At 38.5% G+C, this 144,179-nt stretch overlaps 1 pseudogene; it reads right to left on the bottom strand.

Moving 5' to 3' along the window:
* Window positions 1-105,490: 105,490 nt before the first annotated feature.
* LOC127213483 (selenoprotein W-like) lies at window positions 105,491-105,783 on the bottom strand (annotated as a pseudogene).
* Between the last annotated feature and the right edge of the window lie 38,396 nt (window positions 105,784-144,179).

The following is a 144,179-nucleotide window of genomic DNA, read 5'->3' as shown; positions in this document are numbered from 1 at the left end:
TACTAGAATTACAGTGCATGACCTGATGGAAAAGGTAGATAATAATATAATATTGGATAGTGGGACTAGAGAGATAACTCAGTGGTCAAGAGAAGCAGCTTATCTTCCAGAGGACCCAAATTTAATTCCCATCACCCTAAAGGCACCTCACTATCATAGGTAACTCGACATTTGGGGGTCCTCTTCTGACCTCTATGGGCAACTGCCATGCAAATGATGCATAAACATGCAAGCTGGCAAAATATCCATAACATAAAATAACAATAGGTGGGCACCTACAAATACCAAAACTAAGAATGTTATATAAGTGGACCAGGATAAAAATTAATTGAAATTTAAAGAGCCACAAAATAGAGTTGTAGAATACAATCTCAGAACATTAGACCTCTACTGTACTGTCATTATCAAGAACATCCTAAAACCATATAATGAAGGACCTAGAAATTATACCCATAATCTTGTAAAATATAATGTGAATACTGTATATACACAGAAGAATAGAAGAAATTCTTTGCTAAGCAGAAGAAATGAGAACTTGATAAAATCAAAACCTAATCACTTTGCATTTAAATATATTAATATATCCAGTAGGATTTTTTCCAAGTTTATTGAAAAAGGTAACTTTCTTGTTTCTTTTCATAAATTAGCTAATAATTTAAATTTTGATGTTAACCTCAAACCAACATTCTGTTGAAATGCATTTAACTATAACTCAATTTTAGCATAATTGTTAAGCCAAATGCAAATACAAAAGAAAATGGGGCTGAAACATTCCACTAAACCATCTTGATTGATTACTTTCCTTATATACTAACTGTGCAACTCTTAGCAAGTGAATACACATCATAGTCCCAACACACAAAGAAGAATGGAATCAAAATATTGAAATCTTCTCTTAGCATGAATTTTGAAAAACAAACAAATATAGCCCTTGACTTCTTGATATAAATGAGTGAGTAAATGTATATATTATCCAACCTGGTCTTGACCCCTTTGCTCATCACTCGTCCCACTCTGTAACTGGATTCCATGAGTTTAGCTAGTGTTTAGCTGTGGGCATCTGCTTCTGCTTCTATCAGCTACTAGAAGAAGGCTCTAGGATGGCACTCTAGGTAATCACTATCAATATTGGGGAAGGTAGCCTCTCCACTATTGCCTAGATGTTTAGTTGGGGTCATCTTTGTAGATCTCAAGTGCCAGATTTCTCTTTAAATCTATGTCTCCCTCTATTATGGTATCTCTTTTCTTGTTCTCCTCTATTCTTCCTCTTACTCAATCTTCCTGCTCCCTCATGTCCTCCTCTTCCCTCTTTTTCTCCCCTTCTCTTTCTCCTAATTCCCTCTACTCTCCCTCCATACTCCCAATATGCACAGGAGATATTGTCCCTTTCCCCTTCTGAGGGAGACCATGTATGTCTCTCTTAGGGTCCTCCTTGTTTCCTAGCTTCTCTGGAGGTGTGGATTGTAGGCTGGGTATTCCTTTGCTCTATGTCTAAAAACCATATATGAATGAGTACATACCATGTTGGTCTTTTTTGTGACTGGGTTACCTCACTCAGGATGGTTCCTTCTAGTTCCATCCATTTCCCTGAGAATTTCAGGATTCCATTGTATTTTTCTGCGGAGTAGTACTCCATTGTGTAAATGTACCACATTTTCTCCATCCATTCTTCAGTTGAGGGCATCTAGGTTGCTTCAGGTTCTGGCTATTACAAATAATGCTTCTATGAACATAGTTGAACATATGCCTTTTTGTATGAACATGCATCTTTTGTCTAAGAGTAGAATTACTAGATATACTAATTCCCATTTTCCTGAAGAATCACCTTACTGATTTCCAAAGTGGCTATATGAGTTTGCACTCCAACAAGCAATGGAGGAGTGTGATTCTTTCTCCGCATTCTCTTGAGTATAAAACTGTCATTGGTGTTTTTAATTTCAGCCATTCTGACAGGAGAAAGATGGTATCCCAGAGTTGTTTTAATTTGCATTTCCCTGATGGCTACAGATGTTGAACACTTTCTTTTTTTCTTTGCTTTTTTTTTTTTTTACTATTTTTCCTTAATATTTTTTCATATTTTACATATCAATCCCAGTTCCCTCATCTTCCCACATTCCCCTACCCCCTCCCATCCCATTCCCCACCCACTCCACAGGGAGGGTGAGGCCTTCCAGGAGAGATCATTAAACTCTGTCAAGTCATTTGGAGTAGGGTCTAGGCCCTCCTGTCTCTATGCTAAGGGAATAATCCTCCATGGGAAATGTGTTCCCAAAGTCCTTTTGTGCACCAGAGATACATCCTGGTTTCACTGTTAGAGGTCCCTTAGACTTCTCAGGCCTTCTAATTGAGACCCATGTTCAGGGTCAGTCCAATGCTGGTTTTGCAGCTATCAGTCTGGGGTCTTTCTTAAGTTCTTTCAGCCATTTTAGATTTCTCCATTGAGAATTCTCTATTTAGTTATGTACCCTACTTTTAATTGGATTATTTGGTGTAAGAACTGGCTGGAGAAACCCATAGCATCAGCTGAACTGAAAAAGGGGGAGCTCATGCACCTCAGACCCTCTGAATGTGGGTATTAGTTATGAGGACTGGACAGTCTATGGGTCATCGAGTAATGGGTCAGTATTTATCTCTAGTATACGAATGCACTTTGGGAGCCCATCCCACATACAGGGATACTTTCTCAGCCTTGGCCCTGCCCCAAATGATATGATAGACTTTGAAGACTCCCCATGGGAGGCCTCACCCTCCCTAGGGAGTAGAAAGGGGATGGGCTGGAGTATGGTGGGGGTGATACAGGAGGATGGGAGGGTGAGGGAACTGGGATTGACATGTAAAACAACCTTGTTTCTAATTTGAATTTAAAAAAAAAAGGAAAAAGAAAAAAATATGTATTATTCCTACATTCCCAATAGCTAAAGTAATAAAATCTTCACAGCAAATAATTTGTTAACTTTTATTCTTTGAAAACAATCCTTACATATACACAATCTTGATAATATCTATCCCTCACTTCTTTTCTCCAAGCCCCCCCCCAAACTCACCATCATCATTTCTCCCTCCCAACATCATGTCCTATATTGATAATTTATGACTGATAATTTAATTAGATGCCACTGGATCTAATCAGTGCTGCTCTTGTAAAGTGGACACCAATCATCTACTTGCAAATGGGGCCCCAACCCATGGTCCCAATCCAAAAGAAAACTGACTCTCCCTCCCTCAACTGTTACCAATTGCTAATAGGTCCTCAGCTAGGAGACCCTTCTAGAATTATGAAAGCTAGCTAGCATGTAGAGCTTTTTGGTCAGTTCAATACTGATTTTTCTGTCATCCAACCAAAGCGTGTGGTGGATTCAGCAATGGGATCTACTGTCTAGCTATGGTGGGCAATGAAGAGCAATACACCTGTAGTTTTGAGTCCCTTTGGAATCTCTCTGACCAATAACTCATAGGCACTGGGACTGTCATTTAATAGCCCATGTCTTTTATGTTTTTAAATGAAAAAAGTGCCATGTGTGTTCAAACTATTTTTAATTTTTATAATTCTTTATTTTATCTTTGAGATTAATATAATTATACAAATTCCCCTTCTTTTTCCTCCTTCCAAGCCCTCCAATATAAAATAACCCAGAACCAGACATACAAAGGGGTCGTGCTATCTCTTATTGGAGGCTCCTAGCTCCAAATCTTCAAATATAAGTATATATATCCTAGAGTATCTGCAGAAACCAGAAGGATAAAGAGGGACAATTGCCAGCATAGGAGGGCTGGCAAACACTAGAGACAAAATTAGCACGGTGCAAGTAAGCTGATCTGGGAAATGCAAAAGTGGAGGAGTTCTACTTACAGAAGGCTGAGGTAAATACAGAAAAAGGAGAGATGGGGGTAAAGTAACAACATGGATGACTGAAACTGTCATAAAGAATCTACCTAAAACAAAACACATAATATACTTAAGTCTTTGTATATAATACTTTAAAGGAAATTTTCTTCGTCTGTCCTGGCATGCTCCCTCTAAGAGTCAAAGACAATCTAACAAAAATCCCATTGCCAGACATGATAAACACTTTAAAATTTTAAATACCTTAAAAATTAGTAAGGTTTCTCCATAGGTACTTAGTTTAATTATCCCACCCCTCCCATTCCTATCCCCAACCCAGCTTAAATCTTTAGCACATATGTTCTAGTCCTATTATAGTTTTTACTTGTATTGCAAGATTAAAGCAGGGGCAAAATAACATATATCAATATTTTAGAAGATAGAAAACCAATAGAAAAGGGCAACTAAAATGCACTAAGAAAGCAGAATTCTGAAGTAGTAATGTAAAGACTGGAAAGGTAATTGCATTTAAATATAGAACCTTAAACACTGTGGATGTGGAAGAATATGATATTTTTAGATAAAATTGAAAGTAGCACCAAGATTATAAAAATGGTTTGAAAACAACCCTCTTAAAAAGAAATAATACTCGCACTTCATTCTCTGTCCCAGTGTCCAAGTTATTATTTATTTTTAATTTGTCAAAAGATAGTGAGTATATTTTTAAAAAGCTTCTAAGATGTAATTCATGTATCATACAAATTATCAATTGAAACTAATTAATATTCATAAAGTTATGTGAAGACCACTATCAATATTAGAGCATTTTTATTTCAAGACTGTTATCTGCCCTTCTAAAGCTCACCCCTTCCATCTTTAAAATCGCACTAAAAACTCTTGAGATACATCCAGAAGGACTGAGCAGTCTGAGGGACTTCAGATAGTGGAACCAGGATGTATTACTGGTGCACACATCCTTGTGGACACATCCCCCATGGAGGGATACTGCCTTAACCTAGAGACAGGAGAGAAGTCCCAGTCCCTACTTCAAATGACTTGACAGATTTACATGACCCCACCTGGATGGCATTGCCCTACATGTGGAATTGGGGTGGGGGATGGGAGGGGGAGGTGGTCAGGGTGCATGTGAGGGGGCAGAGAGTGTAAGGGAGAGGGAGGGAGGGAAGGACAGGGAACTGGGATCGACATGTAAAATAAAAAATAAATTAATTAATTTTAAAAAACTCTTGAGATAAGTCTCTATGAATTTACCTAATATAGAAATTTCAAATCAATTGATTAATTCAGCATGTGCCATTTACTAATAACTTCTTTCAATCAGTGTGATGTACTGAAGGTTCATTCATTTTGCCACAAACAGAAATACTCCATTCCTGTTTGGTATCAAGTGGTACTCATTGTGTGTGCAGACCACATTTCTTATCTATTCTACTAAGAGCATAAATAAACTGTTATTACATCAGTGGAAATGTAGATGTTTGGGCTCCTTTCATAGATCTTTTGGTTGTGCTGAACACTTCTGTGAACATCTGTGTGGTATTCTCATGCAAATGCATGAACTTAATTTCTTGGGCTATGTAAGCAGGAGTAGAATTCCCGAAGCTTATGATATCATGTTTATCCTTTGACGGAAATCAGGAGACTGTTTTCAACTGTTTATCATTCCATATGAGCAAAGTATGAGATTTTTAATTCCCTATATCTTTGCTAATGCTTTTCATCTGTCTTTTCTATTATAGATATCATATCATAAAGTAATTTTAAATTTCATTTTGTTGATTTTTTAGGTTGTATCTAGCATTCCCTACCTTTAAAGATTCCACAAATACAGAGGTATTAAAAATAGTTGATATAATGAATATAGAGATCTATTTAACTTTCCTCTGATGCCAAAATATTGGCATTGAAATACATGTAACTGGGGAAGGTAAGTGGAGAAAAGCATCTCTAAACAATATGATCAGCACAATAGAAAAGATCTGAGCCTGAGCCATCAAGCACTCTCCAAACATACTTCCACAATATGCTCAAATTTGGTAGCCCTTGCTGTGCTCTTGGAGCTCCCAGAAGGCTGTCTTATTTTCCATCTGAAGTGTCAAGCAGTTATCATCATACAATTTAAGATAACATAAAAATAGCTAGGCATGACAATGCATAACTATAATTCTAGCACTAAGGGATTATACATTTGGTGCTTTAAAAATGAGTGGAGACTATAAAATTAAGAAAGAAATTAGACAATATAGGAAAGAGTCAATTTGGATCAACAGAAAAAATATAACTATTTAAGAATAAAATTTTCAAAATAAGAATGGTAAATTACACTTACCATTAATATCCTCAGAGTAACAGGATTCTTAAGCCAGCACTGGACATTCAGAAAAGAAAACATGTTTCCTCTCAAGGTTGATGAAAAGGTATAAAATACTCTGAGTATGGTTTGGAAGGAGTTGAGGAAAAATTTTAAATGATGCAAAATATAAAGAAAGACAAGAATATGGGAATTAAAAGGATAAACTAAGCAGATAGAGAAGATCCAGAGAATACTCAAATACACAAAAGGATATTCCATTAAGAAAATATAGGAACCAGTTGAATCACGTAAGACTTTTGTAAGTATGTAATGACACAAATGTCCAGCTTGAAAGAATCCATAAAGTACCCAGTAAAAGTATAGACACAGATTGACCCAAAAGTTTGCAAATGTGATCCTGGAGCTCAAGGCAGTCTCCATAACAAAGGTGAGCATACATATTTCTGGAGGTCATTTGGAGGCACAGTAACATGTATAATAAATATCTGTAACATTCTCAAGTCCACTTACACAAAACAGAAAGCTTAAAAGAACAATAAAATACTTGAAGAAATAGAAAAACTCTTCAGTGATATCTTCAATGAAAGTAGGTCAAAAATAATGTTCCTGAACATTTAAGTGGATCAAAACAGCATAAAGAGGACAGGTCTTGCAGATCAACAGCTACAGAGTACTAATGGTGAACTGTGGAAGGGTCCTATGCATCTCTGTACTCAGTACCCACAAACAAAAACCCACTCATAGAGTGAGGTGCTCATGAGTACTGAGTGGAAATACATTCATATAATTGAAAGTTACCAATGAATGCTGAAAAAGTCTGCCTTCACTTGAAATTATAGGTCGGTGCTCAAAGACACTAGAAATTAGGACACCACTAGGGAACAATAAGACATTAAAATATTGCAGAAATTCTCTGATCACCAGAGTGCAAAAAAATATCTCATAAATTTCTCACTTAGAAAGATCTAATCTGAAGTTAAACTGTCAGAAACAAAATCACTTTAATAATTTTGAGAACTCTGAAAACTCAGTCTTTGCCTAGTGAAGGAACCCGGCGTTATAGAAAGTTCAGTGGAGTGGAATGAGAACAGTGCCTGAGGAAGCAGGGGTTTGAGGAACTCAGGAAAGTGGATACAGAGACAAGAAATCTGCCTGAGTTAGAACATGCAAAGCTTTGAGAGCTAGATGAATGGCTAAAGAAATTCATAGAGGGTAGCTTAGACAGATAATAGGCAGACAGACAGTGAGAGGATGGTAAAAGGAAAAGGGAAGAAATGAAAGAAAATACTCCTGAGCTACCAGGGTTCTCTCAATGATGCAGAAAAGCCTGCATTATTTAACCATATCAAGACAACCCCAGAGACATTCCAGCAATGAAGGCATGCTAACAAATCTGTGACTGAAAAAAAATGGTGAAGCTAGTGGTTTTCTTCAAACAGGAATCAGGAATCAAACTTTCAAAATTGAGAAAATTACTTTGCATAAATCAAAGTTATAAATGATTTTGATCTTGTGTCCTCTCACAAGAATGAAAACATCTGAAGGTATTTATTTCTTTGTTTTTTGTTGTCTTCCCAGGGTGGAAGATTTAAAACTAGTCACTGAACTTGCAATCCTGAGACCTCTGTCCAATATTGTTCAGATGAGGCCAAGAAAATGCATTCAATTGAACATTCACCAGCGGAGCCCAGAAATCTAACAAAGACAGCTTCTACTTTTGTCTGCATTTGCCCTGATCCAGCTTTATAAGCATTTGTCACTGCAAAATAAAAGAATCATGGGAACACTTACTGCTTTCCAGTTTCATCTCATAGCATGAAGAAATCTCAGGAGATACTGCAAGAACTGGGAATCTTCCCAAACATTACCAGTCTTTGACCAGTGCATATGTTAAGTATCTCAAATAAAAGCCACATAGAGCAGGAACTGTGCAACCAGCTGGTATAAGTTCCCTTTTCCTTTTCTCCACATGCTTTATAGCTTGATTCATGCCCATGGAAGAGTACAAATAGCTCACAGTGCTATTAGACATGGATAATGAACAGACAGCCCATCTGAGTAGTTCAGAGGTTGAAAAAGAAAGGAAATTGTATTGGCAGTGAGCTGAGACAAGGACCCCATCAGCAAGCAGGGAGGGCACAGGGCATAATACATAAGCATGCAAGCAGATATTGAAGCCTGAAGCTGCCCCAGAAATCAGTGTTGTTAATGCCCCAATATTTTGCACTGAACAACAGACCACAAGCCAGACCTGAAATAAAAATTCCCAACTTCTACCAAAAAGATTATCTACAATGACAAGATACTAAATTATTATGGGTGTTTGTTACAAACTTGGGTTTCAATTTTATCTACAAGTTCTTAGTTATTTGTCAAATGTCTTCTCAAGAAGTACAAGTCTGAGTCACAGGGCTCATCTGTCTAACTAAGTAGCTAACTTCTTAATGGCAAACCCTAAGCAAACTGTGTATTTAATGATTTAAAGATTGTGAGATGGTTGCCAATAACATTTTAAATTTTAGGTTTAAAATAAACTATACTCACATTGTTTCCCTTTCCTCCTGATAATCTCCATACACCCACACAATTGCTCTCAAATTCATGGCTTCTTTTCTTTGATTATTATTGTTGTGTCTGCATGTGTGTGTGTGTGTGTGTGTGTGTGTGTGTGTAAATACAACCTGATGAGTCCATTTAATATATGTATATGAAGCCCATTTAATGTTGCTTTGTGTACCTATGTTTATGCACCATTTGAGACCAAGTACCTACGAGGGAGCTTGCTCCTGAAGAAGACTTCTCTTATCATCTGTACTTGCCTATTGTGATATTTTCCACATCCACTACTGTACAGGTCTTGTTTGGGCCAATAATTTCATTTCATAAATAGTTGTTATTGTGCTTTTGAATTTCATTTAAACTGATAACTCTGCCAGGAAAAACTCAAACCTGCTCTCAGTGTTGTTCCCTCATCATCCAATTTAACTGAGTATATTTCTTCTCAGAGTGAATAGAGGAAATGAAAATATGATGTGGTCCTTTTGAAAAAAGACTATATACCTCAATCCTATAGAAGGTTCAGATGCTTGAGCTATTGAAACTCAAAAATAAGCCACCAAGATGGAAAATTTAGAACAAACCCCAGCTTAGCTTTATTGGCAATTAAAGAACAAGTTTCAGGCCAGTCTAAGAGTCTGTGAACACTTCAGAGATCTCTAGTAATCAGCCATTTGGTTTATGGTTTTAAGTCATATGGCTCACCTGGAGCATGCATTCTTGGTCTGAACACAGGAGGGTGATGACTGAAATCATGTTCATATCTGAGTGCTGAGTGACTCAGCAGTCACATTGTACAATGCTGGCATCCATAAAAAGCTAGACAAGCAGTGCTTGTGTTAGTATTCAGGTATTTACACTGTCCTGTTCTCAGGGACCTGGTAGGACACAGCAGCAGCAGCCAAGCTGTGACACTGTAGCTGCTGCAGCCACTAAGAAGAGTGACCCCCTCTCTCTATTTCCTCAGTAACCTCTGCATCTCCCCATGCAATAAATATCCTATATGTTGCATGGTGTGATTTTGTGGTGCTCCTTGTCCCCAACATGAGAAGGTCACCTTCCACTGTTAAACTATTACAGGCTGCAAGGTAGCAGTACTCCTGGTATATAGCCAGATTACTTGAGGGTCAGTCTATAGATGTGGTCCAGCCTTACGTGTGTGCAGAGAAGGCTGGCTTGGAATGGAATGTGGCATTTTTGTGTGTGAGGTTTTAATGAGGTATCTAAAAGTACAACTCATCAAAAGTCCTGAGGATTGTAGCTAACTGAACCATTCTCTGTATATTAATTTAGAAAGAGGGATTTATTTAATCACCCAGAAGTTATTCATCACTCAGTACAAATCGCTAGAAGAACTGATGTCATTATAAGTTTGTGATCAATATATATATATATATATATATATATATATATTCATTAGCAATAAAGGAGGAATGGGCTGAAGTTTTAATTAACTTTAAATGGATTTTTAGTATAAATATTTATTCTTTAGACAACTTTGGCCTACATTTATAACATCTTTTCCAAGTCATTTTTGAATATACTCATATTTTTTATAATATCCCATGGAAGTTATCCATGATAAAAACTGTCACTAAATTGCCAGACATGGCAGCTATGGTGAAACCACCACCACTCTTAAATGCTTTGTGAAAATGAAATAGAAGTTGAAAACTCATTCCTGAAGCTATTGTTTCAGTTGTGGAGTTTTATCCGTGTTTCTTAGAAAATAACCAAACAAGATTTGCCACAGAATCAGGAATTCAAGCACATAGATGAAATAGTAATGATAATTTAGGTATTTTGAAAGCACCCAGGAATTTTGTCGGAAGCAAACACTGGGGATTTTAAAACAACTCATCTCAGCCATTAAACAACAAATGGGGCCTGGGGCTATAAAGTATTATTTAAAATTCTAGAATTCTCTCACATATGAATACAGTCAGACTGTGCTAAATCTTGTGTTCAGTCAGAAATGTATCCCAAGATAAAGTCTGGTTAGCAGAGAGGCAGACAAGGGGCAGAGATTTCAGTCTTTGAAGATAACCAATCATGCACAAGCATGACAAGACAAGCCAGCTCTCATTGCTTCCCAGGAAGAATGAGACAGAGTAGGATTGGACAGGACCATTTTGAATTGCTACATTTGTGATCCCTTGTGCCCATTCACATCTTACAAGAGAGGAGATGCTAAGGAAAAGCTATGTTCCTGAGGCACAGGAATACCTACACCTTGGTTTGCATTTCTGCATCCCTGAAATCTCTCTTGTCTGTCCAATGTCTGGTCTTTTGAAATTGCTTCATCTACTTGGCCATACTACAAGAAATGTATCCTAGAAACTTTGGGTAACTTTGCTTTTTATACAGTGTCACTACATAGTACATCCATGATTCTCTACTGAATCCTGTGGGAACAATGCACCATATGAACATCCTACATGGCTCCAATAGCATCCAGAGATCAGAATCTCCATGAGAAATGATGGTGCTGCAGACCTCTTTGGTGGTTTGAGTAAGAATAGGCTCGTATGTTTAAGTACTTGGTCCTAGTTGGTAAAACTATTTAAGAAGGATTAGTAGGTGTGGCCTTGTTAAGAGGAATTCATTAACTTGGTGTAGACCTTGAGGCTAGTTTCTTTTTCTGCCTTGAGATCATGTCACAAGATGTGAGTTCTCAAATACTGCTCCAACACCATTACCTGCCTCCTTTTGCCATGTTCCACTCAATGGTGGCCATGAATGCTAACCTACTGATACTATAGCACCAAATGAACACCTTCTTCTATAAGTTCCCTTGCTCATTGTGTTTATTACAACCTCCAAAGTTAAATTTGCCTTTAAATGTGTTCTTCAAACAGAAAAAGTGAAGAATGACATCTGTGTAACAGCTAAATTTTCACTGATGTCAATACCTATTCATTTCCCATCCTACTTCCTGTATTCTTTTCTGTCCTTTCTGTTCACAGTGAGTACATATGTGGGGTTGTATGCATGCTTTTTCTATTTATTTTCTCTTAATATTCTATTTTGTCCATTATAACAAGGAATTCACCTAATACAAGGATGTGGATAGAGTTTCCATCCCATAACTAAAGATTGGGATTCCTACAATCTTGCAAAATATTACCTCCTTAGGATAAGATGAGAACCCCAACACACTTAAATGAGATGAATCTTTGCACAGCAAGCATCATTGTCAAATGAGTAATCTCCGTGGCTAGAATCTAGAAGTAAAACTGTACAAAAGTAGTCCAAATTGATTTATGAAAATTGAAAAAACAATCATCTTACAAAGAATATATTTAGTGATATTTTAAGTTACTGAACAGAACCAAATTTGTTATTAAAATAATTATAGTTTGTAAATGTTGATGTTGCATAATGCTATTTTAAAAATCAACTGATATGCCAAAAAGATGTCAAAGTATACGGATGCAGTACCACAGCAATACTTCCTAGATGACAGTTAATAATTTGACATTCTCCACTAGAGTACTAATTAATGTAGTATTTGTACAACAGTGAAAGAAATATACTTTCTATTTTTGCTCATACATAAAATCATTATCGTTGACTATTTTATGTTGTTAATAAGGACATTGCTGAGCATAGCTAAGATTTGCCTTGCTTTATATCCAGAAGAGTGGCTAGCTAAGAAGAGGACCAATGTGAGTGGTCTTCTTTTCATGTAAATATACCCACACACAAAAAAAATGCATTTGTATAGGCTTTTTTTTCTTTATCAGGCTTTTTCTACTATCTCCCAGGTATTGGGTTGCACAACAATCCTCATGAAGTAAGCTTGTTTCTTTCCACTTCTTTTTAAGAATAATGTAACTTGAAATAAGCTTTTAACTAGCTAAAGGTCTAGTGAGTGGCAACATCAGATGGAACCCAGGATGTTCAGGAATGAATGTTAAGTTTGCTCTCCTACCCTGCTATCCAGTTACTTATATATTCAGGTTACTTTGTAAAATTATAGAGGGGCTGAAAATGGTCTCTGGGAAAAGCCAAACATGGCAGAAAATTGAACTGAATTCGTCTTTCCTTTCACTCTGTCCCTAACTTCCCTTTGTTGGCTGTATCTTGGCACTGAAGAGTATTCACATTGCCTAGAGAAAGCACAGAAGCTGACAGTGAACAATGAGGATTCTTCTGTACCATTAAATACTTTCACAGTGGCTCTGTTTGACTGGCAAATACAAAGAGGCTTCCCTGTGACATCCATCACACTGCTGAGAATCTCTTCAAGCTTGGTCTCAGTGACAAATGCTTCAAGTTAATCATCCATTTGCTTCCCCTTCTCCTTTGAAGACATTGATCAAACTGTGTTGACAGAATCTGGATGAAATATCAGGTCCTGGGAAATGCTGAGCTGGCCTAGTGTGCTACCATTATTTGAGCACAATAAAACAACCTGAGGGACAACTGTCATTTCTCTTTGACATTGGATGTCCTCTTCATCTTGACACCATGTGCATTTTGGTCAGTGCTGCAGATTTCATTAGTGTCCTAACGCCTGCCATGAAGCTTATGAATGGGAACATGCAAAAACATTTCCTACTGATTTTCTAATAATAATAGAATCTTTTAAATATAAAATTTCAAGGATTCATAGTGTTATAAGGTTTTGAAGATAGAAATTATTTAATATTCTGTTGCTTATCCAAGAAAACATAACTCATACATACTGTGACATTTTCCCTTTAATAAAAAATATATATACCATCTTCCAAGTAACAGTTTGATTTTCAAATGCTCTTCAAAGTCACATTTTCCTATAGTGTTACAGTAGATAGTAACACTCTACATGTCTACATAAGAAGTGGACTCTGATGCTGAGTTGGTGCTAAAGACTTCTGTGGTGGTTTGAATAAGAATAGCCTCATATGTTTGAATAATTGGTTCCCAGTTGCTAGAATTGTTTGGGAAGGATTAGAAGATCAATGATCTTATTGCAAGAAATGTGTCCCTGGGGGCTGGCCTTGAGGTTCCCTCATGTGTTTCTAAACACTGTATGGAAAATGAAGTCCTGCAACAGGTCAAACATAAACAACAAAGACTTATGCTGGGGAAAGTCTGATTCTACAAATACTGTATAAGAGAAAGAAGAATTCCATGAGTAAAGTGTTTAGTAGATCTGCAAACTCTCCACAGTTCTCAAATGTAGAATTGTCCTCGGTGTTCAAGAAAATTCTTACAATGTAAAAGTCATGTTGTAAGTATTGGTTAGTTTCTAAAATTGGGTTTATAGAAGGGAGATGCTCACTGAGGTAGTATTCTAACACTAAGTGACCCAGTGGAGTTGCAAGAGCTAGTAGAAAGGGCATGCCACAGGAGAGAGAATGGGAGAAGCAGTCCTTGCCTTTGTACTCATGTGCAATACCACCAGTTAGAAAATAAAGAGAAAACTGACTCTACAGTAATGTCCAACTGACTAGAGAAATGTCCAGAGACCTACAAGGATGACCCCAACAATCTGAGCAAGTTGGAAAGGCTACCTTAAATGACCTTCCCTGATAACAAGATTGATGACTAACTTATCTACCATCACAGAGCCCTCATCTAGTAACTGATGGAAATAGAAGCAGACACCCACAGCTAAACCCTGAGCAGAACTGGAATCCAGATGCAGAGAGGGAGGAGTGGAGTAATAAGAAAATTGGGACAAGACCAGGCTACAGAAACCACAGAGACAGCTGACCTGAACAAGAGGGAGATAATGCCTTCCCGGGCTGATAGCTGGGAAAACAGTATTGGACTGACCCAGACCTCCTGAACGTGGTTCTCAGTTAGAAGGCCTGGGCAGTCTAAGGTACCTCTGACAGTGGAACCAGGATGTTTCCCTGGTGCACAAAAGGACTTTGGGAGCACATTCCCCATGGAGGATATTCCCTTAGCCTAGAGACAGGAGGGAGGGCCTAGTCCCTACTCCAAATGACTTGACAGATTTTGTTGATCCCTCCTGAAAGGCATCACTCTTCCTGTGGAGTCAGGAGGGGAATGGGATGGGAGGGTCATCAGGGGGACATGGGAGGGAGGGAGAGAGGGAGAGAGAGAGAGAGGTAGGGTGGGAGAGGAACCTGGGATTGATATGTAAAATAAAAATAAAGAATCTATAAAGTAGAAAATACTTTGAAGCAGATTTTCTGTTTCACTAAATATCTACTTTTACATATCAACCTTCTTTCTAGTTGCTAGTGTCACCATGTTATTACCCTCATCCTGTCACATAAGTCCAGCATTCAGACTATTTAGTTCTGAAATTTTATATAGTGATCTTCCTCCAACATGCCTTTAGTGTTATCAAACAAGCAAAAAAAGAAAAAAAAGAAAAAAAAAAAAAGCAGCCCTGCTAACTCAACTCATCCTAGCATGCCATATTTCTTAATAGTATTGCATTCATATAGAATTTTAAGTACATGATTACTTACATCATAGAGCTCCCATTGGGGATATTTTTTAAATATTGAATCTCACTGAAAATAAACTTCAATTATATTGTAATAAATATGGAGATTCAAAGGTGGCCAACTGAAAAAAATGGACCACTAAATCCACCTAACTTTGCAATCAGCCCTCCTCAGGAATATGGTACTTGGATTGGCATACCAAGACATTACCAACTGTTTTACTTTTATTCCACATGACAACCTGAGTTTGATCCCTAGAACCTATGTAAGGATAGAGAGAACCTACCCAACAATGTTGTTCCATGACTTTCACATATATGTCATGCCACATTCATAACCATGCTCACACACAAATATCACAAACACAAAATAATAAATAACTTGAAATATTACAATATTTTTATAAAAGTAAATGAAAGCATATAAAGATGCTATTATTTTGATCACAATAATATAAAAGTAGAAGTTATTAGCATAAAATGATGTTAAGTAAAATAAACCAGGTTCACAAAGACAAATATTGCATATTATCATTTATATGCAGTATCTGGGTTTTTCTTTAAGGAAACAGGAAGTATAGTATTTGGAAATAGGAAAGGAAACAGCAGAAAAGATGAAATAAGGAAAGGTGATTGGGGAAAAGGAATTGATTAAAGTAATTATACACACATTTGAAAAAGATAAACTATTAATAGTCATACAATCTAACAAGCACATAAAAAATCTTAATATTAGAAAAATAGCAATAGATATCTAAATAATAGATGGGTTAATGAAGAAATCACAGGACACATTATAAAGCATTTTAATTGTACAATAATAGAAATAAGGCTTGATGCAAGTTGCAAGCTGATGCTAGTATAGTGTAAAAAAGGTGCTTTATACACAAACCACTTACTTTAGAAACAAATTAATTAGTCTATTGCTTAGTCATTAGAATGTGGCTCTGCCTTGAGAACACAAAAGGAAGACTGGCATGTATCACAGATCAGTAGATTTTACAACATGGGCACTCAGAATTTTTTCAAACTTGTAAGCGCTACTTCCCTTTTGATTATGAATTATCTTTCTGCATTTTTTGGCTTGAAGAGAAGCCCTATTGCCCTTTGCTTGGATATTTCTTTTGTGCACTATCCAATTTCATCTGCCTTCCACAAAACACTAGGTCAGAAGCACAGTTCACTGGTTCTTTCCCACCTTATAATGAGCACTGTCTCCTCCCACTTTTCTAGCAGCAGGCTTCATATTTCCATTTGTGATCTTGACAAAATTCCTACCAGGGGCCACTCATTGATGCTTTTGTAAATTCACAGGTAACTGATGCTTGCTCTATAGCCATCCTCTTCCCAAGCCCTCTTCAATTGCCTACAACAACCCAACCGCAGGAGTCTGGTTCTTTTCCAGGACGCATACAAAAACACTCAAAGCCCTTTGCCTTTTGCCCTACTTAAAAGCCACTCCAATTTTTTTTTCATTTGTGCCCACTGACAGACAATTTCTGTCTTACTCTGGGAAATTTGATTATTTATAAACAATATCAATTATTCCTCACAGTTTTGGAGGCCCGAGAAATCCAAATTCAAGTTGCCAGAAGATTCAATGTCCAATAACACACAACACTTGTTTATAGGTCACTCCCTAATCAATTCCAGAAAGTTTCACTCCATAAAACTATGGCATTGGAAATTCAGTATTAAGCATATGAATTATGGAAGAACACATATATGCAGGCCAGATCACTGACCTAATAGCTTCACTGTTAAGAAAGAAGAAGATGGAGATACAGGAACTATTTTTTCTTATAAAATATAGAAAACACTAATTTTAATGACATGTCATAAACACATTTCAGTTGAGCAAAAGAAATAACTTCAAGAGACAGATTATACAAGATGGAACCTCAAGAGATAGATTGTACAAGATCATGACTGTAATTAATTACTAGACAGTGTATGACTAAAAGTTGTTGAGTCAGTTTTAAGACACACTCTTTTTTCACACTGATCAATATTTTATCATAGATCCTATTATTTCATATTAGGAGCATTTTCTCTCACTTTAGATATTAAACCTTATAGTTATTGAACTAGTTTTCTAAAATGAGTTTATTATGTTCATTCTTGCTATATGTGTTTTATTCTTCAACACTTTTTGGGAATTCCATATATTGTATTTTGACCATCTTCACCTTCTCTCACTTTAGATATTAAACCTTATAGTTATTGAACTAGTTTTCTAAAATGAGTTTATTATGTTCATTCTTGCTATATGTGTTTTATTCTTCAACACTTTTTGGGAATTCCATATATTGTATTTTGACCATCTTCACCCTCTTCCCCCAACTCCTCCTAGAACTAATTCCATTCCATATCCACACAACTTTGTATCCTCATTTTCCTAAAAATTCATCCAGTTCAGTTAGGGCTGGCTCTATACTCTTGAGTATGTGGGCATCCACTGGAGTAAGGAGACATTAATTTGTATACTATAATCATAAATTTAGCATATTTCAATATGCCTTTAAACACAGATGAAAATTCTTAAGAAAATATTATCAGCTAAATCAATCAAAATATACAAATATATATAAGTACACAGCATAACCAAGGAGGGAATACATCAGGAATGCAAAACTGATTTAATAGTCAAATTTTAATCTGTGAAACTCAGTATAATCACAGTATAAAGTAAATTGTAGTGAAGTTTAACAGATGAAAGTTGATGAAATTCTACACCCATCCATAAGAAAATGTTCAACAAATTAAGACTAGAAGGAAAGTTACTCATAAAGACATTAATAAAGTATCTATTCAACTTCATTTTTAATGATACCAGTTGAGGATGCCCACTGGAGGGTATAGAGAAGTAGACAGATGCGCTATAGGCAACAATCAGAGTCCCAAAACAAAGATGCCTTACAGGGGGGGGGGGCATTGAGAGCAACACAAACTTGCCCTGAGGAACCACTGCTCAGTACAATGCTTGCTTCTTGGTAGATCCCACACAGATCTGTTTTTTCTTGGAGTTCATTACAGATACAACATTGTACTTAGAGGGTCCATGAAATGGAGGAACAAAATGACCAGGAGTTTTGTAAGCAATGATGCTTCCTCCATGCTTAGCAATTGCTTGTGCTTGTGCACTGTAGCCTTTGGGTTAGCCACCACGGATGGGCTTCCCCTCCAGTGTAACGAATTCGGTTTTTCTACCCGCCGCCTGGTATTGTCCTGCCGCCACGACAGCCCCAAATAATACACAGAGACTCTGTATTTAATACAATGCTGTTGGCCCGGTTACTTGTTTCTTATTGGCTAGCTCTGCCTTTAATTATTAACCCATTTCTGCTGATCTATGTATTTCTCTTACCGGGGAGCCGGCAGCATACTGCTTTCTTCTCCAGACTCTCCATCTTGACTCCTCCTTCCTACTTCCTCTTCCTCCTTGTCTCCTAGTCCCTCCTATCTTCCTTTCCTATTGGCCAACAGTGCTTTATTTATTCACCAGTATGAGAAACATATACAGAATGACATCTCCCATCATCTCCCCTTTTCTGTCTAAATAAAAAGAAGGGTTTTAACCTTAACATAGCAAAATATATTATACAACAGTTATCAAGTAAGAATCACAGTTAACAATATTTAGTCCATTCACATTTAGTAAGATTTGAAGAAAATATTCCATCATCTATTCTATCTTTGTGTGTCTAAAGTCTAAGTAACTTATCTTTAATCCTAAATAATGAAAACTATAACTATAACCATCTGTCTTCAACTCCTTCAAAGACCACAGAAGGATAATATATAAGCTCTAGAAATGACAGAGACATTATTGTCTTTTTGTATTGGCAGTTTGTTAGTTATTTTTTTTTTTTTGTGTCCTGTATACTGTCTCGAAGACTCTTCCATGAAGCAGGATCTCTGTAGCAATGTCCATCTTGAATTAGCAGTCACTTTTTTGTGGGTCCTGCATGTCCACTTTATATAGCATAAAGTCAAACAGTCCAGACAAGAGCAGTACCTTGTCCAAATGGCTAGTCTTGTCATATTGGAAGTAAACTCTATAATGAGTTTCTTTAATGTCCATCTTCCTTTCTGACATAGGTGGTGTTACCAGGAGCATTTATGTCTCATTGTCAAGTAAAACCCTAAACCATTTTAAATGCCATATTCTGTAGGTCTTTGAAAGGTTTGAAGAATTTCTATCTATCTTAAATACATCTCTGTGTATCTTGAAAACCCTAACTAAACTTTAAGCTTTGACTATCATAGGTAATTATCTATAATCTGTATTACATTATACATTACATTTCTAAATGAGCTATACAAACAAGAGGAGAAATATACATATGACAAAATTGACCTTAAATTGTATCAATAAATGAAAATCCATTCCAAAACAAAGTATTCATATCTATACCATAATCCCCTTTTTACCTTTAAAAAGATATTGGTTGTGATCCTTAACCATTTATAACCAAGGGGAGAGGTCATTCTGTATGTTTCTCATACTGGCTAATAATAAAGCACTGTTGGCCAATAGGAAAGGAAGATAGGAGGGACTAGGAGACAAGGAAAAAATAGAAAGTAATAAGGAGGAGTCAAGATGGAGAGTCTAAAGAAAACAGTATGCCGCCGGCTCCCCGGTAAGAGAAATACATAGATCAGCAGAAATGGGTTAATACTTAAGGCAGAGCTAGCCAATAAGAAACAAGTAACCAGGCCAACAGTATTGTATCAAATACAGAGTCTCTGCATATTGTTTGGGGCTGGCGGCGTGGCGGCGGGAGAAAAAACCCGTACTCGTTACAAGACATCTTGCCTTTTTATTCACCTGAAGTTCTTCTGTAATCTTCCATCTTCAGCCCATAGGCCATAGTGTGTCTGGCAGACTCTCCAGTAAAGCAGGAAACTTTAAACTGTCTTCTTGTATTGGCAGTTTGTCACTCACTTTTCTCCGTGTCCTGCATATTGTCTCGAAGACTCTTCCATGAAGCAGGATCTCTGTAGCAATGTCCATCTTGAATCAGGAGTCACTTTCCTGTGGGTCCTGCATGTCCAGTTTATACATCACAAAGTCAAACAGTCCAGACAAGAGGAGTATCTTGTCCAAATGGCTAGTCTTGCCATATTGGAGGCAAACTCCATAATGAGTTTCTTTAATGTCCATCTTCCTTTCTGGTGCGGGTGGTATTGCCAAGAGCAATTATGACTCACTGTCAAGAAAAACCCTAAGCCATTTTAAATGCCATATTCTGTAGGTCTTTGAAAGGTTTGAAGAATGCCTATCTATCTCAAATACATCTCTGTGTATCTTGAAAAACCTAACTAACTTAACTCTAAGCTTTGACTATCATAGGTAATTATCTTGAATCTGTACTACATTTCTAACTGAGCTATATAAACACAATACCCAAGCAAAAAGAGAAATAGAAACATCACAAAATTGACCTTAAATTATATCAATAAATGAAAATCCATTCCAAAACAAAGTAATCATATCAATACCATAATTCCCTTTTTACCTTTAAAAATAATTGGCTGTGATCATTACCCATTTATAACCAAGTCCGTTTAAATGAAACCAAACATTTATAAACAATATTTGGGAATTTGGGCGTTGTTCTTTCCAAACTACTTCCTGCTGATAGGGGGCGCTGTCATGGGGATTCTAAGAAGATGCAGAAATCCTGGCTGTAGTCTGCAAGTCTGCCTTGTTCAAGCTGTTTTGAATGTTGGATCATCAGGAACTCTGTTTCAGGGGGTCTGGCTTGCTCAAACCACATTAGTCTGGAAGGAATCCATAGCTTTTTATTTTCTGTGGAAACAAAAATATAAATCCTTTTCCCCAGTAACTTGTCCTTGAACTTACATTTTTGAGTCAAAGCATTTTTAAAATATATAAATTAAATTAATTCAGCAGCATTTCCTTTATCAGTTGTTGTTATTTTCTCAGCAGTCAAACAATGCAGAGATATCACAATAGCATACAGTAACCAGATTCTCTCTGAGCTTTTCATCTTTACGTGGCTTTATTATTACTCTGTTTATTTTACTTTTATTTTTTCATTTTTTGAGACATAGTTTCTCTGTGTAACTTTTATCGTTCCTGGACTTCACTCTGCCCACCACAGGTTTACTTGGAATCACAGAGATCTGCTTGCCTCTGTCCCCCGAGTGCTGGGATTAAAGGCCTGTGCTGCCACACCCAGCTGTTCTCTGTCTTTTTAAAACCATGTTTTTTTGGGTTTTTTTGTTTGTTTGTTTGTTTGTTTTTTCCAAGCCTATGTATTTTTTAAAACACACTGCAAACCTTTAGAGGTTTTTCTTCATATGAATCTGTCTTTACTGTAAATCTTTATCTTTTTCTGGCCATGAGTCTTTATCTGTTAAACAACAACATTGTTAAAATGAAAGTCTGTTGTTTCTGCCGCGGTTATCAAAGATGGCAGTGGGTACCTTTACCGCCAGAAATGAAAGCTGTAGTCACTGCCCTGGTCAACGCTGCCATCCAGCAGGCATGCTGCCGGCTTGGAGATGTGGTCACTGCCATTGCCATCTCTCATGCACACCAATAAATTGTTATCAGAGTTATTTAAAAGCCGTGCAGTTTTGTTTTTTTTTTTTTTTTTTTTTTTTTGTTTTGTTTTGTTTTGTTTTTTGTTTTTTGTTTTTTGTTTTTTGCCGCTTATGCTGAGTCAGGAATCCTCCCTTAAAGGAGCCGCGCAAATATCTGCTTGTCTCTCGCAAAGCATACTCCAACCGAGAAAAATGCTGCTACCAAGAACCTTGCTTGTCTGTGTTCTTTTGTTTCTAACACCCCTTTTTTAAGCTTCTGTTAAATTTTAAGTGGAAGTTCTTATTAGCCACGTTGGGCGCCATCTGTAAGGAGTATGGGTTTTTCCGCCTGCTGCCGCCTGGTCTTGTCCTGCCGCAGCACCAGCCCCAAATAATGCACAGAGACTCTGTATTTGGTACAATACTGTTGGCCCAGTTACTTGTTTCTTATCGGCTAGCTCTGCCTTTAATTATTAACCCATTTCTGCTGATCTATGTATTTTCACATGGCCTTTTCTTACCGGGGAGGCGGCTGGCGTCCAGCTCTCTCCAGACTCTCCATCTTGACTCCTCCTTCCTACTTCCTCTTCCTCCTTGTCTCCTAGTCCCTCCTATCTTCCTTTCCTATTGGCCAACAGTGCTTTATTTATTCACCAGTATGAGAAACATATACAGAATGACATCTCCCATCACTCTAGTACTTTTTCTCTTATTGCCCTTTGACTTTTTTCTTCTTCATCTGAAACTCCGATTCCATTTCTTTCTTGTTTCCAGGAGATCCTAAATGATCTTATGAGCTGACCACTTCCTTTTGTCTATGTTATTGCTCTTCTAGCCAAACTTTTCTTAAATACATTTTCTCAGAATCCCAAGATTTTAGGTTAGAAAGGTTGAAAATATAGCATCTAGTCCAATATGAAGATCTAAGTAAAGAATAGTGTTCAAGGTTTATCAGAGGCACTGAAGTGGGAACTTCTACTCAGACATGAGGGACTTTTCCCTTCCCCCTTCTGTGAGGGACTTTATATGAATCTCTTAGAATACACCTTGTATTCTAGTTCCTCTGGTGGTGTGAATTATAGGTTGGTGATCCTTTGCTCTAGGTCTAAAATCCATATATAAGCGAGTACATATCATGTTCCTCTTTTTGTGACTGGGTTACCTCATTCAGGATGGTTTCTTCAAGTGCCATCCACTTGCCTGCGAATTTCAAGATTTCATTATTTTTTTGTGCAGAGTAGTATTTCATTGTGTAGATGTGCCACATCTTCATTATCCATTCTTCAGTTGAGGGGCATGTAGGTTGCTTTCAGGTTCTTGCTATTACAAATAATGCTGCTAGGAACATAGTTGAGCACATGTCTTTGTTGCATGGATGTGGATCATTTGGGTATATGCCTAAGAGGGGGATTGTTGGGTCCTGTGGTAAACTAATTCCCATTTTCCTGAGGAATCGCCATGCATGGGAAGTGGGGGGGGGGGCAATGAGTGGAGAGAGAAGTAGGAGAAAAAGAAGGGGAGGAGAGGAAAGCATGTGTGACTAGGAAGATTGAGTCATGGTAGGAATAGAAGACAGAAGAGAGAGAGAGTGAGAGAGAGAGACAAAGAGAGACAGAGAGAGAGAGAACAAAAAAGAGGGAGCCAATATTGCTTTGAAGAGAAAACTGAACCTAAAGAAAGGTCTAGAGACCTACAAGACTGTTGCTAACTAACAATTTGAGCAACCGTGGAAAGACTACCATAAATGCCCTTCTCAGATAGTAAGATCAACGACTAACTTATCCACCATCATGGAGCCCTCATTTAGTATCTGTTGGAAATAGAAGCAAACACCCATAACCTAAACACTGAGTCAAACTAGAATCCAGATGAAGACAGAGAGACCAAGACCAGGATGCAGAAACACATAGAGACAGCTTACCTGAACAAGGAGGAGCTAACGGCCACTAGACTGATAGCTGGGAATCCAGCATAGGACTGACTCAGGCTCCCCTGAATATGGGTCTCAGCCAGAAGGACTGAGCAGTCTAAGGGACCTCAGACAGTGGAACCAGGATGTATTGCTGGTACACAAAAGGACCTTGCAGACACATCCCCCATGGAGGGATACTGCCTTAACCTAGAGACAGGAGAGAAGTCTAGTCCTTACTTCAAATGACTTGACAGATCTACATGACCCCACCTGGATGGCATTGCCCTATATGTGGTATTGCTGTGGGGGGAATGAGAGGGGAGGGTGGTCAGGGTGCGTGTGAGGGGGCAGAGAGGGTAAAAGGGAGAAAGGAATGGAGGGAGGGAGGGAAGGAGGGAGAGGGAACTGGGATCGACAAGTAAAATAATAAAATAAATAAATAAAGCAAATGAGTCACATAAGCATACACTTTTAAAATACTTATAAACCCATTTTAATACTGATATTATTCCATTCAGCAATTTCCCTGTTATAGGAATAAGGTATGGTGATATATTGTTTATGAATTTATAAAGGAGACCTGGGTATCAGAATGCAAAGCTAGTCACATTATTTAGCCATAGACGCTAGGCAGTTGTATTACACACCTTTAATCCCAAGACTCACGAGACACAGGAGGATGGATCTCTGTGAGTCCAATACCAATCTGGGCTACACAAGAGTGAATCATTCTACGAGAATAATAGAACTCATGCCTTTAATCCCAGCACTATGGAGGTATCTAAGGAAGAAGCAAAGGGTCCTATGTGGATATTTATTTTACAGTCACAGGGAAGACAAGATCTCCATTTCAGTCCTGGTAAAAGTAAGAGAACTACTGGCTGGCTGCTTTGCTTTTCTGATATTAAGTCTGAACACCAATATCTGTCTCAGGATTTTTATTATTCATGCTACAATATGGTTTTTAAAATTAGATTAATAAGCTTTAAATGCACAAAAAGGCATTTCCATGATATCCAATTTAAGAATAGTTAAATAATATTAATATATATATGAAAACATTTTACAAAAATAAAATGAAAGAATCAAAGATGTTCAATAGAATGTGAAAATATACATGACTTAATTGACAAGATATGGTCTGAAATATCATTCACAGCACTGCATCAAAATATTTCCATGTACGTAATTATATATGCATATTCTTAAATGACCTGAAAAACTATATTTAAATTCACTTGGTACCTAATCTTTGAATTAATTTAACTAAATCAATAGATATTATTGTTTATTATATAAATCTTTTTTCAGTCTTTCTAGCACATACTATGCTCGTCAAAAAATATGCAAGCATGAGAACATCAATTTAAAAGATATGAGTTTATTTTTAATAACAGGTCAAAATAACCCATTCTAACCTCCCAGTTAATTGGAGTCTGTACTTTATTTATTTTACTTATAATGAGATCTATTCCACCTGTCATTGTCTAAATTTGATTTTCAAAGTGATTTCAGTTGAGTTTTGTCTTGTCCTGATGATACCTATTGTTGTCTTCATATGGGAACTCCTTGATATTTTCTTCATGCCACTGAGAAGGATAAATAAAAAGCAACTGCACAACTGTAGATTAATACTAGCCAGTCTTTGGATAAAGGGATTTTATATCCTGATTTCAACCTCCTGCTTCATTAATGAGCTTTTAGAAACTTACAGCTGAAAGCCATAGAGCAGGGTCCTGTGTGGTTTCTCTCATCTGTCATGAATGATTAATTGGCTTATTAAGACAATTAAATTTGGACCTCTAGCTAATTGGTATAGAAAACACAATATCCTATGCAATATTCCTGAATCTTGTGGGGCTTTTCTTATTTAAAGCATCCTATAAAGCAAGATGATATGGACTGAGGAGTCATGGTAATTAATTATCAGGGATTAGTTTACTTGAAGTTGTATCTCTTTGTTTCCACCAATTTCATCTTCCTCATGCAATAAGCTGGATGTGGACTTTATGTGATAAAAATTCAGGGTTTTTTTTCTTCTTTAATATATTTAAATTAAACTTTCTTTGCCCTGAATCTACCTACTTACTCTACACAGGACATCAACTTAAATGTCAGTCCCTAAGGAAAGAAAAATCTCTGAAGCCTCTAGTCCATATCTCAGTCATACTTGTATGGTAATTGTCTATGACACAGTCACATTTCTATGGTAATGGTCCATGCCACAGTCACACTTCTATGATAATGGTATATGCCACAATCACAATTGTATGGTAATAATCCATGTCACAGTGATAGTTGCATGGTGATTTGTTTGACTGTAGGCACAATAGCTGAGATGTTGGTGTTAGGAAGCAAATCACTCCATCTTCCTTGTCCTGTCATACCTCCAACATCCAGTACAACATAGGTCCGTGTTTTAAGAGAAAAATTCTCACAGATGGCTAAGCAACAAATTATTCTCATAGCACAGGCATAATAGAAAATAAAAAGAATAAATTATTCTCTTAGCATATTCAATAAAATAGGGATGTTTTCTAAAAAAAAAGTATCTTCTAATCTTTAGCTCTTGGAAACTTTTGAATTCTTCTTCAGGTCTCTATGCAAGGCAGGGCATAAACAGAAGGAACTGAATTGACAATTATAGGCATTTTTATCTGCTGCCCCTCACTTCTTAGCCAAGCTTCAAGTCAGTGAATGTTGCCTAGTCTCTTTAATTCTTTGAGCCACTATGGACCAATTTTGAAATTAAAAACAAAGTAGTCTGTGTAAATGCTTCACATAAATATTGAGAGGATAACGAGAATATTTGAGTGGAATTGCTATATGAATTCCAAAGTCCTAACCCAGGGGCCTCTGGTAGTAACAACTTTCATGCATGGGGACTCTTCATTGTAATTTATTGTAAAAGGGGAGATTAAAAGAGGGAGGGGAAGGAGAGACAAAAGGGAAGGAAGGGAGGGAAGGAGGGAGAGAGAAAGGAAGAAATATTTATTTTTGACAAAAATGAAAACCATTAGGGCAGTGTGTAGTACCCAGCTCATTACTGCAGTATTGAATTAACAGCAGACTTAATCACTTAGAAAAAGAATGGATCATAAATAAAATATAATACAGAATATTGAGTGTTGAGTATTTTCAAGCATTAAAATAATAAAAGATCCACTCTGCTCTAGTATGGGGGAAATATTACATTGAGTCCCATGAGAAACATATCTCTATCCTTGTCTCTACTTTCCTCTCCCCCTCGATCCCCCTTGATCCCCCTCTATCTCCCTGTATACATAACTCCACCTCTGAAGTCTCCCAGGCACCACTAAAACCTTGAAGTAACTTGTTCTGACAATAAAATACATATGTTTAAAACTCCCGTAGTCAACATGCTGAGAGCCAACGTGTCCTCCAGAGGTAGCTTTTATTCAGGTAATAGAACGATTTATGAAACAGAACAGCAACAAATTTATGAATAGAAATACAAGTGGCCTGCTTCCTTTAAACACTCACATCATAGGAGTTCTGCCTATCCCCAATTATCAGGCAAAAGCCAACCTGTTATGAGAACCTTCCTCTATGAGAACAGAATTGTACAAGTTACTTAATCCAAAGAACTCCCTGGAGTTTGAATATCTAGAAAAAAGCCACTGGCCAGTGTGCTTTTCTGTGTTTAAGATGAATGTGGCCAATATTTGTTTCTACTTTAACTGTCCCCAATTTATGATTGTGTACCATCTCCTTTGACTTATTTTTCCATTAGACTTATTATGCATTCAGTCATGTCTTGCTCTTGCACTGCCAACAAATTTTTTTCCAAGTGGCTGTATATTTCTACTATTATCTACTTTCTATCGATTTTATAATTCAGTTCTCAAAGAATAATCTCATTTCTCCTATTTACAATCTCATAGGATACTGCACAGCTGTCCCCAAATACCTCCATCAATAAAAACAAAGAAAAAAATCAGTCAGAGATGATCTGTGCTTTATATTACTTGAAGCCACTAAATCATTAAACAAGTGTTTAAATAATATTTTAAATGTTGATTTTGTTTTCCTATGAATTATCCAGAATTCCATTACAAAAAAGACTAGTGAAGATTCCAAGGGATTTTTATATGACCTGTCTTGACAAATGATTCAACAAGATATTAAAGAACATGGAATAGCTTTTCATTTAAAGCATTAATGTGTTTAATGAAGTGGCAAAAGAAATGAGAAATCAATTCCTAACAGCTTATTAATTCATGTTAAGAGATTGATTTCCATTCATAATTAACTATTATTAGTCTCTTTCATTGATGTCTGACTGTGCATTTATAATATATCACTCTTGATAAGTGTCATTAATTATAATAACAATGGAAAACTAAAGAAAACATACTTGAATTACCAACCACCTCATGGATAAGAGCTCTAGAAGACTCACACATTGTTTGAAACTTGACTTATGTGAGTCATGGCATGATTCAAGTATCTACAAATCTAGTAATTGGGATGAGATGTAGAAAAGGAATTCCAGGAGCATAACATTTAAGGAACATGTTTTTATCTTGCTAAGAGTTTCCACAGACCATTTCAATGCACTGTTAATGGGACCCTGATCGTTCCTGTGGAAAGTGTATTTGAAAACTAAATTTAAAATCTCTATTTCATGAAAATGAATCCACATTCCTAACAGATGTCTCCAAGAGATAGTGAAATTATTTTTCAATAAAAGACAACGGACAAGAGAAAATCTCTATCAATAGAGCAGATAAAGATTTATTCTTATGTTTCTGTTGTTGTTAAAAATTCTAGAAGCATTTTGTAATAATTTTCTTCATTACTGCCACATGAGCATATGGCCCAGAAGACCACAGGCAGTATACTTGCCTTTGGGTTGTTTTGTTTTTGTTTTTGTTTGTTTTTCTCTTCTCCTTTTTCTTTAAATTAGAAATAACCTTGTTTTACATGTCAATCCCAGTTCCCTCTCCCTCACATCCTTCCCTACTCCCTACCTACTTCCTATCTCATCCATCTTCTGCTCCCCAGGGAGGGTGAGGCCTTCCAAGGGGGATCTTCAAAGTCTGTCATATCATTTGGAGCAAGGCCTGGGACCTCCCCCATGTGTCTAGGCTGAGAGAGTATCCCTGTATGTTGGATGGGCTCCCAAAGTCCATTCTACACTAGGGATAAGAACTGATCCACTACCAGAGGTCCCTTAGACTGATCTTTGGGTTGTTTTAACTCAAGTCCATTTTACTATTTGCTTTTTCCAGAATTCACTCCCTAACAGAGTGATATTCAGCTTTTCAGCTATCTTCAGTGTGTCAAATGAAAAGCCCAAAAATCTTACACCTTAAGACAAAGTTGCTTTGAAGCATCATTGTAGTAGCATGACTCTTTACTGAAGTGAAGCCTGTGGTCTGTCAGTGGGAAGGAATTGAAGGCACTTAGAAAATATAAGCTCATGAACTCTAGATTGCTTGTTCCTTGAATCCAAACATATTTGCACTTTGTCTGGGGCTGGAGCTCAGAGGTTGAGACGCTATGCTCCTCTTGTAGAGGACTGAGTTGGGTCCTCAGCTCCCATGTCATGTGGCTCACAATTCCCTGTAATCTCAGCTCTAAGAAATCCTGTGCCCTCCTTTACCTCTGAGAACCTCTCTCTCTCTCTCTCTCTCTCTCTCTCTCTCTCTCTCTCTCTCTCTTTCTCTCTCCTATTCATTAGCATCTATTAGCTCCTGTTAATACAATATAATTTAATTTTACTGATATTCCAAATTCGCAGCATCATGCAATAGAAATCGCATTGATAAATTCATTTTAGCTTGATGACCTAATTTCAGTCCCAGACTCACACGTGGAAGGAAAGAACTGACTTCAGCAAGTTGTCCTCTGACTTCTACACGTATACCATGATAAGCACATTCTGCACTTATACAAAATAGATAAATAAAAGATGGTGGTAACCTTTTAGATCAGTGAATCCCACTTTAAGTCACAAGAGATATGTTTAATTGGAGTACAGAAACTGTACTTGAACAAAGAATGGGACTGAAGAGCATCATGTACTATCAGGTGGCAACACGTGCTATAAAATCCTGCACAGTGGGCTTCAGGTCTACGTCCTGTCACAGTCAGCCACTTTCCCCTTACCCTTGTTTCCATGACCAAATCCTATAGCCATGAACTAAGTCTATGCTTCTATAAAGCAAAAGAGAGCACTGTATTAAATATTCAGGATTACTGTATTGATTTCAAATCTCTGAGAGCTGTAATACCACCATAATAACTAATGTCAAATCACAGGATTACATGACAAATTAAATGATTATGTTTTTAACTCTTAATAACAAATAAACTCTAAAACAAACCCTTAATTTGTAAGTTATATTTTCTAGGTCTCCAATGCAATGCCAAAACCTATGGGGTAAATTAAGGAATTATAATTCAGTTTGCTAACTGGAAACGACAAACTGATGTTTAAAAATCTTTAAGGTTCTGGTGAAGTGGAATTACCTATTGCCTATGTCTTTGTGATCGTAGTTAACTTCCTTGGGTTGGAGTTAATAATAAAATAAATAAAATTTGAAAAATCCTAATAAATTCAGTAAAGCTTAGTCTTTTAGAAGGACAAAGGACATTGTATTTTGACACTATTTCATCTCATACTTCTATGTAAATGTGAACTCTACTTCTCAGGGGAATGAAAAGAAATTAAAGTGTAGGACTGTATCTAAGAAAACATCTGATCCTGATAGAAGTCCCTTGAGCTCTGCCCTTGGGGAGCTAGAGTTTTCTAGAGATGAGTTCCTTGGCCCAGGCAATGGCGCCAAGGTGGAAGGGTAGGCATGTGCTTGAGCTGACACATAATAAAAATGCTACAGTATAGACCCTGTAAAAAAGTCAATAAAATAAAGGCATAGCTTGAAGAAATAATTGCCAATCCAATAAACATTTGTGCTTAGAAATGTTTAGTGTATTGTAAATGAGTCGCCAGAGTGTTTATGTTATAATGTTCCTCAGAATTAGGCAACAATACAGATAACCCCCATGCTTCAAAGAATAAACTTGTTAGCATAAAGAATTGCATGACTGTCTCATAATTGATTGTATTAATGCTCACAAAACACAGCAAGAATAACAAATATCTATGCAATACTTATGTTAAAAATATCTTTAAGACTTCATTAACCATATTGAACCCTTTGAGCAACGCTGTGATATATTCACTATAACTGGCCAAAGGAAACTGATGCTCAGGGACATAAGTAGGTCACTTTCATTAAGCGGCACAGCTGAGAAATGTAAAATATTGAATTCAGCTCGAAAAAGTTCTTAGCAATTAAGGGCATTTAATGCTGCAGCAGAAGACCTGAGTTCAATTCTCAGCTCCAACTGTGGGTGACTCAAGGGTACGTGTAACTAATTCCAGCCCCAGGTTATCCAAAGCCTTCTTCTAACCTCCATCAGCACCTGCACTTGTAAGGCATGCACTCACACAAACACATAAAATAAATTTAATCTAAAAATAACGTTTGTATCTTGAGCATATACCCAAAGGATTCACATCCATGCAACAAAGACGTCTGTTCAACTATGTTCATAGCAGCATTATTTGTAATAGCAAGAACCTGGAAGCAACCTAGATGCCCCTAAATTGAAGAATGGTTAATGAAGATGTGGCACATCTACACAATGAAATACTACTCCGCAGAAAAAAAATAATGATATCTTGAAATTCGCAGGAAAGTGGATGGTACTTGAAGAAACCATCCTGAATGAGGTAACCCAGTCACAAAAAGAGGAACACAGTATGTACTCACTCATATATGGATTTTAGACCTAGATCAAATTATCACCAGCCTATAATTCACATCACCAGATGAACTAGGATACAAGGTGTATTCTAAGAGATTCATATAAAGTCCCTCACAAAACTGGGAAGGGACAAGTCCCCCACAGCTCAGGTGAAGTGGGGGAGGACAGCGAATGGAGAGAGAAGTAGGAGAAAATGAGGGGGAGGAAAGGAAAACATGTGCGTCCAGGAAGATTGAGCCTGGTTAGGAATAGAAGATAAGAAAGAGAGAGAGAGAGAGAGAGAGAGAGAGAGAGAGAGAGAGACAAAGAGAGAGAACATAAAAGAGGGAGCCAATATTGGTTTGAAGATAAAATTGAACACAAAGAAAGGTCTAGAGAACTACAAGACTGCTGCCAACTAACAATCTCAGCTTCCGTGGAAAGGCTATCATAAATGCCCTTCCTGGAGAGTGAGATCAACAACTAACTTCTCCATGGAGCCCTCAACTAATGCCTGTTGAAAATAGTAGCAAACACCCATACATAAACACTGAGTCGAACTAGAACCCAGAAGCAGATGGAGAGGACAAGACCATGCGGCAGAAGCACATAGAGACAGCTTACCTGAACAAGGAGGAGCTAAAGGCCACTAGACTGATAGCTGGGAAGCCAGCATGGGACTGACTCAGGCCCCCCTGAATATGGATCTCAGCCAGAAGGACTGAGCAGTCTAAGAGACCTCAGACAGTGGAGCCAGGATGCATCCCTGGTGCACAAAAGGACTTTGTGAACACACCCCCCATGGAGGGATACTGCATTATCCTAGAGACAGGAGAGAAGCCCTAGTCCCTACTTCACAGGACCTATCAGATCTACATGACCCCAACTGGATGGCATTCCCCTACATATGGAATTGGGGTGGGGGGATAAGAAGGGAGGGTGGTTAGAGTGCATGTGAGAGGGCAGAGAGGGTAAAAGTGAGGGAAAGAGGGAGGGAGGGCTGGAGGGGAGGGAGGCAAAGAGGGAGGGAGAAAGAGGGAACTGGGATCGACAAGTAAAATAATAAATTAAATTAAAAAAATGCGTTGACTCCAAAATTTAAGTTGAAGTACAAGTTACTGGGGAAAAGGATTTCTATTTTTGTTACCACAGAAAATGAAATGATGTGGATTCCTTCCAGACTAATGTGGTTTGATCACGCCAGACCACCTGAAACATAGTACAAGGTGATCCTACATTCAAAACAGCTGGACAAAACAGCCCTACAGACTACAGCCAGGATATCTGAATCTTCTTTGAATCCCCCATGACAGCGCCCCTTACCAGCAGGAAGTAGTTTGGAAAGAACGATGCCCAAATTCCCAAATATTGTCTATAAATGTTTGTTTTCATTTAATTGGACTTTGTTATGTAAAATTAAATATAAAAAAACGTTTGTATTAAAATCGGCTATTCTTTTACTACATAATGCTAACGTCTAAAATAATACATTTTAAGCAAGCAAGAAGGTAAATCACTTTAACATTGCATTGTTCCCAAAATGAAGCCATATTCTGCAATATATCTCAATAACTAAGTCTCCCAACATACCATAAAAGCTGAAGCCATGCTTTCCAGATGATGACCTGGGTTCCGTGTCCAAAAGTTTTGATAAGTTCAGGGGTTCTCTGAGTTAAGGGCAGTGTGTGACAGGTCGTCGGCTCCAGAGCACTCAGTCATTGGCCACAAGGCCTAATAGATACAAAATTTACAGTAAGCTGTGTACAAAGCAGGACCAAACCAGAGTAGAGAGTTCTGGATCTAGACAGCATCAGAGATCACTTGGGTGTAGCATGAACGAATGCTCAAGAACACTTTAGAAATAAGCAGTACACAAACTCTTCCATTACCTTTACCACACCTGTACTTGCTGGGCCCTTTACACTAATCAGATCAAAAATCAAAGCAAAAGGAAGCCATGCTGTCTCCCTTTCCATTCTAGGACCTGCAAACGACCACACTGTTTCCAAATTTACACTTCCTCTAAACATGGGTGGAGGAGTTTCTAACCTACAAAGTTCTTGTGAATGTTTAAAAATACAATGCCTCTGAAATAGATAGGACCATGCTAAGCAGCCAAAGCCATAAGCTACAGTGTCAATACTAACAAGATGTTAGTCTTTCAAGAAACACTTAGCCAAGATACAAATGCAAATGACTTAATTTGTTGTTTGTTTCAGGAGTTTCCACCACATTCGTATCTATTTTCTGGGTGTTTCCTTGCTTCCTTTCTCACTTGCTACACTTACAAGCAACAGTGTACTCTCCCAAACTCACCCTAACACTGGTGTCCTTTTGACCTGTTTCAGTTATGTCACAAACTGTCCAGTCCAAAGATGTCTACATTGAAGGACAGATCTTAAGCCAGCACCCCTAAAGCTTATAGATGGTTCTGGATTTTACCTGTGCCTCCAAATTTTTATGAAAGCTTCAACAAGCTATTGATGTCCCTTATGGGTTAAGAAATGATGCAATTTGGGTGATTCTGGTGATGTTTATTGTACACACCTTTCAACTCTGGAACCCTACAAATTGTTGCCCAGAGCTCACCACAATGAAGCTGCATGATACCACAAACCGCTTCAGTTATTTTGGGGAAGAGGCAGCAGACCATAGCATTTGTCATACAGAACACAGCAACTACCATTAGGTGACTGTTTTGCTTTTGAAATATTTTATCTTTCTAAAAGTGGCTATTTCATGGTCGCTTGGATAAGAATCAGTATTTCATGAAAGTCAGTGTGAAAGAAATGCTTCAGTAATGATGCCATCTATTTTTAAGAAACTGTGGCACACTCAGTGGGCCCACAGACACCACTATAAGCAATGGTGACTATTTTGGAGTGATATGAAATTCTTTTATTTCTCTTAATTTGCATGCATTATTTATTCAATGACTACTAAACTCACTGCTAAGACTTGAAGGTCTACTAAGCTGTTAATAAAAAAAGTCTTAATAAATGAAACTATTGGCTTCTTCTTAGGGACAATGAAAACTGGGGGGGGGAAATCACTATGAAGCTGAGACATCAAGATAAACAACAATAAAAGTTAAGAACTTCTGCTACAAACTATTCTCCACACAACCAGAAACATGTTAAATTCAAAGTCCAGAGTGCTAACCACTCTACTGGGAAACCTCACACTAACTGTGACAAGTCAGGTTCACATTATGCATTCAACTCACTCTGTGAACTGAATTTAGAGTCCACAGTGATAACCACTATACCATGGAACTTCATACTAACAGTGAACCATAAAATTTAAAGACTGATTCACTAACTCCAAGGACAAACTGTCCATATGGGTATATCCACACATGAACCTATAACACATCCTGCAAGCTTCTCACATCCTTTGAATGTCCTCAGATAAGTTTTGAAAAGCCCAAAGCTTCTTCTGTGCCCCAGATTTATTATTAGGAATATTTTCATAGTGCATGCATTCTGCTATAACAAAGTATCTTAAAATAAGAAAAGAATGTAATAGAATAAAGAATATTTCCATATTGCTATTCATAAAGACTATAAATTTGTATTTCATGGTTCTAAATGGGGAGTCTAATAAGGTCCAGTACTATTAGAAGTTCTACATGGGAAATCTGAATAGGGTCCAGTACTATTATCATCATAGTAGACTTGGCTACCTACCATAATATTTTAATAAAAGATCAAAAGAAAATGCCACTCCTAATGCCAGTCTTTTTAATTGTTTAATTTTTTCATGCAATATATTATGATCATATTTTTTCACTTCCCTAACTCTTACTACCTCCTTATCCACCCAACTTCATGTTCATTTTCCTTCTTGAGAAAACAAACAAATAAATAAATAAATAAGAATTGAAATGGAGAAAGAAACTAAAAATAAATAAGACAAAAAATATCAAAACAAAACAAAACAAAAAACACAAAAATAGACATGTAGCTGTTGTGTGTTGGCCAGTTATTCCTAGCCATGGGGTCTGCCCTGAGTTTGTTTAATATATCCGTTGATACTCCATTGGATAAAACTGATTGTCTCTTTCTCAGCAAGAATCAATTGTAAATAGCTTCTTGGTTAGATGTGGAACATTGTGTCTACCTCCTTTTCTCAGTGCTGGGACTTGGTCTGGTTTGAACCTGTGCAGGTCCCGTGCATGCTGTCATAGTATCTGTGAGTGACAGAAAGATTACAAATGCCAGTGGTAGTGAATGTCTCCAAAAACACAGTATCATCCAGCACAACAGGACTGATACACATATTAACTTATGACAGTCTTAACAAATTCTTCCTCTTCCTTTTGAATATTGCATTCAAGGAAAGGTCAAGAGTTCCCTCAAAGAGTTCATTTTAACCATCTATATTAGGCCAAATATAAGTTCAGTAACTGTTAGGCTCCACCTTTTCTCCTCACCCCTGATCACTGGGTGCTTCACAAGAGAACAATAGTACAGGAAAGAGCAATCAATCCTGCAACTCTCAGTAGCAATAAGTGATTCTCTGGTTTCCCAGGGGAGCCACCCAGGAGGGAACTTCCGAAATGATTACAGGTCCTGAGTACCAGTGTCTCCTAATTTTAGTCAGGAAGAACTCAATATGAAATTCTATCTGAATGAAGCTCTAAAATCTTGAGGGAGAAATTTGCAAAGCTAGATACTGAATTTGCCCTTCTGTCTTGTTGCTTGGCTACATGCCCTGCAAGCAACACACACACAGAGAGACAGGTTGTAAGAGCTTGGATGATTAAAAAGCTTCCTCTTTTCAACTTTTCCAATGTGCTCAAGTCCTTAAGGCTTACTTTAAAAAATCACTAGTGCCAAAGAAAATTAATAATGATGTGTACCCAGAGTGAGCCCTGAACCATTTGGAAGTCAACTGATTTAATTCTCAGCTTCCTAGCTCTCAGTTTTCAAATCCTTTTCCAACATAGCTCTCCCCAGGGACCCAATGATGCTTGTCTGTTCCTCTGCCCAGTTCCTACCACTTCCTGAATACAAGCCATGAGTTTGCATCTTCATATAAATTAAGTTCATTTCCCCACACATTTCCAGGGATTTAGGAGGCTACATTCGTTTCCCAAAGAAAATGAAGCAAATGACCATGGCATGACTGATGAGAGTAAGCACATGTGAGTCAGGTAAGCATCCATTAAACTATTTCTCTGTCTACACTACATAAAAACAGTTTAAAATATTCTGTCTGTTCTGATCCTCAGGGGACTCTATAATGAAGAAACAGCTTTTGATAAATTTTCTTACCCTTAGCATTTCTTTCTGTATCATAGCTCCATATAAATTTGCAAATATTCAAATTGTTCTTTTGTGGAAGAAATTAAAGGACAAAGCAGATTAAGGACATTCAAAGTATTGGATCAAAGAAGTACGAGAGACCAGGCTTTTCCATCAAACTGGCAGCCACTAGAGTCAAGTAGGCCTTAACTTCCACTAAGAATTTGTTGTTTTTCTTCTTCCCCTACTCTGCAAGAACTGTTCTACCATACTGTGGAAATGGTACAATCTTTCCTCATGTAACAATTTGCTCCACTGCTTTCATTAACATTAAGGGTTGGCAAACAACTGATATGTTGACCCTCCCACTTGTGGCTTTGACCTTTAAATTTTGAGATCTCTAAGGTCCCATAGCAATAATTTAAAACAACTTGAATCTATGTTTTATTATGATGCAATACTAGTTATCCCAAATAAATAAGCAATGTGAGACTCCATTTCTCTTCTGGTAAACAGTCTCAAACCTACCAAAGCATAGGTTCACATCAATCAACTTTGTATTTAGTTGTTGTTGGTGGTGGTAGGGTTTTTCTGTTTATTTGTTTGTTCTGTTTTGTTTTGTTTTTTAATCAGTGATGTATACTAAAAAGAATACTGATTGATTACACCTGAGCTGAATGTGACCTAGGCACACATACTTCTGGTCCTAAGGGGTAAATAGAGCTATGGTTACATCCATCTATCTATAGACCCAACACAAACCAGGGATGAGTTAAAGGTATAGTAACACAAAGCAATTCATTACAAAGCATATTGCTGTAAGAATCCAAATGGTGCAAACATGTGTGAATCAGCAGGGAGATTCCTCAATAACAAAAATATAGAACTACCATATGACACAGTTATACCACTCTTCAGTATATGTGCCAAAGGAATCTAAATCAACACACCACCGAGATATTTTATGCACATCTTTATTTATAGCAGTGCTATTCACAATAGCCAAGATGTAGAACCAAGCTAGCTATATATGTGTATGTATGTATGTATGTGTGTGTATTATATATGAGTTTTATTCATAAAATAAAATTAGATAATATGCAGAAAAATGGATAGAACAAGAGATTATTATATCAACAAATCAACCCAGATTCAGCAAAGCAAATACCATATTTTTCTCTTATATGAGAAATCTAGATTTAAGTAAATATATGAAAATGGAAGATAACTATGTGATGTCCAATGATGCACATGAAATGAGGAACAATAGACTAATAACAGCAATAACAAAGAGAATTTGCATTCCTCCTACATGCAGATCTGTATTTAACAATATATGCACAAAACAGAGGGAAATTATTTATGGGAAGAAAAGTATGGTGGTTTAGATAAAAGTGACTTGACCTCAGCCCTCTTCCTGTTAATTCTCTCTGGCTAATATTTGCAGTGAAGTTGTGATCTCTCGGTTTTCTGGTCCTTTCTTATATCCTCTGACATTCTGGACTTGATCTCTGGAAATGTGTTTCAAATAAACTCATTCTTTCATAAGTTGTTTTTGGTCCCAGCACAGAAGAGGTAAGAATGAGGAGGTCACAGATCCTTCCTCTGTGGTTTGGAATGTCACTGAGGCAAGGCAATAAGTGGCGGCCCTGAGAAGCCATTTGGAGAAGCTGTGTATGTGAAATTGAAGCCTGGGTATGACAGACACTCCAAAATTTTAGAAATGCCAAAGAAATGAGTTATCTTTCAAGAAACACTACATTTAAGAAAAATAGCCATTCTAACCACTTTGAATCTAAAGGTCCAAAGACTGGACATGGGGGTACAGTGCTGGCCTTGTTGGGATATGGTCTTTCTTTTGTCCTTACTAATATAGGCATTGATATTGGCCTGCCTTTGGAGTTCTGACATGGTAATCCCTCAGCTGCAGCCACTAAGAGCACCACCTGTGCACATTCACTGCCCACTTCCCATCCTCTCCTTCTCCTCTCTCTCTCTCTTCTTCTCTCTCCCTCCTTCTGTCTGTCTGTCCCCCCCTTTCTCTTTCTCTCTCTACCTCTCTTACCACTCTCCTGCTGCTCCTGTCCCTGAGGCTGGAGCAGCTCCCCCTCCCCATTTCTACAATCCTATTCCAAAAAAAAAAACTCCTGCTTTGAACTCTGTTGCATGGTGTTTTTCTCTGTCCAGTCACTTTTTAAAAATTACAGCAGTCCATATTTCCTCAATATACTCACATTCTTCCTTTTTGAGATAGAAATGCATTGTATGGTGGAAGTATGTAAGCTGCTTTTGTTTGGGGGATTTTGTTGTTGTTGTTTTGCAAACAGTCATGGTAAATTTGAAAGATTTCATTGAGTCTCAGAAAAAACTCTGAACTTTAGTAAATGTTGATATTATTAAAGAGTATGGAACCTTTGAAATTGGACCAAATGCATTTTGCGTTATGATACGGCCAATAGCCTATGTAGGCCAGGTAATAGAACACAATGGATTAAATTGAAAATGTCATTCACAGATGATTCAGCCCCTTCTTGGTAATGCTTTTCAGGAGAATTTGCTGGCGGAGGTTCATCAATGGACGTAGGCTTTGAGAATGTATAGTAAGAACCAAGAGGAGAGATAGCATATGGCAAAGGGTGGCAAACATGAGAAAGGTATAATGACATATACGTATGAAAACGTCATGATGAAACACAATCATTTGTGTGATAACCCAAATTCAGTAAGGGTGGTCAGCAAAACTGCAACAGATAGTTTACAGTACAAAATGCTCAATGCATTACATATAAACCTTAGGAAGATCCCTGGAAATGCACATGACTATTAAAGACAGAATTATGCCTTCATTTGGAATGTGCTCATTTTCAATATTCTGTTTTTTAGCTCCTCAGCCTCAGTGCTGTGTTTCAGCACTATGGTAGATTAGGAGTTATTATGGGCTGCAGGTGCTATCATCTAAGGAGACTCTGAGGAAATGTGGGTTTGAGTTTCAATGGTGTGATTTGATTCTCTCTAGATCTTCACACCTGGAGATCTGAACTCATGGCCCATGTTTCATGTATCCCCATGCTTGTGTGCTGTTAGAGAGGAATATCTGATTCCATGTTCATCCTCCCAAGTGAGATAAAAAATTAACAGGCAGGTGCTGTCGCTGTCTTAAATTAAAGAAAAGTGACATTCTCTTGAGATTCAAAGCCTTGCTACATCCTAGAATAAAGATAACTTCACCCTCTTGTGATCAGAAGGAAGAGTAGTGGGGGTCTCTGGGACCTAACACATACATATCGAGCATTTCTGAAAAGAAGGCTCTAAACTGTCAATAACAGTTCTAGGTATGTTTCTGTAAGAACTGAAAAATGGGGGTTCAAATCCATGCTTGCACACTGATGCTTATAGCTGCCTTATGCAAGGTACCACAATGTGGAAACAGCACAAAGTCTATCCACAGCTTGATGAATGGCTGTATGCAATTCAACTATCAAAATGGATGGAGATTTGATACAACTCCAATACAAACAAATATTGGAAACATTCTAGGTAAAGTAAATCAGAGAAAATGACAGATGTTATATGATTACCTGTGTTTAATATATCCAGAATAAAGAAATTTATATAGATTGAGATGGAGTAGTGGTATCAAGAACTGGGAGGTTAATAGTAAGCTAACAGTAAATATACACAGAGTTTTGACCTGTATTATGAAAATGTCCTGAAGTGTCAGTGGCTACACAGCACTGTGGACATACTTCATATCAGTAAACTGTATTCTTAAAGGTAGATGAGATGGGATTGTTCATATGTGTATTTACAATAAGTAAATCTAAAATAGTGCTTCTGGTTCCTAAAACATCATTCACTCCCATTATTTGGATCCAAGTACAGTTATGACAGGTAAACAGTGTTAAGGATTTCTTATCATTTTAGAAGCTAGGTATGTTTTAGGTCTTTTGTCTGGAGACCATTTTGTGTCATATATCATACTCATCACCTTTTCCTGCCCCCTGTTTAGTTGAGGGCTTAACCATTTATCACCTGTTGTATGGCAAAAATATCTAATACATTTTCTCAATTCTTTTGATTTTACTCTAAATGAAACTAGAAGCTAGGTCTTCTTACATTTTAACTTTAATCCTCTACCATTCACCTTAAATGGTCCTTGTAGCCTAAATAATAACAATGAGTCATGTTCTTGTTAGGTCGAACCATCTTCTGACTTTACTCCTGCATGCATGCTATTGCCAAACTGCAAGATTCCCCTGTATTATAAGTGGTACCCTGCTAATAGCATCAAACTAAGACTGCTTGAAACAGGCACATCTAACAAGAGGAATGTCTGTGCTTGCTGGCTGAGATCTTTCTTTCCTACAAGAGGCCCTCTTCCAGTACAAAGGTTAAAAGATCACCATGTTCACTAAGATACTTGTCTATGTCTAAAAAGTATTGTTATTATGCTCATCACACATGACTTCACTAACATATTGGATACATGGAACATCATGAATATGCCTAAAATTACTCTGACTTCTTTTATATGTACTGTTAAACTTCCCCATTGTTAGAGAGGATTGCCCAATTTAGAAATACTTCCTATTAGCCATAACAAAAAGCAGGTAGAAAATGAAACAAATGTCTAAGGGCCATTCAGGAAGAGCCTAGTCAGTATAGACTCAACCACATGCTATTACTCTCCCAGTGCTAGTCAGAGGGGTGGGATAGAAGAAAGTAGGTAGAGGGCACTTTACATATGATGATGGCAACATAAGCAATTCAGTGAAGGACAGTGAACATCAGTCAAATTGGTGTCTAGGGGTTTAATGTGTTAGCTGCTTATAACATAGAAAAACAAGGACTGAATGTCCATATATCACTCAGAAAGCCATTATAAGACTTAACACAATTTAGAGCCTGGGCAATAAACAGAGACAAAAAAACGTATTTGAAAAACACTTGGAAACCAATTGGATGTGGTAGGTGAGGGAAGAGGTAGTCTCAAGGATCAATCCAATGTTTTGTTCAAAAGATCAAGGAGATGGTATACTATTCATTTAAGTAAATACTTTAAAGGGTATTGTCTTAGGGTTTTATTGCTGTGAAGAGACACCATGACCAAGGCAACTCTTGTAAAGGAAAACATTTAATTGGGGCTGGCTTGCAGTTCAGAGGTTTAGTCTATCATGGCAAAAAGCATGGAAGCATGCAAGCAAACATAGTGCTAGAGAGGTAGCTGAGAGTTCTACATCTGGGCCTACAGACAGTAGAAAGTGAATGTCACACTAGACTAGCTTGACGACTTGAGACCTCAAAGCCCTCTCCCTGGAGACACACTTCCGCCATCAAAACCATACCTACTCCAAACAAAGCCATAGCTCCTAATAGTCCACTCCCTATGGGCCTATGGGGGTCATTTTGATTCAAACCACCACAGGAATTATATTGTATGTGGAAATGGAGATTTTTGTTTGTGCTGTACTGAGTTTGAAAGATGCCTAAGACACAGGCTGCAGGTGTTACAAAATTTTAAGAAAGAAATGTGCCATGACCAATCTGGAGCAATCATAAAAGCAAGTGATAGCAGCTCAGGAAAACATTTAGGTGTAGAGGAGATATTTTCTAAGAAAAGAAGTACACAAACATTTAAAGGGGATTAGGTGTCCTAAGGAGAAGGCAGCACATTATAATCTCAGAAGAGAAGCTTCAGAATGAACAATTAGAAGAAAACATGGATCAGAATAGTTACACTCAATAAAGAAGTCCACTGTGGCCATTAGCACACTGCTGTTGAATTCATAAAACCAGTTCTTGAAGATTTACAGGAACACAAGTCAACTTCAAAACAATCCAAGAGACATGACAGATTGAGGGTGTTTTTGCTTCTGCTGGAATGTGAGATTGAGATCTCTGGACTCTGCTTCCTCTCAGATCACTCAGCAACCCAGTCCCTAAAGGGCCTCCATGCAGTGGCCAAGACTTTCCCTTTGGTGATTACTAGAAGATTTGATGTCTCCTTTCTCACTTTTTCTATTTTGTCCCTTATACATCCAATACCTTTGGGGAAGTTCTATAGATTCCACTTTCTAGAAGATGATAGATTACTCATTTCTTTCTTTTGCCAACCTTTCTCTCAATGAGGCTCGTTCCTCTGCAAACCCCCAATCAGATTTTAATACAGTATTGCCCAGCAATGAATTAATGAATGAGTAAACTATCTCTGAGTCAGACTTGTAACTTCTTTCTTTGTTAAGACAATAAAATCCTGGATGGCAGAGGTTGCTCTGTGTTTCATGGCATCTGTAGCACCCAGATATGAACTTTTTCAGCTTGGATGAATTCATAGGAGTATGACAGAAGAAGTAGTGTCAAGTACTGTGAGAAATACTTCCTGTATTTAACCAGGAATCTAAAGGAACTCTACTGATAGAATGAATGTCGTGTGTGTGTGTGTGTGTGTGTGTGTGTGTGTATTTGTGTGCATTTTTGTATGTTAAAAGGGTATTTATTAATTTATTATACTGGCTCAGTGGATATGGAATGGTTCAAGTAACTGCCTCTTGATGAAAAGGCCAAGGGAGTTTAGTAGTTGTTCAGTCCGTGAGACTGCATGACTTGGCAATCCCAATCTGGTACTTGAGACATGTAGGATTTCTAGAGGGCTGCTGATCTTCAGCCTGTGTTGGAATCTTGAAGAAATTGAGTTTGATAGCAACAACAACCAGATAGATAAGCTTGTCATTGAGAATGAGTGCTAGCAGGCAAAAATGAAGCTCCATCTTCCATGTCCTTCTATGTGTGTTGACACCAGATGATACAGCCTAGATTTAGGGTGAGTCTTCCTGATTCAAAACATCTAATTTTAAAAATATACCCCTCACAGGAGTGCCTAGCAGCTGGGTTTTTGTTAATTCCAGATGTCAAGTTGATTAATAAGGTTTGCCACTACCCTTCGAGGGGAGGGAAGGGATGTTGTACCTTTGAATAATTAGAAGAATTAAATATGTCTAAAAAATCTTGGGGATCATGTTATCTCTGAGCAATCTGGTCACAAGGGCTAAAACTCTTCACAAAAATGAGACAATGTGCCCCAGAGAAGTTTCACAACAGATGATGATTTGCTTTGGACAAGGGTGCCTTTCAAAAAGAAGGGGTGATAAAATGCATTCCTCCTGTGGGCATGGTCAAATTGCAAGAAAAATGGAGGATTAGCCCAGCCTAATGTAGAAAGAACTGGAAAACCTGTGTGGATTGATGAGGCAGGTACTGCCTGTATAAATATAAACAAGGTTCTTTGTGGTAGAGGTAGAAGGGACAGCAAAGACTTTCTGATATGCTCTAGTCCTCTATTCCCTTCTGCAGAACATAGCATTATGAAAATGCATTGTACCAACTGTTCACAGTGTGAAGTCCAAGTCTGTCCTCGGGGTGTCATGGCAGAGGCTGCACACTTGCCACAGCCTCACGATTAGCCAAGTCAAGCAAGCATGCAGATTCTGGTGATGCATCTGGGAAGCAACCTCCGGGAAAGATGTGGGAACAGATTTATTTTTCAGTAACATCTATTTACTCTTGTCTCATCAATATTAATACAACTGATAAAACACGAAACAAAAAAGTTTCTCTTCTCTCTAAAAAGAAGGAATGCAGTGGAGCACAGCTAAGCAAAATTCTGCCCTGAATGTAGGAAAGCCTTTAGTACACTCACTCTTACTTCCTAAGGATGGCAAATAGGCAATGCTGTTTTTGAACTCTATCTAAATGGAATAACTGCATGAATAAAGTTGTCTGACTATTGTGTTATTAGTATAAAACTCTATCCCGTAATAATAATATAAAAATTCTCAACTGTGCTATGTACACTGCCTACCCATATTTGTCCTTTTTTAAAGGTTCACTCATAAATTCCCTTTTGGCAGCCTGTGGAATTTTAAAGGATCATCATTCATGCAAAATTATTCCACACAGGATTTTGCTTGCCATGCTCATTGTATCTAACAAAGAAATTACTGTCGCTTATTTTAATGTGCTTAACAGTGCTTGGTTTATAGTAGATATCCCATAAATATTCAGTTCAATTTCCAGGAGCTTTCTCACTTCACAGGTAAATATATAATATAATATAATATAATATAATATAATATAATATAAAGTGACTAATTCTAGAGAAAAATACTATATCCCCCAGACTTCCAAATGTCAGAGCTCAAATTTTGTTTTGTTTTATTTTGTTCCCAGTAATGGTGATGAGAAGTAATCATAACATTTATTCTCCTCTATTACATTGTAAATTCAGTGAGAGCAGAAATCTTGCCTTTTTTGTTCACTCTGGCATAAATAGTAGGCTCCCCACAAGTATGTGGTATGTGAATTTTCAAACAAAACTGACCTATGTGAACTGGATGAACAAGAGAGGGGAATTTTTTTAGTAGTTAAAATCTATGTGAAAATGTATCTATAAGACCCAAATTGAACTCATAGCTTTTGGAGCATGAGGAAAGTTTGTTCCTTATCTTGCTGTAGAAGAAGTCAAAATACTTTGACTACCAGAAATGGACCAAGTTAGAGTGGACTGAATGGGGTTCTGAATCTCAGTAATTAGATCTGTCAACTCATTGCTTTCAGTATTGACCTCTGAAAACTTGCTGCCACCTCTTTTTTGAGATTGCAATTTAATTACAGTGTTTCCCCTTTCCTTTCCTTCCTCCAAGCTTTCTCATATACTCTTTCCACTCTCCTTCTAATTACTGGCCTCGTTTTTCATTAATTATTATTGCACACACATACCCAAAACTATGTATGTATGTGTGTGCATTTATACATTTCGGGATATAAATTGGTAAATCCATATAATATTGCTTATGTGTATATTTTCAGGACTGACTTTTTGGAGTGGTGTGCTTTCTCAGGTGTGTGTGTGTTGGGGGGCTGTGGGAACCATCTTTCCTGCTCCTAGTTTTTTTCAATTTCCTAAAGTTCTTTCTGTGGGGTGGAGGCTTTCCACCTGCAGTGTGTTTGTTAGTGAGTATATGGAAGCAGAATGCAGAGCAAATTACACCAAGGAATTGTTCAGGTGAATAATGGGTTCTGGTGGCTCTCCCTTGAGAAGCCTGCATTTGTCCTAATGTCTCTCTCTCTCTCTCTCTCTCTCTCTCTCTCTCTCTCTCTCTCTATCTATCTATCTCTGTGTGTGTGTGTGTGTATGTGTGTGTGTGTGTGTCTCCGCCTCTCTCTTTATTTTCCTTTCTTTATGCTTTTAATGACCTTAGCCTTCACTAGAGAAAAAGAAAGAAAGAAAGGAAGGAAGAAAGAAAGAAAGAAAGAAGAAAGAAAGAGTGGCAGATAAGCAGCCCCAGGAATCTAGGTAAATCTGATACCCATATTGAAGGCCAGAAAAAGTACTGTATTCCTCTAACTGGGTTGGCCCGTTGGAGGATTTTTGAGCATAAAATAAAGATTATGCTCTTCCTGTGAAGTTATAAAATTTGGATGAGATGATCATTGGAATTAACCTGTGCAAAGCCTGAGATGAAACTGGAGGAGACTGAAGGCAGAAATGTTCATGCTCTGTCCTCCCCTGGCCCACACCTCTGTGGAGCACCACACCATTCCCTGGCTCCATGGCCTAGACACCCATCCACATACACACCTACACTCTTGTGCTTTGACTTGCTTTGGAAGAGCCCAGGTGAGAATGCTGGAGTGCTGAGGAACTTGTACTGCTAAGCCACTGTCTGTAGGTAGCCCTTACCCAAGCACTGATGAGAACTAGAGTGTTTGATGCCACTCTAGTGCCCTCCACAGAATCACAGTGAAATTATTTCTAAACTGCACAGGGAGCCAGTCAGCTCCTCTGTTCCTCTTTGCATCCAAGAAATGATTATTCACCTGGCAGCAAAGGTACTGTTTGGCAAGATTATAGTTCCAGTAGGTGCTGACCAACAACCCCCAGCCGATAAACAAGATGTAGAGTTCTACTCAGTTCTATAACTGTATAAACATAATGATAGTGATTGACTAGCGGTCAGAACAAAATGATAATGGCAGTGGTCACCTCCACATGCAAAAGCTCACAGCCCCCAAAAGCGATGTGAGAGATAATCAGTGGTAGTTATCCATGCTACCAAGATCAGATCAATGCAACTTTCATCTTCTTTCTCTCTAGAAGACATACACACAATGTCGTTTCCCTTTACTCCAGTAAACTCTCCAGCTTTAGGGGTACTTAAATCAATATATATTCTTTTATCTACCTATCTACTTATAACTGTATATATATGTGTGTGTGTGTGTGTGTGTGTGTGTGTGTGTGTGTGTGTTGTTTTATCTCAACTACTTATAAAATGAGCTTCTAAGGAAATCAGTCTCCCTTTCTAGGAGTGATCACACTGAGGGGGTGAACAAGTAAGGGGACATAGTAAGAGAATTAGCCGAGTGCCTGCCATGGCTAAGGTCATTGCTGTTATTTGGGCCTCTCTTTTTCTAGAGTATATTGTTATTTCCTTGCTTTCAATTGATATGATATGCAAAAGTGTTCCATATGAATTCTTATCCTTGAGGAACATAGTATCCAAAACTTTGAATCAAGGCCAAAGGAAACTGGAGATTTCTTCAATTACAATGTAAAACAACAATCTTGTCTCATTTTCAGGCTTTGACCCCTTAAAATAAATTTCATGTCTTCTCCAGGCCTAAGAAAAACTATGAGGCCCTCAGTGTCCATGAACATCTCTTCTTTCTTCTTGTATAGTTCTTCCTGGGAGAAGCACCAGTTGTCTTTTGGTACACAACACAAGCATCTCTTTCTCTGATGTATCTCATATGCTAGTAAAGATCACTGCTTCATCTCTTAAACATCTTCCACATTCCCCACACCAAATCACACCAGATAGTATCAGTAATTAAAGATGGAAAGTCTGAGGAGAGTGATTTTTGTCCTGTTTACCTGATTTATCAAGTTGACAGAACTTAGAATCACTATGGAAACAAACTTCTGGGCAGAACTCTGAAAGTTGGTGATTCTAGACTGGGATAATTGAGGTAGGAAGGCCCATCCTTAATCTATGGTGTCACTGTTCTATGGGTTAGAGTCCTGAACTGAGCACATAAGAGAGCTGAGTGAGCTGAGCACCAGTGCTCATGGTGTTGTATGGTATATTCTTCTGGATTGCAACATCCCTTCCTAATTAAAATCTTTATTCCAGAAGACAAGGAGCACCTTTTAAGCTTCAAATAGTAAAGAGGAGGTCAACGGTCAACAAAAGGTGCCAGAGAATAGAAATTTGGAAGATTTTTGAGTGCCCCTCCTTACCAGTATAAAATGGACTTAACTGAGGCTGGAGATAGAGACTTAGAAGAGATGTTCAGATTGTGGAGCTACCTGCAAACTGCATAGAGGCCTCTGTGGATCCATCACTCATGTTGGGGTTGCTTTACCACAATGCTGCTTTTGAGTTATTTTTGTCGCTCTTAAATAATCCCTTGCCCATTGTCCTGGTGGGAACCCCAATTTTAAAAACCCCTTAGTTCACCAAATTAAACATTGGTACAGTTGTTATCTTGGTCTGCTGTGGACTCTTTTTCTTGGGTGAGCAGATGTGTGTGTGTGTTGAATTGCATTCTCCCAGGAAAAGTCTACCATATGACACATAGCTCTCTACTTGACTATGGGCACAAGAACAGCTGCCATATGCCCCTGCTGTGGGGGGACTGTGCTCTGAAACTTAACTAAATAAAGCCCTCTTTCCTCCTTTCCTTCCTCACTCACTTCCTTCCTTCTTTAACTCACTTTTGTCTGTTATTCTGTCATTGCAATGAGAAAATAAACCTTGGTATTTCATTTGGTTCCCTTCTAGTCATGTCCATAACTACCTCACCCTTGCCATGTACATACCATAAATCCTTTAACCCTTCATATCAGATATGTTTTAGAATTTAGTACTTTAGGAAGATTAAAACTATTGCAGGTCACGTACTATATTTTATAAAATATTTCCAGACGCTTCTGGAGTGGCCTTTCCAAAAATGCATACCATGGTGTTTTTTTAGGACAGGAATGAGAATTCACAAGACATGGCCTACATATAACAGCTGTGCATCCATCCAGGCCAAGTTATTCCAGTAAATGAACTCAGAGATTATACAGATTGGTGGGTGGTAGTGGTCAGATGTATAATGAGAGATACAAGATACATCTTCCTGCTTAGAAAATGTGCATATACTCATGCACATTAAATAAATAAATAAATCTTTAAATATAAAAATTACAGACGGGGAACTAGTAACAACTTCCCAACTCAAATGAATTTACTAGCAAACAACCATCCACAGACATGAAAACTAGATCTCTCAAAACAATAGACTCATGCCAGATCACTGGAAGCCTCTCAGATAATAGCTTGACCAGTTCTGTCATTGCACAGGAGAAACCAAGCTTCAGAAAGATTAATCCAGCAGGTCGAGAGCAGAGTGGACCCAAGAATCCACATCTCTAGATTGAGTCCTTTCCATGCTCTTTGTTGCCTCAACAGAATAAAAGTTCCTCTCACCATACTGGGACCATATGACTAAGGTTCTACTTCTGCATAGTCACAGGATAGCCAGCCTCTTATGTTCTTTGATTGAATGGTATGTATGAAATACATGTGTGAAAACCAAGTATGTTCTTTTAATACAATGATGATTGTACATACTTGTTCCCTTTGCTAAAATCTACATATTATGTCAAGGTCTTAGTTCCAAACCTAGTAAAAAGAATTTTGTAAAAGGGAAGATGGTATTACTATAAGTAATTATGGCCCCTAGTAAGCATACATGAAAAGTCTAATGAGATTATTTTGAAAATCCATTTTTAATATATACTTACAGTGAATCAAGTGATATTAGCTTCACTAATCAATTTCTTAACATGAAATGATTTTAGTGTTCAAGGGTCTTATAACAACTTTATCAAAATACTGTCACTGATTTAAATGTTGTACATGTCTTAACTTGCTACCCCTACAATATCACTTAAATGACTATTTTAAATGCTAACCTTACAATTTCTATGTGAAATAAGAAATAGCCATTTTTCAGAGTATACCATGAAACACAAGCATGATTTTTTTAATAATTGAAAATATTTTTTTTCATAGCATGTGTTCTGACTACAATTCCTGCTTCATCTACCCCTCCCAGTTCCTCCCCATCTCCTTTCCTATCTGGATCCACATTCTTTCTGTCTCTTCTTAGAAAACAAACAGGCATATAAGTAATAATAATAAAATAATATAAGAAAACAAAGACAACAAATCAGAATAGGACAAAACGAACAGAAGCAAAATACCCCCCAAAAAAAACCACAAGAGTAGATGGAGAAACACGTGTACACACACACACACACACACACACACACACACACACACACACACACACACACACACACAAACCCTAACAACATTATGAGACAAAGATCCTCCAAAGATGCTCTTGAGTTCATTTTCTATTAGCCCTCTACTTCTGGGCATGCAGCCTGCCCTTGAGAGTGATTTGTTTCCCAGGTGACTCGATCAGAGAAAATAAAATTTTCATTTACAAATGGTCATCAGTTGGAGATAGCTTCTGGGTTTAGGATGGAGGCATGTGTTCCCTCCTCCTTCCAACTCTAGGACCCCATCTGGTGCAGGACCTTGCAAGCCCTGTGCATGCTGCCACTGTTCCTGTGACTTCAAATCAAATGTGCATCAGTTGTGCTGTTTAGAAGGCCTTAATTTCCTTGATGTCTTCCATCCCCTCTGTCTCTTACACTCTTTCTGCCTCCTCTCCTAAAAGATCCCTGAGCTCTGAAGAAAGAATTTGATGGAGGCATCCCATTTGCAGCTGGAATTTCAAAGTCTTTATTTATATAATGTCTGGCTGTGGGTCTTTGGATTTGTTCCCATCTGCTATAGGAAATATTTTCTCTGATAGTAGCAGAGGAAGCGACACATCCATGAGTATAGCATAATGTTGCTGGAGCAGCTCTAGAAATCAGTATGATGGTTCCTCAGGAAGACTGAAATTGATCTGCTTAAAGATCCAGCTGGGCATACACCCAAAGGATGCTTCATCTTACTATAGAAACACTTGCTCAATCGTGTTTATAGCTGCTCTATTTGCAGTGGCCAGAATTTAAAAAAAAAAATAGATGTCAGTCAATTGAAGTATGGTACATTACTCAGCTATTAAAACAAAACAAAATCATGAAATTACAGGTAAATGCATGGAATTTGAAACAATCAAATGAAACATCCTGAATGATGTTACCCAGACCCATAAAGACAAATAAGGGATGCATTTGCTTATATGCAGGTCTTGTGTAATTGATATGAACATTACAATGTTGTATTTACAGGTTTAGGTATAAAGTAAGGGCCATGGAGAAAGAGATAGATCTTTCTAGGAAGGGGAACTAGAACACATAGTTATGGGTTACAGATAGAAGGGGATGGGATGGTGGTAGTAGTGGAGGTGATGACTGGGATAGCAGTCCTTTTACTCACTTCCTCACCAGCATGCACTGACATTGGTTTTGTTGATCTTTGCCATTATGACTGATGCATGATGAACTCTCAAAGTAGATTTTATATGCATCCCCCTGAAGGCTGTTGCTTTAAGTATGTCTCAGACATTTGAGTTTCCTCTTTAGAGAATTCTTTGTTTACATCTGTATTCCATTTTAAATAGGCTATTTCTGTTTTTGATGTCCTATTTTTGAGTTCTTTATATATTTTGGATATTAGCTCAGTATCAGTTGATAAAAATATTTCTCATTCTGTAAGCTTATTCTTTGTCTAATGATGGTGTCCAAAAGCTTTTGTTTTATTAATTTATTATCCCATATATTAATTGTTGTTCTTATGCTTGTGCTATAGATGTTCTGTTCAAAAAGTCTTTTTCTGTTTGAATGCATTGGAGAATATTCCTCATGTTGTCTTCTACCAGATCCAATGCATCTGCCTTATATTGAGGTCTTTGATCAAACTGGAGTTGAATTTTGTGTATGGTAATAAATATGGATCTATTTTCATTCTTCTACATGTAGTTATCAAGACTGAGTAGCACCATTTGTTGAAGATGTCTTTTTCCAGTGTATATATTTCCAGTTTCTTTATCAAAAATCAGGCTTTAATTGGTGTGTGGGATTATATTTGGGAATTCAATTCAAGTGATCAACATGTCTTTGCTAATACCATATTTTGTGGCAATATCATACTGTTTTATTACTATAGCTCTTTAGTACAACTTGAAATCAGGGATGGCAATATCTCTGTTCTTTTATCATTCAGGATTGTTTTAACTGTTCTTTGTTTTTTGTGTTTCCATGTGTAGTTTAATATTATCCTTTCAATTTTAGTGAAGAATTGTGTTGGGATTTTGACAGGGATTGCTTTAAATCTATAGATTGCCTTTGATAAGATGGCTATTTTTACTATTTTAATGATATTGATTCACGAGCATGGGAATTCTTTCCACCTTCTGATACACACCCACGTGATGTATGAGGTAGACTTCTAAAACCATGAAGCAAAATGAATCTTTTCTCTTTTAACTTGTCTGTACTGGGTATTTGTTATAGAGATGAAAAGCTACCTAGCACACATTGTGAACAATGGAAATTTGAATGTGCAGCAGGTTTGTCCAATCAAAATGTAGAAACCACACAGTAGATGAAACAGAGGACTATTCATATAAACAATAAACAAACCGTGATATTATAATAGCTATAAAATATGGAGAAATGCCATATGGTGTGTTAGGACTAAAGGAGGATAGTTGAGAAATATGACTGGAAAAAGTATTCTTACACTTATTTCAGCCAAAAGTAAACTAGAAAGATCAACTAATATGTACAACCTGGAGTTGGGCCCTAGTCATCAGACAAGCAGAAAGTAACTGTTTAACAGAGGCTATGAGCTAGTGATCAGGAACCATGGGTGCAGCTACCACAAAAGACACTAAACTTCTGCAGTCCCTATAGTGCCATGGAAATGCCTTTGAGCGTGTGCAAGCAGGTGGGCTTTGTACACTACATCCCAATTTGAAGGGGAAGTCAGAAAGATTATCACCAGTCTGAGGCTGCAGGGTGAGTGATGACTCTGGACCCATGAATGTGACTGACATCCATCAGTGCTAACACTTCCCATCCCCAACTGACCCTGATCTAGCAGCAGAAGGCTAAAGAGTCGTGTCCTCTTACAAAATATGTAGCCTTAGCATAATCTTAACTGTGCAAGAAATCCCTCTGTTATCACAGAACAATACTGAAGGGTAAACTGGAAGCTGGGGGATGGGTAATAAATAGCAAAGGCAGCAGCAGTGTTCTCAAGAAGCAGCATTTATGTGCTTGTTTTGTACACAGGACCAGCTGACTGGTGGAAACTTTCCAATTTGAACACCACACAATATCCAAGACCTATCTCCTCTCAACACACAGTTCTCCTAATGCTACCTCAAAGTTAACCCCACACACACACACAAAAAAAAAAAATGAAGTCAGGAAAGTGCTACACTTGCAACATAAGATTTGGGAACGCATTTCACTCAAACACATCTAAAGAGATTCCTAAGTCCCCGCAAGTCCCCTAAACGGCAACAGTACTTTACCCAAAGTATAATGACAAAAGTTAGAGAATTAATCTGCTTGGCGATACCAGCTCTGATAGTTGTGTTGTTCCTGAAGTATTAAGGACACATTGCTTTCCCCATCCCAAAGAAAAGTATATATAACATTGAAATGACTTTGCTTTGTTCTCACTTAGGAATCTCACATTTATCATATTGATTTCTATATCCAATGCAGTAGTATAAATGCCTCTATCATTTTGAACTATAGGACAAAAGACTTTTCCAATAGTAAGCATGGAGAACGTGCACACTACTCCAAACTCCAGTAACCTTGTAATAACCACCACAATGAGAGGTACAGTCCAGGAAGTACTAGTGTGGTCTCTAATAACTGTCCTTGCATATGAATGTATAAGCAGAGATAACCCTTATATTATTATTTCTAACTCAAGGTCTTAGACATTGACTCTTCCAATTAGTACTACTAGTGCAGGCTTGTAACTTCAGCTATGCCAGAGACTGAGGCAAGAGGGTCACAGGTTCCAGGGCTGCCTGGGGAAAGTAGGAAGACCCTGTCTCAACATTAAAAGGAGAAAGGAGGCTAGGGATAAAGTTCTGTGATAGGATGCTTACCTGGGAGGTAAAATGCTGGCTTCCAGAGTATCAAGAATAAAGAAGGAAAGGGAAGGGAATGAACGAGAGAGGACATTTTGAGGAAGTAGGGTTAATCTTTCCCATATTTCCTTTGCCACCTTCCCTATAAAAGAAAATTATTGACAATTATCAGACTATCCCAAGTCACTGAGTGGAAAATAAAAAATAAAGATAAATATTTATTCTTTTATGTAACCCAAAACTACATTTTGTACATATGTCTGTCTTTCCTTAGGAGATGCAAAAGAAACCATTCAAGTTACTTTGTGACTCTGAAATTAAGGGATAACCCAAAGGCCCAAGTCTTAATAGCTATTAAATATTCTTCACAATGCAACCTGAGGAAACAGCATTAATGAAACTTCCAGAACATTAGAGTGTAAAGTGAAGAGCTTCTACCCAAGAGGAAAAGGCACCATGAAAGAAAATGATCAGTTAATAAAAGTAGGCTCCCACCTCAGATTTTCAAAATTAATCCTGATTATACTATGCTTCCTCAAGGATCCCCTTAATTCATTTCTGAATATATTTCCTTGAAACAATTCTCACTTTTGTTATTCAGGTAAGGTTTGTGGAGGAAGATTCAAATTCCCATTGAGAAAGGTGTTAGTAAATTGCTTTTTACTGACCAAAGACTATCTGGGAAACTGGGCAAATGTTAATTATTTTCTCAGTGTAAAATGTTTACATGTTCAATAATTAACTTATTAAGGTTGTCTTTCTTACAGTCCCAGAACCCTGGTATGTAAATACCTGCAGTGAGCAACAGTGAAAAGCTCAAGGCAATAAACATGTGTTCTTATCAATTATGATGTGTGTATAGTTTAACCTCTACTCTTTGGTCAGGGGAAAGCATACTGTTCAGAGATTTAACCTAAAAGTGAGCTCCTCTCAGCTGTTAAAACTCCAGGCTCTTCTAAATGAGCTGACAAAAATCAACTATCCTTTTATAATGGACTGTCAAATTGACAGGACTTAGAATAGCCTAGGATACAAACCTCAGGGCAAATCTGCAAGGTTGTCCAGATTAGGTTAGTTGGAGAGATCAGATAGACCCTACATTTGGGCTGCATCATTTTATGGGCTGAAGTCCTGGACCATATCATAAAGAGAAAGAGAAAAGCAGACTACCATCATCCTTCCATCTTGGCTTCCTGACCATGCCCACCTGCCTCATGTTCCTGACACCATGCCTTCTCATCCATGATGGACTGCACCCTCCAGACATGAACCAAAATAAATTCTTACTTCCTTTAATTGTTCTTCTTGGGCAGTTAGTCACAACAAGAGAAAAGTGGCAAGAAAAAAAAAAGCAAATAAGAAAAAATAAACTTGCTTAAGCCTTAATTGTCCACCACAAAATATCGATGACCATTCAATATCCATTTCTTAAGAATCATTTAATAGTTAAAACTTCAAAGTTTCACTAGATGATTTGAACATATCCCTGTTTAAGAATTCAAACCTGGACTGGCAAGATGGCTCAGTGCATAAAAACACTTGCCAAGCAAACCTGATGACCCTAGTGCAATCCCAAAAACCAATTAAGAAGACTAGATGCGGTGGGTGAATCTGTAATCCCAGCAATTTTACTATGAGATAGGATGCTGAGACAAGAGAATTAGCAAGAACCCATCAGAAGCAATAGGGTTAGCTCACCTCAACAAATGGAAGGAAACCGCTGACTCCCTACAAGGTAATTTCTGTCCTGCACACTCTCACCATGGTACACACATGTGTACACAAACACATGCCGATTACATTCATGCACACTCATATACACACACTCAGGCACATTTTTTTGTAAAACAATCAGGAGTAATGGTTGAATAATGTAATAAAGCCTCATATATAATACATGTAAGTGATATAATAAATGCCAAATTAGACCTTCTCTGTTTTCTCAATATTTGTGTATAAAAAATCACTAAGATGATCATTTGTAATGCATGGACCCCTTTGGTAGTTATAAGCTGTCAATTGTCTTGCATGTCCCTGTCTCCCAGTCATGGAAAGGAACACACAACTTCTCATTCGTTATTAAAGCTAAGGGTAGCACCTTCTGACAACCACACAGAAAGCTTGAATTTAGGGAGCAAGGTGTTTTTATAACTGTCATGTGAACTGTCAGTCAAATGTATATTATACCTTGCCCTGAAGACAAGAGGACAAGAGAGGATGTATTGATACTATTCTTATTGTGACAAAATATATAGCCAAAGAAATTTTAGGAAGAATGGTTTCTTTTTGGTCACTGCTTGAAGGGATATAGTTTACCAGAATGGGAAAGGCATAGTAGGCAGTGCATGAGGCATGTGGTAACACTACCCTGTAGTCAGGACACAGGGTGAGGAACTCTGGTGATCGGCTTACTTTCTCTTTCATTCAGTTCAGTATGCTCATCCATGGAATGGAGCTATGTTCTTCCCACCTCAGTTAATCTACTCCAGAGGCTCCCACAGATGTGTCTAGCCTTGTGTCTCTGTACTGATTCTGTATCCTGCCAGGTTAACTATCAGTTATGGAGCCTCATATAGAATGTCACAGAGGATGGAGCAGGGACCGGAGGGATCTTCATTCCAATTGCCAGCCAGGTGTTTGTTTCCCACTGGCAACACACAAAGTGCATCCAGAGGAGAAAGCCATTTCCAAAGACATACAGGCCAACAGAGACTCTGGAGGGATGAGTCTTGAGATAACTAACTATAAGTATTACCTACAGCTCATCTACAAATGGAACAGCGTAGGACATGATCTGCAGGAGAAAGTCAGTTTTGTATACTTGCTGCAGTTCAGAACATTGAACAAACAGCAGAAACTCCAATGCAGCACTATCATAAGTAAAAGTAATTTTTTAACCGACAGCATCCATTCTCCACTCTTTCTAATATACAAGACATTAGAACCAGTGAATAAGGTTCTAAAACTGACACAAAAGGACACTGGGCTTTTCAACTTCTGAAAAAATTACATAATTCTATTTGGTTATATTCACCACTTAAAAGTGTGGATAAATTCTTTAAAAATGAATCACTGGGTTATTTTATTATTTTGTGAATATCATAATGTCAATTTACATAAACCTGTGTGATGAGATCAACTACACATTTCATCTCTGTAGTATATTGTGTGACCCTAGAGAACTCAAGAAAATGTATTAAGATTAAATCAAGGATGAGAGGAAATAATGCAATCAAGAAAGGTGTTAAGCTCAAGATATTACAGGTTGCCTCTGGCAAAGCTTTAACTGTGAAACCACACACACACACACACACACACACACACACACACACACACACACACACTACAAGCTAATAATTATAGTGCAGTGCTAGACATGGGAGCCAGCATCATATGTTAGATTCCATTAGCTAGTACTGTGTGGTGTGTGAGGATGTAGTTGCTTCACTCTCACATGACCAGCAGCACAGTAGGTTTGTCTTTACCAGAAACAACACAGATAGTAACAATGTGTTCTACCAGGATGTGATAACAATCATGACACCAATCAGGAATTGGGATTTTTATGTCTTTTTATGTTCACTATAATCTTAAGATACAGCATTACATATGTTCTGTTATTAACTGAAGTTTTACTACATGATGATGAATTACACCAAAAGTGCTTGGAAGGTGAATGAAAAAAAACATGGCTAAATGTGCAAGGAAGTATCAGTCCTGGGAATACGTACAAAACAATTCAGATTTAATGAAATCTGATTATCATAACTTAAACTGTAATCTCTACAGGATGCATCTTATTCCCTACATCTCTCCAGTGAACTGGTGAGTACAGCACTCTCAAATCCAGACCTAACCAATAAGTAGTCTGTATCTAGCATATAATACACACTAATATTAGAACAAAGAAAGAAGAAATACTTCTTGCCCCCAACTTCTAGCATCTATGCATACTACCATATTGAAGAGATTTGGTAAGGATTTTTCTGGCAGAAACAAGGTCCATGGACAGACTGGGTAAGGAAAAGAACACAAGGTATCTGAACAAAGAAGAGCTTTTCTACCTTCCAGTCTAAAGTTTGAAAGAGTGCAGTTCTCTCCTGCATGACAACACTTCTACATGCCTTTCATGTAAGAACATGTCTGTGTCTGCCTAATATGAACACAGTCCCCCCTCTTATAAAGCTGAAGCTTGTAATGAAGTAAAAGATGGTAAGAGATTCTTCTTTTGAAGGATGAAGAGTTCTCATAACTTTACTGACAGTTCTTTCAGATGTGCAAGAGAATAGACATGGTGTCCAAGGACACCTGTAGGGAATGTATAATCCTTCTGCCCAAAGTAATATGAAGTTGAAGTGAAAAGAATTTGAGGGATGCACATATAGCAAACATAACAGCAGTGATAGCACACCTTCATGAGTTCTTGTCCTAAATGGGCAGTGGAGCCAAGCACTTAATAAACTCTCTATACACTTTATATAATACCATAGAGTATATCTCTTTCCCATTTTTAGGAGATAAAAGAGTTTAGTGACTATAATTACTTATCCAAGGGTGATTACATTGTAGCTCCCCGTTGTAGCTTACCCAAAATGCTTCTCACATGAAAGAGGGGCATTCTGGGTTTTAATTTCTGTACCCATTTGTTAGCACATGAAAGAAAGTAAGTCTCAGGAATAGAGCATTTGCCATGCACAGAGAACATGCAAGAGGCCCTGGGGTCAGTCACTAGCAATACATTAAAAATAAAAAGAATGAACAGAAAAAATGCATATTGTATGTTTGTGATAGAAACAAAATATATGCCCAAAACAATTGTTTTCTTATCAGAAAGTATTAACTAAATACAATGGGCTACTCTGAGATGAGCTAAATTGATAAATAAACAAAAGAACTCTGTAAGTAGGCCTTCATCAATCACTGAGGCATTTTTGTGGAAGTGATATTTTTAAGATAGTACCTTAAAACTCAAGCTTATTTCTTATATTGGCCAAATATGTCTGTGCAAATAAATGATAAGGCTTCATCTTCTTTTAAAGGTGTAATAGAATTTCTTGTTTGAATTAGGCAAAGATTTTAAGAGGTGGTTTTTAGATCTATGCAAACGTACATCAAGTGCCTTTTTCTTTCTACTTTGAACATGTCTGCACACTGTGTTCTCATTTGGAGAAGAATAGGAATCTTGCCCTTCGGGGTGTCTGACTTGAGAAAACTAAGAAGATATTAAGAATAAATGATTGCCTGATATTAGCCCTAAAGATTCAGAAGACAACAAATGCCATTCTGCTGCGGTGGCTGCTATGATTCATCAACAGGATAAAGGGTGGGATGGATAAGCAGTTGCCTGGAGGAGATTTCCAGGTGTGTTTCCACCCTTACCAGGACATACACCAGACTTTCTGAACTTGGTTCACAATACTGGAGACCTGATATGCACTCTGCATCTGTGTGTCCCCCAGGGTGCTCTCCTGATGCATGAATGAATCGAGCTGAGCTGTCACTTCTCTCTGAATTCCATCATGCCCCAAGGCATCAGCCTCTCTTACAGAGCCTTGGAATCTTCCTGAGACTGCTGGCTTCTTCCTCTTCCTGGCAAGAAGCACACAATAGCATAGCAAAGCTGAGCCCTGGAGAGGTCAGTGAATGTAAACTTATACTTAAAAGGTGGCTTTTCTCATAAGTTCAAGGCATGCCATCCTAGAGCATTCATCTAGTAGTTGGTGGAAACAGAAGCAGACATCCACAGCTAAAACTCCTGGAATCCAGTTGCAGAAAGGGAGGAGTGATGACCAAAGGGGTAAATACCCAGCTACAGAAACCCACAGAGAGAACTGACCTGAACAAGGGGGAGCTAATGGGCCCCCCAGACTGATAGCTGGGAATCTAGCATGGGACTGACTCAGACCCCCTGAACATGGGTCTAAGCTAGAAGGCCTGGGCAATCTAAGGGACCTCAAGACAGTGGAACCAGGATGCTTCCCTGGTGCACAAAATGACTTTGGGAGCATATTCCCCATGGAGGGATACTCCCTTAGCCTAGAGAAAGGGGGGGGCCTAGTCCTTACTCCGAATGACTTGACAGATTTAGATGACCCCACCAGGAAGGCATCACCCTACATGTGGAGTGTAGGGAGGGTGGTTGGGGGGCATGAGGGGGAGGGAGAGAAGAAGGGAGGGAGGGAGAGGGAACTGGGATCGATATGTAAAATAATAAAAAATAAGAATGAGAGAGAGGAAGAGAGAGAGAATGTCTTTTCTGTCTAGGGAAGACATATCACCTGCCCATTGAACATTCATTCACAAGTAAGCTCAGAGGCAAACTGGGCCTTGATCTCCTCCGTAGATTTGCTGCGGAGCTTTAAACCCTCCTATTCTCAGGCCAGTCAGCATTTGACTGCATTCAGCCACGGTTACTATTTCACTTGATCATTTAAATAGTAAAACGTTTTTTTCTCTTCTCCCCTTTATTTTTTTTCCCAATAACAGAAGAATCCAGTAGATCAGAAGATAGGCATAGAAAGTGCATTTTGGGGAAAGCCCTGCGCAAACATGGGCATGACCATATCTGTCTTCCCAGACCGAGCTTCCCGACCTTCTTAAGAGCTTTGTCTGCTTTATGGTTGTGTGCATTGCTGAAACCACTCATATCTGTATTTCTCCAAGTACCTAGTACATATTTTTGTATTATTACAAGAAAATATAGTGGAATGGAGAAATGTAGCCTGGGCTTGCAGACAAACTTTGGTAATCCTGTTTTTGTGACTTGGCTGCTCATCTTACTGTCATGGTTATCTAATGTCCTTATAGATGTGCAAAATGAACTGGTGTGTAAAGCATTAGACCAGTCAGCAGCAAAAGCCTTAGGCTCACCAGCGCTGACTATTATTTATCAAAATAATCTGCCTCCCATGGTATAGTTTAAAAATAAAAGCTTTTGTTAAAGTCTAAACCGGGCGGTGGATGGCTCACGCCTTCAATCTCAGCACTTGGAGAATCTCTGTGAGTTCAAGGATAGCCTGGTCTACAAACCCAGTTCCAAGACAGCCAAGGCTGTTACAAGGAGAAACTCTGTCTCAAAAAAAAAATAAATAAATAAATAAATAAATAAATAAATAACGATTTTTTTTTTTTAAAGGTCTAAATTTTTATTACCTCTTCAGCTGCCCGACATCAGAACACATCTTCCTCAACAACCAGGTCCGGGAGTTATCACCTTAAGGAAATGTCTTTTACTTGAAATTTAGTTTCTCTAATGGAAAATTCAGACAGTAGTGATAATAACCTCATAAGAATGATGGCTAGAAAACAGGGGAAAGAATGGGGCCTGACACTGAGCTGCAGGGGCCTCCATAAGAAAGAACAATGCTGGTGAGAGGGCAATGGTCTGGTAAATGAGGTCTGGCCTGGTGTTTCCAAACGCCAGCCATAGGAGTGGCTGGAAAATCAAAATAAAGATAGATCAGAAAGCAACAAATTCAAATGTAAATATAGCTGAAGATTAGAGCTAAGAGAAATATTCCATTTTTTTTTTTCACAACCCAAAGTCTTTCCTCTATTTGCAATGTCCTTTAATCTTGGCAGTAATTTTTAAGAAGGTGTTAGGAAAAGCATAGTCGAATACTGTCTTATGAAGAGCCAAAAAAAAAAAAAAAAACAGTGAAAACGAGTTCATTTCTAATTCTCTTCTCAACTTTCCAGAAGTTGAAAAAGTGCAGACTCTTTGATCTAGGCCCCCACTCTATACAATGGGCAGTTCAATATCTTTTCTAGATATTTTTGTTGAGAAGTAAGATATTAGACTTCCCTGTGTTTTTTTTTCCTAAGTCCTCCACCCTCAGGAGACCCAAAAGCTGTATAGAATGTGTCCTCTAGGTATGCTGCAGGTTTCCATGGAGGACATGTCACATACTCCTCCTACTGGTTGAAATATTAGATCAACTCCAAGGATCACATCAACCGTTAGTCAAAAATAGAGCACCCAGATATGACATGACAGGGACTGTGGTTTAATAATCACTGAAACCTATTATCACTCTATCCTGCACAATTGGAGGGCTCTCATTTGGGAGATTTTTTTTGTCTTTATGACTTTTCGAGTAAAAGTTAACATGCAACAGTCAGATTGAGATGAAACTGTGGCATACTCACACAGTAGTGAGGACAACCCTCTAGAGACAAGATGATGATAACCAGTTTAAATAAGGCACGCCATTAAGCAAAGGGAAAACACCATCCTGCAAATTTGTCTGTGAGAATCTGCATGATTCCCAAGGAAACAGAGGAGCAGTGAATCTGAGAGAGAGAGAGGTGTGGGAGAGGTCTGGGAGGGGTAGAAGGAAGGAAAACTGCAGTCAGGATGTATTGTATGTGAAGAATAAGTAAAAGGAAAAAAAGATCTGCATGAGTCCATGAATTCATCACTTTTATGTGAAATAGACAAATTTCAATTTCTTTTTAACCCTAAGACTGTAACATGGTCATTTTGAGCAACCGAAACGATTTGCACTAAAACATATACTCGTCTTACTAACCTCCTCGAATATACATGCTTGCTTTGTCACAACTGTCCTCTTCCAAAAAAGGCCTCTCTTCATCATGATCTATTGCTTATCACATGCTGCATCTTTTAAATAAAATATGCCTCCCATATCCTCATATAAATGAATGCTTAGTCTTCAGGTAGTGGCACTACTTGAGGATGAAATGTAGCCTTGATGGAGGAAGAAGTTTCTAAGCCCAAACCAGGCCCAGTGTCTCCCTCTTCCTGATGCCTGCAGGTTCAGCACCATGTCTGCTTGCATGCTACCATGTTCTCCACCGTGCTGACAATGGACTAATGCTCTGAAACTGTATGCAAGCCCCAATTAAATGCTTTCTAAGAGTTGTTGCAGTCAACTCTTCACAGCAATAGAACACTGGTTGAGACACATGCTAATCTGGGCCATTACTTCAACAGGACAATGGTCTTTCTTTCCCTGTTCACCCCAAAACACAATGTATGGTTTCATATATACACAGCATTAAAAGAGGGAGGGAGGTTGGTAATGGGTAAATGAGTCAGCAGTAAAGAGCTCTTGTTGGTCCAGGATACTCATCGCCCTCTTGTGACCTCCACAGCCACCTGCACCCATGTGGTACACATGTGCAAACTCAGACACATACATATAAAATAGAAAAATAAATCGCAATCTCTAATCATGAGAAGTGAGCAATAAGATGAGTCAAAAGAGGAGACAGGAGACACATTTATGCATAAAGATTAAATTTTAACATTATGCAGTGAAGTTGCTGGATGATTAAAAGGATTCACGCTGTAGAACAGGCTTTAGTGGTTAGCAAGGCTCACTGATGTGAATTGGAAAGATATTTATAACTCAAACAGAATAAACAGTAAGAATTATAGTAAGTCAGTTCAGAGTAAAAGATTTAACAGTAGAGCAGCAGAGACAAATGACAATACGCCCCTACTTTTCACAAACACCTGCCTTATTTTTAATTTCTCAGAGCTTATTCATCTCTAAAAAAAAAAAAAAAAAGAAAAAACCTCAGTAATATTCCAAGCACTCAAAGCAAAGCACACAGTATCAAGGGACCTGGCATGCGCACACTGTGGGAGGTGAAAGGGAAAAGAGCTCTGAGCAGCAGCCGCAGCTGCAGCTGGTGTCACATGCAGTGGGGAACACTACCAGTGTCACTATGTTCTGCACTTGGCACAGCCTTCCTCAGTGCATAGCTTCATGTCTCAGGCCTGCTTTGATTCCCCAACTATAAAGCTCCTCATTTAATTATCCTTCTGTGCTGATGCCTAAGGGATGTGCATCACTTATAGAGCTGGAGAAATGTCCTTTTTATTACTGCATTCATCTCACAGTAATCCATTTAATAACAACAATCATGATACCATCTTGAACTTAAACACCACCTTTAGCTCGGCTTTCTCTTCTGTCAGTTGCTATTTCTTTGATCGTTTTCCTCTTGATGGCTCCATAGAAAATGGGGAAATGGTGAGGGCAGGATTCTTAAATTATAAGTATTACTTTACAGGATCATTTAGTCAAATATGGCAATACCCAGAACAAATTGCTGCAGACTGTTTTGTGATTTATGGCTTATGTGCCAAACTGCTCATAAAACCCAGGCTCAATAAAAGCCAGAAGGCCTTTGAGACATAGAGCATCATGAGAATAGAGGGGGCACACGTTCTCCGTGTGGCACATGGCACAGGCATTGCTTCAGAATAGAAGAGCTAACAGCAAGCAGCTGTGTGGACTTGAGTGTGTTTCTTCAGCTCTTGGAAGGCTACCTTCCTTACAGAAGTTCAGAATGCAGCTTGCATTTGATCACATATAGCAGGTACTTGACAAAAAGCAGGTGGCATTTTTGCAACTCTCTCAATCTCCAATATGTCAATTTTACAGCTTTTACAACAAACTACTGTGAAGAAAATGGCCACTTTCTTTGAAAATAGGTGCTATGTGTCTTCTACATAATGAGCAATTAATAAGTAATAGATTATTTTTCTCAACAGGAGAAACACTTTGGGATAGAATACATATTACTGTCCCTGTTTTATTGACAAACAGACTGAACATATCATTGACTTTCAGTGTTGTGCTTACAATTCAGGGCTTGCTGTTGCACTCAGAACAAAATCACTTATCTAGTCTGCTCAGACTCTCTAAACCTGCCCTCTGTGTCCCGGTGGGCTAATCCTCCCCACCCTGCCAGGTTTTCCAAACAAAAGAAAACCATGTTCTCTGGCCATAGACATCCCACCACTTGCCCTATAGTGCATAGCTAGCTCCTTGACATTGCAACTGGGGGCAGGGGAGTGGTATTTCCATAGAAACATTTTTAATTAGCCAATAATAATCATTTGGGTTATTTTGTGTGATAAGCTCAAAATTGTTTTTCTCAATTGTTTTGTCACAGTGTCAGAATGCTGATTAACCTGATATTCCTTGATGTCCCAGTTCTAGTGAGCAATCTTCATGATTATCTGAGTACCATCCCCATGATTGTTTTTACATAAGAATATCTATACTATTTGTCACAATGGAGATTAAATGGATGTCACATACACAGTGACTGTGAACCCTGAGAATTATCTTCATTTGTATGTTTGTGTGAAGAGGTAAATTTCAAGAAATAAAATAAATTTCTTAATGTTCCAGGAAGACAAACAGTTCTTCCTGCCTGGGATAACTTGATAAATAATTAACCTTAGAGCTATTTGCTCATAACTATGAGCAGAATCCTGTCAGCGTGCAATAAATTATTACCATAATACAGGAAACAAGACTGGGATTTGTATTTTTAAGAAGTATATATTTTAGATATTCAACAATCCAATCTACTTGGGGGACTGCATTAAGTCCCCAAACAAAATGAGCTGCTCAGAATACACTCCTAAATTAAGCATGCTGAGTAAACAGTAAAAGCAAAGACAGTAGGGAGAGAACAATAAAAGAACAATGGCATGCATAGGTCATGAAACTTTTTTCTTGAGTGGCACAAAGGCTGCCTTACAGGGCTTCTGTTAATTACCAATGTTGCTAGTTCAGAATCAATTAAGTCATCACTGGATAGAAAACAACATCAAGACAAGCAAACAGAAAATAATTCAGAAAGAATTCCACCAATTTGTTTCTGTGAGAAAGAGATAAATGTGGCCACAATAGATAATTGACAAAGACTGGAGATAAATAGCCATGCAATTATTATTCCATAAAGCCCCTAACTTCTTTTTGTTAGTTCACTTCAGATAATGCTTCTTTAGTGCCTACTCTATACACTCTTGTGTTACTTCTCTATCTCCTATCTTAATTCCCAAGATAGAACTCATTTTACACTATCACAAAATTTTCTCGCCTTTCAAATTAAGCTTAAGAGTCTCTACTCATTGTTTTTTTTTTTATCTGACCTTCAATATTTAGCTAAATTTTCATGAAAACCGACAGAAAAATTCCAACCAATTTCATTTATTAAAAAGGCCTTGTCTGTTCCTTTTCTTGTTTCAAAGTTGTTGTTTTCTCCTGTTCAATGGCAATCTCTAGGATAATAAACAAAACCATGCAATTTTTTTCTGGAATATGTACAAAGGCACTAGAAGAACAATAAAGGCTTATTGTTCACATTGGAGGTAGCTTTACAGTGGAATTCTCCCACTATCCTTTGAGACTGCTCTATTTGTATTGTTATACTACTCAATTTACCAAAAAAAAATGAATTTTCCAATTAGGTAGCTCACTCCTGAGAGACACTATTCTCCCTCTCTTGGCAGTTAGTAGTTGCCTGTAATTCTTTGTTAGGAATGGGACCCATAATATATCTCCCTTCTGCACTAATTAGCACATCAGTTGATATTTCCATTGTCCCAGTCTTATTTAGGTAGCTGTATTGTGGGAGTATCATGACTATGAGTCTAGTTTCCTTGTCATTTCAAGGAGACACAATCTCACAGCAGAATTCATGGTCTTCTGGCTCTTACAACCTTTCAACCCCAACTCCCCAGTGTTCCCTGAGCCTTAGGTGTAGGAGTTGTGCTGTAGATGTGTCCACTGGAACTGAGTGCCACATAATCTTTTGACCTCTGCATTAGGACCTGCTGTGATTTTCTGTAATGGTCTCTGTTTGCTATGAAAAAAAAAGCTTATTCAATGAAGGATGAGACATACTTACTGTGAGTATAAGAATAAGTTTTAGAACACAGGAATGATACTGGACACTATAGTGACAGTAGAAGGTTTTCTTCTAGATCCACAACCTCACTAATCCCAGGCAGTTGGCTAGAATTACAGTAACAGGCATGATTTCCTTCCCAGTAGGCCTTAAGTCCAATTAAACAGATATTTGTTACTCATATGATACCAAGATATGAGTGCCAGTATTGTATCTTTTGGGACATTTTATTCTACTTGTCATTGTTATAGCTCATTGGCATCACAGATACACAGGACTACTGGTTGCTTCCTTCTCCTGGCAGCTTGCATTAGTCTTTTCTGATACTACAGAAGCTAGACTCCTGGAAGGAGGCTTCCAGTTTAGCGCCAGATCAGTTCTTCCAAGTCCCATTTCCATGGTGTGCAGTGTCTCCATCATTAGGGACTTACCTTTAATCTCTAAGATGCAACCAAGGACAACATCAATAGTCTATGTTGTTTTTGGAGTCACTTGAACTATCCTGACCAAAAACTTGAATATAGCTTTCTCATACCTAGTCCTGGGGTATTGGTTAGAGTCTATGGCTTTTTTAGGAAGCATTAACACCTGAAATGGAGTAACAACAACAACAAAAAATGAAATATCACATAAATTTGTCAGGGAGATATCCTACAGTGTAATAAATGAGAATCTGTTAGAAAAATCAAATTTCATGACAGATCAAATAAGATAAAATAGGCACACAGATTTATTTTAACTATGCACAGTTTGGAGGGATATTCTATTTTTAAAAATCTCCAATGAAAGGCATTTTATTTGTATGTCATGAGCTTCTCTGAATATGGCAAGAGCAGTCAGCAGTTTACCTGAGACACATGACAGAAGGCAGAGATCTGAGGAAAGCAAGAGAACAAAACTTCAGAATAATGTTGGTATAAAGTGACCTGAGAACATTCTCAGGTTTCTGCATGATCACAGATTTCATGCAAAGATTGCTGACAACATGGGTTAAAGCATAGAAAGCTTGGGAGGATATAAAATACTAATTCTAGAGACTTGTGTTGCCTGTCAGTATAAACAAATAAATATAGATAAGCACTTTAAAATAACAGATAAAAGATAATTTATAGCTAATTAAAAGTAAATGAAGAGCATATACATATATACACATGCATGTATATATATACTCATATATATGAGTATATATATATACATATATATAGATATATATGTATTTACTAATGTTATAAGCTAACAAATAAAAACCTTATACAAGGAGTATCTATCTTTTTTGGAGTTGTGAGCATGTGAAGAGAACTGATGCCAAAGTTATGGATGACCTTCCAGAACTTGATGGCAAGACCCTATTGCTAAAAATACATATAGTTGAGTCATAGAACATTCAGAATCAAGCTGGTACACATCTGAAAGCTTCAGCTCCACCTTTTTGCTTTCACAGTGCTTGGAGGCATTTTGCATGCTAGGAGAGGAGAAAAGGAACCAATAGTCTTAACCAGCTTTGAGCCCTGTAAGCCACAATAATGACTGCTGGGCAAGACATGCCCACTGATTGGCACAACACCACTTTCTGATTGAATTCATGTCTCAATCCACAAGATGAAATCTGTACCTGGCTTACATGCAGTCCAAAATCTTCAAATCAACATAATAACCACCAGAGACTGGAGATAGTCTACAGAATGGGGAAAAAAAATCTTTCCCAGCTATATCTCTGATAGTGGGTTAATATCAAGAATATATAATTGCTAGGTTAAAGATGATGGTCAGTACAGGCTCTGTGTGCATTACTGGGAGTCTTAGCTAAAGTCATTCTCACAGAATCCTGGGAGTATCCATTGCACTAGGTTTCTAGATAGTTCCTGAGATGTCCCCCCAATTCCAGTTGTCTTTCCCAGTAATCTCCCCTTATCCTTCCTGTTCCTGCCACTTCCACCCTCCCAACCCTGTCTACTTACCATATCTATTTTATTTCCTCTTCCCAGAGACACCAGGGAGATTAATGCACCCCTCCTCTTGAGTTATGGTTTGTAGCATAGTTATCCTTTACAGCTAATACATTCATCTTTCTAAGTCTGGGTTCCCTCACACAGGATGGTAGATTTTTTTCCTAGTTCTATTCATTTGCCTGCAATTCCTGATGTTATTTTTTAACAGTTGAACAATACTCCAGTTGTAAATGTACCCTTTTTTTTTCATTATTCAGTTGAGGGAAATCTAGGTTGTTTCTAGATTCTGGCTGTTACAAATTAAGCTGCTATGAATGTGGTTGAGCAATTGTTCAATTGGGTATGTACTCAGGAGTGGTATAGCTGTGTCTTGAGGTAGACCGAATCCAAATTTTCTGAGAAACCACCATATTGATTTCCAAAGTAAGTGTACAATTTGCACTCCCACCAGCAGTGGAGGAGAGATTTTCGCCACCATGAAACACCATTTGTGTTTCTAATCTTAATTGTTCTGACAAGTGTAAGATGGAATCTCAGAGCAATTTTGATTTACATTTCCCCAGTGGCTAAGATGTTGAACATTTCTTTTAGTGTTTCTTGGATATTTGAGATTCCTCTGTTGAGAATTCTCTGTTTAGATCTGTACCCCATTTTTCACTTGGATTGTTTGGTTTGTTGATGTCTAGTTACTTCTGTTGTTTATGTATTTTGGAAATCAGCTCTCTGTCAGATGAAGAATTGGTGAAGATTTTTTCCCCATTCTATAGGCTGCCTTTTAGTCCTGTTGACAGTGTCTATTTCCTTAAAGATTTTTTTTGAGGGATTGAAACACAGCATAAAACCTTCTACCTATAATATGTCCTACCTTCAAGATGTTCTGGGGAAAAGGTGGCACAGAAAATTCAAGAGTTGCCAACCAATGACTGTTCCAGCCTGAGACCCATGCCATGAGAGGAAGTTTATCTCTGACAGTGTCTGCAGGGCTAGGACAAAAAGGCTAGATATCTCAGAGACCTAGGATAGAACCAACTATGACTGGAAGGGGATGAAGTCAATAAAATTATTCCACATTATATATACTGTACTCTGGTGTTCTCATGGATTGGTGGCTAGCTCAGTTGTCATCAAAGAGATTTCATCCAACCACTGATGCGAGCAGATGCAGAGACCCACAGCCAAATATTATTAGGCAGGTCTTAGGGAATCCTGGAAAAGAGAGGCACAAAGGATTGTAGGAGCCACAGGAGTCAAGGACATCACAAGAAATCAGTATCACAGAATCAACTAACCTGGGATCGTAAAGGCTCATATGGACTAAACCAAGAGCCAAGGGGCCTGTATGGGACTGACCTAGGCTCTCTACATATATGTAACAGTTGTGCAACTTTGTCTTTTTGTGGGACTCCTAAAAGTGGGAGCAGGGGCTGTCTCTGACTGTTTTGCTGGCTTTTAGGACCCTATTCCTCATACCAGGTTGTCTTGTCCATCCTTAATTAGAGGGAGCTTCCTAATCTTACTGCAACTTAATATGTCATGTTTGGCTGATATCCATGGGAGGCCTGTCCTTTTCTGAAGAGAAAAGGAGGAGGAGTGCATGGGGAGAAGAGGGGAGGGGACTCAAAGGAAAAGAGGGAGGAGAAACTGCAGTTAGGATGTAATACATGAGAGAAGACTAAATAAATAATTTGTTAAAAATTAATATGTAATTGTATATAATTTTTAGAAAAACATAAGAATAATCATCATGAATTGCCTTACCCTGACTTAGTACAGGGAGAGGTGCTTGGTCTTAAAGCAGTTTATATACAATGCTTTGCTGAAGTCCATGGGAGGCCTGTCCCATTCTGAATGAGTATAGAGAGAAGGAAAGCTGCATATAAATAAATTAACTTTGAAAATCATTCAATCAACAAATGAGCTAAAGAACTGAATAGACTGTTCTCAAAAAAAAATACTAATGGCAAATAAATACATAAAAAAAAAATGTTTGGCATCTTAGCCACCAGGGAAATGCATACTAAAACTACTTAAAGATTACATCCCAACCTAGTCATGACAATTATCCAAAGAATAAGATTAAGATTATCAAATGATTAGGAGGATGTGGAAATGAAACATATGCTCTGGTGGGATTATAAACATACACAGCCACTACGAAAATAAACATGGAGCTTTCTTACGAAAGTGCAAATGATACTACCACGTGACATAGATGTCCCTCTTTCATATATAACTAAAGAACTACAATTCAGAAATCACAGAAATATTTGAATATCCTTGTATATGTCTACACTATTCACAATAGCTAGAAAATGAAACCAGCCTAGGCTAATTTTAAGAATGGATAAAAATGTGACATGCAGTGATAAAATAGCTAATGTAATTTTATTAAAAAGAAATAAAATCATGGACTCAGAAATAGTTTGGGTGAGAAAAGAAGTGAAACTTATAATGAAAATTTTGCATGTTTTATCTTACTTTCATAACCTGTATTTAAAATTGTGTGGTATGTTTATATGGCTGTGTATGTGTTGTGTGTGGTATGTGTGTGTAGGGAAGTGTGGGTGTATGTATATATGAGGTGTGTGTGTGTGTGTGTGGTGTGGTGTGTGTGTGGTGTGTGTGGTGTTTGGGGGGGTATGTATGTGGAGGTGTGTGGGGGGGGTGGGTGTGTGTGTGTATTGTTTGTGTGGTGTGTGTGTGTGTGTGTGGTGTGGGTATGCTCTGTGTGTGTGTATGTGTGTGAGGTGGGGGGCAATATGGTGTGGTGTGTGTGTGGTGTGTAGGGTTGTGTGGGTGTGTGTGTGGTGTGAGTATGTCTGTCTGTGTATGGGTGGGTGGGTGTATGGGTGTGTGTGGGTGTGTGTGTGGTGTGGGTATGTCTGTGTGTGTGTGGGTGGGTGGGTGGGTGTAGGTGTGTGTGTGTTGTGTGTGTATGTGTGGTATGTGGGTGTGTGTGCGTAGTGTGTGTGTGTATGTGTGTGTGTGTGTGTATGTATATGTATTGTATGTGTGTGCCAGTGCACATGTGCCATGATACACATGTGAATTTTTGGAGAATGTGCTCTTTCCTTCCTTATTTTTTCTAAAAATGTATTTCTTTCAAATGTACTAATTCTTTCAGAATTTTATATATATACTATATTAACCATATTAGCTCCTCCTCTTCCCTTTTACTTCTCCAAGACCCTGCACCCCACCCATATATCTCCTTCATATCTCTGTTCTGCTGTTTTTGTTTTTAATAGCTGAGTTCACCTGGGGCTGCCCTTCTAGACAAGGGTCAGGGACTAACCACTGAAGTATGGGAGACCTACCAGCATCACACTCCTGAAGAAAATTAACTCTCCCTTTCCTAGCAGCAATCAGCTGATGGGGGATGTCCTTCTGTACATATGTTTCTCTTATTGGTTGATAAGTAAAACATTGATTGGCCAGTAGCCAGGCACGAATTATTATAGACAGGGATACCAAATGAGAATTCTGGGGATAGGAAGGCAGAGAGAAGCCACCAAAGAGATGCTGTGTAGCTATCGAGGGAGCAAGATTCTCCGGTAAGGTAAGACCACGTGGAAATACATTAATAGAAATGGGTTAATAATTAAGAGAGATAGTCAATAAGAAGCCTGAGTCATCGGCCAAACAGTTTATAATGAATATACTGTCAGTGTGTTTATTTGGGGCTAAACTTCTATGGGACCAAGTGGGACAGAAAATCTATGATCAGCTGCCAATAGCTTCTCACCTAGGGTGGGGCCTCATGGTTCCATCCCCTGTTGCTACATGATGTTGTCTGGTTTGATCTTGTCTGGGTCATGGAAGTTAGCCACAACCTTTGTGAAGTTATGAATGTAATAATGTATCATGTTCAAACACTATTTCACAGCATTTTCCCCAATCTCTGGACTTGACAACCTTTCTGCCCCCTCTGAGATGTTCTATAGTCCTCGTATTCTTTGCACAATTGAGCCTTCTACCTTCATATGAGGCAGGGTCTTTTGTTTCTACCATTCTGCATACCTCAGGCTGGCTGACCTGTGAGCTTCAGAGAAATCTCTGCTATCCCCTCTCATCTCACAATAAGAATTCTAGGATCATAAATGCATACCACTTGCAAGAAGAGTTATTACAAGTCAAAGATTGAACCCAGGTTGTCAGACTGACACTACAATCACTTTCACACCCTGAGTCATCTTGTTGCTCTCTTCTGCCCATTTTATAATAGATCTCTAGTTTATGATCTCTAGTGGAAGTCATGTTGACTCAAGATGCTCTGGATGATATGAAAATGGATGAGCCCTGCTTAGAACGTTCAAAATCAGGCAGAACTAGACCAAAACTCTAATAAGAATACAAGCTTCTATATTAGCATAAATATTACTGGGTAATACCTGAGTTTTATACTACTTCATTAAGAATTCTTTAGAAGATGTAAGCTAAAATTTGATCTGGAAAAAGTAAAGCATCCTAGAAGCATTGAATCCAAGACTTGATTGTGACTCTAGAGCACTTTGTTCTCACAATTACACATGCATATTATGTGGCTACTGGACAAATACATAACTATTCTGATAGCCACTGGTTACTTTTCCTGTTGCTGTGACAAAATATCTAACAAAGCAGTTCGAGGAGGAGTAACTACTTTCAACTCACATGTGAGGGGGTACTGTCAATCATGACAGAAAGCATGATAGGAGGACCACAAGGTCACCAGTCACACAGTGTTCACTGAAAGGAGAGTCAGGGGGAATACTGATACTAAGATCACCTCTCTTTTTTCTCTTTTTAATCAGCCTAGAACCCCAACTTGTGGGAACATGACAGCAATGGATTCTGTCTTGGTTCTTCAGTTCAACATTTGTAAACACCCCCACAGACAACCTCATAAGAATATCTTCTACACAATTCTAAGCCCAATGAAGTTGACAATGAAGATTAATCCTCTCATGCAGTCATTATTTACATTCTGTGTACTGTTTCCTCACACTTTGAAAAGGCAAGTGATGCCCATTAATAGTGTGAAACTTTGCCTGAACAAGCCTGTCATTCCAACATCTTCACATCAATCATTTAAAATTCTGCCGTTTCCCAATACACGTATTTTTACAGACAGCATTGAGAGTGCTATAACCACTCCCAAATAATTGGGGAAAAAAGGGAAATTTGATAAACTAAGTTGTCTTCTGAAGCCTCTGCTTAGAATGTTTGGAGGATGAAATTATTTTATGCATCAGTATTTCTGCATTGTATTAATAATCTGTTGACTTTGGCAGTGTTTTTCCTGATTAATTTCTGCTCCATTTTCTGTGCCTGATAGCCTTTTAATTAGGTGGCTTGTCTGTCAAAAGACACTTTGCTGTGATTGTTCTCACTCATGGATTCTAAAATGATAAAGGCAGGTGTTGCATAAATCATATAGGATGATATTCTGTCATAATTGCTTGCTAATTAATTGCAGATTCTTCCTGCTCCTGTGATGTGGGTACAATCTCTTTCAAATGAAAAACAGTAAACAATCATTACACATTTTGAGTTTATTAAAGCACTTCATAATTGATAGCAGAGATGTGATTAATGTTTAAGCAAATGTTTTCATCGAAGTCTTATCAGGGATGTTTTTCTAGACTCCATTATTTATTTTTTTTCATTTTAAGAAGTTGATAATAATTTCTAGGCAATATATGTTATATGGGAAGAATATGAAGAGTGGCAAAATATAAAGTGACTGTCTTCATAGTGTTAATAACAGAAGCACCACCCAGATGTTATTGCATTTATTCTGCATTCCGGGTTCTTCATATGTATTTAACTATTTTACCTTTACACCATCTAAAGGGCATAGGTGTTACTATGACCCCAGATGATTAATCTATAGTGCCAAGTGGCTTAGTTGTTGAATACCAGACTTTGATATTAACTAAGCAACAAATAGGTTTCATCAGGGAATAGAAAAAAATTTCAAGTATGAGAAACAGTACAAATAGTGCTTAGTTCCCATTCACTCTCTGTCTTGCAGTGGAGCATAATGGGCAGCACTAGCTAAGCATTGGGTTAATAAGGCAGTGTTCTCTGTTCAAATCTCATGGGAGTCAGGTTTTTGATGGCATACTATGGGATGTAACAACTGAGTCAAATGGATGGATGTGATTAGTCTGTGCCTTCAGTGTAGTCTGTCTTAGATGGCAACAAACCCAAAAGGTCTACAAAGTCAGCCAATGAGATAGCCCAGCTTCTCATGTGATAACCGGCTGCTTCCACTAATAGATTGGGAGGGCCCTGTTTAGGAAGCTTTGTTCAGGTGACCTACAGTGAACATCTTATAGCTACATTTAGATTACTGTGTTCATTAATCTAAAGGGGTTAATGTAGATGGAGTTTCTGTCCCAACTAGTCCCACAGCCACTTAGCCCCAAATAAACACACTGAGGCTTATATTAAATAGAAACTGTTTGGCTGATGGTTCAGGCTTCTAATTGAGCAGTTCTCTCTTCATTATTAACCCATAACTATTAATCTATGTATTTCTACATGGCCTTATCTTACCAGCGATAAAGGCCTAAAGGGATTGTATCTCAGGATCAGAATACATCAGAAAGAGCAGTGGCATGCATGCTTAGTTGACTTCTAATTGTGAAATCAGAAAAATAATTTTAGAATAAAGACAGTAAAAACAAAACAAGATAATCAAACAAAACTAAGATGTTTTTAATATGGACAGGAGCACAAAAAAGAACTACCAAGTGGAATTTTAATGAGAAGGAAGGTGACAGCAATAAATGATGAAAAGCAAGAGAAAGTAATTAACTAAATACCTAGTAATTACTGTTTATTAAAACTGTATTTAAAACCTGCTAGCTCAATGTTTTAAAAAACAAAATAGTGAGAAGGTTAACCAAAACCTCGTACTTTCTAATTAGAAAATCTGAGTTGTATTAAAAAAGAGTTTAAACAGAGGTACCCTGATGGTAAATATTACCAATCCCAGAGGCCATAGCTATTAAAAGAAAACTTCAGTACCAGGTGTTGTTGGCCTACAAGTTGTTGGCCAAGAAGGCACATTGATAGCAATACAACAGAAACCCTACAAACTCATATAAACTGAACAACTATTTATTGAACTACCATGCATGAGGTCAAGAAAAAAATAAAGAAAGAAATGAAAGCCTTCCCAGAATTCAATTAATTCTAGCATACCCAAACTTACAGGGCACAATGAAAGCAATGCTAAGAGAAAAGTTCATAGTGCTAAGTGGTTGCATAAAGAAATTAGAGAATTCTCATACTAGTGACTTAACAGCACACCTGAAAGAACTAGAACAAAAAGAACCAGATACATCCAAGAGGAATAGATGGCAGGAAGTAATCAAACTGAGGGCTGAAATCAATAAAAGAAACAAGAGAACAATACAAAGAATCAATGAAGCAAAGAGTTGGTTCTTTGAGAAAAATAACAAGATAGACAAACCCAAGCTAACTGAAAGGCAGAGGGAGAATATACTAATTAACAACATCAATATATATTTTAAAAATATATACTCGATAAAATTGGAAAATCTAAAAGAAATAGATAATTTTCTCAATAAACCACTCACCAAGTTAAAGCAAGATCAAATATACAATTTAAATAGACTTATAACTCCTAAGGAAATAGAGTCATTAAAATTCAGCACAGAATTCTACCAGACCTTCAAAGAAGAGCTAATACCAATACTCCTCAAATTGTTCCATAAAACAGAAACATAAGGAATGTTGCCATAGGAGGCCTTCCCTTTTCTGAATAAAATAGTGGAATACATGAAATATAAGAAAGAAGAAGATGGAGCCAACTGAGAGGAGAAAAGGAGCCAGTTGGATGTAGAAGAAGTTAAGAGGATGATCAGGGAGAAGAATAAATAACAATAAAGTAGAATGATCCACGTTTGAAAATGCCATGATAAAACTTCCTTTATATTCTGCTTTTCTTTTTTAATTTAAATTAGAAACAATCTTATTTTATATATCAATCCCAGTTTCCTCTCCCTCCAATTCTCCCATGCACCCCACCAACACGCATCCCATCCCTCTTCTGCTCCATAGAATGGATGAGACCTTCTATGGCAGAATCATCAAAGTCTGTCACATCATTTGGGGCAGGGCCTAGGCCCTCCCCCATGTATTTAGCCTGAGAGAGTATCCTTCTATTAGGATTGGGCTCCCAATGTCCATTTGTACACTAGGTTTCATTACCAGGGACTCCACAGACTACCCAGACCTCCTAACTGTCACCTATATGCAGCGGGGGGAGGGGGGAGCAGGGGACGTGGTTCTGTCCTATACTGTTACAAGTTATTTTCCTGCCAGCCTGGTCCCACACCTGCCCCAGCCCCAAATAACACACAGAGACACTGTAAGGATTCCGGTATTACACTTGCCTGCCCCTGTCACCTGGCAGAATGCATTCAGGCAGTATTCTGGTCAGACCAGGGTTCCATGAGTACTAGTCTGCAGGCAGGTGTAAAGGACCCCCTTAAAAGTCAGACCCCCTACCCACTTATGTTCTTTTTTGCTTTCTCTTTTGCTCTCTCTCTCTCTCTCTCTCTCTCTCTCTCTCTCTCTCTCTTTATCTCTCTCTCCTGCTTTTGGTTGGCCACCAGATACCCCCTCTCCTCTCCCACACCCCCTACTCTTCTGTTCTTGGTGTTTCTATGTCTCTTCCCTTCTCCCTCACTCCCCTTCCTAAATAAACTCTTCATTTAAGCTCTATCTACCTGGCATGTTATTCCCTCCAGCATGCTCACCCTCACCTGCTATGGAACCTGCTATGCTCTCCCATGTGGTCCCTTAACTTGGGACCACACTCACTTTGGATCCTAACCTGGGACCACCCCTACCCCTTCTCCAATCTTAATTTTTATAACTGTAATGAAAGAACAACAGATGTGTATTATATATAAAGCTATTAGCCTGTTACTAGCATTTCTTATTGGCTAGCTGTCTTAAATATTAACCCATTTCTATTAATCTAAGTGTTTCCACATGGTCTTATCTTACTGGAGAGAGGGGCCGGAGTTCTGCTCCCTCAGTCCTACATGTTGAATTTCCTCCTGTCTCTCCCCAGAACCTCCTTGTCTCCTAGCCCAGCCTATCTTGCTTTCCTATTGGCCAACAGGGCTTTATTCATTAACCAATAAAAGAAACATATTTACAGAATGACCTCTCCTATCATTATGCTGGTTTTCAAGATATATCAGTCTGGGATCCATGAGTTCCTGCTTGCTCAAGTCAGCTGTTTCTGTGGGTTTCCCCAGCATGGGCTTCACCCCTTTTCTCATCATTCCTCCCTCTCTACAACTTCATTACAGGAATTTGGCTCAGTGCTTAGTTGTTGGTCTCTGTTTCCATCTCATTATAGGGGAAGATCATTTAAGATAACCTTTACCCTATTGCTTATATTCTTAGTTGGGGTCACCCTTGTATATCTCTGAACATTTCCTTAATGCCAGATTTCTCTTTAAACCCATAATGGCTCCCTTTACTAAGGTATCTCTTTTCTTGCTCCTTTCTATTCTTCCCCCCAACTATATCTTTCTGGTTCCTCATGTCTTCCCCTCCTCCATTTCTCATATTCTAACCAAAAATTTAACCAAAACATGGAATAGAAATTGTTGATAAGTATTTAGATTCAATAACTTAGAACAGGTGTAATATTCTAAAGAGATTGGTAATAAATAAACTTCTAAATGCCAACTAATTCCTGAGAAGACACTGATGTTTGTAACGAGTAAGGTTTTTCCTCCCGCCTCCTGGTCTTGTCCCGCCGCCGCACCAGCCCCGGTTAACACACAGAAAAGAGGAGATGATGGGAGATGAACTAAATATTGTTAACTGTGATTCTTACTTGATAATTGTTGTGTGATATATTTTGCTATGTTAAGGTTAAAACCCTTTTTATTTTAGACAGAAAAGAGGAGATTATAGGAGATATCATTCTGTATATGTTTCTCATACTGGTTTAATGAGTAAAGCACTGTTGGCCAATAGGAAAGCAAGATAGGTGGGACTAGGAGACAAGGAGGAAAGAGGAAGTAGGAGGGGAGAGCATGGAGAGACGGGGAGACCAGACGCCTGCCCCACTCCCCGGTAAGAAGACCACGTAAGACCACGTGGAAATACATAGAAATGGGTTAATAATTAAGATAGAGCTAGCCGATACGAAACTAGTAATGGGCCAACAGAATTATATCATATTCAGAGTCTCAGTGTGTTCATTGGGGCTGGTGCGGCGGCAGGACAAGGCCAGGAGGCAGGAGGAAAAACCTTACTCGTTACAGATGTTCACTGCATTTAATATGAATGATTCATTTACTCCCCAGATAATTTCTACATGCCTACTCTTTGTCACACTCTGTTCTGGGCCCTGTCATCAAAGTGTTTGTCTATTAAGAAAGGAAGCTCACAATCATTAAGCAAGCACTGTAGTTTCAGGCTATATTGAAGATGGAAAAGATGAATATAAATCAGGGAGCATACAGTAGGAAACAAGAATTTTTTTTAATGTGTTAGGAAAATGCTGAAGGGATATAGCTTGGACAATTAGATGACATGCAGGAAGAAGCTACATTTGCATCTGGGTGCAGAGCATTGAATACATGCAAAAGGCCAAAGATGGTTGGATGTTGCATGATATTTGAGCAAACTATGTAAATAATGTGTCACTGTTTTACCTTGCCCACCTAAGGCATCTGATTGCTTTAATAAAAAGATGAATGGCCAGTACATAGGCAGGAGTGGTTAGGCGGGTCTTCTGGGCAGAGAGAACTCAGGATGGATGTAGGCATGCAAGACATACACCAATGAAACATGGAGGAAGTAGGACATACAAAATGGAAGAGAGGTAAAAAGTCACATTTCAAAGTGTAGATCAACAGAAACAGGCTAATTAAATTATAAGAGCTAGTTGGGAATAAGCCTAAGCTAAAGGCTAAGTTTTCATAATTAATAAGTCTCCATGTCATTATTTGGTATCAAGTGGTGCCCAAGAGAAAGTCCAAGTGGAAAGCTTAAAATGGTTGGAAATCTGTTCTGTTTGGCCAAAGAGTCAAAAGGAATTTGGAAAGAGTCTGGACTATGGGATGGCATTGTACCATAATCCATGAAAAGAAAATTGCATTACATTCCAACCCTTCCTGCCATGGACTCTTGGAAGAGTATTTGGTTTGATTTCAATTTTCAAAACTTTACTACCTGCTGTGTGAGAAATATTCTCACAATCAAAACTGGATTCAGGAAGACCAATTAGAAGACTTTGGCAATTAGTCACATAATAGATCTGGTATAGCTTTTCAGACCCGAGCTAACACTTTAAATTCTCATAAAGGCTAGTGATGCTGGAGCTAAGTGTTCCTGGAGTCTGGTTTACTTGTGCTGACTGTGAATCAAAGCATGATTCCAATGAGCTAATCTTGGAGCCAACAAGAAAATTATTTGTACTACAATTAACTATTGTAACAGAAAAGATGTTTGTCTATTTTCAGATGTATATATTAAAACCATACCTGCAGTAGGATGGCATTAGACACAGGGACCTTTGGGAGAAAATAATGACATAGAATACTCATAGATGAGATTAGTGCCCTAATTAAAATTAAGATAAGAAATGTTGTATCTATTTCCCCTGTCTCTCTTTCTTTCTCTTTCTTTCTCTCTCTTCGTCCTATGAGAATACAATCATAAACTCACCTACAAACCAGGAATATGGTCTAGTCTCAATAAATAGACTATGCTGTTTCCCCAAGAGAACAATTCCCACCCTTCAGAACTATGGCCAATGAAGTCCTATTGATTTAGTCACATAGCCTGAGGTAGAATGATAAAGCAAACTGGACTGATTGAAGTCACTACTGTGGTGTATTAGCTACTTTATATGTTCATAAAATGCAATAGGACAAAATAATTTGGTTTTGGAAAGTATTTTGTAAGTATGAAGCATCATCATCTATGTGAATTATCTACATAATTTAAATATACTAAATAGTAAGTGGAAATATAATCTATTTAAATATTCCACACTATAAGAGCATTTCTGCATTAAAAGGTAAGTCAAATATGAAATAAGAAAACATATATTACAAAATTTTAAAAAAGTGTTTCAAAAACTATATTTTCTCATTATTTTACTAGCAGTGAATTTTCCCACAACCCTGCCATTTTGAAACCCACAACTCTAGTTGCAGACATGTGTTTGTGAACTATCTGCATTTGTGAGTTCCCTTTATTTAGCCTGGCTCTGGCCTCTTATGTTTAGCAGCTATCTTTCTCAGATCTGATTAAACAGAACATCCATCAGCTTTCCCTGGCACAGAGAGGTTGTGAAACTCTACATTGCACAAACTGCCAGTGTTCAGGGGAGCAGCAAGTGGCCATTGACTTCAGGTGATCTGCCCACAGATGGATGAATTTTGGATAGGCAAGGCCATGAGAGTCTGGGCCTCAGAATGTCTCTTGCTAATGCTGTATTTTTACATGTTTTCTGATACCATTTTTCTCTGGTATCTGTCATTCTGTGAAGAATCTTCCTGAAATTCTATTTTATAATTAAGGCATTTTCTAAACTAAATTTTGTTGAGAAGATTATTGTTAAAGTAGGCAATAATGATATTTTATTGACAAAGCAAATGGCTTTCAAATTTGTATAGCCATTGTGTGCCTTAAACTGATTGAAATAACTTGAAAAGATCCATATGGACTTAAAGGAACACCATAGATTATTTTCAACATCCTTTGACCAAAGATAGATCCCAAGATGGACTGATGTTAAATCACTCCCTGGATCATCTCTCCCTGAATACAAAGGACAAGACTTACTGAGAACAGTATGAGGGAAGCGTCTGCCCATTGATGAGGGAGTGTGCCATCTACACCATATGGTGAAGTAAAGGACAAACACAGCTAGAAAGGCAGAGCAGCATTCTGCTAAACACTTCCTCAGACTTACAATTCTTATGTATCATTTTAGGAGAGGGACTTGAATGTCATCTCACACCTCCAAATATTCTTGTCTTCCTTATAGTTCATCAACAGCTTTGAGTATAAATCCTGCTTAGCCATGTGACAGAGTGAGAATTCACTAATTTAAATAAGGGAATCTGCTTATTTGAAATAAGAACAGTAGAATACTGTTTTTCAAGTGGATTTTTAAGCAATGTTAATATTTTCTTTGTAATAAAAATATTACTTTCCAAAAAACTAATAAGAGGAGGTTATTCACTACTTTTGAAGGTATGAAGAAAGGAGCATGGGCAGTTTGAACTGAGCATCATATACAAAATAAGGAAGCATCTATACTCAGGGATTGAGAGCTTCAGTAAATAAATTGTCATTCAAAATATCAAAGCATGTGTAAGGGAAGAAGCCAGCAAGAACAAACCCAGGCTTACCAAGTACCCGAAGCACAGCCATTGTGTAGTCTTACATGCAATTTTATTCTAATCATTCAGAAACTTCTACGGCTAGAACTTTAACAGGAAGGCTGCTGGGGGAGGAAGCAAAGAGAGACTTCAATGCTCTGTCTGTTCTTGAAATTTCTTTGCCACAGACAGGGTCCTATCTTATAACAGAGACGGTGGATGGGGAAGTGAAAATTAAAGGACAAGTGAAAGATAACAAAGAAAAATATCAAGCCACAAGAAGCTGACCTAATTAGCTTATTAAACCAAATGTCCTTTGTTAGCTTGAAGAGTATGGGCTCTTAGCAAGTGAATGTAGGTACTCAAGTGAGCTAATTTGGAGGAGGAACCAAGTGTCATGCAAGGCAAAGAGGGAATCAAGAGGACTAAACTAGGTTCTGCTTTAAAACAGGGCTTTGAGGAGGCAGCTGCAGATATACAGACTATGGTAAAGACAATGGGCTGAGGCCCATGGAGATGCTGTGGGCTGACAAAATCAGTCTTCAATGAGAGACAAAGATAGAATATTAAGCCTAGCCCATTCACAGGATTTTCAAACTTACAAACTACGTAATGAAGATTTTATAGATAATGTAGCACCCTTCCTACAGAGTTGCATGTTTTGATCCTCATTTTCTCTCCATCTCTCTTGTGCTTTGGGGGATATTATGATGTTATAAACACCTCTGTGATGCACAGATAGCACGAGAAATAAATGTGCTTGTTGGGACTACAAGAAAGATTAGTGTAAGACAGAATGGATAGCTCATGGGTAATGGAAAAGAAGCTGGAGATACAAAAAGGTAGAGTCAGTCATGGTTAAGGTGGGTCCTGTAACCTGCTCAAGCTTGAACCTTTTCAATTGTTGTGGAAGTAATGGGTGTTTAGCTCCTACAACTGTTCTTTGAGAAAGATGTATTTTGAAGAAGCAAGGTTTTCAGAAATAACCACTTTTTTCCATTTTGGGGGGCGTTCATTTTACAGCCCAACCACAGTTCTCCCTCCCACCTCTCCTCCTAATCCCCCCCACCTCCTTCCAATTTATTTGACATTGGATGGCCCATTTATGCACTATCCCAGAGGAAGACTATCTCTCCTGCTTTCAGCATTTCTTAATTGCATGAAGTTCTTTGTGTAGGATTGAGGCTTGATGGCCTTTCCTCATTCACTTTAGCATGTCTATTGATAGTACCCCTGTTTGTCTCATGTTTAGGCAGTCACAATGGTGACAATCTGTGAGTATAGTAATGATATTTCTAGGAGACACAACCTCACAGCAAATTCCTTCATGATCTAGCTCTTACAATCTTTCCACCTCATTTTCTGTCATGTTCTCTGACATGCATGGGTGATTTTTGTAGACATATTCCTTGGGACTGGGCTTTACAACTCTGTGTTTTGATTGCAGTTGTCTTCAATAATGGTTGTCATTGGTTGCAAAGAGAGTTTTCTTGATGAGGAATAAAAACTATATATGATTACACATATATATGCATGTAATGACTTATACATAGACATACATGCAATTAACAAACAATTCATGAAAAAAACCATGAATTTGAAATAGAGAAAAGAGGGGTATATGGGAAGGTTTGGGGAGAGGTAAGGGAAGGAAAATTAATTATATTATTACCTCATAAGTAAAAAAAATAAGGAAGCAAGGCTTTCAGATACAAACTGTAATAATAATTCATGAAAAATCTGTGATAGTCCAAGGCTGGGCAACAGTAAGAGAATGGAAAAAGAAAAGGGCAGACAAGATGGGGAAGAGAGTCTTTCTATGAAGGACAAGAAGACAGTCACAAAGACTGTTGATTCTGATCTAAGCAAATGGAAGTCAGCAATGTCATCCATTCTGGGAAGGGCACTGTGGGGATGTGATACATAGTCATTGTGGAAGACCAATATAAAAATTTATAGATGTTAATTTAAGTCAAGCATGGTGACCTGTATGTCTGTATCTGCAATCCCAGACCTTAGGAAGATAAACCAGGAAGATCACCAAGAGTTTGAGTCAACCTGAGCTACATAATTCTGAGGGCAGCTAGGGCTACAAAGTAAAACCCTATTGCAAAATGATTAATATAAAACAAAACAATTAACAAAAACTTGTTAAACTCCTTTCTTATTCTCATCAAATAAATGGCAAAAATAAATCTTGATGTTTTGAGACCTAAAACACTGACAACTTAGAGGATCTTTTACTCTGTATAAAAAGGTTTGATTAGAATCTTTTGTTGTTGTTACTTTATATTGTGGGAGGGGTAATCTATTTCATTTCTTTTTATTCTTCTCACATACAATGCATTCTGACCATAGCCTCTTCTCCTCCACCTCCTCCAGGGCCCCAGCCACCAACCCCTCCCCAAGATGCACTGTTCCTCCATTTCCTTTCAGAAAAGAGCAGCCTTCCAGCGACATTAACTGAACATGAACACAGCACATGATGCAATAAGATTAGGCACAAACGCTCACATCAAGGCTGGATGAGGCAACCCAGCAGGAGGAAAAATGGGTTTTCCTGATGCTGGTGTAAACATGAGCAAAATTCTCTGGTGATAAGAGATACAGAGAGGAACAGAAAGAAGAAGGGATGGGGAAATGAATGGGATCGAGATGCATGATGTGAGAGACACAAAGAACAAATAAAAAGAAAGTTTAAAAACTTGCAAACACACATTCCACTATCTGGAACTGGTGGTGTTATCAGAAATCATGTGTCCTATGAGAAAACCCCATTGTATGTATGACAGTGGAATCGAACATTCTGAATAGTTAGTGTTTGTGAAGGACTTAAAAATGATACTTGGCAAACAGTGATAAAGGAGGGTGGAACAGATAAGTTATCATAACATGACAACCCTGTTTGTTCTCTGGATGTCACCACTATATAGCTTTAAAGTTATTCAGTGTGAGACTATTTACAATACTATGCCTGCCAAGAACAACATTTAATAGGTTTTAATGGACGGTATTACAGCATCCATGTTTTTGTATTATGAGAGACTTTTTTCCCAATGCCGATTTAATCAGGTTGTTACTTTTCTCACCAAAATCAAGTCTCGGAGGGGGAACACAAAAGCAGCTAACCCAGACATTTCACAAAGCCACAGCATGACAGAAATAAGGAAATAAACCTGCATTTGGAATAATTGAGTAGCGCTGGTCTAACTCCCCTAATTATGAAGCCCTAGCAACGTTCTCTCTCTCTCTCTCTCTCTCTCTCTCTCTCTCTCTCTCTCTCTCTCTCTCTCTCTCTCTCTCTCTCTCTCAACTTCCTGGTGTTTCCAGAGCTAGAGCATCAAAAGTACTTGCAGACAACAATCATGACCCACATGAGGCACCTGAATCACGGGACCCAGAAGCTGAGCAAGCTGAGCTCAGCAAGGGAGCTGGAGTTCCCACTGGTGATGAGGAGCTGCCAGAGAAAATGAAATCACCCTTTCTCTACAATGTTTACATGAGAAACAAGCATATCGTTTAAGACACTGCTACTTCTGGATGTTCCCTTTGTTGCTTTGGCATAGCCAACTTTGTCCTAAATGAAATATACATGATGAACAGTAAATTGGTGAGAGTAAACTTCAAAAATAGCTGCCTGAAGAGGGGAAGTTGGTTTTCTTTGATGGAGGGACCTGAGTATATTAACTAAACTCTCAGGCAGGCTTCATGCTCAGGAATAGTCAGCCAACACAAACTGGATTCCTTGGGTTTTATTTTTTATTTTGTTTTGAAACAAAGTCTCATTATGTAGCAGGGCTGGTCTGGAATTACTATATAGTTCAACTTCCCAGTGAACTCACATAGACCTGCTTGCCTCTGCCTGCTCAGTTCTGGAATTAAAGCCATGCACCACTATGAGCAGCTTTTTGTATTTGTTTTATTTTTTTTTTTTAAGATGGAGAAAGAACACGAAGTTGGCTTTGTAGGGATGTGTCATGTGTGAGAGGATATGGAAGGAGTTGAGGGAGAAGAAAGACAATAATAAAATATATTGTACAAAATTCTCAAAGAATAAAATACCATTTAAAATGGAGTTATCTGCATCTATGTGTTTTTTGTTCCTCTTCTTGGGCCCTTTTCCCAAGTATGCTTGTTTTGCTCTATCCATGTGTATTTGTTTTTGTTTTGTCTTACTGTATTTTATTATTACGCCTTAGGTGGCTGTTTTCTAATGAAAGGCAGAAACGGGGTGGACCTGGATGGGTGGGGAACTGGGGAGGAATGGGGAAGAGTAGAAGGAAGGGAAACTGAAATCAGGATATACTGCATGAAAAGGAATCTTTTGTCAATAAGAGGGAAAAAAACGTGGAGTGTTTATTTGAACACTTGCAGTAAATTATTACACATTGAAAACAACCAAGAAGCAGTTTCAACTCACGCTATTAGCCAATTAAGATTCCCTGCCTTGACTTTCTACCACTGTCTTTTTTAATTATTCTTTTATTTTTTGAGGTTATAATATAATTACATCATGTCCCCATCACTTTTCTCCCTCCAAATCCTTACATGAGCCCTTCTAAACTGAAGGCCAAATTTTTTCATATATATATATATATATATATATATATATATATATATATTCCTATAAGTACAATGGGCTCAGCCTTACAATGTTACTTATGTGTGTAAGTTTTCAAGGATGACTATTTGGTATTGCACAACCCTACGGGTACAGTAGTGGCACACATACCTTGGCAGTAACCAACAGCTCTCTATTTGCACTTAACACCAGCTCAACAAAAGGAAAACCATCCCCAGTCCTGGAAACCTAGACAACTACCTGGGGGTAGTGAAGCCATGGAACAGGGAAGAGAATCATACCTGCCACTTTACTAAACCATCACAATCCTTAACTGCATTCCAAGTCCTCCTCCATATACACACAGATAAGTGTAGTCTTCACCCCTCCTCAAGGAGACTTCTCTGGAATACAGTTATGCTGTAAAGAAAAATGAAATTATAAAAATTACAGGAGCTAGAAAAGGTTATATTAAGTAAAGTAACTCAGGAACTCTGAACAAAGGAGACCTGCCTATCCACGCGGGACCACTGGTAATTTCCAACTCCTTGGTCCCTGACCCCACCTCTAGTCCTCTGCTGGAGTCCAGGGCCCCTCCCAGAGATCCGCCTTTCTCTGCAGGTCCACTCTGAGTTCCTGCCTTGACCCCCCCCCCCAAAGCAAGGCATCACTAAAGAAAGAGGCCTCAGCTGGAGAGTGCCAGTTTCCAGTGAGATCCAACTATCCTGCCCTCTTCCGCCAGCCATTGGCTAGAGGTGAGTCTGGGCCCAATTGGGGCAGTCTCTCCCCTACAACCTCCCCCCCCAACTCCCTGGGTTGGCCCCTTATCCCGCTGCTCCTGTGTCCTGTCCCCCTCGAAAGCACACTTGGAGCTCTGATACACCCACATCCATCCCCACCGTGACCCTACCCCCCCCCTACACTGTGCCCTACCCTGCCCACAGTCCCACCATTCTGGATGAGCACTGGGACACAGAGTGGAGTCAACAGTCCGCCCTACTTCAGAGACTTCACGGAGCAACTCTGAACAAAGGAGACCTGCCTATCCATGCAGGACCACCAGTAATTTCCACCTCCTTGGTCTCTGACCCCACCTCCATCCTCTGATGGAGTCCTGGGCCCCTCCCAGAGATCTGCCTATCTCTGCAGGTCCACTCTGAGTTCCCACCAGCAAGATCCATAACCCCCAAAGCAGGGCCTCTGCTAAAGAAAGAGGACTCAGCTGGAGAGTGACAGTTTCCAGTGACATCCGACTATTGTGCAGAAACTTCCCAAGTATCAGCTCAGCCTCTCCTCTTCTGCCAGTCATTGGCTAGAGGCATCTTCTACTGGATCCTCAGTCCTGACCCCATACCTGGGTCCCTGTCTGCAGAGAGACCTCCTATGGAGCTTGGGCCACCCAGAGCTACAGATATTGAATCTCTGACCCACATAAGCCCACAGGGGAAGTACCACAGAGAAAGGGAGAGACTCCACCAACACCTACTGGAAGAAGCTATGGGAAGACAACAATACAAGAAAACACCTAACAACAGAAAGGCAAGCATGACACCACCAGAATCTAGGGAATCTACACCAATTAGAACAGAACACAACAACAAAGCAGAGGAAGCAGAAGGGAACAACTTAAAAATTACGGTCATAAAAATGATAGAGGTCCTCAAAGGGATATGAGAAAATCCCTTAAAGAAATGGAGGGAAAAAACAAACAAGAAACTGGAAGAAATGAACAAATTCCTTAAGAAAGTACAGAAAGCCAAGAAAAAAAAAACAATTCAGCAGGTGAAGGAAATGGTTCAAGACTTGAAAATTGAAATAGAGAAAATAAAGGCAACACAAAACGAAGAATGCTGGAAATAGAAAAACTGGGCAAAAAATCGTGAACTACAGATGCAAGCATAACAAAAAGAATTCAAGACATCGAAGAGAGAATCTCAGGCACAGAAGATAAAGTAGAAGAAATAGATTCATCGACCAAAGAAAATATTAAATCCAACAAATCCTTAACACAAAACATCCAGGAAATGTGGGACACCGTGAAAAGGCCAAACCTAAGAATAATAGGCATAGACGAAGGTGAGGAAGCCCAGCTCAAGGGTGCCAAAAACATATTCAACAAAATCATCGAGGAAAACTTTCCAAATCTGAAGAAGGGCATGCCCATGAAAGTACAAGAATCATACAGAACCCCAAATAGGCTGGACCAAAGAAAAAAGACCCCTCAACATATAATAATCAAAACACCTAGCATACAGAAAAAAGAGAGAATATTAAGACCAGTGAAGGAAAAAGGACAGGTAACATATAAAGGCAGACCTATCAAAATTACATGTGAATTCTCCATGGAAACCCTCAAGGCCAGAAGGTCCTGGATAAATGTTCTACAAGTATTAAGAGAACACAGATGCCAGCCTAGGCTACTGTATCCAGCAAAACTCTCAATCAACATAGATGGAGAGAACAAGATATTTAATGACAAAACCAGATTTTCCCAATATGTATCTACAAATCCAGCCCTACAGAAAGTTTTGGAAGGAAAACTCCATCCCAAGGAAGGTAAACATGCCACAAAAATGTAGGCAACTACACCAGAAACCAAGGTAAAGTAGAACAAATATATTCACAATACCACTGCCAACAAAAAACCTAAATCAAACAAGCATCAACAATCGATGGTCCTTACTCACCCTCAACATTAATGGTCTTAACTCACCTATAAAAAGACACAGGCTAACAGAATGGATACGAAGACAGAATCCATCCTTCTCCTGCATACAAGAAAAACATCCAACCTTCAAAGATAGACATTACCTCAGGGTAAAGGGTTGGGAAAAGATTTTCCAATCAAATGGAACCAAGAAGCAAGCAGGCATGGCTATCCTAATATCTAACAAGTTAGACTTCAAACCAAATTAATCAAAAGAGATGAAGACGGTCATTTCGTATTCATCGCAGGAGAAATCCATCAACACAAAGTCTCAGTTCTGAACATCTATGCCCCTAATACAAAGTCACCCAGCCCACAGACTGGGAAAAGATTTTCACCTATCCTATATCTGACAAAGGGCTGATATCCAAAATATACAAAGAACTCAAGAAACTAGTCAACAAAACACCAAATAACCCTATTTTAAAAATGGGGCACAGAACTGAAGAAAGAATTCTCAATAGAGGAAATCAAAAAGGCTGAAAGACACTTAAGAAAGTGCTCAACATCCTTAGCTATCAGGGAAATGCAAATCAAAACAACTCACAACTCTGAGATACCATCTTAATCCTGCCAGAATGGCTAAAATTAGTAGAAACACCAATGATAACTCATGTTGGAGAGGATGTGGAGAAATGGGAACACTCCTCCACTGCTGGTGGGAGTGCAAACTCATACAGCCATTTTGGAGATCAGTATGGCGGTTCCTCAGAAAAATGGGAATTAGTTTACCATAGGACCCGGCAATCCCCCTCTTAGGCATATACCCAAAGGATTCACATCCATGCAACAAAGACATGTGCTCAACTATGTTCATAGCAGCACTATTTGTAATAGCAAGAACCTGGAAGCAACCTAGATGCCCCTCAATTGAAGAATGGTTAATGAAGATGTGGCACATCTACACAATGGAATACTACTCTGCATAAAAAAAAAAATGGTATCTTGAAATTTGCAGGCAAGTGGATGGTACTTGAAGAAACCATCCTGAATGAGGTAACTCAATCACAAAAAGAGGAACACAGTATGTACTCACTCATATATGGATTTTAGACCTAGATCAAAGGATCACCAGCCTATAATTCACACTCTAGAGGAACTAGGATACAAGGTGTATTTTAAGAGATTTATATAAAGTCCCTCACAGAACTGGTAATGTACAAGTCCCCCAGAGCTCAGGGACCAGTGGAGAGAGAAGTAGGAGAAAACGAGGGGGATGAAAGGAAAACATGTGTGACCAGGAAGATTGAGCCTGGTTAGGAATAGAAGATAGGAAAAAGAGAGAGAGAGAACATAAAAGAGGGAGCCAATATTGATTTGAAGATAAAAGTGAACACAAAGAAAGGTCTAGAGAACTACAAAACTGCTCCCAACTAACAATCTGAACTTCCGTGGAAAGGCTATCATAAATGCCCTTCCCGGAGAGTGAGATCAACAACTAACTTATCCATGGAGACCTCAACTAATGCCTGTTGGAAACAGGATTAAACACCCATACATAAACACTGAGTCAAAGTAGAACTCAGATGCAGATGGAGAGGACAAGACCAGGTGGCAGAAACACATAGAGACAGCTTACCTTAACAATGAGGAGCTAAGGGGCCACCAGACTGATAGCTGGGATGCCAGCATGGGACTGACTCAGCCCCCCCTGAATATAGGTCTCAGTCAGAAGGACTGAGCAGTTTAAGCGACCTTAGACAGTGAAGCCAGGATGTATCCCTGGAGCACAAAAGGACTTTGCAAACACATCCCCCATGGAGGGATAACTGCCTTAATCTAGAGACAGGGGAGAAGCCCTAGTCCCTACTTCACATGACCTATCAGATCTACATGACCCCAACTGGATGGCATTCCCCTACATATGGAATTGGTGTGGTGGGATGGGAGGGGGGTTAGAGTGTATGTGAGAGGGCAGAGAGGGTAAAAGGGAGGGAAGAAGGGAGGGAGGGTGGGAGAGAGGGAGGGAGGGAAGGAGGGAGGGAAGGAGAGAGGGAGAGGGAACTGGGATCAACATGTAAAATAATAAATTAAATTAAAAAATGCTTTGACTCCAAAATTTAAGTTCAAGGACAAGTTACTGGGGAAAAGGATTTCTATTTTTGTTTTCACAGAAAATGAAAAGCTGTGGATTCGTTCCAGACTAATGTGGTTTGATCAAGCCAGACCACCTGAAACAGAGTACCAGGTGATTCTACATTCAAAACAGCTGGACAAAGCAGCCTTACAGACTACTGCCAGGATTTCTGCATCTTCTTAGAATCCCCCATGACAGCGCCCCTTACCAGCAAGAAGTAGTTTGGAAAGAATGACGCCCAAATTCCCAAATATTGTCTATAAATGTTTGTTTTCATTTAAATTGACTTGGTTATATAAAATAAATAAATATATAAGTCAGGTCCAGATAAAAGAAGGTAACATGAGCTCCACATCCTGCAAGTGAGTATAGAACATGAAGAAACCACAAAAACTTGGGTTCAAAGGGCCAAAGAATCTGGATTTTAAGACTGTTCTTTGGGGAACTAATTGCTTTTGTAAAATGCCATCCGTAGTTAGTGCACACAGGCTCGCTGAATGGATGGGAGTCACTTTGTCTTCAGTGGCATAAGCCATTTTTATGTGCTCAATCAAAAGTTCTAAAATCCAATTATCTGACATATTTTGTAGAGAAAATACAAAAGGATGCTATCATGTGGTTAGATGGACAAAAGAGCAATGTGTAAGTGTTAAAACTGCAGGGGAGAAAGGTTTGCTTTGGGAGAGCTTTCAAAAGTCGTTCTGAAATATATTTAAGAACATTTTTAAAATAAACAGCAACTGGACATGTCAATCAGGACTCATCAAATTGATTTGTACAATTTCACAGCAAGGCTTGACATATGTGTGCTGTGTTATACCTCAGCAGCTGACTTCTCGTGGAACACTGTACTCTATTTAGCAGGAGGGTACATGTCACATCCCGTGGGTTGCTGCAGTTTTGTTTTCCATAACAACAAATTAAATTTTCTCTTGGGCTTTGTAATAAGTTGTGCTAACATTTTCTTCTGTTATTAGAAAAAAACTATAATTTGTGGCAGAGGATGTTTTTGCAAGCACATCATATCACAGTTTTGCTCTAAAATGGCTTCATTTCTATTTCAACCTAAGCTAGTGGTTAAAATATGAGTGGTGTTTCTTATTATCACCAGAAATCTCAAATATTAAAATGGCAATTTTTGCTTAAAATAACTTAATTGGGACACTGGGTAGATGGCTCAGTGGCTCACTTGTTATGCATACATGAGGTCAACACACCCATGTGAAAAGTGTGGACTGGCTCTGTCTTCCTGTAATGCCAGCAGTGTAGAAGGACAGAGACAGGAGGATCAGTAGGGCTTATTAGCCACCAGCCTCACTACAGGTTCAGCAAGAGACCCTATCTCAAAAGGTGTCGTAATAGTGATTAAAAACCCAAGCATGATTACACTCCAGGAATCCCAGTGCTGGGGTGGCAGAGACAGGAGGTTATTACTGGAGCTTGAGAGCTGCTACACTGGCCTATTTGTTGGTCTCCAGATTCAGAGAGAGACCCTGTCTCAAAAAGTAAAGAGTAAAATAAGGCATCTCATTCACATAGGTGCATGTACACCTGTGCTCACATATATACACATACAAACATGAACATGTACATATGATACATTATACAAATACACAGTTGATGTGTTAGACAAAGATACCGTCATATCCACGTGTGTGTGAGTATGCATATAAAATGCACACAAAGTTCCTGCTTATCACCAATCCCCACTTCATAAAAAGCAAAGATATTGACTAGTGTCTGTCTTTTCAGTGCAGGCCAAACTAGGGCTGATCTAGAAGGTGTCCATTTTGATTGCCCCTCTCTCTCTCTCTCTCTCTCTCTCTCTCTCTCTCTCTCTCTCTCTCTTTCATTCCCCCATTTTGATCTTCATTGTTCTAATATAGTCCTAAATTTTGGCTCTGAAGTTCTGTGACTGTGCCACTGACTCTTCTTTTGTTGTGATTACAAAACTGTACAGAATGAAGGAAATTTCAGGCATGCAAATCTCCAATAAAAAACCGTAGTTCCGTGTCCCCTTTGCCTCTCCAGCTGACTTATCAAGGCAACTGATGTGTTTTTCATGCACTGTGTGTACTGGAAATAACTGATCCCCGCATATTCTGTGCTCCTTCAAATTCCCAGGCTTTCCAGAGCACTTGCTTGTTTAACTGACCTTGCAAGCAGTCTTCATCTGCTCCACTCCCATCCTATTTACTAATCCTCCAACTTAACACCCCACAGTCCTTCTTTATGAATATTGTTTTACTAGATTGAACTCAGAAATGTTATCTGGTCTTCAGTATTTTTCCTGCTTAATTCTATTGTCTTGATATGTCAAGATACACACACATACACACACATACTAGATAATGAATAGGTATATAAATGGACACATTGATATGTACACCAGACTACATTATTTCTATTTCAACTTTTAAAATACTATTGATTTAAATATAGTTATACATTTACATCTTTCCTTGTATGTTTATAAGTAAATGTCCATAGCATTATATAATTATGTATAAAATGGGATTTGAAGCCTGAAAATTTTATTCCTTGATAGATTTCTTGGTGCTCTTAATCAGCAAGTTGTTGACAAATCCCTTTAGTGAGAGATGGAATCTGACTTTGTACTTTGTCCTTTGCTTTGTCAGACAGGAGATAACATAATCTTTTTATCTTGTTGCACTCTACTTGTCTGTTCTCTCCTCTCCCTGCCTTGGGTATAATGCCTAGAATACAGTAAGTTCTAAATAACAGTTAAATGGACAACTAAATAGAAATAAGACTGGTTCAGAAGCTCCCTGTCTTATCAGTTTTTCCCATGAGGGAATAGTTTATTGAAAATTGGATTTAGGAATGAATTGATCAAGATTATGTTTTTGAGTTTAAGCTAATTGATTGTGTGTTCTCAAAACAAATTCTTACTGTTCATCTACTATTAAATGCAGAAAATAGCCACAAAAAATATTGAAGACCGTATCAAATGAAATTAAGCATGACCATGTGTCCCTACAGACTTGTGTATGAATGAATCCCAGAAAATAGTAAAAGGTGGGCAGTGTACAAATGCAAGGAAACTGGGGATCCCTAGAAATTCTAAGCTGTATAGGAAATAAGTGGTATACCTAGAGTCCAAATCCAGCTACAGCTTCAAGAATATTTCCACTGCTGCTGCAGGAACACTAGTGACATTTTCCACTCTGGTGTTTCTAAAAACGATGGATGCTGGTGACGTCCAGTTCATGTGTCATTCTCTTTGGACTTTGCATCTCTTTGGCATTTCATACCCTGCACAACATGGTATAATCACATGGTATGATAATTGATCCTGCATGAGCCGGCATCTTTGACCTTCCTCTGTGACTTCCCTTGTAGAATTCTTTAGTGCCTCTGGTACCATTTGAAAACCACCCTGCTTTTGCAGGAGATGTACATTGGATCTGACAGTCTCACAGACTTAGCCACCATCTGGTGGTGCACATCAGCCCTTGAGAACCTCCCCTTTCAACGTTTTATTCATGTCACTGGTAAAATTTGCACTCTATTATGTATACATATTTGTATTTTCTTTTTAATACCTACCTTTTTAGTATAATAATGAGTCCCTTTAACTTCTTTTTTGTTTTCAAGTGGGTTGCAATTTTTATTGCATAGTATTTAGTGAGTTCTCCTTTTCTTCCTTTTTTAATTTACATTTGAAACAAGGTTGTTTTACATGCCAATGTCAGTTCCCTTACCCTTCCATACTCCCCTATTACCCCCACCAAACCCAAGCCCATCCCCTTTCTGCTCCCCAGGGAGGGTGAGGCCTTCCATGGGGAGTCTTCAAAGTCTATCATATCATTTGGGGCAGAGCCTAGGATCTCCCCCATGGGTCTAGGCTGAAAGAGTATCTCTATATGTGGGATGGGCTCCCAAAGTCCATTCATATACTAGGGATAAATACTGATCCATTGCTAGAGGCCCCATAGACTACCCAGTCCTCCTAACTAACACCACATTCGTGGGGGTGGGTCAGTCCTATGCTGGTTTCTCTGCTATCAAACTGGGGTCCATGAGCTCCCCTTTGTTCAGGTCAGCTGTTTCTGTGGGTTTCTCCAGCCTGGAGTTGACCCCTTTTCTCATCACTCCTCCCTCTCTGTATCTGGATTCCAGGAGTTCTGTTCAGTGTTTAGCTGTGGGTGCCTGCTTCTGCTTCCATCAGCTACTAGATGAAGGCTCTAGGATGGCATATAAGATAATCATCAATCTCATTATAGGGGAAGGACATTTAAGATATTACTTAGATTCTTAGTTTGGTTCGTCCTTGTAGATCTCTGGGCATTTATTTCCCTAGTGCCAGATTTCTCCTTAAATCTATAATGGCTCCCTATATTATGGCATCTCTTCTTGTTCTCCTCTATTCTTTCCATGTCTCAATCTTCCTTTTCCCTCATGCCCACCTCTCCCATCCTATTCTCCTCTTTTCTTTCTCCTAACTCCCTCCCCCCCTCCCTCCATGCTCCCAATTTGCTCAGGAGAACTTGTCCCTTTCCCCTTCTCCAGGGGACCCCTCTATCTTTTTATATGTGGCATCTATTATGGTTTGGTATACTTGATGCTCCCTTAAATCTCAAAATTATAACCATTGTTACAGTCTGTGGTAATTGTGATTTTTATCATTCTTTACTAGGAATTTTCCTATCTAATTACACAATCATTAAATAGTCTCAAGCAATTATTGCAGATGTTGTTCAGAGTTGAAGTCACATTCCCCTTCCTAGGGAATGAAATAGTCACAAATTCCTTACACTTATGTAAGTTCCTAGTCATTATAAAGCAAACTGCTTTGAATATCTGCAAGGCAGTAACAGGTTTTTAGGATGTAAAGTAACTGATAAGATGAAAAGAAACAAGAGAAAACCAAGGGCTAAGCCAAGAGTCATTTATAAATGCTCTGGGAACAGTAAGATATGAACTGGACTCATTTCCTTATGGATGGGAATCCATTAAGAAATCATTAATTATAGTGTTCCACCAATTACCAACATCCTACTACTAATTAGGCAGATCTCTGCCAAGTAATACATTTTGGCAGCATTTTATTTTTATGTAATGCACTCACTTGACAAGACCAAAAATGCTTTGATTAAATCTACTTATTTGAAACAAGTAATTGTCTAGTGAAAACAAGGGAAAAGAAACAATTATACACTCATATTCCCCAAAGTTAACAACCACAAAAAAAAAAAAAAAAAAAAAACACATGGTTTTGATCATCTGAAAGGAAAAATTCTATATTCTCCAACATAATGGTACCCGTGGCTCCTGCAGTGAGCTTATTTTGTTTTTCTTGATTGGCACAAAGCTAACAATAAGAGCTTTTTAAAATAAAAGCTGCAAGCTTTGAATAAGGAAAATTAAAAATCAGCAGAGCTGGGACTAGAGAAATATCTCAGCAGTTAAGAGCATATCCTGCTCTTTCAGAGGACCCAAGTTTGACCCTGGATGGCTCATAAATGCCTATAACCCTAGCTCCAGGGGATATGACACTCCCTTCTAGCCCTTACAGGAACTTGCACTCACAAGTGTATGCTCACATGCATACACACACACACACAAACACACACACATGCACACATGCACACACACAAACACACACACACTTAAAAATAAAATGAACATGATTTTATTATAAAGTCATTACAATTAAGAAAGCTATTTTTAAGTTCCCATGTGCCAGAGGCTCTTGCAAAAGAAGGCATTAGCCTTGTCCTCTACCAAACAATATAAAACACTCCCAGGCAAACCAGCTAAATGAAATCTGGCCGTTGAGAGCCACCAACTCATTGTTGGCTGCTGAAATTACATTAGTAAGTGAGACTCAAGAAATACAATAAATACAAAGGAAGAGAGCACTGTGGTTCGTTGACAACTGATCTGACCAAAACGCCATCAACATCAGCAAAACTTTTTGTTTTAATTTAAGAATTGCTTTGGGATGACTAATTCCCTAAACTTTAAAAAAAAAAATTTCCCACATTTTCTTCCTACATATAAGAAAGTGATGTGTTCACTTCACTGACAGTAAGATATGATACAGGGATGAACTAGAAATTTCTACAAAGGCAGCTTCTACAATGCCGCTGAGGGAGTTTCTATGAATGGGCAGCATCCCATCCTGCCTCTTCCTTTCTCTCTATAAATAGAAAACTCAGATGTTGTCAGAAGCCTCCCTCACCCAAGTATGCATGCTTTCAGCTGTTCCCTACTCCCACAACTGCAGCTCACTCCAGTGACATAATGCACAGGACTGCGGGAAGGGAAATGCAAAAATAAGGCTTAACAAAATATTGCTTTAAAATGTGCATTATTTTGTTTAGTTGGGTGCTTGGGCAGTCTATGGGGCCTCTAGCAGTGGAACCAATATTTATCCCTAATACATGAATGGGCTTTGGAAGCCCATTGCCCATCGGCCTAGATACACAGGGGAAGGCCTAGGTCCTGCCGCAATTGATGTGACAGACTCTGATGATCCCCCATGGGAGGCCTCACCCTCCCAGGGGAGTGGATGGGGGGTTGGATGGAGGGTGGGTGGGGGGACATGGGAGGACAGGAGAGAGAGGGAACTGGGATAGGTATGTAAAATAAGATTGTTTTTAATTTAAATAAAAAGTAATTAAAATTTAAAAATATATAGTATTTGAGGGCTTTGTATGTATATAATGTATATGTAAGTGTATCTGTATGTGTATGTATATGATGTATACATATATGTATATGATATATATGTATAGGGCAAAGATATACCTGGCTTTTAGGAGGATAAAAAGATAATTCTACTTTTATGCCATTCTCTTCCTTCTCACTTTGTACTGCAGAAGCCTCCGTTCATTTTCAGGTTCACATTATTTTGTTCACTGACAAAGCAAAAGTACAACACTGAACACACCATAAAATAGGTTTCTGCCTTCACCAAGCCCTTGTATTGTGTGACTTTTGTTTGATTTGTTCACCATGAATCCATAATTATGGTCTGCTATCTTAATTCATGCACACTTACACATGATGCTTGCCTTGTGAATGTCTGAACATGGAAATAGAATAAGGCAGTTCTCTTCAGAGAACAAGCAGCATAAGCAATTGAACCAATGTTCACTACAAATCTCTGGCCGTTGGTTTTCATCACTAAGTAACTTTCTACAAACTTTCCTCAGAGACACTCAACTTCTCACCAACAGAACCCAGGCTTTCTGAGCTAACTCGCCTTTTTGCAGTTGCATTGACTAACTCAGAATTATTTGCAAGCTTTCCAGATTTGCTTTCTAGGATTTTCCAAATGATTATGAGGTAAGAATTTTCTCTAGGATTTGTGGGGCACTCTCTGATTAGCAAATTCTTGTCTGGGAAAAAAAGAAAAAAATTAAAAATAAACTTTCCACAAGAGCCAGTTAGAAAATTTTAGCAGTTCACCAAATGTTCAGTGATGTAAAACCTTCCTAAGATGGACTAACATGCTGTGTTTTGTAGGGTCCTGCATGGACCCCCGAGGCACCTTGAGCAAGCTCTCATACATACCATTCAGTTGTTAGCAAAGCTCTTTAAAAGCCTTGCCATTTTGGTTTTTTGTTTGTTTGTTTGTATTTTGCCACTTATGCTGAGTCAGGAAACCTCCCTTAAAGGAGCCACACAAATTTCTCCTTGTCTCTAGCAAAACAGAGTCCAACCCAAAAAAAAAATGCTGATACCAAGAAGCCTTGCTTGTCTCTGTTCTTTTGTTTCTAAAACCCTTTTTTAAACTTTTGTTAAGTTTTAAGTGGAAGTTCTTTGTTCCACGTTGGATGCAATTATGTTATGAGCAGGGTTTTTTTCTGCCTGCCTAGACCCACAGCTGTGCCAGAGACACTGTATTAGATATAATTCTGTTGGCCAGTTACTAGTTTCTTATTGGCTAGCTCTGTCTTAATTATTAACCCATTTCTATTAATTTAAGTACTTCCACGTGGTCTTATTGGAGAGAGGGGCTGGCGTTCTTCTATCCGTCCTCCATCTTGGAACTCCTCCCTATTCCTTCCTCTCTTCTCCTTGTCTCCTAGTCCTAGTCCCATTGTCCAACAGCTTTATTCATTAACCAATACAAGAAACATATTTACAGAATGACATCTCCCATAACTGTCTTACATTTTCTGAAATGAAGATTTCTGATAGCAGCACTGAGCAGAATAAAAATGTTCCCAACCTTCATCTCCTCATAAAGAATAAATTAATTACTAGCCAACACGAATGGACTGTGACTTTATGATAGTCTCAAGATGCAGGTTTCGACATCACCATGGAGCCCAAAACAGAAGAAAACTATTTTGAAAATGGCAGATATGTCCTGGAATGTGTCCACCATCATGAGTCTTATTCAAAATGGGGGAGCAGATCCATGCTCTGGACTCAGAGTAGATTTGCAGGTCTATGGTCCTAGAGAAGGTTCCATGTGTCCAAACACACCTATCCATCTGCTCTTGACAGGACCAGGGAAGGACTTGAAAATAGACATAGAAGTATCTTCATGGCTAGCTGTAGATAGTCATGATGAACCACTGTCAGAGAGGGACTTACCAACAGCAACAACAACAAAAAGGAAAGTTATAAGATGCCCACACTAACATTATAGTCATCACTGAAAATTGAAAGGTTTTCCAATAGGAGTTAGAAGGCACCAGAGTGGAAGGCCTCCTCAATCAGAAGAGCTGGGCAAGAAAAAGAAATTAAAACCTAACCAATAAATCAATAAAAAAGAATGTGCACTACCATATCTAGACTGATTTTTATCTTTCCTTTCATCATTTATTAACATTTGTAACCAAAGAAAATTGTGTGTGTGTATGTGTATGTATGTATATGTGTGTGTATGTGTACATATATAGAGAGAGATGTTTATGTTTCATTTAATCTTCCAAATAAATTTCAGTAAGATCAACAAAAGCAAAATTTGAAGTGAAAAACTAAATATTCATAATTCAACACAGAGTATGTCGGTTAGCATCATGTTACAAAGTCAAATTTATAAATATATGTATTTTGAAAAGTATGTACATTTTCCATTACTTTGTGCATAAAATTCTAACATTTTCCAGTGGTGAAAAGTTCTCTCACTACACATATTAGAGCTGTGGACTATCTAACAACCAAGTGTCAATGTTCCACATAAGCTTAGAAACTTGAAAATTCTTCTGCATGGAGGGAGGGCCTAGTTCCTACTCCAAATTACTTGACAGATTTAGATGACCCTTCCAGGAAGACATCACCCTACAAGTGGAGTGGGGGGGGGGAATGGGATGGGAGAGTGGTCGGGGAGCATGGGAGGGTGGAAGAGAGGGAGGGAGGGAGGAAGGGAAGGAGGGAAGGATGTAGAGGGAACTGGGATCGATATATAAAATAAGAAAAATAAATAAATAAAATTCTTCTGCAGGTATAAAATGAAATACAGGTATAAGAATCTGATGCAGTATTCCTTTGGTCAAGTAATTTATTCTCTTTAACATAACCCTAAGTAATAGAAAACATATTTTAAGAAAGTAGAAAATCCAAGACATGCATCATAGTAGATATAAATAACTTTCTAGATTGCCTGTCCCAGGTTTACTCTAGCACTGACTTATTCAAGATATGCATGCCATTTTAGGAAATAGTTTCCTCATTTCCTGCATCCTCACTGCCTTCTTACTTGATTGTATGCCTTACAAAACCACAGAAATACCCAGGGAAGAAAGGGGAGAAAGAATTTTTCTTAAACAATAATGTGCTTTAAAAATTCAAAACACTGGATATATTCTGCATTAAAAATAAAGGTTTTTCTTTTGTTTCCACAGAAAATGAAAAGATGTGGATTCCTTCCAGACTAATGTGGTTTGATCACGCCAGACCGCCTGAAACAGAGTACAAGCTGATCCTACATTCAAAACAGCTGGACAAAACAGCCCTACAGACTACAGCCAGGATATCTGAATCTTCTTCGAATCCCCCAAGAGAGCGCCCCTTACCAGCAGGAAGTAGTTTGGAAAGAACGACACCCAAATTCCCAAATATTGTGTATAAATGTTTGTTTTCATTTAATTGGACTGTTATATAAAATTAAATAAAATTAAAAAAAGAAAAAAATAAAGGTTTTTCTAATCTCATCCAAAGGAAAGGCTTGTTTAGAATTCCTGAGGTGGTTGCAATAGTCCCTTTGATGTCTCTATCATGAGATCGAAATGTTCCAAGATAATGTTTCCTGACCAACCTTCTTTCTGAAAACAAGAAGTTCTAACATCAAGTATTTCCTGGTCATGTGCAAAGGAATTACCTCTAATAGAATTTCTGTGAAGGGTATACTAAGAAAGATAGTGGGGTTTTCATTTTCATCCTATTTCTTAAACATTTTCCTCTTAGTAAATTAAAACAATAAAAGTTAATACACGTGGGGCTGGAAAAGGGAGTGGGGGTGGCATTGGATCTCTCATGAGTTCTGCTCCAAGCCTGGGGCTTTATTCACTCATGGATTTCAGATATCTGTTAGTAGAAGGTAATTTATGAAAATCTTTTAAAAAAAATAGGGGTTCTAGGCCCTAGTCTCAAAGAACCCAACCTTGTAAACTGGGGGGGGGGGAGGGCATGGGAAATGTCACAAAGACCCCTAATTGAACTCATCACATTTTATGAAATCCTGACAATCATGGTGGAAAAATGACAGAAATGGGGCTTTTAGAAGCAGAAGGATGCTTCTGATCCTGGGCAGACAAAGGTCGATCACATAAAGAGTGAGAGTTCCAGGACATTAAGAGAGCCATTCTTTAAACCCTGGCTCCTCTGACCCGTGGACAGATGCTCGAGCCTTGGGACTCAAGGCATGGAAGGGATTCAGTTTCTGACGGGATGCATAGGGAATTACTGCTTCTCTCTCTTTTTATCCATGGGGAACGTGACTTTCCTTCCCTTCTGCATAGAGACAGGAGCTGAGCAGGAAGAGAACAGCTCAAAGCCCTTGATTCTTTTCACACTGAACCACTGGCTTATGGGTCGATGACCACAAATGCTACTGCAGCATTTTCTGAGGAGGGGGAGGACAGTGGGAAAGTGACTTTAGAGGCAGCATAGCTGGCTCACCTTCCGCTATTGAGCTGGAGACTGGAGATGATTGCAGGCTCCGGAAAGGGCACAGTGCAGATCAGGCAGTTTCCACAGAGGCCACAGACGGAGTAGCTGATGTGGAGTGTGCCACAACTGATCCGCAGCAAGCAGAAACTGCCAAGGTCAGAGGCACAGGTCTGCTCCTTAATTAATCACAGCTAAATATTGAACCACAAATGAGGACCAACCTTGCAGGCTGCAGGAAGAATTTGTTTAACCACATAAACTCAAAAACCTTGGGGGAGAAGGGGAGGAGGTGGTCAACCTCTCTATTGAAATTCTGGTATTTTTGGAATTCCATACCGCGTTAATAACACTATGCAGCAAGACCCTCTGCTGTCATCACAAATGTTATTAAGGTTTATCAGTGTGTTGGTTAAAGGCATTTGAGAAATAAAACCACCCACCCATGTTTTTGAGCAATTGAAGCAGAAACATAAAATAAGGGAGAAAACATTTTCCAAAAGAGATTGCAAATCTATTTACCTACAAGCAATCTTGCTTGCCCAGTTACACGCTTCACAAGTCTCTATTTCATTAAAATTGGTCTTTCTTGAACTTCTACAGTAAAATGTGCACTGGTGGCCAGCCTCATTCTGAGTAACCTGTCACGGCCCAGCACTTTCTTCAGCCACAAACAGAGCAAATCTAGCACCACTATCCATCTTCCTGAAGTGGGAGCCCAACCACCCCTCCCATTCCCATTCCCTCCAGCAGAGTACTGACTTGTAATGCAAGCTGCGAAGCAGCTGATGGCCTAACAGATGGAGCAGGGCTCTTTTCACTGCTAGTCAATGCCCAGTCTACCCAGCAGGCCACCATGCATGGCAATATCACAGGCCCTGCCCGTTGAAACTGTAATTTAACTAACAGAGAGCTAGTCAAAAGAAACAGCTCTCAGATAGGATTCATAGGCTTCTAAGCACTGAAGTGGTGCCACTACCTGGCAAGCAGAATGCTCTAAGTGCATCTCTGCAGTGTCAGTCCATCTCTCCACCTGGAGAAAGCACAAACTGCAAAAAAAAAAAGTCACCCAGAGACATTTTCTTTGGAAATGAACTTCAGTGGAGACCCATTTATGAACCAAACCAGCTACTGAACTCTGACATATCTGAGATGCTGAGAAGCCAATAGGTGGCTTCCAGTAACTGAAGGGAAATGTACACACCTTGCTGTGCATAGAAAACAAGGACATAAGAAATCAAGATGTTATCAAGGATGATAGGCACTCTAATTACAATAAATGTGTAATGTTAGAACTTAAGTCTGACCTATGTAATATCACCTGTGTGATGAAAACAATCTCTCTACAAGGTACATTTAGACTAGCTGAGTAATAAACTATAATGTGTGGGAAATAAGCTTCCAGACAAAATGAATGGCATATTCATATCCTTGGGTAGGATTCATTTAGGAAACTAAATGAAAGACCAGCCCACATGGAATATAATGTACAGGTAAGAGAGGCAGGGGTTAAAAGTGTGAAAGTCAGAAAATGCTCAGACTTCTTAGGGTTCACAGGATGCTGCTTTCTTTATAACCATAAAATGGGACATTGCAGGACTTCAAGAATAACGTCCCAACTGTGAGGAGATTCTGCACACAGAAGGAGGTAAGTATTAAAGGTGGATGAATGCAACAGATAGGGTGGTACAACAGACATGGATACAAATGGCAAGAGGGAGATGATTGACAGATAGAAATAGATAGATGATTGATAGATGATAAATAGATAGATAGATGACACATACATGCCTACATGCATGAATGCATACATACATACACATAGTGCATAATGGATGGATGGGTGGGTTAATGGATAGATGGATGGATAGATGGAGTAAAAAATCCTAGTGCCTTCCCAACATTTTTTTTAATTCCACAGGGGGTAACGTGCTAGATAGTTTTATATCAAGTCTACAAAAGCTAGAGTCATTTTGAAAAAAACTAATCTCAATTGAGAAAACGTGTCCAGCAGAATGGTTTGTGGTACATTTTTTGATTGATGATTGATGTGGGAGGGACCAGCTCACCATCTCTTTTACAGAAATAGAAAAGTAACTAAGATAAACAGGTAGGAAAGAAAGACAGTTTAATGCTGAATAAACATCAAACCAGATTGTGCTACAGGAAAGCTGCTAAAAATCTGCAAATTCAAAAAATTATTGCCACCCTTTCATAGAACCAACAAATCACCTTCTGTATACATGTTCTCAAGGTAAGTAATAACTATACCTCAAGTAAGGAAATGATCCCATCACATGTTACCAAGTAACTTTCTCTGGGAACTAATTTCACAGAAGTGTCCCCTGTGACAGTCAACACTCAGACACAAACATTCCTAGTGCCCAGCTCAGCAATTATACAGGCAGCCACATAGCTGAATTTGAGCACCTCCAAAGTGCAAAAGGAGATCATGAAAGGAATACAAGCCTGATTCAGAAACTGTCTCCAAAACAGTAAAGCCAGTAGTCAGTTCTGAACTCACAATTGGACAGCAGAATGACCCTGAAATAGGTGGTTCTTATAATGTTACTGCCATACATATTGTTGCCATTGTAATGTGCTAACTAAGCACAACTTCTTTCTATTTTGGTCTGAATAATGAGTTATTTTTCTACCATACTGGTGGCCTCCCTGCTTTAGAACTGGACTAGGATGCTCAGAATCATGTGGTGTGTAGTGATCAGTCCATGTCACAGAGACTTCTCTTCCAGCAAGCCCTCTAAACTGAAGATGTTTATCTCCTTAACCTGGGGGTTTCCCTGCACACCACACTGTAAAGTTGCCCCCTTTCTGAACATGGCCCATCAATTTTTTCCTTTTGACTATGGCCCCAATATTGGGTCCTTTTGAATGGACAGATGTCTCTTTTATTTAATTAATTTCTTTGTTTGTTGCCTCATCTAATTTTTATTCCACTGGAAACAGTTGGCAACATGGCTCCTTTTCTTCTTACAGTCTGAGCTGCAGTAGGGAAACCAAGTCAGGTAAATAGATGAGAGACATGGAGGAATTCAGGGAGAGGTCAGTAGCGCAGGGCAGGGTGCATGCACGAGTGGATGCTGGGATGCTGGGATGCACACCCCCTCACAGAGGCACTCTCTGGCCTGACTTGGTGGAACATCAAGGAAAGGCCACAGGTCTTCGAGACATTCCAGTCCTTCCTGTCATAAGGCAGCTGCCAGGAGGTCTCAGGACCCTGCCTCCAGGGCTTACTGGCACTGAGCCAGAACAGCTTTGATGGCGGCCACCTGTTTCCGAAACTTGCTTTCTGTATCTACATAGCTATCACCTCTCTTCTTGGAGTGAACCAACTCCCCAGCTACTGTCACTTCAAAGAAACTGGTGACCTGGGGAGTCCCCTCGCCACAGATGTCCAGGCATCCAGGGAACTCATGTTCTAGCTGCTCCTTGAGCTGGAGATACTTGGGCTTGTAGCCTAAAGCTCCACAATACACGACTCAAACGGTGAGCGCCATTGTTTCAGGCCACATCCCCACATGGAGCCAGGACCCAACCCATGAGCAACGAGGATCTTGAGGTCTGTGTGTCAGATGTCTCTTTTAATATTTGCAACACGAATCTCTTCCAGATGTCTTGTATTCCTTTCTCACAAGAGGCCTCACTGGGAATTATGGTCACCAATAATCTCATTCTTTCAGACTCACTATTAGGATATATTCTTAAGGAATGAGGTGAGTTTGATCCTAAAAAGAAAACACCATCAAGCCTCTTTCTTCAATGCAAATTGGGACTGGTTCTTGCCTCTCTTTGATCACTGTACTAATAGGCTGACATTTCTTCTGTCTTCCCTAGCAATTGTAGGAGGCCAAACATTAAACTTCTTTTACTACCCTCTTCTTTCTTCCTTCACTGGGTTTCTTAATGGTTGGATTTGTGCAAATGTTGCATTAAGAGAAGGTTACCTAGGCTGCCAGCTTCTCATGCTCTCTAGCAGTGTCACCTATGTTAACAGACATCACCCTATTGCCAATCTTAATAGTTAAATAAAAAACAGCCTTTTAAGGGATATTCTTTGGCATATCAGCAGCGTCTTTAAGGAATCTCCTTTGGGAATATGGTCCCTTTTGCAATCAACACAGCTGAACCTGTAGGGTGAAAAATTAAGAACTTTCTGAAGTTATGAAAAAAACTATTGAACTCTCCTCATTCCAAGGCTAACTTATACCCAAACCGTGAGGTCTTCATCATGGGCATATACATGGACAGACTAAACTACTTAATTCTGAAAGTGAACAGACCTATCAACTCCTCAAAAGTTTTTTGATAGAAGTCCATAAGTCCAAGTTCCCTGTCTCCAGATCCCATAAAGAACCATAAATTTGGGGCCCATCCTGCCAACACAAACACTGGTAACTGCAAAAAGCATACATATTACATGTTCAATGGAGAACCAGGCTATAAAGTTCCCAAAACCTATTCTCCATGGCTGGAACCTACTCCATATTTTCCTCTTCTCTAGGGTAACTATTTCTTTGTGAAGAAGCATTGAATCCCATTTCTGAACACCATTAGAAACATTCTATAGTTTAATCTTTCCCTTACTGCCATTTAAAGTCATGAGAACCATATATACATTTTCTTTCCAATATCTGTTTTCTGCCACCCAACAAACCACTTTGGCATCCATAGTTCCAAACATCATATTTAATCAGGATCTCACAGTCACCAAACTGCATATTCCTATGGCCCAAACTGAAAAAGCATTCTTGAGTTTTAGCACTGCTTGTCTTCCCCTCCCTGTGAGTTCAAAAGTTGGAGAAGAGCCCTATGAACTCTATTTTTGCTGCACAAAGACTATTCCTACAACTCATAGACCAAATAACTGTATTAGTCCAGTAATTGTCAATAATACAGGAACTGTTAAGTTTGCTTATAGCAGCTATACTTCAAAACCAGCAGGTGCTAGATGTGCTGACCACTGCTCAGAATGGAATTTGCACCATGCTAAAGGAGAATGCTGCTTTCACATCAACAAATCTAGACAATAAAACCTCTACATTAACATCAACCACACCAACAATTTTTCAGAACAAACATCCAAGGTAGATTTGACTGGTGAGATTTTAAAGTGAGCATCTGATCGTGTCTGTCCTGGTTACTTCCCTTTATGGAACTATTCATAACCATCTGCCTAAATCTTGAATTTGGTACTTCCATTTTTTAACCCTAGGTTATCAAGTTTGTTTTGTTCTATGGTCCAATACTTCCACCTCCATCTCCACCTCCATCTCTGTGAGGCATTCAATGTGTACCTTCTACCAAAAACCAATTTGTCCTAGTTTGCTTCTCTATTGTGATAAAAAAAAAAAAAAAACACTAACAAAAAGCAACTTGGTTCCCTTCTTTGGGAGTGAAAGGTTTCATTTCCTTTTATAGCTTGCAGTCTGTTCCATTAAGGGAAGTCAGGGCAGAAACTCAACCCGGGAACCTGAAATCAGAAACTAAAGAAGAGACCAGAAAGAACTACTGATCACTGACTTGCTTTCTTACATAGCACAGCCCCAACTGCCCAGGAATGTCACTGCCTACAGAGAGCTGGACCCTACCATGTAAATCACTAATCAGGGAAATGTCTGATAGACCAAGCTGATGGAAGCAATTCCTCAGTTGAAGTTTCATCTTCCCAGGTGACCCTAATTTGTGTCAAATTGGAAAATAACAAAAAACAAAAAACTAACCAGCACACACTCTTAAGTACGGTTCTCTTTTCATGGATCCCTAACAAGAGTAAAAAGTGATAGAGCCAGTGAATTGCCCCTGCTTTGTGGGAAAAGGCCACTGAAACAGGATTTGGGGAGAAGGGTGAAGGAAATCCATGGCTGAGAGAACAGAAAGAGAACTGATACCCAGTGCAAACCCAGGTCAGAAAGGTAGCAGCTCCATCCTGAACAAACAGTAGAATCAAAGAACAGCACTGAAATAAAGCAAGCTGCTACCTAGTACAAGAGGCTGCCCTCCTTTGCCTGATGGAGCTTACATTAGGAGAAATGAAATACAGCGTGACTCACCCTAACTTGGACCAACCAATCTGGACTGTCTTTATTCACATGTCAGGACTCACATGCTGGGACACTATATGCAAAGTGACTTACCTAACTCTAGGAGAGCTCCCCTGCCTCATATAGCCCACAACCATCTGCTGGCAAAGCTTCTATTGCAGCCACACTTTCTTCACCATCTACTAAACAAACTTGTCTCCCCTCTTCTGTCATCTAAATGGTGAACTACATCACTAAACTGCAGAACTCCTCGCCATATCTGACCTTCAGTTTAGCAGGCAAAGAACTTGTCAGAATGATCAAGTCATTTTCTCTTAGTAGTAAGCCCATTCCTCTAGTTCACTGTGGCAGACTGGGAGGCTCAAGACATGCATGCTCCCTGCTTAGCCTCTTCTCCTTCAAGGTGCTTCAACAATGGTCTTTAACTCCCACAGAAGCAGCTAATCCAGGTCTTCAGTTTTGTCCATATTCCCAAAACAGCCCCACCCCAACCCCCTTGTCCATCCTACATTCTCTGTGCTGGCCCCCTGTCCATCCTTCTGTCTCCTCTGTGCAATAGGGCTGGGCCCCTCCCTCCCCAGGTATGGGCTCAGTTCTGGACATCTAGATATTGACAGGCAAGCACTTTGGTTTGCTCCCCTGGTCTAGGTGTGATGTCTGCTTTCTTCTTTTGTACATTGAGTTCCCTGAGTATCCCCTCTCCCTTTTCAGTACTTGAACACTAAGTCAATTTCATAACCCAAGTTTCTTCCAACAATATGTGGAGTATGTCTTTTGTATCTCTGGCTGATGTAATGGGGGAACCCTATCCTTCCTAGCAGTGACAAGAATCCTAATGATCAGTCTTTTAAAGTTTAGCTGTGATGACCCCACCATAGAAAAGGACTCCATTGAAATGTGCATTAAAGGAAGAGTTTTGTATGTAAATAAATTTAGAAGGTGCCACCTGATGGGAGATGTTATTATGTATATATGTTTCTCATACTGGTTAATGAATAAAGCACTGTTGGCCAATAGGAAAGCAAGATAGGTGGGACTAGGAGACAAGGAGGAAATAGGAAGTAGTAATGAGAGTCAAGATGGAAGGTCTGGAGGAGGCAGAATCGCCAGCCGCCTCTCTCTGGTAAGACCACGTGGAAATACATAGAAATGGGCTAATAATTAAGACAGAGCTAGTAACGGGCCAACAGAATTATATGGAATACAGAGTCTCTGTGTGTTAATTGGTGTTGGCGCGGCGACTGGACAAGACCAGGCAGTGGGAAGAAAAACCTTACTCCCTACAGCCACCCAATGGGAACCAAGGCTTACATCTGAGGCATCAATGAGTAAAGTAGTCCAATGAGAAGCAGTTCTTGCTCCCAGATATGGAAGCCAAAAACAACATCAGTAGGAACTAAGGCTTTGGAACAAAGGCATTGCTCTGCTCCCACCATGTGTACAGGCAATGCTGTGAAACTGACTGTATTTCTTGACTACCCTAGATCAATTAATTGAGATGAAAGCTCAGGAACGTGTGTGTGTGTGTGTGTGTGTGTGTGTGTGTGTGTGTGTGTGTGTGTGTGTGTGTTACAGTTCAGAAGGACTTCTCCCAGCTATGCCATCTCTAACCACAACTGAGCTCCCATAATGCAGAAAAGAAACCACAGAAATAGAAGACAGGTATTTCCAGAGTCCACAGTTTTTTTTTTCAAGTAAGGCCTCTCTCTAATGCAACGGATGCTTAGTTGAGCCATCTAGTTATGAAGAACCCATTGAAGATGAGCTGCTCATGGACCAGAGTCTTCCCCTGAGTTTAGACTCAGCTCTAACCACAGAGTCACCACAGTAATAATGGTATTCTTTAATTTTAATGACTGTTGGTGTGTCCTAAATTCTATCATTTAGCCCCTATACACCTTTTAAAGTTCAGCTGAAGAAAGTGAGGTTTTTGAATGGAAGCTATACACAGATTATATGTACACACAGCAGACAGGCTTCCCCATGCCCCAGGAATACTGTAGATCCCACTGTTCATGTGTATTTTGAAGTTATGACTTCTATATTTTCCCCTCTCTCCTGAAGACAGAACCTGATGCAAATGAAATCCATATCTTCTCAGACATTATACTATGTCTGGCACATAGCAGACTCCCAATAAATATTTGATTAGTGAATCAATTATACATTTTAAATGTTGCTTCCATGGTTACTTGTCTAAGTATTTTAAGCATTGCATTCCCCCCATGTTATTCAACAGTAGCTAATTCAATCTTCAAAGGAATAATTTAAGATTGTACATTGTTCACATTCTCCATCCAGAAGCAGAAAGGCCCAGCACAAAACTAAAGCCAGAATTTGTCTTTAAAATATCTCAGTCTGTATTTTGTCAAAACAAATTTCACACCTTTAGCTTTTCCAGAGTAAATGGAGTAAGGACACACCACTGCCCTTGTTTAAAAGCCAGAGAATGTGAAATATGAGAAAGTCACTTCCCTTAGGACATTTGGCCACCAGAATAAGAAAGTGGCTGTGTAAAGTGTCAGAGACTCAGAATCTGGAACCTGAATGCCATGACTAAAATCTTGGTTCTTTACCTCCCTCTGGCTGTGTGACTTTGGGGAAGTTACTAAATTCTCTGTGGCTCCATTTTTCTTATTGTGTATTGAGGCAGGGTCACCTTGTGTATCCCTGACTGGCCTGAAATTCACTATGTAGACAAGGCTAGCCTCAAACTAAAAAGAACTGCATGCCTGGGGCCCAGAAGGGCTGAGATTAAAGGTGTGCACCACTGCATCCCACTGTCCATTTCCTCTACTGTTCAAAACCAGAATTGTAGCAAACCTTATCTATCTCATAAGCTTGTTCACTAAAAGAATTTACTTATATAAGTTCATTATTGCCTTGTACATTTGCAAAGTTACTATTTTTCCCTAGAAATATAAACAAATATCCCCCAGTATCTAATATAATATAAGGTGATTTGCGACTGCAGTGGAAAGAGATATGTTTTGGAACTTAGGTAACATTTGAGCTATCCAGCTCTTGAGTGACCTCTAAGAAGGATCATGTGCAAATCACATAGGCAAAAAATGCAGAAGGAAGATCAAGAGAAGAAGAGACAACTTAAAGAGAAGAGTTCGGGGCAAGGGTGTGGTTGGTGGAGGCCAGGTTTCACAGAAGCTAGAGGAAATACTAAGTAGATTCCAATCAGAGGCAGCTACAAAAACTTTCAGTCCCATTGTGAATGAAGCTCAGGCAGTGGAAGAGAAATGACTCTTTTCCAAACCTTAATGCATAGTTTGCTGCAATCACTTAGCATAGACACCCTGGGTACTGATCCCAGAGGTAACAAATGGTCCCAGCCACTTAACTTTACCACTTTGACCTATGATGATTCAGGCAGCCCAGTGTAGAAAGGTTACTTCCCTAGTGATCCAAGATACACGGTATTCCCCTGGTACCAACATTTGTATCCATCCCTAGGTAATAGATCAGGGAAACAGCAACAACTAATGGAGAATCCCACCTGTGAACCTCATTCACAAGTGATTTGATATCCACCTTGGAAGAGGGGGACAGTAACAAGCAAGGAGAGAGAGTCACCTGCCAAAAAAATTTGGTGGAGGATGTCCTTCTGTATATATGTTTCTCTTACAGGTTGAATAAAACACTGTTTGGCCAATAGAAGCAGGAAGACAGGCAGAGATAGGAGATGAGGAGAATTCTGGGAAAGTTAGGCAAAGAGGCTCAGCAAAGGGATGCCATGTAGCAGAAAAAGGAGTAACAGGTAAGATGAGACCATGTGGAAATACTTAGATTAATAGAAATAGGTTAATAATTAAGACAGAGCTAATCAATAAGAAGGCCTAGCCATCAGCCATCAGTTTTATAATTAATAAAGAATCCATTTTGGGGCTAACGGAAGCAGTAGCAGGAAGAGGCTTAAAAAAAAAAAAAAAAAAAAAAACTCCAGCAACAAATTGTGCCTGTGAACGCCATTCACAAATGTCGTGATGTCCACCTTAGAAGAGGGTAAGAGCGCTCTTCCACCGGCTATTGGCCAGAGGTGAGTCTGGGCCCAATCCGGGCTGCCTGTCCCCTACAACCTCTTTCCCCCCCCTCCCCCACGTGAACTCGCTGGGTTGGCCCCTGATCCTGCTGCTCCTGTCTCCAGTCCCCATCGAGAGCACCCTTGGAACTCTGATACTCCCCCACCCATCCCCACCAACAGCCTACCCCCCCTACCCTGAGCCCTACTCCATCCATGGTCCTGCTGCTCTGTTTGAGCACTGGGACACAGGGTGGAGCCAATAGCCCCCCCTACTTCAGAGACTTCTCGGACCAACTCTGAACAAAGGAGTCCTGCCTATCCACATAGGACCACCCTTAATTTGCACCGAACCCCAAATAGGCTGGACCAAAGAAAAAAGACCCCTCGACATATAATAATCAAAACACCTAGCATACAGAATAAAGAAAGAATATTAAGAGCAGTGAAGGAAAAAGGACAGGTAACATATAAAGGCAGACTTATCAAAATTACACCTGACTTCTCCATGGAAACCATCAAGGCCAGAAGGTCCTGGATAGATGTTCTAAAAGTATTAAGAGAACACGGATGCCAACCTAGGCTACTATATCCAGCAAAACTCTCAATCAATATAGATGGAGAGAACAAGATATTTAATGACAAAACCAGATTTTCCCAATATGTATCTACAAATCCAGCCCTACAGAAAGTATTAGAAGGAAAACTCCAACCCAAGGAAGGTAACTACACCCACAAAAATGTAGGCAACAGATAATCCAACTACACCAGAAACCAAGGGTGAAGCAGAACTAATATATTCACAATACCACTGCCAACATCAAATCTAAATCAAACAAGCAACAACATACAATGGTCCTTACTCACCCTCAATATTAATGGTCTTAACTCACCTATAAAAAGACACAGGCTAACAGAACGGATACAAAGACAGAATCCATCCTTCTGCTACATACAAGAAACACATCTTAGCTTCAAAGATAAACATTACCTCAGGGTAAAGGGTTGGGAAAAGATTTTCCAATCAAATGGAAATAAGAAGCAAGCAGGCATAGCTATCCTAATATCTAACAAGTTAGACTTCAAACCAAAATTAGTCAAAAGAGATGAAGACGGTCATTTCATATTCATCTCAGGAGAAATCCATCAACACAAAGTCTCAGTTCTGAACATCTATGCCCCTAATACAAAGTCACCCACATTCGTAAAAGAAACACTACTAAAACTCAAAGCTCATATAAAACCTCACACACTTATAGTGGGAGACTTCAATACACCACTCTCAACACTAGACAGGACCACAAATCAGAAACTCAACAAAGAAACAAAAGAATTAACAGAAGTTATGTCTCAACTGGGGCTAACAGAAATCGATAGAACATTCCATCTAAAGACAAAAGAATATATCTTCTTCTCTGCTCCACATGGAACCTTCTCTAAAATCGACCACATACTAGGTGACATAACAAACCTCAACAGATACAAGAGAATAGGAATAGTCCCTTGTATCCTATCAGACCACCATGCTTTAAAATTGGAATTAAACAACAACACAAATAGCAGAAAACCTGCAAACTCATGGAACCTGAACAATGTGCAATTGCACCACTCCTGGGTCAAAGAAGAAATAAAGAAAGAAATTAAAGACTTTCTACTATTCAACAAGAATGAGGATACAACATACCCGAACTTATGGGACACCTTGAAAGCAGTGCTACGAAGGAAGTTCATTGCACTAAGTGCCCATATGAAGAAAACAGAGGATAGTCACATAAGAGAATTAACAGCCCAACTGAAAACCTTAGAACAGAGAGAAGCAAATTCACCCCGCAGGAGTACACGCCAGGAAATAATCAACTTGAGGGCTGAAATCAACAAAATAGAAACCAGGAAAAAAAAATACAAAAAAATCAATGCAACAAAGAGTTGGTTTTATGAGAAAATCAACAAGATAGACAACCCTTTATCCAAATTAACGAAAAAGCAGAGACAGAACATGCAAATTAACAAAATCAGAAACAAAATGGGGAACATAACAACAGACACAGAGGAAATCCAGACAAATTAAGAGCCAACATCAAACTGAATGGAGAGAAACTTAAGCCAATTCCTCTAAAATCAGGAACAAGACAAGGCTGTCCTCTCTCTCCATATCTCTTCAATATCGTACTAGAAGTTCTAGCTAATGCTATAAGACAACAAAAGGAGATCAAGGGGATCCAAATTGGATAGGAAGAAGTCAAACTGTCTCTATTTTCAGATGATATGATAGTTTACATAAGCGACCCAATAAACTCTACCAGGGAACTCCTACACCTGATAAACACCTTCAGCAAACTAGCAGGATACAAGATAAGCTCAAAAAAATCAGTAGCCCTACTTTTTTCAGACGACAAAGAGGCAGAGAAAGAAATCAGAGAAATATCACCCTTTACAATAGCCACAAGCAACATAAAGTATCTTGGTGTAACACTTACCAAACAAGTAAAAGACCTATATAATAAGAATTTTGTGACTCTAAAGAAAGAAATTAAAGAAGATACCAGAAAATGGAAAGATCTCCCATGCTCTTGGTTAGGTAGGATTAAAATAGTAAAAATGGCAATCTTACCAAAAGCAATCTACAGATTCAATGCAATCCCCATTAAAATCCCACCACAATTCTTCACCGACCTTGAAAGGATAATGATCAACTTTATATGGAAAAACAAAAGACCCAGGATAGCCAAAACAACCCTATACAATAAAAGAACTTCAGGAGGCATCACCATTCCTAACTTTAAGCTCTACTACAGAGCTATAGTTCTGAAAATAACCTGGTATTGGCATAAAAATAGACAGGTAGACCAATGGAATCGAATTTAAAATCCTGATATTAATCAAAGCACCTATGAACACCTGATGTTCGATAAAATAGCTAAAATTATACAATGGGGCGAGGACAGCATCTTCAACAAATGGTGCTGGCACAATTGGATGAGGGTGTGTAGAAGACTGCAGATAGACCCATGTCTGTCGCCATGCACAAAACTCAAGTGCAAATGGATCAAAGACCTCAACATCAATCCAGCCACATTGAACCTCTTAGAAGAAAAAGTAGGAGGTACCCTTGAACAAATTGGTATAGGAGACTGCTTCTTGAATTTAACTCCAGGGGCACAGACACTGAAAGAAACAATTAATAAATGGGACCTCTTCAAACTTAGAAGCTTCTGTAAGGCAAAGGACACAGTTGACAAGACCAAACGGCAGCCCACAGACTGGGAAAAGATTTTCACCAACCCTATATCCGACAAAGGGCTGATCTCCAAAATATACAAAGAACTCAAGAAACTAGTCAACAAAACACCAAATAACCCTATTAAAAAATGGAGTACAGAACTGAAGAAAGAATTCTCAATGGAGGAAATCAAAAAGGCTGAAAGACACTTAAGAAAATGTTCCACATCCATAGCTATCAGGAAAATGCAAATCAAAACAACTTTGAGATACCATCTTACCCCTGCCAGAATGGCTAAAATTAGAAACACCAGTGATGACCTATGTTGGAGAGGATGTGGAGAAAGTGGAACACTCCTCCACTGCTGGTGGGAGTGGAAACTCATACAGCCATTTTGGAGATCAGTATGGCGGTTCCTCAGGAAAATGGGAATTAGTTTACCACAGGACCCGGCAATCCCCCTCTTAGGCATATACCCAAAGGATTCACATCCATGCAACAAAGACATGTGCTCAACTATGTTCATAGCAGCACTATTTGTAATAGCAAGAACCTGGAAGCAACCTAGATGCCCCTCAATTGAAGAATGGTTAATGAAGATGTGGCACATCTACACAATGGAATACTACTCTGCAGAAAAAAATAATGGTGTCTTGAAATTCGCAGGCAAGTGGATGGCACTTGAAGAAACCATCCTGAATGAGGTAACCCAGTCACAAAAAGAGGAACACAGTATGTACTCACTCATATATGGATTTTAGACCTAGATCAAAGGATCACCAGCCTATAATTCACATCACCACATGAACTAGGATACAAGGTGTATTCTAAGAGATTCATATAAGTACCTCACAGAACTGGGAAGGGACAAGTCCCCCAGAGCTCAGGGGAAGTTGGGGAGGACAGCGAATGGAGAGAGAAGTAGGAGAAAATGAGGGGGAGGAAAGGAAAACATGTGCGACCAGGAAGATTGAGCCTGGTTAGGAATAGAAGATAGGAAAGAGAGAGACAGAGACAGAGAGAGAGAACATAAAAGAGGGAGCCAATATTGGTTTGAAGATAAAATTGAACACAAAGAAAGGTCGAGAGAACTATAAGACTGCTCCCAACTAACAAGTTGAGCTTACATGGAAAGGCCATCATCAATGCCCTTCCCAGAGAGTGAGATCAACAACTAACTTCTCCATGGAGCCCTCAACTAATGCCTGTTGAAAACAGGATCAAACACCCATACATAAACACTGAGTCGAACTAGAACCCAGAAGCAGATGGAGAGGACAAGACCCGGTGGCAGAAACACATAGAGACAGCTTACCTGAACAAGGAGGAGCTAAGGGCCACTAGACTGATAGCTGGGAAGCCAGCATGGGACTGACTCAGGCCCCCCTGAATATGGGTCTCAGCCAGAAGGACTGAGCAGTCTAAGAGACCTCAGACAGTGGAGCCAGGATGTATCCCTGGTTCACAAAAGAACTTTGCGAACATATCCCCCATGGAGGGATAACTGCCTTAATCTAGAGACAGGAGAGAAGCCCTAGTCCCTACTTCACAGGACCTGTCAGATCTACATGACCCCAACTGGATGGCATTCCCCTACATATGGAATTGAGTTGGGGAGATGGGAGGGGAGGGTGTTTAGAGTGCATGTGAGAGGGCAGAGAGGGTATAAAGAGAGGGAAGGAGGGAGGGCTGGGGGAGAGGGCTGGGGATTGACATGTAAAATAATATATTAAGCTAAAAAAAAATGCTTTGACTCCAAAATTTAAATTGAAGGACAAGTTACTGGGGAAAAGGATTTCTATTTTTGTTTCCACAGAAAATGAAAAGATGTGGATTCCTTCCAGACTAATGTGGTTTGATCACGCCAGACCGCCTGAAACAGAGTACAAGCTGATCCTACATTCAAAACAGCTGGACAAAACAGCCCTACAGACTACAGCGAGGATATCTGAATCTTCTTCGAATCCCCCAAGAGAGCACCCCTTACCAGCAGGAAGTAGTTTGGAAAGAACGACGCCCAAATTCCCAAATATTATGTATAAATGTTTGTTTTCATTTAATTGGACTGTTATATAAAATTAAATAAAATTAAAAAAAAGAAGAGGGTAAGAGCAGTCACAGACAGGGAGAGAGAGTCATCTGCCAAATAAAAGCAAAGTAAGGATTACTGCTTGTGCATAAGTGCATCAAGGCTGTAAGTCCCTGGAACACAATATGTTGTTTAAACAAAGAAAAGTTCAGAAAGCTATTCACTGTATCACATTTCTTGCAAAAATATTATGCTTAAGGTGCTATGCATGACTTAAAACTTACATGTTTCTTTGTAGGACTATGCAACAAGCCCCCCCCAGACCTCAGCCTAACTGACACCATCGTTCTGACTTTAAAACTCAGCATATAGGCCTCAAAGGCTGCCAAAACAGGAACGAAGACCTAATCCTCAATGACCTAGTTCATAGTTCCAGGATTCAAGAAAGTCTCTAAATGTACTAGCTTTGCTAACTATAGTGTTAGTTCCTGCTAATTGTTGCAGCTAACTGGTGTGTCAAATAGTATATAAGTTTTGTGCATAAAAGACAAAGCACAGTAATGTTTGAGGCTGCATGATTTGGACAAGTTCCCTGAGTAGCCACCAGCTAGAATATGAATACAGACTTTTGATTTGGCTTTAAGAGTGTCCATATATAGCCAGGCATTGGTGGCCCATACCTTTAATCCCAGCACTCAGGAAGCAGACGCAGGTGAATCTCTTTGAGTTTGAGGCCATCCTGGTCTACAGAGCTAGTTCCAGGAAAGCCTCCAAAGCAATACAGAGAAACCCTGTCTCAAAAAAAAAAAAAGTGTGTCCAAATATGTTCTCTGGTGGGTTTACCTTGCAACCCATGTAGGCTGCTCAAAGTCTTACAAGATATCCACTACTGGTATCAAGAAGTTTGTAAATTTTATTTTATCAAATTTTGTGTCATTTTTCTTCTCTGACAATATTTGCTGAGGTATTGAGATTGAGGCCTTGCCCCTACTTTCTCAGTCGGGACCTTAACCATCACACTTTTTCTGCTCCAGAGCATATACTTTGCTCACAAAGCACTGGAATAAAGTCACAAACTAACATGGCCACCACCAGTCATCACATGCAGACACCAGGCTCAGGGAACAGGTTCTGATTATGGAGTCCTGTCTATGGCCTTGGCCTCATATTGTTCCTGAGAGCTACTTTGCCATCCTAAAGGAAAAGAAGGAAGATCTTACAGTCAACTGTTTGAAGAAATTCTTCTGAGCAGTAAAGCTACGTCCAACATTCCCGGGAAGTAAGGCAAAGGGAGATAACTTAAAGCATTGTTTCCAATTTAATGTGGGAAATATTGACTAGATATCAATGTTTCCATAGAGAATGTTCTAGTAAAGACAAGGGACCCAGAGTACAGTGGTGGAGTGACCTCAACCATCTGCATATGGGAATAGAGACATCTTCTGAAGCTGATGGACAAGCAAACAGGAAGAGGTATACCTGTTTGCATAGATGAAGATGCTCAAAGCACTATACACATTAATAATAGCAAGGCCTGGGCTTATGAGGTCAACTTCAATGGTATAGACGACTCTTGACTCTGTTTTCCAGCACACTGACTGTGAATGACATCCCATGGGGACTTAAGCTCATTTGTGTGTCAGACAAGAAAGGTGATGGCCACAGTGTTATGATGGGAAATGTCATTCTGTAAAAATGTTTCTCATACTGGTTGTTGGCCAATAGGAAAGGAAGATAGGAGGGACTAGGAGACAAGGAAGAAAGAGGAAGTAGTAAGGAGGAATCAAGATGGAGAGTCTGGAGAGAAAATAAAAGGAAGGTTTTTAACCTTAACAAAGCAAAATATATAACACAACAGTTATCAAGTAAGAAGCACAGTTAACAATATTTAGTCTATTAACATTTAGCAAGATTAAAAGAAACTATTCTATCATCTATTTTATATTTGTGATTTTAAAGTCCTATATGTAACTTATCTTTAAGCCTAACTAAGGAAAACTATAACCATAACTGTTTTCAACTCCGTCAAAGACCATAGAAGGATAGTATATAAACTCTACAAATGACTGAGACATCTTGCCTTGTCAGTCACATGTTCTTTTGTAATCTTCCATCTTCAGCCCATAGGCTGGAGGAAAGAGGAAGTAGTAAGGAGGAGTCAAGGTGGAGAATCTGGAGAGAGATGGACACCAGCCGACTCTCCGAGGGTAAGAGGAGACCACGTGGAAATACATAGATCAACAAAAATGGGTTAATAATTAAGATAGAGCTAGCTAATAAGAAACTAGTACCTGGCCAACAGCATTATATCAAATACAGAGTCTCTGTGTGTTATTTGGGGCTGGCACAGCATCAGGACCAGACCAGTGGCGGAGGAAAAACCTTACTCCTTACAGTGATATGTTTTCTTTTTGTTAACATTCCTTTTCTCTGTGTTCTATTCATAAAACCTATTCCAATCTTTCTCTAATAATTTTCCCTCTAATTAAGTGCCCTGTCTGCCAGCTTGTGAAATGCAGTGTCTTAGGCAGGCTTTTTCTTCCATGCCTAACTTAAGTTGAACACCATTCCATGCCTGTTTATAGTGGAAACTGAGCACATGGGAAATCAAATGTCAGTTTCTAAATGATCACACATTTTTGTAAAGGTTACTGCTTGTCTTAATGGAATAACCAGGGCTCTTATATGATAGGGAAATCCCAAGATTCCATTGTTTTGTTTCAAGAAACACCGAACTACAACAGTAAAAGCTCTGTTCCGACTTTCCATATGAAGTAGCAGGCAATACCTACTGATGTTGCTAAGGAGCCCCTCTAGGGTATCTGACTTCTCTCCCTCCTTCTTCCTCACTCACTCTTCTTCCTTCTGATCTTTCTCTATCCTCTCATCTTTTCTCGCTTGACCTTTTCTCTTTCTCTCTGATGCCACAAAGCATCAATGTCCATCTAAAAAAAAAGCTAATGTTTACTTAGCTTCTTATTCATCATCTAAAGTTTGGGCTTCTTATTCATCATCTAAATGTTCTTGATTTTTTTAATAGCAGGATTCTTTTAATTCTTTTAGCAGGGGTAACTATGTGTGAGTAATTAATTCTGTGTTACTTGCTGCTAACACAGATATTTACTTTTCTTTATCTACATTTTATTAAATATAGTAGAAATGGAGGAGATCTTGTAAACACCTTTTTGTATTTGACAATATTATTTTCATCCCATGTAAGTATATAACCCTTCTTCCAAAGTGCATGATGCTTCATATGTTAAAGTGTTGGGTAATTTTTAATTAGTTCACAGTGGATAAACCCCATAATCTCTAACTTCTTTACTTTCCATCCTTGACTATTGTCTTACTCACACAAACACAATCCACTTCGATGTCCTCTTCCTGGAAAACATTAATAGTTAACTTTGTCAAAGTAAAACCTTAACAAAATTTTAAACCCAATGACCTTCATTCTTGAAAATTTCTGTTATGCACTTATGTATGTGCATATATGCATGAATATAACATTATGTTTATATTTGTATTCAAATAGTTTCTGTAATTAATTGCTTTGTTAATGTAGAGCAGGGAGAAATTGCATAAGCATAAAGACTGATATTTTTCCAAGCCCTAAGAGCACTCATATTTGTGTCTGTTCCACTTACACAACTGACAAAAAAAAATAAAACTACGTGAAAAAAACACATACACAATGGTCACATTCAAACATTTTTATGTACACACACTTTTGAATGGTCCTACATGGTCTTACTGACATATCTGTGTAAAGGGTGTTATAAACACAAGATACATACACACAACAGGAAGCAGGGCTATAGGTGAGTGTACAAGGGTAAATAATGACCATCAATTTCCTAAAATGACTCTATAAAGATTAATAAAATGATGGAATTAAATACATTTAAGGAAAATTTGAGTTGATCTCTTTTCTGTCTACTGTGTTAATGGTATGGGGACTACCTATGTATTTAAGCTATCTTACAATTTATGTCAAAATTAAGCTGTTGTTTCTGTGTGTTTTCTAAAAAACTAAGTCCTCCATATACATTATACATATAAAAACAGGAGTTTGAGTATTTTCTATGCACTTTTTATGCCCAAATTTTGCCATTCTGTCTAAGCATCAAGAAATGAATATAAAGCAAACCACAGTTTTTTTTTTTTTTTTTTAATGGCACACTTTACCCCAAAAAAAAAAAAAAAAAAGAAACAGGCAACCCTCACAACAGGCAATCATCTTCAGCTCTCAACTTGACAGAAACCTAGAATCATCTGGGAAGAGGCCACATTAATTGAAGAATTGCCTGGATCAGACTGGCCTATTGAGTATTTCTGTGAAACATTTACTTAATTGCTAGTTGATGTAGGAGGGCCTAGCCCACTGTAGGTACTGCTAACCACTGGCAAATGGTCTGGAATCATACAGAAAGCCTGTAAGCAGTGCTCTTCGTGGCCTCTGCTTCAAGCTCTTGCTGTTACTACCTTAGCTTCTGCAACCTGTAATACAGGTCATCTCCTATCCAATTTTCTTTCAGTTATGGTATTTTTCACAGCAACACAAATGGACATTAGCAATATAGATATCATAGAAGCCCAAAACAAACAACAAACCTTCAATCAGCAATGAGGAAAAACAAGGCAAAATGCAGAATGAAAATGTCCAAATTGACTCATAGATAAAATGCCTGAAATGTAAAGGATTTTTACTTATTATTCTTTCCTTCATTTTCACAGTTCTGCTATGTCAAAATCTAAGTAAACTTAGTATTATATCCATTTCTTCCAGACCATAGTCTTTGAAACTAGATGAATTTAATTAATATCAATTATCTATCTAAGATTTGATCTTATTCTAAAGAGAGAAAAGCAATCAGCAAATGTGTATAAATTAATTTCCACATCCCAGTAATTACTCTGCTCCTGATAGCTATGGAAAACCTTGTTATCCTGATTATAGCTGTGATTGGAAATATATTTACATTCCACAAATACGCTGAGTTCCACAAGTCTTAATTTTCAGAAGTTATATTGAATTATCAGGTTACTAATTGGTGTTTTAAAAACAACTTGCAGGGCCTTGGGAAATGGCTCAGCAGTTTAGACCAGTAATTGTTCTTTCAGAGGACCTGGGTTCAGTTTCCATCACCCACATGGTAGGTCATAACAATCAAAGACTCCAGTTCCAGGAGATCTGTTGCTTTATCCTGGTCTTCTGGAATATGGGCGCACACATGGTACACATACATTCATGCAAGCAAAACGTTCATATGTATAAGATAAATACAAAGAAAATTTAAAACAATTTGCATTTGCTTGCTAAAAGCACCTAAATGTTGTACTAAAGTTATTACACATATATCAAGAAAAAAATAAACAAATCTAAATTTCTATGTATGCAATTATCCCTATATTTAATTTTGAATTTTTGGCTCCAATATGGACTAAAAAATAATGTTCATAATGAGAGGCATGTAAGGAGTAAGGTTTTTCCACCCGCCGATGGTTTTGTCCTGCCACCACGCCAGCCCCAAATAATGCACAGAGACTCTGTATTTGATATTATGCTATTGGCCAGGTACTAGTTTCTTATCTGTTAGCTCTGTCTTATTTATTAACCCATTTCTACATATTTCCATGTGGTCTTACCAGCGAGAGGCGGCTGGCTGTTCTGCCTTCTCCAGACTCTCCATCTTGACTCCTCTTTACTCCTTCTTCTTTCCTCCTCATCTCCTAGTCCCGCCTATCTAGCTTTCCTATTGGCCAACAGTGCTTTATTCATTAACCAGTATGAGAAACATATACAGAATGACATCTCCCATCATCTCCTCTTTTCTGTCTAAATAAAAAGAAGGGTCTTAACCTTAGCATAGCAAAATATATAACACAACAGTTATCAAATAAGAATAATAGTTAACAATATTTAGTCCATTAACATTTAGCAAGATTAAAAGAAACTATTCTATCATCTATCCTATATTTGTGAGTCTAATATCCAATATGTAACTTATCTTTAAGCTTAACTAAGGAAAACTATAACCATAACGATCTGTCTTCAACTCCTTCAAAGACCACAGAAGGATAATATATAAACTCTAGAAATGACAGAGACATCTTGCCTTGTCAGTCACCTGAAGTTCTTCTGTAAATCTTCCATCTTCAGCCCATAGGCAGACTCTTCAGCAAAGCAGGAAACTTTAAACTGTCTTCTTGTATTGGCAGTTTGTCACTCACTTTTCTCTGTGTCCTGTATACTGTCTGGCAGACTCTTCCATGAAGCAGGAACTCTGTAGTAATGTCCATCTTGAATCAGCAGTAACTTTTCTGTGGGTCCTGCATGTCCAGTTTATACAGCATAAAGTCAAACAGTCCAGACAAGAGCAGTCTTGCCATACTGGAAGTAAACTCCATAACGAGTTTCTTCAATGTCCATCTTCCTTTCTAACACAGGTGGTGTTGCCAGGAGCAATTATGTCTCACTGTCAAGAAAAACCCTAAACCATTTTAAATGCCATATTCTGTAGGTCTTTGAAAGGTTTGAAGAATTCCTATCCATCTCAAATACATCTCTATATATCTAGAAAACCTAACTAACACTATAAATTTTTACTATTATAGGTAACTATAATCTGTACTAAATTATACATTACATTCCTAAATGAGCTATATAAACACAATACCTAAACAAGAGGAGAAATATACATATCATAAAATTGACTTTAAATTGTATCAATAAATGAAAATCCATTCCAAAACAAAGTATTCATATCTATATCATAATCCCCTTTTTACCTTTAAAAAGATATTGGTTGTGATCATCTAGCCATTTATAACCAACCCCATTTAAATGGAAACAAACATTTATAAATAATATTTGGGAATTTGAGCGTCGTTCTTTTCAAACTACTTCCTGCTAGTAAGGGGCGCTGTTTTGGGGGATCCTAAGAAGACACAGAAATCCTGGCTGTAGTCTGCAAGGCTGCCTTGTCTGAGCTGTTTTGAATTTAGGATCACCTGGTACTCTGTTTCAGGGGGTCTGGCTTGATCAAACCACATTAGTCTGGAAGGAATCCACAGCTTTTTATGTTCTGTGGGAAAAAAAAATAGAAATCCTTTTCCCCAGTAACTTGTCCTTAGACTTAAATTTTTGAGTCAAAGCATTTTTAAAATATATAAATTGAATTAGTCCAGCAGCATTTCCTTTAACAGTTGTTTCCTCAGCAGTCAAATGATATAAAGACAATATAATGCCATACAGTATACAGATTCTCTCTGATTTTTACATGGCTTTAGTGTTACTCTCTTTTTTCTTTTATTTTTTCATTTTTTGAGACAGAGTTTCTCTGTGTAACTTTTGTCTGTCCTGGAATTCACTCTGCAAACCAGGTTTACTTTGAAACCACAAGAGATCTGCTTGCCTCTGTCTCCCAAGTGCTGGGATTAAAGGTGTGTGCCACCACACCCAGCTCCTCTCTCTCTATTTAAAACCATTTTATTCTTTTTCTCTCCCAAGCCTACATATATTTTAAAACATACTGTAAACCTTTAGAGGTTTTTCTTAATATGAATCTGTCTTTAATGTAAATCTTTATCTTTTTGTTGTCACGAGTACTAGACTTACATTTTCCAGCTTAGGACAACTCTATTGTAAACTCCGTTATGCCTTTATTCTAGGACTAGGTATGTAGGTCGTTTTGTTCTCGATTTTCCTTTTCTTAGAGCAACTTGGTATTCACTGTTTTGTATATAGTTTTGTATCAAGCCTAAATCTTTTCTTTAGACTAAAAGGGGAATTGTAGAGGGATATTCACTTTGTCTCCTTCTGTGGCACTGACCACGCCCATTGTGGGTGGAGCCAGGGGCGGAAGTGACCTGTGGAAGAAGGTCTGAGGAGGAGCCGGGGAATGCTCTCTTGCTGGCATGTCGCGGAGAGAAGTTCAGGTGGAACTTGCTGGTGTTCATCTGTCTAAGGTGTAAGTTATTTCTCCATGAATAAACATCTATTCGGCCTATGTGTTTATCCTGATCCTTATTTAACCACAATACAGGCACTTATATCAAGTAAATAAAAATTTACATAAAGGGAGATGGTATACTAGATGACTCTTTCAGGCATGTCAGAAGTGGAATTTAATCTGAACTTACTATAAAGTGTAGAGAAACTATATATTATGTTAATAATTATGATAAATGGAACATCAGGATAGGTGCAAATTGAGTAGCTTCCAGGTGTTTACTAAAATCAGAATACTGTATGGCAATTACAGTTTTATCCCATGAGTAGAGGTGTAACTAGGCTACAAGGTTATAGCCATTTGATGTCTATTTTCATAAATTTGGGATAAATTATCCAATTCTACCTTTGTCAGTTAACACAATGAATGATATCCTGCATGTTTTTGTTTGTTTGTTGTTGCTGTTTTCTCAACTTGTAGGATATACAAATGAAATCAAAGTTTTCTTTTATTCTCTCCTGTAGCAAGGTATACAATCTACTCATGAGAAAAATCCTGATATTTACTTCTGATTTTCAAAGTATTAAAATAGACTACTGTTACTCAGTAATCCCTGTCTTTAGTTCTGATGGGTTTCTTAGATACACAGGTACAGTGAAATTAAATAGAAATCAATTTAAATTTAAGGGATTTAAATTGTGGGTGATTCTGCACATATCAGCTTCAGGCCAATATTTAGTCTTAATGCTCTTTGTTCCTGACATTTATATTTCTTATATTTCTTATCTGAAAGATAAAAATTATCCCAAGTATCCTCCCTCTTGCATCCTTTATTACTTGTTTATTTTTCCCTCAACAGCTAACAGATGTTATCTCTATCAAAAGTTAACATGAATTGAATAATTTCTAACAAAGTGATGATTATACTCTGATGCTGTAACTGTTCACAGTCCACATGATTGCGAAAAGACTGCTGTAAGAGATATGGCATGGTGGTCATATTTTAAGTAAAAGTGTGTTTAGAAGAATTGAACTCCAAGATTTATATGCCTTTGAAGTACTCATATAACAGGTAACCTTTTGCCTGTTAAAATTCTTTCTAAAAGAGAATTTATCTACCAACTTAAAAGCTGGAAACTTATCTCACTGGTTGAGCCAAGCATGTGTATGTGCTAAGTATGATTGCTTATCATGAAAAACAGGAAGAGAGACAGAGAGAGAGAGAGGGAGAGAGAGAGAAGGAGAGAGGGAAGGAAGGAAGGCTCAGATAAAGCTGATCACCAAAGTCAACTTATGAGCTATTAATAATTGTTTAAAAAGTAATGAGACACTGAGTTCATAGAACTGCTGTACAACTTCAGAATTGACATCTCCAAGTTTAGTAACCAAGGCTGTCTGATGCATTCACAGGGTCATTCACTGGAAAAAATTCTTAAAGAAATGACTCTTCTTTATAGCTGCCTTGTTTCCTGAATATCTACCAATTGGAAAAGTCTACTTATTGAAATGTATAAAATAAATTTAAAGGGAAAGATAAAAATTAAATGATTGAAAATTAACCCAACTGGGGCCTCAAGAGTTGGTAAAGTGCTTGCTATCTAAGAAAGAGAACCTGAGCTCACACCAACACCCTCATAAAATGTCAGGTGTGACTGTGTGCACTTGTAACCACAGTGCTGTGAAGTTGGAGACAAGAGAATCCAAAGGGCTTGATAACCAGGCAGTCCAGCCAATCAATGAATTCCAGGTGCATTACAAGGCCCTGTCTAAAAAAATAAAATAGATTTGGAACAATTGAGAAGACACTTGACGTGAAGCTTTGGATTACATACACACACACTTGCTCACATATGCATGACATTTACACACATGACTACATACACAAACACACACAAAATCAACATCATTACTAATTTATCGAGCACAATCAACAGTATAAATCAGATGTCACTATGTTTAAAAAGTGACCACCATTCACTGCATCAAATGGTGACTAAGCAATGATGCTTTCAATGTATTTTTATTCCTAAAAGAATCAACTCTAAATGTATTTTCCACAATAAAAAAATAATAATAAATATATGAGATGTAAGCATTATCAAAGCATGGAACTGCACAGACAAAATGGAAAGAATTACTATTCACCAAAATCAAGCAGGTATTTCTTTTGTAGGTCACATTATATGAGAAATCTTCAGAATTCTGGTCAGATGACAAATAGCTACAAAAGAATTCCCGAGAGGGCTGGTCTGGAGAGGCAGATCATTGGTCAAGTGAACACAGAGCTATTGTGGAGGAACCAAATTCAGTTCCTAGAAACAACATTTGGCAGCTCACAAGACCCTGTAACTTCAGCTCTAGGTGATACAACACCCTCTTCTTGCCTCAGCAGGCATTAGCACATATGTGTACCATATGCGCACACACACACACACACACACACACACACACACACAAACTTAAAAATAAATATAGTCCTATTTTTTAAACCCAGAGAGGAGATAAAGGGAAACTGGATAATTTTGGACAAGAGAAATTTTTGCGAATGGCCTAGATGGTCCTCACTTTTTCTCTGTCATCCTTGACTGAATGATATCATCTAGAAAGAAAAAATTAAATCAAACTACCAGATTCCAGAATTGTTCCACCCTTTTATACTTACACACTAGGCAGATGGAAGTTTGACCTATGTATGGTAGAAAAGGCAGGAAAGTATACTTGTTGATGATCTTGCTCCATCATAGAAATAACCTTATTCAAAATCCTTAGGAGGAGAAAAAGCTGAGTCAAACATAAGTCATTCACAGTGACTAAAAAATTTACATCCATACAAAGCCAAGCAATAATTAAAAATTAAATAATGATGAGTGTTTTTATTAGGGTTCTTCTTCATCAGTGATTCATTGTTTTCTATCCAGATTTTAGAGTTACCTCACAAGGTATTTGAAAAACAATGCCTGAGCTGTTTTCTGTGAAGGGTGTTGAACTGAACTTGTGCTGAGTGTTCTTCATGCCTCTCAACACCACCAATCTGTACAAGAAACAATTCCTGGGCTATTTGGAGATTCTGTTTGATGATACCAAAGTGGGTATTTTATCTTCTATGCCTCAGTTTCCATTACTATTCTACAGACTAAGAGTAAAGTTGATGGATGATGTTTTTCTGTATGCTGTGAACATGTTTCTCTTATTGGTTGATGAATAAAGCTGTTTCAGCCAATGGACAGGCAGGATTTAACCAGGTGGAAAATCCAAACAGGGATAGAGATAGATAATAGGTGGAGTCAGAGAGAAGCCATGTAGCTGCTGAGGAAGCAAGATGTCCAGCATCACCAGTAAGTCAAGACCATGTGGAGATACGCAGATTAATAGAAATGCATTAATAGTTAAGAAACATCTAGCCAATAAGAAGCCTGAGACATCAGCCAAACAGTCTATTATTAATATAAGCCTCTGTTTGTATATTTGAGACTAAATGGCTATGGAACTGGGAGGGACAGAAACTTTCATCTACATGTGGCACCCAAAGTGGGGCTTGAACCCACCACCCTGAGAATCTCATGCTAGCCAGGCAATAGACTTGAGGTAATGGCCCTACCTTAGGGTGCAAAACATGTCACTACAAAAAGTTGATACTATTTACAATTTCATTGATTCTCAAAGGAGGGCACATCATAGACATGTAACTCAACCCCTCCATTTTTAGGCAAGTAACATAAATTCAGAGAGATGAAATATAATGATTGAAGCAGTATAATAAAACAGGACCAATATAAGGGTGACAGGAACAGAAGAATCATTTGCCACCCAAGATTCTTCTCTATGTTTAGAATGACTTATTATATAGTTCATGTCACTCAATGAATATTAATTACTATGAAGCCATATTAAAAATAGAGTATATTTTATTTTTTTAAATAGAGTATATTTTAAAATAGCAATGAGATGAGCAATTTCCTTTAATCAAGATGATAGCTTATACTTTTATTGAATGAAAAGGACTTTAAAACTAAGAAAGTAGAACTGTTGTATAAAACCATGTTTATTGAATTAATCACCAGTGTGCACTTGAACAAATATTAGGGTATCTGTCATATTGGCATTTAGCAAAGGTATGCTTTGGTGTTTCTGTAGTTTTAAAGATTTTGTTTAAAAAAAATAAAGGTTTCATTTAGAACTTATATTTTTACTGTAGGAAAAACAAAATCAGTGATTAAGTTGTGATTCCAGGAACTTGAATTCATGCCTATCTCTCATCACAAATGCCAAAACGCTAAAGACTTCACAACACACTGAAATTTTGTCACTCATTATCAGAGGTGTTAAGACATTTGAAACATTGGAGTGATTGTTAATCTTGATAGACACACAAGTGAAAGCTATAGACTTGAGGTTTGATTTTTTCCCCCCTATTTAAAGATGCAATGACAGTGTTTTCATGAAAGGGCACTTCACTTAGAAAGTTATAAATGATTTCCCTTGGGCCTTGTCATAAACAGAAGCAGCTCCTATAACACATCATAAAACTTGCCTTTCTGAAACTAATGCTTCTAGCCTTGTAAATCATGAACCCCCCTTCAGAACCTCCTTTCCTGTGTGAACAAAAGAAAAATCCTTTACTTTGCTGACGAAATATAAATAAGTCTCCAGCCACTGTAGAAATCAATATAGAAGTAATCCCATATGTTCGAGCTATGCCACTTCTGGGCATCCAAAGGATGCCAAGTCAACATAGTATACTGAGGTCCTTGCACATCAATTTACAATTGATTGCATATCAATCAGTTTACAGCACCACTTTTCATAACAGATAAGTTATGGCATCAAGTTAAGCATCCATTAACAGGGAAATGGATAAAGAAGCTTTTGTTTACATACACGCTAGATTTTTTTCAGTAATAAAATATAAAACTATGTCATTTTCTGGAAAATAGAGGAGCCTGGAAATAATCATATTAAGTAAATTAAGTCAGTCTCAGAAAGACAAATATCACATTATCTCTTACTTATGGACCCTAGACTTTATGTATGTAAATTCTTATATGTACAGATAGCAGGAAAGCAAAATTGAACCAGCCTGGGGCATTAAGGACTGAGAGGGGAAATGAGAGGAAAGGTCAAGCTAGCAGAGTATAGGGGTAGAGAAGCTAAACCTAATGTCAATTTGGTGCCATATTCTCAGCAGTAGGAATAAATGAGAATTTTTTACTTTGGTATATCTTATTTTAAACTACAGATAGCAACACTGAAAAATAAAAAAACAAACAAGCATCCTTTTAAAACCCTGAAATAAAGATAAATTGTAGAAATTTGAAAGGTTCAATTCTTAATTTCAAAATGGAGTGTGTATTTTTTTCTTTAACTTCTAAAAATAATGAATAAATTACAGTTATATAAGAATAATTTAACATACATATTTATCCCTAAATATGCTCAAACATTTCACAGTATTAAAGGTAATAAACACCCTCATCTAGCCTTAATGTGATCGCATGTGCCTGGTCTTATATTAGCATATTATGCTGTGTTTGTTTGATGCCCTGGGAGGACTGCTCTTTTCTAAGGGAAATCCAGAGGGTGAATCTGGAGGCAAGCGGAGGTGGGGGGGGGGAGACTGGAGGAGGGGAAGAAGAGGAAACTACAGTGGGGAAGACTTTTAAAAGCAATAAACACATGGGACAAACAGACTAGAAGCTGAGATAACTACAGCTGGAACATCAGTGAAACTTTAGAAGAATTAAAGCAGATGGGTAAATCGTGACTGTCTTAGATAAGAATATGGGAACCAAATTTTCTACAAAGGAAAAAAGCTAACAACGGCAAGTTGCTGCAGGCACAGAATTCTAAAAAGATGGAAAGCTAGATGAACAAAGGTGTGCAGAAGAACACAAACCTGCACTGAATAAAATTCAACCAGATCGGATGAAGTGTGAAAACACAACTCAAGCTCCCACCACACCAACCAAGCAGCCACACTGTCCCCTCATTCCAGAAAGATAAAAAATAATTTGTTGAAGAAATCAGACCAGAAGGTTCTAGAACCTGGGGTACTAAAACAGTGGTTGTGGGGTCATCCACAGAACTGAACACCAGAGGACTGAGTCAGAGTCTCGCATGTATATGTTGTGTCCCCCAAAGTGAGAGTTTGCCTCCCCCAGGGTAGAAGTAGGCTTATGAACTGAGAGAACTAAGAAAACTTACCAAACTCAGAAAGTTGTAGGATTCACAAGGCCTCCCCAGAGCTATAAAAGCAGTGGACAGTTGGCTGGGGAGAGGAAACACTCTGGCTATCTGAGCTACCTTCAAATTGTTCAGGATTATCCAGGGATACAGATTTCATCCATCACACAGGCTGGAGTGGGCTTTTCTGCAATGCAGGTTTGAGTTGCTCACCTTCCTGTAAGTGATCTCTTACCCATGTTCTTATAAAGAACCCCAGTAAATGTATTGGTTTGCTAAGCTAGCCTTGGGTAAAATTTCTTTAGTATACAATTAGTGGTCTGTCTGGGGTCAATCGATGCTTCTTTATATCTCTCCAGGAAAATGTCACACAGCTGGTTCCTAAAATGGGACCAATAGAACCAAAGATAAGTGGGTGGGGGAGGATCCACGGCCAAGGTAATGAATAGTAAGACATTCAATGAAACTGATTTATGTGAGGGTGGCTCATCCATGAAGGCAATCTTGACATTGACGTCTTTCCAGGTATTATTTGGAATGGTGTGCCTTCCTGCTGAAATACCAGTGCTTGATGCTTGCGATGGATGATATAACATCAAATCAAAACCAAGTTACACAGCAGTGGAGCAGCCCTATGGAGGACCTAGGGTTGCCATCTTCTTCTACATCAACCTTGTAAACATTAGAATGTGCCTATAGACACGTCCCTGTCTCCACCCTTGAGGATCAATCCAGTGCAGCAGTCAGGAACCCTGCTAAGGAACCACCCCTAAAAAGATGAGTTCACCTTCAGATAATATGCCTTTCCTGTCCAAGATTCCTGCCTCCTTGTGCTGTCCCTACATGCCTCTGTGAGGTTCAGCTGGAACTGACCACCTCTCTGAGACCTGATGTGAAGGGATGTAGCTATTTCTTTTTCTACTCTTCTTTCTAATCTTTTGGAAGATGCCAGAGCTTAGGTATGTTTTCAAACTCTCTAGCGAACTCTTTTTCTACCAAGTGATTGACTGCTGCCAGGTGGCTGACCTCCAAGCTGCTTTATCTCAAGCAGCATGACTTTGTTCCTTCTCTTCTCCATTCTCCTCCTCCCTGTCTAGGCATCTGGGAGATTTACAGCTTTCCTGCCTTGAGGTTATACTTTTAAATTCTAATAAATTGTCCCCAAGCTTCCATTTGATTCTATTCTTTGTCCTTCAGTTCTGTTTTGTGTCTGTTCTTAAATTCTTTTACTAATGAGACAAAGAAGGGGAGACCAGTTACCCAGTGTATCATATGGTGGCTCTGCTGTGACTCTCTCCAAGATTCCAAGAAATACTTCTTTCCTGACCTTTAATTCTTCAATTTGGAGAGAAAATTAACCTGCTTCTGAACTCCTAGATGGAGTGTGCCCCTCCTCAACTTTCTAATGGAGTAAAGGACATTTTTCAGTCTCTGAAAGTAGCACACATAAGACACATGGGACAGGATTATAAGCAGGCTGTGATCAACATTAGTCAGCTGTGTGGCTTTTGTAGTGAGTCATGATCCATACAACAGAGTCTTATCGACCTTCTCAGAAAGAACTTACCCATGTAGGGAGCAATTTGTAAGAAATAGATACATGGACAATGGAAAATCAAGACAGAACTGCTCCTAAGCAGCTTGTAAATAGGCACACATAGACAGAAGTTAACAGTAAACAGAGAGAAGCCAGCTTTAAAACTAAGAAATTATCTTTCTTCGTCTGAGACATGGTGTAAAAAGAGAGAATGTACAGTCAAAATGTTGAAACTAAAAGAAAGAGTACACATACTTTCCCTCAAAAAATAAAGATTGATTTACCTGTTGAACATGAGTAGGCCAAGAGAATAGGACTTCCAGAATGTAGGGTATCATGAGGAAGTGACAAAAGGGTCATCAAGAGACTGAATAAACAGTTTACTAAACACTGGGGAGACCTAGATAAAGATGGAGAAATTGAATTTGCAATGTACTCAACACAGTTTTGCAGAGGTTATCTAGTTGCTTGGATTTGAGGAGTAGCAAGAATGATCAAAGGCCGGGTGATCACTCCCTGCACTGGATGACTAAGGCATCCTTGCTGAGTCTGAGAAAGGAGAGGAACAGAAAGAAAGGAAGAAGCTGCAATGACAGAGCCTGTACTGCAGGGTTGGAAAGAGTGGTGAAGAACGTAAAATCATATAAAAGCAACTCACAAATGAACTGGACACATGGCCCCTATTGCTAGAAGTCAGGATCCAAACCCTAGATCTACTGCGGGCCTGGGCAGCTGGATGACTGGCAGTCATAATATTCTACAGTCAGAATACACTATAGCCATGTGTTATGTCAGACTCCTATCATAGCCTTTTAGTCGGGCTAGCTCCCTTTACACCCCAGATCTTGCTGACATGACAAAAGAACAAATGGGAGACATAACTCACAATGACGAAGCAGAGCTTCAAACGACCACTAATTTTGCCAAAGGAGGTGATACCATGCCATTCAGAAGTACAGTTCAGGGCAGGTAAATGCCGTTCTGCCATTCTACCTTCTAGAACTTTCCTATAAGACTGCTTTTGACAGAAAGAAGAAACAGCAGCATTAGTTAATAGAGGAATGTTTCTGTAGGATAAAAAAAAATCTACATTTTTTTTTCCTGTTCAGATTCTCCTTTGCATTTAAGTGCCTCAAAATGAGGGCTGAACTTACCTACCTGACAGAGGACTCATACAATGTTTTTAAATGGACGTTTTCACATTGTTTGTTGTTGTTTTTTTCAACTTATGAAGTTTTACATTGACTATCAACTATCAAACTCCACAGCTTCGTTGTGCAACAGGACAGCCACCTCCAAACCTTTCAAATTTTACTACTCTGAAGACCCTTGACAACTTCCTTCATGTTCTCCTTGAACGCCCTCATTTCTGAAGCACCCTGCACTCGTGCCAGAGTGACATCTTCAGTTCACTCTCTCCAGGGATTGGAGTACAATGGACAAGTTCACTTATAAGACTACAAAGTTCTGCCCTTTAAATGTAGATGTAAGTCCATCATGCTTCTTAATAAAATGCTAGAGTAATTCGACCGCAATTATAAGCTAAGATATCTCTCAGACACATTTCACAAAATTAGGATGAATTAATATACTAATTGAACTCAGTAACATCAATACCTAGAGGCACACTAAATATCCTTTCCTGAGCAGGATGACAAGAGAATTATTTCCAGCCAGGTCTTTCTAAGATTTTAATATGATTTCCACTCAATTGATTAATTGTGTCATTTTCCTTTATATTCATTCGTTTGACAAATATTTATAGAGGGTCCATTATGCATAAGGCATATGCTAGTTGTTACCAGGATATATGACACAATTTAAAATAACCTTTCCTGTCTCTAGAACTTAGTGTCTATGAAAGAAACAGACAGATATATAAGAAGAACTAGAATGCAGGACAGAATGCTTCCATGGAAGTATGAAAAGAGAAGCAATTGATTTGAACTGGACATGTGTCATCCAAGTGATCTAAACAAGACAGTCACTGAGTAGGGGCACTACAGGTCCTTGACCAATATGAAAATGAAATGTAGAAGTATGACTTAAGAGATCCTTTCAGAGAGTTTGCATGGATCGTGGCAAATTTCTAGCTTGTTCAACAATGCTATATTGACCAGCGCTGTATCAAATTCACAGACTTTTCTTTCCATCCAAATAACCACAAAGAGACTTGTTATTAATTGGAAATGCTCAGCCAATAGCTCAGGCTTGTTACTAGCTAACTCTTACATTTTAAATTAATTCACATTTCTTATGTGCATACTTCCACGTAGCTCAGTACCTTTTCTCAGTACAGGAAGTTCATCTGCTGCTTCCTCTGCATCCCCTCATGACTCCCAAGGTTCCTCCTCTTCTCTGCACTCTCTTTTTGCCCTCCAGTTCCGCCTAACCTCCCCCTGTTCAGCTGCTGGCCAGTCAGCTTCCTTATTACATCAACCACAGTGACACATTTTCACACAGTGTAAAGAAATATCCCACAGAATATATGTAAGTGATGGCTATAAACAATCCCACCCCCAACCTAAACTTCACAAGACACTAGCATATAGTCATGGCCTATAGCCTTCCTTTGTTAATTTAATTTTCCAGTTTTTGCAATCTACCACTTAGTGATATCCTTATCCTAGTCCTAGATATAGACTTTTTAGGTTACATCTGTTTTAGTCAAACATTAGAATGATCTTTGTTATTTTAAGTATCATCCCAGGCATTAAAAGAGTTAGCTATTGCTAGCTCCCAGACTAGTGTGCTGGTAAAATACTGTAACAATTTAAATATTACACCTAAATGTGATATTTAAATATTATCTGTTGTAAAGATCATGAATATTTGATTTCCTGTGTCAAATATTTGCATCTTTCATAATCTGTATTTCATTGCTACATTTTTAAAAAATAAACCACTCAGGGGTAGCCTATGCCTTCAGTCATGAAAAATAAGATTCAAGTGGGAAAAAATTCCAGTAATACCAGTAGACTGACTTCTTGTTCCTTGTAAATCATCTGAGGCAATTCTGTTTCCATCCTCCCTCTTCCACCATCTCGTTTGTTTAGTCTCTGTCAAAGTAGGACATGCCAAATGCTTGCCAAAGTGTAGCTTTTGGTAGACAAAGTAAGGAACACTTCTTTCCTCTCCATGATAGTCCCACCCCTTTTCAGAGACCACTTTTCAACTCCACTGTCTTTTACAGACAGAGCATTTGTTAACAAGCACAAATATACTCTGCCAAATAAGAAACTAGATTCTTTTCAGGCCAAATATTACATCAACCCTCCCTCCCCCAAAGACCTGCATCAAAATTTCTTCCCATTGCAGAACAAACTCTGCTTTCATTATCAACAACATTTTTATAGATAGCAACCTGGTGTCTGCATTGATGGAAACTGTAAAATCATCTCAGTCCCAGCTGCAAAACTGCTTCTTAAACTCCAGTAAAGTAAGCAGCACTCTGTCACTGAGTTCCAATAGCTGACTGAATATCCATTTGTTCCCTTGACTTAAAAGCCAAAAAAAAAAATTCAAATACAATTGCCTACTACTTAATATAGGAAAAAAAATGAATGCTTCCAAAAGAGGCAAAAACAGGCTTCCAAACTTAATGGAACTAGAATTTCCCAGAGCTCTGAGCAAATACAGCATCTCTCAGAGTAAAGCATTAAAAATGTTTGTGATAGTAAATTTTGAAAAACAAAACAAAACAAAACAAAAACCTTATGAAGAATATGCACAGGCAATCCATTGCCTTTCCAGTTTGGTCTGGTATAAAAATTGTAACTGAATGGTTTCCCAGAGTGGGGCTCCCAAGAAGAAAGCCAAGTGCCTCAGTACTCCCACACAGGACCCGAGACCTACCACAGGTCAGAAAACCCTTTCCTCCACCCAGAGCAACAATAAAAATGGCCTTCCTCCAGGTGACTCACCCAACACATTTTCAAACATTTTTAGCTTGAACTACTATAAATGCCACAATCTTCCTATTGTTTTCCAAAACATATTAACTTCACCAATTAAAAAATGAAAATTGGTGTTACTCAGTATAGATTTTATTAAAGTTGTAAAGATATTAATCTATTATGAAAGCAATAATGAATGCAATGATGAACACTAGTACATTTTTTAGTAATAGACAAGGGCAAAAATGCCCTGTGGGGTGCTTGGTGTTCACTGGCAGCCTCTGGGAGAGAAACTTAAGAGTCTTTGTTGTAATGGATCTGGGAAAGAATTCTAATCAACTTACATAAAAAATAAATCTAATTATATACAGGACTCAGTAATTACTGACATATTTATCTTGGCAGGATAAGGTAGGCTATTAGCTATATGTTAACAGACACTAAAGACAACAAAAATGATTATTAATAAAAAAAAGCCCATTTACCCTAAAGCTTTGTTTTACCTGTAAACAAATCCTGCTCAAAAAAATGAAATGAACCATTCTTGTTTTAACTTTTGCCTCTCATCTACAATGTTTCAGTGTAGGATATCTGAATGGACAGATAGTTGGAAGGAAGAGGAAACCGGAAAAGCCTGATAATCTGCATTTAAATGTTCTCTTAAGATAATAGTGACTGGATTACTACTTTGCAATGGGTTATAACTGAAACATCCTGATTTGACTTTCAGCTCAACCCTCAGTTCCACAGAATAAACCTATTTCACTGGTATGGCAACATCCAAAAGACACAGTTCAGTTTAAAAAGCACTGATAGGCAAACTCATATGTTGAGGAACTGTATTTATCTTACATTGAACATAAAAGCATAGAATTTTGAGCAAGAAATCTACAAGTTGTGATCTTATTAATATGACTGTCCCTAGCAAGGTTTAGGATTAATCCAAATGGTAGTGATTGGAGTCAGACATTACCTGAAAATTTACTGCCATGGGTTAGATGAGGCATAATGAGTATATGACTATATGCACATTAAGAGTTATAAATGTGGAAGGAAACAACTCTAAAAGAGGAAGAAGATCGTAGCAAAGCTTCAGCTATCAACAAAATGGTCTCAGCATTAGCCAGTATGGGAGTGAAGGTAGGATGGTGCGTGTGTGAGATTGTGTGTGTGCATGGGCGCACACGCATGCAAGAATCTAATGAAAAAGGGTACCCTGAGAAATGAGAAATAATTTCTCAAAAGCTTTGAATACAGTTATCTTGTGTATATATTGACTTCAGTTCTCTTAGGAATGGCTATTTGTATCATAAACTACAACTTCTGAAGACTCATTTTGATTGTGATTGAAGCAGGGCAAGTGCTGCCCACATAGGAGCTCTGTTTTCTCCTCATCAAATCCGTTCCAAGTGAGAACTGTTTCTTCAAATCCTAAAAGCATATGTCTATAATTATCAGTGATTCTGCACAGATTAGACAATCTTAGCTTGTTGTGGTATGTTTGCATATTCATGGCCAGCCGAATGCAAAGTCCAGGAAGTCTTTCCATATTTAACCCTGACAATCAAGGTACAAAGTTTACCTTACTACATGAAAAACATAATTTTTTGATAGCTTTTTATTTAAATTTGAAACAAGCTTGTTTTACATGTAAATCCCAGTTCCCTCACCCTCCCATCCTCCCCTAACACTCCTACCAAACCCCAACCCACCCCCTTTCTGCACCCCAGGGAGGGTAGGGCTTCCGTGGGGAGTCTTCAAAGTCTGTCATATCATTTGGGGCAGGGCCGAGGATCTCCCCAATGTGTCTAGGCTGAGGGAGTACCCTGTATGTGGAATGGGCTGCCAAAGTCCATTTATATACTAGTGATAAATACTGATCCATTGCTAGAGGCCCCATAGAGTGCCAAGGCCTCCTAACTAACACCCACATTCGGAGGGTCTGGGTAAGTCCTATGCTGGTTTCCTAGCTATCAGACAGAGGTCCATGAGCTCCCTCTTGTTCAGGTCAGCTGTTTCTATGGGATTTCCCAGCCTGATCTTGACCCCTTTGCTCATCACTCCTTCATCTCTGCAACTGGATTCCAGGAGTTTGATTTAGTGTTTAGCTGTGGATATCTGCTTCTGCTTCTATCAGCTACTGGATTAAAGGTCTAGGATGGCATATAAGGTAGTCATCCACCTCATCATCAGGGAAGGGCATTTAAGGTAGCCTTTCCACTATTGCTTAGATTGTTATTTGTGGTCATCCTTGTAGGTTTCTGGACATTTCCCTAATGCCAGATTTCTCTTCAAACCTATAATGGTTCCCTCTATTATGCTATCTCTTTTCTTGTTCTCCTCTATTCATTCCCTAACTTAATCTTTGTTCCCTCATGCCCAACTCTCTCCTCCTCTTCACCCCTTCTTTTTCTAACTAACTCCCTCTCCCCTCCCCACATGCTCCTAATTTGCTGGGAGATCTTGTCCATTTCCCCTTTTCCAGGGAACCATGTATGTCTCTCTTAGGGTTCTCCTTGGAAAACATAATTTTCTAAAATAAGAAAGTTTGAAGCAGATGGATTATGTGTAGCTCACTTATTTTAGAGAATTTTATCTTTTTTTTTCAAAAACATGCTTTCTTGGCTAAGTTAATAGTAACAATTTTATTCATATCAAAAATTAAAATCATATAGTCACCAAGAAAGTCAGAAAATACTAAGCATCATTACCACATAACAAATCACCATAGCAATAAAACATGAAAACAACCCTGGAATTTTAAGAACCTGGGTAGCTTATTTTGGATCACAGGGAAAATTCAAATTCTACTATTGTAATCAGAATATAAATGTTTCTGATATCATGTCCAGGTACCTTTATGGGGATATATTTTCAATATGCTTGTTTCATTGTTGTTAGTAACAAATGTTGTAGTTAGGTTCTAAGCTGTATGAACCAGTCTTATGGAGCTTCAATTATAGTTCCTCCCCTAACAAAGGGCATAACCCCCTATGTCATTGACAAGTATTCTGTCACTCAACAATTGAACATAGAAGCAAACAAGAAAGTATTTTTAGTCTTAAAAATTTTCATTGAGATATAAAATCCTAAAAAATTATATCATACACCCATGGCATTTAGCCAGTATGTTTCTACTCTGTGTATAACTCCAGTGGCTCTAATCTTTGTCAAGGACAATGTGTCACTGGTGCATTCTAAGGTGTATAATTTATCTCCATAGCATCCCCTTGTGCACAGAATCATCCATAGGTCTCCTAATGGCTTAGAGCAAAATAGGGGTGTGTCTAATTGACTCCTAAGACTTGTTGTTGAGTGGTAGAAATGAACACAAAAGCCCAGAAATAACAGATCGATCTCAAAGTAGAGAAAATGAACTAAAATTGTAAAGTAAGCATTGTAAAAGCAACGGAAAGCTGCCACTTACAAACTCTACTCTATGAATGTGTAACTGTGCAGAGTTCTTGTTGAATAAAGCAGTAGAATTTGCAGGCTAGAACTATACCTCCCTCAAAGAGCAGTGGAGAAAATCAATTTAGTGCATTCTGAAAACCCATGTCCTGACACAGGGAAGGCACATTGGAAATGGCCACTGAGAAAGGAAGTAGTTACCATAAGTGTAAGGTCCAATCTTGGTACTATTTTTCATCAATTATTGACAGCTGTGAGCATGTCCTGGCTGACTCTTGGGCTACTCAGAGGCTCTTCCTTACATAGCCATGAAAGTAACTAATAAAGGCATATAGGTGGATTAAAAAAATAAAGTGTTTGTATAAATAGAAAATGCCATTACTTATATCTGGCCATTTGACATTGCCCCTTACATAGAAATTCTGTCTAAAGCCTTCCAGATCAGTCATTCATGCTGCTCACAGTTCCAAGGCAGGCAGGGACATACACTTTTGGACATGGAAATATTTATGAGTTTCTTAGCTCTCTGTTATGCCCCCTATCAATGACAGTGGCCCTGTGAAGATCAGTGATGCTGTTAAGAAATGAGAGCAGAAGACACATCTCAAAGTCTTTCATTTTGCATAACAAATTCTGCCTTAGATCATGAGCAACCAAAAGCTGACCACATAGTTCAAGACAAAATAAAATAAGGAGGAGGAGGAGAAGGAGAAGGAGAATAGGACTTAATCTGACCAATTACTGCCTTTGGAGTCTTATCTTGATTTTACAGGCAGCATATTTTGGAGAGTATATTTGATTAAGGAAACTGTGCTCCATTAAAAATTCTTATCTATTTAGTTATCATCTCTAACTGGTTCTAATGAAAATAATTTTCTTTTTCAGGCATGTGCATCTTCTGTTAGAGTTAAATGTGCTGTAAGTGTTATAAAATTAGGTAGATAGAGGATAAAGCCACAGTCAGGCAGAAGAAAGGGTAAGTGATGCATATGATTTCAGAGTTCACTCATATTGATGAGTGCCTATCCTTTAGTTAAGGCAAAAGGTGATTAAGACATTCGACCAGCCCTTCATTTCTCTAAAGCCTAATTGGCAAATTGATTTGGCAACTAGAGTACAGAGCTAAAGAGAAATATAAACTAGCCCAGACAGTCACAGTGGCATGACTGCTCCTCAACCCATTATAGAGTTCTTATTTGTGACTGTGGCATTTCTCTTTGCCCTAACTATAAACGATTTCATACTAAATGCTAAAGCAGTAGCAAATGCTACTTTGTTATTAAAGCATCACTTCAATGGTCTGCTATCTGACAACTATATGACACAACTGCATGATCTACAGAAACATTTAGTTTATGGGTCACTGAGCCAGGCTAGCAGGATAGCTCAATAGATAAAGGCCCTTGTAGGCAAGCCTGATGACCTGAGTTCTGTCCTGAACACCCATATAGTGGGAGGAGAAAACTAATTCTAGTAAGTTGTCCTTTGATATCTGACACACAGTCATGGACACACAAATAAATAAATGTAATTTAAATTTTTTAAATCTAAGAACTCACGGGCTTGTAGGACATTTTCCTTTACCTTCTAAGCCAGTGGTTCTCAGCCTGTGGGTTACAAACTATCCACAGAAGTCGCATATCATATGTTTACCTTACAATTAGTAACAGCAGAAAAATTATAGTTATAATAGCAATAAAAATTGTATGGTTAGGGGTTACCACAACATGAAGAACTGTATTAAAGGGTCACAGCATTAGAAAGGCTGAGAACCACTGCTTTAAGTCATCTTGCTAGCCTGTTTATAGTATTTAGTAAGGCTTTGATCAATTTTAAATAATGCTCCAATTATTATTGAAAATTGCAAGTAGCAATGGACCCAAGTCATCACTGATCTCATACAAAGAGCTAAAGATGATGAATGTGGCAGAATTAAAATCTCCACAAAATGAAACTTAGACCAACAGGCACACTAATCTAAAATGTCTCCTAGAGCCAAACCGGGTGTGTGGTAGATAATGATGAAAGACACTTAGGCTTCTGTAGACACAAATGGAAAAAAGAATTCATTGCCAATTCCCAGTATGGAATATGCCTGCATTATTATTAACACAACCCAGGCATGAATGGAGCCTGCAAATGAATCACATTAGAGAGTTTAATTGTGTGGCTGAGCAGAGGGTTGAGAATCTGAGAGAAACAGCTTAAATTGTCTTTAAGTAAAAGTGACATTTGTATTGAAGTGAGGAAACCTCACCATCCCCTCTAGCCAGGTCATCTTTACAAGATACCATTTTGCTAGGATTGAAATGCAGTTGATGAGTAAAATATTTTATAATACAAAAGGTAAAAACAACTTACTTTCTTTTCAACTGATTGGTTAATGAATAATACTTTCAGCATAAGATACAAAGATGTAATGTTGGCATACAATGGCATGTACTGTGAACAGTTATTGTGGTACTTCTCCATTTGAACAAGTTAGGCATGCTTATATAATTTGTTTCAAAATTTCCTGAGAAGCAAAGTTGGGTTCAGCAACCCACTGTCTTCTCTCTAGTTTTTAAATATGGAATATATTGATTTTCCATTTGCAGGTAGGGACCTGTTACTACATTGTCACATGTAATAGATATAAATGCATGGCAGATACTACACTATGCATGGATGAACTCACTTAGTAGTCTAAGATGAGCCTGAGCAGAACACAGGAGATATATTATCCCAGAGAGTAACTTCGGGTCTTGTTTATTGTTACAATATTTTCTCTCCAGCCCTCATTTCAATGCCATGATTGTAGCTGCCCATGCTAATACCTTGACCTATTTTTTGTCACTGGAAAAGTCAATAGATTTAGAAATACATTAGCTTCCTATCTTCCTGGAGTCCACCAAAATATAGGAGTATTTTCCTTTCAGTAACAATGATTGATAAACCTGCATCCAAAAGAAGCATGGAGAACTGTCTTTAGACTCTCTTGTTCATACTCAGCATCATTTTCTTTTGGTCAGCTGTATCTGGTTCATACTCAGCATCATTTTCTCTTGGCCAGCTGTCTAATACAGATTGTTAACTACCAGTTAGAAGAGTACTGAAATCTCTAAGATGAAAATATGGTGTGACATAAACCAGAAGGAGGTCAAATCAGTAAATGGGGCCTCATTTACTGGCAACATTGTTAGCCTTTGCTTCATAGTAATAATGTGCAAGCTATATTGCATTTATAAACCTTGGGAGGGGGTCTGGGGGCATGGGAGGGGGAACTGGGATTGATATGTAAAATAAGAAAAAATAAATAAAACAGACTCTTGACATCCCTTTCTCCCACCAACTCCCCATCCCACTTTCATGTCTTTTCCTTTGAGTTTGTGTTTTTTTTCTGTGACAGATACTGACAAAAACTAAACATTTATACCAGTTTGTTAAATTCACATATTATAGTGCAAACGATGGCATTTGTTTAACAGAGAGGCCTAAGGAAGAGGAGCGCTAAAACCAAAGGAAGGCAACAGAGGAAAGCATGGACATGGATGGCTACACATCTACAACTTTAGTACGTGGTAAGCTGAGGCAGGAAGAGTATGAATTTGAGGA

Source organism: Phodopus roborovskii, unplaced genomic scaffold (assembly GCF_943737965.1).
Source record: "Phodopus roborovskii unplaced genomic scaffold, PHOROB, whole genome shotgun sequence".
NCBI lineage: Eukaryota > Metazoa > Chordata > Mammalia > Rodentia > Cricetidae > Phodopus > Phodopus roborovskii.
This window is presented reverse-complemented; position numbering and strand designations above follow the sequence as displayed.